At 42.3% G+C, this 144,179-nt stretch overlaps 2 protein-coding genes and 2 pseudogenes across 4 annotated transcripts; 2 read left to right on the plus strand and 2 right to left on the minus strand.

Annotated features, from left to right (window-relative positions):
* The first annotated feature begins 3,212 nt into the window (after positions 1-3,212).
* On the plus strand, positions 3,213-47,004 carry LOC311148351 (small ribosomal subunit protein uS12-like; annotated as a pseudogene). Its single transcript, XR_014615624.1, has 4 exons — positions 3,213-3,464; positions 35,781-35,940; positions 36,029-36,149; positions 46,858-47,004. The product of XR_014615624.1 is annotated as a small ribosomal subunit protein uS12-like (transcript).
* LOC311148350 (glucose-induced degradation protein 8-B homolog) lies at positions 8,033-10,621 on the minus strand. Its single transcript, XM_084185288.1, has 5 exons — positions 10,577-10,621; positions 9,944-10,072; positions 9,601-9,797; positions 9,234-9,431; positions 8,033-8,951 (listed from the first exon to the last, which is right to left on the minus strand). Exons 2-5 carry the CDS (start codon positions 10,062-10,064, stop codon positions 8,778-8,780), a joined length of 690 nt encoding a protein of 229 aa, XP_084041414.1. The 5' UTR covers positions 10,065-10,072; positions 10,577-10,621; the 3' UTR covers positions 8,033-8,777.
* A 38,031-nt stretch (positions 47,005-85,035) lies between the features above and the next one.
* Positions 85,036-101,738, plus strand: LOC311148348 (protein TASOR-like). Its single transcript, XM_084185287.1, has 20 exons — positions 85,036-85,428; positions 89,860-90,005; positions 90,319-90,411; positions 90,623-90,695; positions 91,207-91,298; positions 91,490-91,784; positions 92,035-92,140; positions 92,278-92,381; positions 92,887-92,996; positions 93,517-93,589; positions 93,698-93,772; positions 93,926-94,696; positions 95,096-95,400; positions 95,525-96,856; positions 97,611-97,733; positions 98,140-98,299; positions 98,761-98,869; positions 99,192-99,370; positions 99,540-99,674; positions 99,876-101,738. Exons 1-20 carry the CDS (start codon positions 85,119-85,121, stop codon positions 101,285-101,287), a joined length of 6,003 nt encoding a protein of 2,000 aa, XP_084041413.1. The 5' UTR covers positions 85,036-85,118; the 3' UTR covers positions 101,288-101,738.
* Positions 101,739-135,416: 33,678 nt separating this feature from the next.
* Positions 135,417-138,002, minus strand: LOC311148349 (amphoterin-induced protein 3-like; annotated as a pseudogene). Its single transcript, XR_014615625.1, has 2 exons — positions 137,415-138,002; positions 135,417-137,327 (listed from the first exon to the last, which is right to left on the minus strand). The product of XR_014615625.1 is annotated as an amphoterin-induced protein 3-like (transcript).
* Between the last annotated feature and the right edge of the window lie 6,177 nt (positions 138,003-144,179).

The raw sequence follows: 144,179 nt of genomic DNA on the forward strand, positions 1-144,179 counted from the left end.
GAACCTTCGCCCCAGTCTGAGGTCCTGAGCGTTCTGGAGCAGGTTATCAATCAATGATCTCTCTGTACTTTGCTCTGTTCATCTTTCCCTCGATCCTGACTATTCTACCAGTCCCTGCCGCTGAAAAACATCCCCACAGCATTATGCTGCCACCACCATGCTTCACCGTAGGGATGGTGCCAGGTTTCCTCCAGACGTGACACTTGGCATTCAGGCCAAAGTGCTCAATCTTGGTTTCATCAGACCAGAGAATCTTGTTTATCATGGTCTGAGAGTCTTTAGGTGCCTTTTGGCAAACTCCACGCTGGCTGTCATGTGCCTTTTACTGAGGAGTGGCTTCCGTCTGGCCACTCTACCATAAAGGCCTGATTGGTGGAGTGCTGCAAAGATGGTTGTCCTTCTGGAAGGTTCTCCCATCTCCACACAGGAACTCTGGAACTCTTTCAGAGTGACCATCGGGTTCTTGGCCATCTCCCTGACAAAGTCCCTTCTCCCCCAATTGCTCAGTTTTGCCGGGCAGCCAACTTCTTCCATTTAAGAATGATGGAGGCCACCGTGTTTTTGGGGATCTTCAATGCTGCAGAAATGTTTTTCTACCTTTCCCCAGATCTGTGCCTCGACACAATCCTGTCTCGGAGCTCTACGGACAAATCCTTCGACCTCATGGCTTGGTTTTTGCGCTGACGTGCACTATCAACTGTAGGACCTTATATAGACAGGTGTGTGCCTTTCCAAATCATGTCCAATAAATTTAATTTACCACAGGTGGACTCTATTCAAGTTGTAGAAACATCTCAAGGATGATCAATGGAAACAGGATACACCTGAACTCAATTTCGAGTCTCATAGCAATGGGTCTGAATACCTATGTAAATAAGGTATCTTTTTTACATTTTATTATTAGCAAAAATGTCTAAAAACCTGTTTTCATTTTGACATTATGGGGTAGTGTGTAGATTGATGAGGATTTGTATTTATTTAATCCATTTTAGAATAAGGCTGTAACGTAACAAAATGTGGAGAAAGTCAAGGGGTCTGAATACTTTCCGAATGCACTGTATTTATAAGGTTTATACCTGCAAATAAGTGGTAAATAAGGGGCTGTTTGAAAGGGGGCCATATAAACATGGCCTTACAGTGAGGGAACAAAGTATTTGATCCCCTGCAGTTTTTGTATGTTTGCCCACTGACAAAGACATGATCAGTCTATAATTTTAATGGTAGGTTTATTTGAACAGTGAGAGACAGAATAACAACAAAATATATCCAGAAAAACGCATGTCAAAAATGTTATAAATTGATTTGCATTTTAATGAGGGAAATAAGTATTTGACCCCCTCTCAATCAGAAAGATTTCTGGCTCCCAGGTGTCTTTTATACAGGTAACGAGCTGAGATTAGGAGCACACTCTTTAAAGGGAGTGCTCCAAATCTCAGTTTGTTATCTGTATAAAAGACACCTGTCCACAGAAGCAATCAATCAATCAGATTCCAAACTCTCCACCATGGCCAAGACCAAAGAGCGCTCCAAGGATGTCAGGGACAAGATTGTAGACCTACACCTGGAATGGGCTACAAGACCACCGCCAAGCAGCTTGGTGAGAAGGTGACAACAGTTGGTGCGATTATTCGCAAATGGAACAAACACAAAAGACATGTCAATCTCCATCGGCATGGGGCGCCATGCAAGATCTCACCTCGTGGAGTTGCAATGATCATGAGAACGGTAAGGAATCAGCCCAGAACTACACAGGAGGATCTTGTCAATGATCTCAAGGCAGCTGGGACCATAGTCACCAAGAAAACAATTGGTAACACACTACGCCGTGAAGGACTGAAATCCTGCAGCGCCCGCAAGGTCCCCCTGCTCAATAAAGCACATATACAGGCCCGTCTGAAGTTGCCAATGAACATCTGAATGATTCAGAGGAGAACTCAGTGAAAGTGTTGTGGTCAGATGATACCAAAATCGAGCTCTTTGGCATCAACTCAACTCGCCGTGTTTGGAGGAGGAGGAATGCTGCCTATGACCCCAAGAACACCATCCCCACCGTCAAACATGGAGGTGGAAACATTATGCTTTGGGGGTGTTTTTCTGCTAAGGGGACAGGACAACTTCACCGCATCAAAGGGACGATGGACGGGGCCATCGCCTTCCCTCAGCCAGGGCATTGAAAATGGGTCGTGGATGGGTATTCCAGCATGACAATGACCCAAAACACATGGCCAAGGCAACAAAGGAGTTGCTCAAGAAGAAGCACATTAAGGTCCTGGAGTGGCCTAGCCAGTCTCCAGACCTTAATCCAATAAAACATCTGTGGAGGGAGCTGAAGTTTTGAGTTGCCAAACGTCAGCCTCGAAACCTTAATGACTTGGAGAAGATCTGCAAAGAGGAGTGGAACAAAATCCCTCCTGAGATGTGTGCAAACCTGGTGGCCAACTACAAGAAACGTCTGACCTCTGTGATTGCCAACAAGGGTTTTGCCACCAAGTACTAAGTCATGTTTTGCAGAGGGGTCAAATACTTATTTCCCTCATTAAAATGCAAATCAATTGATAACATTTTTGACATGCGTTTTTCTGGATTTATTTTGTTGTTATTCTGTCTCTCACTGTTCAAATAAACCTACCATTAAAATTATAGACTGATCATGTCTTTGTCAATGGGCAAACGTACAAAATCAGCAGGGGATCAAATACTTTTTTCCCTCACTGTATATTTTAAGGTAAAATACCAAATCTTCTGTCTGAAATGGGTATTGGCTTCTCAATCTCCCCAAACAACATTCATTTTATACTCTGTAGCATGTACAGTATGTTCTCTGTACCATGACATTATTCCACCACCCCCTCAGTTGTTCTTTTGATTTTTGGGTTAATGGGTAATAGCATTGTAATGGGTGTTTTGAAGTGAATATGAGTTACATAAAATGCATTGTTTTATAGTCTGTAGTATGATGGAAAACAAATGTATAAAACAGACAAAGTATTAGGCTATTTCATTCTCAAATCACAGGTCTCATATCATCCGATTGTCCATCTGTGTTTAAAGGTGAATAAATGTAACTAAATGTACACTGTTTATTCTAGCTATTGTATGTAGTGAGTGCAGCTGCAGGTTGTGCAACCAGGCAATTTATGTGCAAATTTATGAACAAACAGACAATAACTCTATAATAATCTCCTCTCCTCTCCTCTCGTTGCCCACCTGTCGCTGACGTAGCCTCCGAGAACCTGTGTGAAGCAGTAGCCCCAGAAGAAGCTGCCCAGCACCATGCCTTGTTCCCTCTTGGTCCAGTTGAACTTCTCGGCCATGCTGACAGCACAGATGGGCATGGCCACGCGGGCACAGTACAGCAGACATGTCCCCAGCAGTAGCACCACCGTCCATACCCGGGCCAGGGGTCTGCGTAGCGGGTACAGGGAATGATTGTGTAGCAAAGACAATGGGGTGTGAGAGTGGGTGTGATATTCTCAGTAAAACCAACATATGTGTATTTATTTTGTTTAACTTAACCAACTAGGCATATTCACTTTACTTCAAACGTTTAAATTGTATCTGTGCTAAATTGTGTTAACTAGCTAGGTTAGGCCTACATCTCATGATATAAGTATTGGCTGAATCATTAGTTGACAAGACAAAGATAAGGCTATGATGGGATGCTAAGAAAATTCTATGAATGCCTGACTATCAGACTTCCTAGTAGCTTCGAAAGTCCCCAAAGCTGTGTGTGTGTACAGCTTAGTAAAAATAACCTGGAGACCACCAGCTACATTTCATATGGTTACATTATGGCTTCATTGTAGGCCTACACTTTGTATCCACTTTTAGAGTAGACTCAAAAGTATGAAACACAAAGCTACATTTGTGTGAGTCGAACTTTTTGTTTGCTTACGTCAAGGGAGAGAAAATGTTCTGAAAATTCCATTTGCCAATGCCAACTACTTTCAGTAACCTACAGAGGAGCTCGAATTATTTCTAATTTGCAACGTTATGGCATTTGCAAAATAAGGAACTAGCTAACACACCTCTCATATATTGTTCTGTTATTAAAAACATAACAAGAAAAGGTACGTAATTTCAATATCGTAGTTTTAGTCTTTGGGGAAAATGTGAGTTGGCTACTTAAAAAAATCTTCTTTAACTCACCTCGGCCAGTTCGTATTCTGTTCACTCCAATTCTTCTGATGGCCTCCAGCGTCCCCGATTTTGTCTGGGGGGGTTTCTTTGAGGCAGACCAAATCTGGACTAGAGTTCTTTCCATGTTTTTGCAGAATTGCCATTCAACAAGAGATGTTAATGTTTGAGATTTGCTTTTCCTGCACGTCGCAGTCCAGTAGGCTATGGAATGAGTGAGGAAAGCCGACAAAAAGAAACGCTTGGTCGATGTTCGCGCCGACGTTTACCGCGTATCCATAATTGTATTGCGGTGTGATAAGGTGACGAGCACGGGAGAATAAGGCCAGGTCGCCACAGAGGGGATCTGTTTTTTTTCCCCTGGCTCTTGCCTATAGCTTGAGGAGCGATGATAATCCACGTGTCCGTTTTCTTTTCCAGACACGCAGTTCTTCCTGCCAACGGTATTTTACATCAGGAAGTAGGCTAAAGAAGTGACTCAGTCCCTATGAAAACCAGTTTGAATTTCGTCAGAAAGAAAATGCACTTTCTTTTTCCACCCGCGGTATCGCTGCCTAGTATCTCCAACCGATATAGGCGCTCGCGCTCCATAATGACTGTGCAATATTCTAGAAATTCTATGCTACATAACCTGGATGATAACTATGGAAGCCCGTTCCCGCCACCACCCCCAAAAAAATTCTGACTAGGAGTTATGAAATAGTAAGTAATAATTATGACATAGTAAGTAATAATTATGACATAGTAAGTAATAATTATGACAACCTAGTAAATCATTATCATGAAATTGTAAATCATAATGAGATAGTAGGCCAAATCATGATTATGAGATAGTAAATCATGATTATGAAATAATATTGAGATAAGAAGTCATAATTATGAGATATTATACAACCATGGGTGGGTCTAATCCTGAATGCTGATTGGTTAAAACTGCATTCCAGCCGGTGTCTATTCCACCAGTTATTTACTCTGTTCCATCTGACTGCGCAATCCACTGTCTCATCAGCCCAGCCAGGCAATTTATAAACTTGATCTCCCCTATAAAAAGCATCTAGACATTCTCACATTTCTTTTAGCCTAATATTTAGTTTTCAACAGCGGAGATTTGTATAAACCTTGCTCTCTATCTCTCCGACATTTGCAACATTGTTTCAATATTCAAATTCGATCTCCAGCTGTCCCATAATAATGTTGAACGTGTCGGGAGTCGGGATGAGACAGACAGGCAGCTTTTCTCAGCCGGTTGAAATCATGAATCAGCATTATTTTTATGGGTATATACAAAGAACTACCAATAGAAAACAGGTAAAACGAAACAAAGTGCAGCTAGTTTGCTGTCTTTCCAGCTTCAGTTTGAAGTGATTGTGTTAGCTATGTTGTTAGCTAGCTCCTCTGAACAACAGCGTCCTGACGAGAGAGCACATTTTCTACGCCAGGCAAATTCACGCATCATTTGCTCATTGTTATGGATGTATCCAAATAAATGTCACTAGAAAACAGCTTAAACAAACGCAAATGCAGCTACTTTGCTGTTATTCTGGCTGCGCTGTTTGACGTGACTGTAAGTTAGCCGTAGTTGGCTAGCTAGCAAGCAAGGGATAAAAACATTGCCAGCCACTATGGCAATGGAACATTTAGAATGAACGACTGGATCGCGCCCATAAATACAAAACAAAAAGACTGAACGACTGCCAACCGAACTGATATAACGAACGAATGACCAGCCGTCTTGGGTAGCAACCCTAGATTTGTGTTGAAACTATATCTTGTAGATGGATGAAATAGTATGAATAAATTAATAAAAATAAAAATAAATTAAATGAAAATATGTAAATCATTACTTCAATATGTTGGTAACCCGTTGTATAAAAGTCATAATGCCCTCGAAGCCGGTGTTTGGAGGATATATTGGCACGGTTTGCCAGCCCTCGACAAACAACACCCGTGCCAACATATCCTCCAAACACTGGCTTCTCGGGCATTATCACTTAAGTAACTCATTATAATGAGATAGTAAGTCATTATTATGAGATAGTAAGTCTGGATCATGGACGTTGAATAGTTCTGCAGGTCGACCCCTTTTAAAGGGTCAATCTGGGATTCAAACAATAAAGCATCTTCCCCACCACTTTACTTGGTAAACAGCTGAGGAATGGGGCAGGAGAAATGTAACCACTCAAATACATAGACACAGTGTGTGTGTTTAGAATTAGATTATTTACAAACAATGGAGTAAAACAAGCATATATTTTGGGTTGATGGAGTAAGACCGCTGCTCATGAGGCATTTCTAAGTTACATTCTTCAAGAATCAATGGCTATATATGAATAATTTAAAAGTAAAAAAAATGGATGTACCATTCCCAGATTGCCCCTTTAATGGATTCAATTGAGTTAATGAATTACCATAAAACATCTATTAAACGCAGTCTCAAATAGCAGCCTCTCTCTTTTAATAGCAGAGCAACAGCACACATTTCAGCAAATAAACGCCTGTTTCAAATAAACACGGTCTAAATTAATCATTTACGAGGTTTACATGAACTTCCATGAATTGTTTACAAGGTTAATGTTTGATTTGTTATATTAAATAATTCAGTAATGATTTTAAAAAATGGCAATCATCCATTTTTATCGCCAGTAAGAGAAACTGCTAGCCATTGGCTGCTAACAGCTGAGAAATCCTAGCTAACTAGCAACTACAAAAACATTCAAGAATTTCGGGAGTACAGACCCTAGAAATCGTCCGGTCGCCCTCTAGCGATAGCAGTAAGAACTGCCGAAAATGCACAGTCAAAGTGGAGAATAATTCTGTCAATAGAGGCATACTAAGACAAAAGAAACGTGACACTGTGTAAATGATAACACATTAGTGCAGGCAATGTAGACATTTATTAAAATGCTGGAAGTGAATGCTGGAATTAAACAGTTAACAATGCAAATGAGCAAAAGCTGTGTTCAGTGATTTAAGGAAATAAACGCCCGGAGCTATTAATTGAAGTTTTACAGTAATTAATTAAATCTGATGTTAACCAGATGTCATCAAACAGGCACCAACTCACGTCAACAAAACTCTCCAATCCATTAATATGGAACAATATCACCACAAACTCTCTCTTGCTCTCTCACACACACAGTGTGATTGGCTATAGGATATACATAAGGTTATCCTTGAAAGTTGAGGCTGGCCTGATGCAAAGTGCACATTGGATTCATGTGATACAGATCGCCTAAACGTATCTCATAATAATGACTTACTATCACATGATGACTTCTCATAATTATGACTTACGTATCTCATAATAATGACTCATTATTATGACATACTAATTCATAACACATAGTCAGATATTTTTTGGGGGGGGTGGCCAGAACAAGCTTCCATAAATACCTGATTGGATTGGACAGCAAAACTGAGCAGGGTCCATAGGAGAAAAAAAAAAACTATATAGCCGGCTACTACAGAATGTTTGTCTATAATGGCCATATCATCCTAAATTTCGTAGGCCTACCACTTACGGGATGGATGCACTCCCCTGCCCTTGGCAAAAGCATGTCTGATGGTCCTCTGTTGCGATGTGGTTGGTGTTGTCATCCTTCATAGGACAGCCAGGGATGCTGCGGAACATCTTCACTGAGTTGGCTCCTCTGCCTAGGCTGGATGAGGTACCAAGCATAGGTAACGTTATAAAATAACCTGCAATCAGATGGGGGGAAAAAAGTGAGATTCCTGCACATGTTGGTGTCTAAAACGAATTTTCTTACTTGTTCCATCCTCTCATAAAGTAAGTTATCAGTTACTAGCATGTTGATGACAATAACACACACTATATCATCACACATCATTACATATTTTTTGTTGCAAATATAATTAACAACAACCTAGGCATATCAAGTGTTCCAAAAGAGTATTTTATTCCATACATGTAAATAATCTGGTTGCAAAACAGCCACCAAGAACTGAGTGGATGTCTCTGTATGTATTCACATTATTGTCTTGTTTGTTCAAGATAACACAGGATGAAAACTAAAGTTGTAATAAAACTCTGACAAAGATACAGGGCATTGGCAGCTTAGAAGCATTCACCATCAGTACCCAGAAGCTTTGGCCCCTATCCTATAGCATTAATTAAACTGAAATGTGCATGTTTTTGTTCAGAAAAATAAAATAATTGGGACAGTGGACCACAGCAATGGGAACCAATTGTTCTACCCAACACCACACCTTCATTCATTTCTGTTCTAGGTTGACACATTATAGTCCCGAGAGCCTAATTTAGGCTTTAACACACCCTCCATATGCAAAGATTGCTAACTTTCCCTGCCAGTAGACAGAAAAAAATAGTGTAACTGTAAAATATGTAACCATCTATTGCAGACATGAAACAAAAGTCTATAATTTTACTTCATTAAAATACAAGGGTTTATATTTCAGATATTGAAGTTTCGACAGCAAGTCACTTTAAAATACAAACCATCCAGTTTGCACAGTCCATGTTATCAAAGTCTCACAAAAAGCAACCCACACAAAAAAAGAAAAAAAGTAGTATGAGTCAGTCTCTGTTGGAGTATAAATACATAGGATGGGAGTAGGTGAGTCCATTTAGTTTCCCACGGCACACATAGCCTGGTGTATGGTCACTTTGGGTCCTCGATCGTGCCCTTGCTGAGGTCTGTCATTTTGGGGTACTTGACTTTCTTTTGGTCAAGTTCGTTCTGAGCCCACAGGAGCAGTTTGAGGAGCTTGGCCAGTTTGGGCGTTGACTCTCTGTTCTCGTAGTCCAGCACAGACTGGTTCACTTCACTCCATACCTTCAGGAAGCACACAGTGGACAGGAAGAACATGAAATCAGCATAATGTAGTCAAAAGATCACATACTGATTTTTTTTATTTTTATATATATATATATATATATATATATATATATATATATATATATATATATATATATATATATATATATATATATATATATATATATATATATATATATATATATATATATATATATATAAAATAGTAGTAGAAACTTGCAATTACAGAGCAATATGTTATCTATTTCTAGATTATGATATGTGACATTAAAGCCTCACCTTCTGCCTCTGCATCGTGTTGAGGAGGTCTCCGAAGGGTGACTCCTCAGGGTTGTCGAAGGCCAGCAGGGCCAGGGTTCTCTCCATCTCTGTCAGACACTCTCTGCTCTCCTCACCCTGCTCTGCCAGCTGGGACTGAGCAAACTCTAGTGCTGCCTCAGTCTCCCTCAGACGGATCAGCTCAATCAGGTGCTGCTGCTGCAGAGGGGAAGAGCAGTATGAGGGGACGGTCAGAGGAGGAAGATGAGGAGAAGAAGATGGACAAAAAAAAGGATAGTGAGAGGAACAGATGGCATAGAATAAAGGGAACACTGCACATAAAATAAGACTGACAGAAGAATAAAGGGAGAGGCAATCTGCTTTTTACCTGTAGGTGAAAGTACAGGTAGCGGTTTGTGTCAAGCAGTTCTGGGTGCAGGCTATTGATGAGTGCAATGGCCTCCTGTATCTGTCCCTTCAGGATCATCTCCCGGATCTTTATCCTCTCGTCCAGAGAATCCAGGTCCACACTGGGCTCAATCCCAGACTCCATACGGAACTTCTCAGCTGCCTCCTTAAACCCCTCTGTTAATAACAAAGACATACAATTATCTGTTTAGAGAACCGTTTTTGTGTACCTGGTATTTCTTGGTATGCCTGTGTTTGTGTGTGTGCATGGTTTACTGTACCGGTCACCAGGTAGTTCACGGTATGTGTGTGTTTTACTGTACCTGTCACCAAGTAGTTCATGATGAGCCTGTTCATGTCAGCTCTCTGAATGTGGACATTGTTGAGCTTTTCCATCCACTCCTCTCTCGTTATCTCCTCTGGCTTTTCAGCATAACTCATCATGAATTGTCCTGCAAAAACATGTTTTTCCTGATGATCATTGCCATGTTCATTGTAATTTCGCTAATAAAACTAAAGGCTGAATGTTTAACGTTGCAGTTAGTGGGTGTGTCAGCTGTACTGTAACATTACAGTGCGTTATTTCGGTTAAACTTATCATAGCACATAGAAGCCAGGTTAAACTAGAATAACGGCCATGTTGTAAAATTGTTGTATGAGATTGCCATGGACATCATTTTAACGTCAATAACGTCTTCGTAAATAAAGTTGGCGAGCTGAGTGAGTGTCATTTTGGTATAAGCCGGAAACATAATACTGCGGCCTTCGATGAAAACCACAACATTGAAGCCTGGCTGAAATTCGGCCACTATCAAGCAAAACAACGCCATCTATTTGCCCTCAATGAATTTGTATCAGACAGAAATAAGCACAGGGTCAGTTTAGGAACGCAAATATCTATTTGTACGAATCAACTGTGTTTTGGTAAAGGAAATATATTATTTTAAATACTGTACCTGATATTTCCTCCTACTCTTCAGCGTTAGCAATCAAGATAACACAGGAAAACTCGCGAGACTTCGTCATGAAGCCCATGAACGTGGGATTTCATTGATTCCCAAAAAATGATTGGTTACGGACTGCCATGACGCTTTGGTCATGTGATAAGAATTGTGCCTTTGCTGGGTTTTTTTTTTTTCAGTATCCGGAAGCAGAAGCAATGGGTGAGTTCAAAATTCACATTAGAATACACATTTACTTCATTGATCTAACATGCAAAAACTGTCTGACAATAGTCACAATATCATATAATATTATCACACGATGCAGAGGTAATTGTTGTGTATTATAATATACGAAACCATAGTTGGCAGCACCTGCCACATGTAGCCAGCTGCCACATGTGGGAATGAAATTGATTATATGAAAATGGATAGCTAGTGGGTTAGCGATATGTCAGCTTACCAAAGCTCTCTTTTAGTGTCCATGTAGGATACATGATTGTTGTAAGGTGTTCGTTTGGCTTCAGTCCTCTCCTCTTGACAGCTTCTTTCCCTCCACGCCTCTGTGATGCTGTGAGTACGCCAGATAATAATCATTCAGCCCTCGCAATCACAGACCTCTAGCTGTTCTAGCTACAGATTGTACGCCAGATATGTGATAACTATGTTTCCATTACTGGGCGTTACAGGTTAGCTTATACAAAATGCTCCCGAATTTATTTTCCAATCGTTCCGACCAGCAAAATAAAGTTCTGAACCGGTTCAAAACCCCCCCCAAAAACCCATCTTATATCATACCTTTCAGTTCCATTTTTTACCTGTGAAATCAACATTCTGTTTACATTTAGCTCATTAAATTACTCCACCAATCAGTGTGGAGCAGCTTGCTATAGACCGGGCAAGCTAGTTGTTTACATGCTTGATGGACAAACAAGTGTAGGGCGCAAGATGCGACTGAAATGTTGCTGGTGGGGAGAGAGAGGGACAAACGAGTGTAGTAACGGATATGGGCAATTATGATCTTGGTATTTATTTTGTAATTATCCATGATCGGAAACAAAGTTATTTTCAGGTGCCAGCAAGCATCTTTCTCATGTCAGTCAGTCAGTTTCTAAACCATACTGTCCTGCCTTTGAGTCAGTCATGTGCATTGTCTAAATGACTAGTTTCACTATCTGTAAAGAGAAGGGTGAGCTGTACGTTGATCCTACTGCTCTGATTGGATAGAGTGAAGCTGTTTCACCCGATCACTTTTCCTCGCATGTTTTCGGTAGATTGCTGCTGCTGCCTATTACTATGATAAATCACATGGCGAGGACGTTTGCTATTAAGCTATCAATGTGCATAATATCTAACAAGTGGGACAAGGGTAGGGAATGGTGTTTTTTTTTTTTTTTTACGCAAATGCGCATTCTGACTGAGTGACAGCAAACTTGGCTGCCAGCTGCAAATTGAGGACACAGACACCACTCCGCGTGGTGCTCCTAATCTGCAGATTTTTTTTGCAGTGAGAACGTGCAGGGAGGTATTTTGCCAACATCTATTCAGGCATATTAAAACACTTCTGTTTTTTCCGATCATGAGTATCATTCGATCCGACTGTTAACTGTCGATTTACAGATACGATTACGAATAAGAGTATGGCCATGTATGCACACCCCTAGTAGACATTGAGGAGGTTTGGCTTGAAGAGCTTAGCATCATGATATGACGTGCATTATGTGTTTAGGATATTAGTAGTAGGCCTATCATTCCTACTTCACTGTATTACATAATTATATACTAGGTAGTTGCCTATTGAGGAGTGGCTAATATGGGGGAACTTTGAACGTCCAAATGTTGGCTCAACGCCCTGGACCAGAGCTAATAACAAGCTTGTGTGTGCAGTGGCACCAGAATTCAAAACACCTCTTACCTTTTTGTTGTTAATAAATCGGATGTGAAACGTAATAACTAATTGTGTCATTAACTAGACTAGTGTAGTGTCTTAGAGTCTGTGATTGTGCTGACATTTGCAAATGGTGTAACAGATGAACTTTACTCTGCTTGCTGAAACATCTGGAAAGCATTACTAAATTCCTGGAAAAAAGGATATGGGAAGATATGTAGGAAAGCCAGGGATTGGGTATTAAAATCACGCCATACTATGTCATATAGGATATAAATACCATGTCTTGAACAAGGGGGAGATAGAATAGCGAATTACAGAATTGGCTCCTGCTGTTCTTCAGATATCTGCAGGTATCTGTAAATCTGATGCTGAAACTCTTTGTTATAATAAACCTTTATAAACAAAGTACAGTGTCGGCGGACTTCTTATCATCACGGCATTATCAGCAAAGTTTGTTTTGGACACCACATTAATGGCGACGAGGTTGTTTTTTTTTGGGACGTGATATGTCTTTTCTCTGCATTCCATTCCTGGGCTACAAAGTGACTCCCGCTCAAGAAGCCGGCAGATAAGGTGAGCTTAATCACAAACATTGGGCGCTGGTCGTTTTTGTGAGTCCAGAGTGTGTGCGTTCAGATGTACCGTCAAATTACTTGTGCGTGCGTTTTGCTGGTTTTTGCTGTGTGATGGGAATTCCGTTCTATATTTTCTAAATTAGTTTGCGTTGAGAACAACGCAAAAAGTGGGGAGTGTCTATAGGGCACACCGATAGGGCACACATATATTTGGCTTTAATAAAAGTAAAGGAGTGTCCAGGAAAATTATGAAGAAATAAGGCCAGGAATAAAGAAAGTATACTTTTAGGACGCCGTTAATTTAAGGAAGCCCTTGAAAACAAGGCATCAATATGATGGGCCATAAATCTTATTAGAGTTATTAGATTAACTCTCAAGTCAGTTCTGGGAACTGCAGGTTGTAGAAGATATATTCAATTGTATGTTACCGCTCAGAATCTATTTGACGAAGTATTTGTCTGAAGTAATCCTCTCTTTTGAATGTCTACAACCTGAAGGTAGCAGAAATTTAGGATGGAATATAAAGGAAAATAGGAACGGCGGTAAGCATGCTTTGTATAAACGGATCCTGTGTGTACGAGAAAACGGAGCCTGTGTGTGTGTGTGTGTGTGTGTGAAACAGAGAGAGTGAGTGGCTGCGTGTCTGAACAGGTCTCTGATGAGTTCCAGCTGTGTGTCGACTCATGTTAAAATAAGATCTATGTTAGAGATTTATACATATATATATGTGTTTTGGTTGAGAACAGGGATTTTTGTTTTCATAAGAAGTTAACATTTTACATTTTAGTCATTTAGCAGACGCTCTTATCCAGAGCGACTTACAGGAGCAATTAGGGTTAAGTGCCTTGCTCAAGGGCACATTTACGTCATTTAGCAGACGCTCTTATCCAGAGCGACTACAAATTGGTGCATTCACCCTATAGCCAGTGGGATAACCACTTTACAATTATACTATTTTTTTTTTTTGTGGGGGGGGGGGGTAGAAGGAATACTTTATCCTATCCCAGGTGTTCCTTAAAGAGGTGGGGTTTCAAATGTCTCCGGAAGGTGGTGAGTGACTCCGCTGTCCTGGCGTCGTGAGGGAGCTTGTTCCACCATTGGGGTGCCAGAGCAGCGAACAGCTTTGACTGGGCTGAGCGGGAACTATGCTTCCGCAGAGGAAGGGGAGCCAGCAGGCCAGAGGTGGATGAACGCAATGCCCTCGCCTGGGTGTAGGGACTGATCAGAGCCTGAAGGTACGGAGGTGCCGTTCCCCTCACTGCTCCATAGGCAAGCACCATGGTCTTGTAACGGATGCGAGCTTCAACTGGAAGCCAGTGGAGTGTGCGGAGGAGGGGGGTGACGTGAGAGAACTTGGGAAGGTTGAACACCAGATGGGCTGCAGCATTCTGGATGAGTTGTAGGGGTTTAATGGCACAGGCAGGGAGCCCAGCCAACAGCGAGTTGCAGTAATCCAGACGGGAGATGACAAGTGCCTGGATTAGGACCTGTGCCGCTTCCTGTGTAAGGCAGGGTCGTACTCTCCGAATGTTGTAGAGCATGAACCTGCAGGATCGGGTCACCGCCTTGATGTTGGCGGAGAACGACAGGGTGTTGTCCAGGGTCACGCCAAGGCTCTTCGCACTCTGGGAGGAGGACACAACGGAGTTGTCAACCGTGATGGCGAGATCATGGAACGGGCAGTCCTTCCCCGGGAGGAAGAGCAGCTCCGTCTTGCCAGGGTTCAGCTTGAGGTGGTGATCCGTCATCCATACTGATATGTCGGCCAGACATGCAGAGATGCGATTCGCCACCTGGTTATCAGAAGGGGGAAAGGAGAAGATTAGTTGTGTATCGTCAGCGTAGCAATGATAGGAGAGGCCATGTGAGGATATGACAGAGCCAAGTGACTTGGTGTATAGGGAGAAAAGGAGAGGGCCTAGAACTGAGCCCTGGGGGACACCAGTGGTGAGAGCACGTGGTGCGGAGACAGCTTCTCGCCACGCCACTTGGTAGGAGCGACCGGTCAGGTAGGACGCAATCCAGGAGTGAGCCGCGCCGGAGATGCCCAGCTCGGAGAGGGTGGAGAGGAGGATCTGATGGTTCACTGTATCAAAGGCAGCAGACAGGTCTAGAAGGACAAGAGCAGAGGAGAGAGAGTTAGCTTTAGCAGTGCGGAGAGCCTCCGTGACACAGAGAAGAGCAGTCTCAGTTGAATGACCAGTCCTGAAACCTGACTGGTTTGGATCAAGAAGGTCATTCTGAGAGAGATAGCAAGAGAGTTGGCTAAAGACGGCACGCTCAATAGTTTTGGAAAGAAAATAAAGAAGGGATACTGGTCTGTAGTTGTTGACATCAGTGGGATCGAGTGTTGGTTTTTTGAGAAGGGGTGCAACTCTCGCTCTCTTGAAGACGGAAGGGACATGGCCAGCGGTCAAGGATGAGTTGATCAGCGAGGTGAGGTAGGGGAGAAGGTCACCGGAGATGGTCTGGAGAAGAGAGGGGATGGGGTCAAGCGGGCAGGTTGTTGGGCGGCCTGCAGTCACTAGTCGCAAGATTTTATCTGGAGAGAGAGGGGAGAAAGAAGTCAAAGCATAGGGTAGGGCAGTGTGAGCAGGACCAGCAGTGTCATTAGACTTAACAAACGAGGATCGGATGTCGTCAACCTTCTTTTCAAAGTGGTTGACAAAGTCATCCACAGAGAGGGAGGAGGGGGGGGGGGATTCAGCAGTGAGGAGAATGTGGCAAAGAGCTTCCTAGGGTTAGAGGCAGATGCTTGGAATTTAGAGTGGTAGAAAGTGGCCTTAGCAGCAGAAACAGATGAAGAAAATGTAGAGAGGAGGGAGTGAAAAGATGCCAGGTTGGCAGGGAGTTTAGTTTTCTTCCATTTCCGCTCAGCTGCCCAGAGCTCTGTTCTGTGAGCTCGCAATGAGTCATCAAGCCACAGAGCTGGAGGGGAGGACCGAGCCGGCCGGGAGGATAGGGGACACAGGGAGTCAAAGGATGCAGAAAGGGAGGAGAGGAGGGTTGAGGAGGCAGAATCAGGAGATTGGAGGGAGAAGGATTGAGCAGAGGGAAGAGATGATAGGATGGAAGAGGAGAGAGTAGTGGGAGAGCGAGAGCGAAGGTTGCGGCGGCGCGTTACCATCTGTGTAGGGGCAGAGTGAGTAGTGTTGGAGGAGAGCGAGAGAGAAAAGGATACAAAGTAGTGGTCGGAGACATGGAGGGGAGTTGCAGTGAGATTATTAGAAGAGCAACATCTAGTAAAGATGAAGTCAAGCGTATTGCCTGCCTTGTGAGTGGGGGGGGATGGTGAGAGGGTGAGGTCAAAAGAGGAGAGGAGTGGAAAGAAGGAGGCAGAGAGAAATGAGTCAAATGTAGACGTGGGGAGGTTGAAATCCCCCAAGACTGTGAAGGGTGAGCCATCCTCAGGAAAGGAACTTATCAAGGCGTCAAGCTCATTGATGAACTCTCCAAGGGAACCTGGAGGGCGATAGATGACAAGGATATTAAGCTTAAATGGGCTAGTGACTGTGACAGCGTGGAATTCAAATGAGGAGATAGACAGATGGGTTAGGGGAAAAATTGAGAATGACCACTTGGGAGAGATGAGGATTCCTGTGCCACCACCCCTCTGACCAGATGCTCTCGGGGTATGCGAGAACACATGGTCAGACGAGGAGAGAGCAGTAGGAGTAGCAGTGTTTTCAGTGGTAATCCATGTTTCCGTCAGTGCCAGGAAGTCGAGGGACTGGAGGGTGGCATAGGCTGGGATGAAGTCAGCCTTGTTGGCGGCAGAACGGCTGTTCCAGAGGCTGCCTGAGACCTGGAACTCCAGGTGTGTGGTGCGTGCAGGGACCACCAGGTTAGGGAGGCAGCAGCCACGCGGTGTGAGGCGTTTGTGTAGCCTGTGCGGAGAGGAGAGAACAGGGATAGGCAGAGGCATAGTTGACAGGCTGCAGCAGATGGCTACAATAATGCAGAGGAGATCGGGATGAAATGAACTAAACATCAGGGAAAGGAGAGAGCAGGCCTCCCTCACCAAAAAAAAAATATATATATAACTCTCCCAACTTCCACCTCAGAAACTATAATTGTTTCACTGAACCACCCGAGTAAAACTCTCCCAACTTCCACTTTAGAAATTAGAATTGTTATAAACTACAGCAGACTGTTATCAGTAGCTGTAATTAAGTACAGCAGCTACCAACCACCTAACGTTAATGCCTCGGATGAGGTTAGAAAAACAGCTGAATGGTAGCAGCTAGCTGGCTCAATCACAGGTACTCTTAAGCATGAAATAACATTGGAAACAATTAACCATAGTTGCAAAAAGTTACCAGTAGCTACCCGCTAGCTAGCTAGCTTTGTTGGTCCAAGTAGTGGGTAGGCTAGCCTCGTGCTTCGCCGGAGTCCGCCGAATACAGTCCTTACCTACAATAATTACCTACAATAACCTTCAATAACTACCTGAGTAAGCTACCTATAATACCAAACTACAATACCTACCTACAATCTAAATACATGGTTTAAGCTTAACTCAACACCATATAAGAAGCCAAGCTTACCTTTCATAACGCAGCAACGATTAAACGTTGGGTAGCTAGCACAAAGATATTGTATTTAGCTACCACAGCCTGCTGGTAGTGTTGGCTGGCTAGCAATGGCTACTGTGTTGACTTTGTTTGAAAAACGGCGTCGCTGCGAACGAATGTAGCTGGCTAAAAGGATATTGTTTTTAGTTGCAACCGTTGCTAATAGCAACTCGCCAGCTAATCCAGGAGGTGAGTTAGCTAGCTAGCTTCGTGCTACATCCGGCACCGCCGAATACAAAAGTAACCTACAATAACTACACAACAGCTACCCACAACAGCCCACGATGCCTACCTATACTACTTAATAATATACAGCCCACGATGCCTACCTATAGTACCTAACTACAATCTAAATACATAGTTTAAGCCTTACTCGACAAAGCCCAAGCTATGTATAAAGCCAAACTGGCAGACTGCAATCAGTAGCCGAAATTAAGTACAGCAGCTACCAACCACCTAACGTTAATGATAATGAGGTTAGAAAAACAGCTGAAGGTGGCAGCTAGCTGGCTCAATTACAGGTACTCTTAAGCGTGAAATAACATTGGAAACAGCTAACCACAGTTGCTAAAAGTTACCGGTAGCTACCCGCTAGCTAGCTAGCTTTGTTGGTCCAAGTAGTGGGTAGGCTAGCCTCGTGCTTCGCCGGAGTCCGCCGAATACAGTCCTTACCTACAATAATTACCTACAATAACCTTCAATAACTACCTGAGTAAACTACCTATAATACCTAACTACAATACCTACCTACAATCTAAATACATGGTTTAAGCTTTACTCAACACCATATAAGAAGCCAAGCTTACCTCCTGCTAGAGAAAACACAACCTCTCCCGTCAGCATCCCAGTTCTCTGGCTCAGGCTGGCAGACAGACAGTAAAACACGGAGGCAGGCTGGCAGACAGACAGTAAAACACGGAGGCAGGCTGGCAGACAGACAGTAAAACACGGAGGCAGGCTGGCAGACAGACAGTAAAACACAGAGGCAGGCTGGCAGACAGACAATAAACACACCGTAGCAGCCATCTAGAAAGAAGTTAAGTTAAGCCCCTAGAATGAAGTTAAGGTTAAAAATCATATGAGTCTCTGTGAGAACGTTAATAATTCTTAACTATATAAACTATGAGCCCCCTGGAAGGACAATAAGTTTAAAAATCTTATGAGTCTCTATAAAAAGAGAACGTTTACTAACTAATCATGAGCCTACAGGGAGGACTTTTTTTTAAGAGTGTATAGAGATGGTCCTCTGTAGGTACTCTGTAGCTCAGCTGGTAGAGCACGGCGCTTGTAACGCCAAGGTAGTGGGTTCGATCCCCGGGACCACACATACACAAAAATGTATGCACGCATGACTGTAAGTCGCTTTGGATAAAAGCGTCTGCTAAATGGCATATTATAATATTATTATTATAATGTTTTGTAATTGATAACAACATAACTATAAATCTGCAGATTAGGATAAGTGAAGATAACAAACTTGGAAGTAGGATTTGTGTTCTATGTTCTATGTGTTCCGTGTTCGTTTGTGAGCTCTGTTAAGTGTTATTGTTTGTCTATGGGAGGAGAGAACGGAGCGACAGCGGGTCTGTATACTCTGTTGTTTAGCTGGGAGAGGGCTTTCTTTTTAGGAGAAGTTCCTTTCACTCTGAAATCACATTGGTGACTGAACTGCGCACGCGTAGGATTTTATGAGTTTAGAGTTACGTACAACAGATGTGCCACTCCCCTGCACTGAACTGCTGGGAGAGGCAGTCTCAGAGCAGACAAAAAAAGGGAGGGGGAATCTTGCACACAAGTGGAATGTTCTGTTGAATTAACTGTTGCTTGACTGTGAAACTGTTTGGTTGATAATCGGTTGAGTTGGTGAATGAGAGATATATTGACGGAATTAAAAATAATAATAATAAAATAAATAAATAAAATAAAATGTTATTGAGCTATTTATAATATTCCTGAGTTAAGCTGTTTGCTTATTTCTTAGCGTGAATGTGAAAAAATAAACTAAATTCTTGTTTGTTCTTTTGTCTTTCTGTCATATGAGAGACGAGAAGGAGGAGACAGAGAGAGAGGGAGAGAGGAGGTGCTGACCAGTACATCAGCGACAACAACCCAGTCCAATCAAGGCCAGTACTGTTCTTATCCACAAAACCTACTTTCCCTTACAGGATATAATTGATACATTGTGTATACATAGAATATTTCATGTTGTGACCATTTCGCAGGAACTTGGCAACAGACTGATGAATTGATGTAATTGATAATTGCACATTACAGTTTTTGTGAATGATTTGTTTTGATTAGAAGTTGTGTTGGAAATCCAGCATTGACATTATTCGGTAAAATTAAGGTAATTGGGTGATTAATAAGTAATTGGTTTGTGAGTGCTGTAGTGTTGCAGGATTACAGGTCTTTTATTTTTGGATTGCTCTGAAGTTGACTACTTTCCTTTACTTTTCCTGATCGGATGTGGTAAGACTGCCACTAATCAATAATTTGGTAAAATAAAATTCATAAAATAAATTGATGTATTGATTGATTAGTTGATTGATTGGATTGATTGATTGATTGATTTAATTAATTAATTGATTGATTGGATTAATTAGTTGATTAATTGATTGATTAATTATTTTTAATTAATTTAAAAAAAATAAAAAATAAAAAATATGAGGGAAACACATAACAGAGTCGTTACAATGGGGGAAAAGGACATCAAAACTACAAAAGCAATTACTCCTCTTGATGTAGTACAGAATAGTAATCCTCTAGTTAATGGTATAGCAAAATTATCTGAAAAATGGAATAAACGTTGGCCTGACATTGAACAACCATGGCCAGTGGAAGGGACTCTTAACCCAGACGTCATCAAGATAATGCAAGTGCTTGTATCCACGTATAAGGCAGATCAAAAGAAGGGGAAGAAAGGACATCTACGTAAAGAAAAGAGACAAAGAGAGCTGGGTGTTCTTAAGCTGTTTGAAAATGAAGGACAAAAACTGATAAAAGATACAAAAGATAAGAGAGACAGAGGTACAGAGAAAATGGCAAAAGAGGTGAAGGTGACAGAAAAACTAATGGCAGAAGTCAATACACCTTTCTCACATATGGATTCAGCAAAAACACCCCCACCTTATGAGAAAGAAGCCAAGTTTAAGGACGTATATCCTCCGCTTCCAGTGATCATTCAGGAGGGTGACTATTGCATCAGAGATGAAGATGAACGAATAATAGAGAGAGGACAAGCAGAAACGACCATAAAAATGAATCCAAACTCCAAAAGCAGGAAGAAAACGAGATGTCTGGAAACTAAGGGTAGAGTGAGGTTCAGGAGGATGGAACTTTATGATGATGATGATGACGATGATGATGATCAGAGTGATTCAGAAGAGATCATGGGTGGATATGACCCTGTCATCAGACAGAGGTTGGCCAGAGCGGAAAGAAGGGGTGATGGAAGTTGGAAGAAGAAGAATACAAGTGATTCGAGTTCTGATGAAAATGAAGATGGAGACAACGATGAAGATTTGGAGATTAAAGGTGCTTCATATTCAAGAGGATTTTATCCTACAATGACTAGCACAGAAGAAATAGAAAGAGATATAGACCGATGCGTCTCATGCCTGGATAAAGTGACTAGTTTAGAAGAAGTAAAAAAACTGGAGGAACAACTCCAGAAGCTGAAGATAAAGAAAAATAAGCTGCTGAGAAAAGAATCCCAAGAATCTGAGAAGAAATATACATTGAGGCCAAGGAAAGAGGGCACTAGTAAGAAAATTATGCTGGTAATCATTCGAGGACAAAACCTAGAATATAAGCCTTTGCAGAATACCGATATGTCAGATATACTTGAGAAGCTGCCTACTCTTCAAGATGGAGCATATCCTTGGATTTCAAAGTTGGAAGAAATTACGGTGGGAACACAGTCTGCCATAGGAGACATTAAGAGACTTTTGGCTAATCTCCTTGGGATTCCAGGCATGGAAGACATTTTTCAGAGAGCTGGACTTCATAGATATGTGGGGACTGCAGTGAACGACCCTGAATTGTTGGCTGCAAGTAGAAATCGGCTGTGGAGAGCACTGAGAGATACGTTTCCAACAAATGTGCATCCTGACAACATTCTGATTGACCCACTAGGACAACAAGAAAATCCGAGAGCCTACGTGTCAAGAGTTCATCAAGTGTGGAGAAATATTACCGGAAATGATCCAGATGTGAGTCAAATTGAGCAGTCAATCTTGAGAGCTAAACTACAGATGGGACTGCCCTTACCGGTAAGGAGCAAACTGGCAGAGGTGGTTGGACTTGGGAGCATGACAAAAGGTGTCTATACAGATCATATAGCCCATCAAGTGGATCTGTACCGGAAAAAGGAACACAACCAGAAAGAACAGGACCAAGAAACTCTCAGAAAACTAAATCAAATACAACTGGTGGAGAATAAGAAGGAGAAGAAACAAGCTCTGGTTATGCAGAATCAGGGTAAACCAAATCAACAATCACTGCCACAGCTTCAACCGAACCAGTTCCAACCACAATTGTACCAGACACCAATAGCGGTACCAGTTGTTTCATATCCACAGCCAGTTTCTGGACAGAGACAGAATTGGAGAGGAAGAGGACGAGAAGGTTTAGGAAGAGGAAGAGGAGGAAGATTTAAGCCACACTTCCAGCAATCTTCAGAAGTGTGTTATAATTGTGGACAGGTTGGTCATTTTGCCCGTGAGTGTAATGGGCCAGAAGGAAACACCAGAGGGAATTTCAGAGGAAGATACAGGGGCCAGTCAAGATCATCTGGAGGACCGGTGAACCCTTATAGGGGCCCGGAGCAAGGATTCTAGAGGTGCCCAGAAGATCCGAAAGGGGGGTGTCAGCTGGTAGCATCAGGACCGGAAAAAGATCCAACAATTGAGGTGAAAGTAAACAAACGACCATTGGAAGTGATGGCGGATAGCGGAGCTGCTTTTACCTGTGTTCGGCCTGAAGATGCTACACATCTCCCTATGTCCAATCAACTAATTAGGACAATTGGATTTGAGGGAGTGAAACAGCTGAATGGGAACCAATTGAACCAATTGAGCTCTGCTATGAAAATCAGAAAATTACAATACCCATACTAGTATCAGAACATACACCTATTGCATTGTTGGGAAGAGATGCATTGTGTAAATTGAACTGTACAATAAAATGTACACCAGACGGCTGTCTGGTAGAGGTGCCAAAGGAAAATGTTTACCAATTGTCGATGACGACAGAGATGGATTCTTCTTCAGTATTCTGGATTGGAAATCTCAGTGAAGATTTTTTGAAGCAGGCTAAGATATGGGAGAAATTCATTGTGACAAACATGCCAGATGTGAGGCTTCCGGAATATCAATTTCATTGTACGCTCATGTATTTCAAGAATGCTGCCCAATCGGACTCAGAGGAATGGTTGAGTCATCAACCAAAGAAAGTTCAACTCAGTTCATGTTGCATACAGACGATTATCTGGATAAAGAATTTGAGATTGAGAGGAGTGTGCCACATGTGACCTTGTTGGTTTCTGAAGGCTATGAGCAGAAGCAAATAGGAGAAATGATGACAGAAGCAGAGAAAGCTGTTTTCATACCGATGAAAGAGAATTTGGCGATTTGGAGGACTGAAGATCATCGATTTCTCAAAATCATGATTTCGGCTCAAGGGCAAGGAGAGCCACAAGCTGTACGGATAACACACGAATCTATTTGCAGTGTGAAGATGGATTCAGACCCTATGAAAGAGGAGATGCTGCAACAAGTTCCAGAATGTTTGTGGTCTCAACACAGTACCGATATTGGACTTGTGAAATCAGCCCAACCGGTGAAAGTTGAACTTCGACCAGGAGCCAGACCTCCTTGGAAGAATCAGTATCCATTGAAAGATGAAGCAATCCAAGGGATCGAACCACAAATTGAAGGACTTTCGAAAGCAGGTGTTTTAAGGACAACAAAAAATCCTCAGAGTAACACACCTTTGTTACCTGTGAAAAAACCAGATGGAACTTATCGTGTGGTTCATGATTTGAGAGCAGTGAATGAGGTAGTAACTGACTTTCCAGCGGAAGTGCCAGACCCGCATACCTTGTTAGCCCAAATTCCTCCTGATGCGACACATTTTACGGTGTTAGACTTATGTGGTGCATTTTTTTGTGTTACACTTAGTGTAGAGAGTCAGGGTTTATTTGGGTTCACATATAAGGGACAGTTCTATGAGTACAATCGTTTGCCACAGGGTTTTCGGCACAGCCCTCACATTTTCAATAAAGTATTGAAGGAAGATTTGGTAGGGATAGATCAGATATTGCAAAGCACTGTCATTCAGTATGTAGATGATATAATTATCTGCTCACAGGATAAGGAAACATGTCATAGAGACTCAATTAAATTGCTGCAGGTATTGGCAGGAAAGGGACATAAGGTTTCACAGAAAAAGTTGCAATATTGCCAGGAGAAGGTTGTTTATTTGGGTCAGAAAATAACACACGGAAACAGAAGCATTTCGGATAGTCAATTGGAAGCTATTCGTAAGGCTCCGAAGCCTAGAACTGTCAGAGAGATGATGACATTTCTTGGTATTGCTGGATATTCTTCAGCTTGGGTTGAGAGCTATGCTAGTTTGACAGGACCTTTGAGAGCTATGGTTAAGGATACTGGAAATGGTCAACTCCATAGCAATCTTTCCTGGACACAGGAAGGCCTTGTGGCATTTGAAACGATCAAACAGAAGTTGCAGGAGGCACCTGCACTCACATTACCAGACTACTCTAAGAATGTTTTGCTATATGTGTCTACTTCTACTGGAGGTAAATATGCATGTGCAGTTCTTTGTCAGCCGACAGGCACAGGGATGAATCCTCAACCTATTTCCTACTACTCTACTGCCTATTCAGAAGTAGAACTAGGACTACCACTGTGCTACAGAGCAATGGTGGGAGTATATTCAATGTATAACAAAGCATCATCTGTTACAATGGGTTACCCAGTAACAATTCTTACCCATCACAGTCTCAGAAATCTTCTGAACTTTGGGAAATATACATTGACTATGCCTAGGCTCAGAGACTATCACAGGCTCTTAGAGCAGGAAGATGTCACCCTAGTGAGGTGTGATACGGTGAATCCAGCAGAGAATTTGCCAACTTCAGAGGATGGTGAGCCACATGATTGTGTCCAAGAAGCAGAGAAATACTCAAGGCTCCGATCAGATTTGCAAGCCTTTCCATTACGTGAAGCAGACCTGGAGTATTGGACTGATGGGTCTTGTTATCGTGTGGGAGATAAATTGTGCGCTGGCTATGCAGTAGTCAAAGCCCAAGGAACTGGATTTGTCGTCGAAAAGGCTGAAGTAATACCACAGCCTGCGTCTGCACAACTTGCTGAACTTGTGGGGCTAACAGAAGCATGTTTGTTAGTGGAAGGAAAGCGAGTAACGATATACACTGATTCAGCATATGCACATAGTGTATGTCATCTGTTTGGAGCAGTGTGGAAAGGTCGAGGGTTTAAGAAAACGGATGGTTCTCCGATACAACATCATGCACAAATAATGAAACTGTTGCATGCTATGATGAAGCCTAAAGAGATAGCGATAGCTAAGTGTGCAGCTCATAAGACAGATGTGTCAAAAGTCACACAAGGGAACAAATCTGCTGATGAAGCTGCAAAAGCCGTCACAGGAGCGGACAAATTGGGCAAAGTTTTTCTGGTCACTCATGCAGTGGACTTGGAAGACAAAATTACGCTTAAGGATGTGATTTTGATGCAGGAAGCTGTTTCTATGATCGACAAACAATTATGGCTTGACCGAGGTACCGTCAAAGATGCTACTGGTCTTTGGAGAAACCATGAGGGGTTGATGGTAGCGCCTCTAGACCTATTAGGTCTAATGATTCAGGAAGCACATGGGTTAGCTCATGTTGCAAGGGGGGAGGTTAAGAGAAAGATCACAAAGGAGTATGGTTTTTGGGCACCATACTTGCTTGAACAGGTTGACTATGTCATAGGCAGGTGCACAATTTGTCTGAAAAACAATGTTCGCAGGGGTGTGACTGTTCTTCCTGGCCACATTCCTACACCGAGAGGTCCTATGCGTGAGTTGGTTATCGACTTTGTTGATATGATAAAACCAGTTGATGGGAAAAGATACATGTTGGTGGTTGTAGATAGATTTTCACGATGGCCGGAGGCCTGTCCAACCAAGCGAAAAGATGCTCAGTCGGTTGCTAAGTTCTTGTGCAAAGAAGTCATAAGCAGGTGGGGATTTCCCGACCGAATATCCTCAGACAATGGGAAAGAATTTGTGGATAAATCAGTGAAATTGACGTTGCAAAAATTGGGAATTAAGCAACGTCTTGGAGCAGTTTATCACCCACAAAGTCAAGGGATTTGTGAAAAAATGAACGGTGTCTTGAAAAATCGCATTGTCAAAATTTGCCAGCATACGGGTCTAAACTGGATAGCGGCGCTTCCTTTAGCATTAATGGTGTGTCGCTCAAGTGAGTTGCGTGATCTACGTATGACACCCCATGAACTGATCACAGGAAGAAGGATGCCTACGCCTTGTTTGCGAACAAGCGGAAAGGGTCCAAGCTTGGCTCTCTTGGAAGATGAAATGAGAGCGTACGTTACATATATGGCCAATTTTCATAAAAAGCTGTCCACATATGTTTCTGACAGGCAAAGAAAAGAAGAGGTGCAGGAGAAGCTTGATGAGCAAAAAAGGAGTACAGTGCAACCGGGGGACAAGGTGTTCGTGAAGGTATTTAGAAGGAAGTGGTATAACGAACGTCGTGAGGGACCATTTGAAGTTGTTCGTAGTACTGGAACAGCTGTCCAGGTTAAAGGATCTCCAACGTGGTATCATTTGTCACATTGTGTTAAAGCGCCTGGAGAAGTGGTGCCACGCACAGAGAGACAGGATGTTGAAGGCTCAAGAGAGCAGGATGAAGATAGGGAAGAACAGGTGGAAGGAGAGATGCCTGACAATATCCAGAGTCAAAACCCAGAAGGAGAGATTGTTCATGTTGTGGACAACATTGATGATAATGTGTACACTTCTGATGATGCCAGAGATGACTCTGCAATGGATGGAAAGGAAAAGAGATTTGGGGACATTGATTTTCAATACGTCCCAGACACAACAGGGAATATTTCAGTGGAATGTGAAACCACGGAGATCACCAAGGGCAACTCTGTTACAGGAGAAGCTGATGATTCAGTTAGACAAAGTAGGCCCAGACCAGCTAGGAGAAAAGTCAGACCAAAACGTTACGAAAACTAGGGTTGAAATAACCCTAGGAAAGTCAGCTCAGCTTCCATGCCAGTGCACGAGAGAGAACAGTGGTGAAGGGAAATGTAGAGTTCAGTGGGAAGATAACTATGGCAGGAGTTTAGATCTGTTAGGAGCAGTTGCATTGAGAAAGTATGCGTTGCTGAATGATAAGAGAAGAATGAAGATTGAGGGTGATTGTACTCTATGTGTACAATTCCCAACAGGAGGATCAAGGTGATTATAAATGTCTTTTTTATAATCCACAATTTGAAAGTGAGGGATTAGAGTCGGGACTGAGAGTTAATGTAGTAACACTAGTGGTGATAGATGGAAATACAAGTAAAGAGCTCCAAGGTATAGGGATAATAGATGAATCCACAACTATTACATCAACACTTCAACCTAATGCAACAACAGTAAGAAGCAATTCAACTCTTTCAACATTGACAGCTATTAAAGCTATAAATGTATCACATTTCATTACAATGGCGCCTCAGAAACTCGCTCCAACACCAATTTTAGAAAAAAAGACTGTCATTAGGGCTAGGATGGGTGGTACAGCTCATCTCCCTTGTAGATGTGAGAGACGGAGTGGGGGTGGTGACATTCCTCCCACGTGGAGAGATAATTATGGAGAAGAATTGTTGTTATCAGGACTAGAAGTAGAAGCGGTGCCACCTAGTCAAAGGAAGTATATTTTGTACAACGATATGAAATGGAAGAGGGTTATGAGTGATTGCTCACTTATTTTGCGTAATATTACATGGGAAGATCAGGGAGAATATACTTGTACTTATTTAGAGCCAGCATTCAAATTTGTTCCGGTTAAGAATTACTGGTTAGAAGGCTATGTAACCCGTAAGGTGACGCTTATGATAGAAACTTTAAAGTCTGTTGAAGTTTCCACAGTCACCAAAGGAGTTCAGGAGCAGTATACTACAGTAGCTACTCCAACAATAAATAATACACAGAGGACATCTGTAACTTTGCCACTGGACCTAATTAAAAGTGTTAATACATCAACTAAAGCCACTATTTTAACAATAACTTTGGAAGAAATGAATGTTACAACAGCGATAACACAGACACCAATTACAACTTTTCTGAAACTAAAGGATGTAGTAAACGTGACTCAGAAGTCTATGATACAGATGGGGAGTGCTGTAAATGGTAGTAAGGATAGTGTTGGAATAGGAGAACAGATGGTAGCAGTGAATCATGTACATTCATCTGAAATAGTGCAGAATACTATCCCGGGGGTACAGGAAGAGTTCTTTAATTTTGATGGAAGACAAGAAGATATATCTGATCAATACCGCTCGTTAGGGAAGAGAGAAATTAAATGGAAGGCATATGGATTTGATTCTTCGGTTTTGCAAATTAAAGATGGATGGGCAGGTAGGAATCTATGGTTCCAGCAGTTAACTCATTCTGTAAGATCAGTGAGGAATCTTGAGGGTCCATGTCTGCTGAGAATTCCATCACCAGGTACGTGGGGTTCAATCTTAGAGACAGTGGCTCAACCTCTATCAACCGCGTGTCAATCTTATGCTTTATCATGGTTGTTGTATCAGCAACAATCATTAACAGATATAATGATGTCATTGTCGAAGCATTTGTTTAGGCCTAGGTTTAATTGCTCTTGGTTAAATGAATTACCCTATGTCAATTTGTTAGATCAGAATGAAAATCAGTTAACAGCAATTCCTGAAGCATTGGAGGTGAAACCAGTAAGGGCTAGAAGCTGTTTTTGTTCAAATAAAACATATGATGGACCAGGTATGTTTATGGGAATATCAGATTGTGATGATTATATGATGACTTTGGGTAAGCATGAACGTAAGGTTAGTGGTGAGACATATAAAGTAACTTTTTATGTTCCATTTAGTAAGAACAGAAGGACTTTGGTGGTAAAAGATCAGCTTTTGCCTGGAAATGTGACTATTGGGAATTTTCGAGATATTTGGTGGGTTTGTGGTGATAAAGCATATATATTCTTACCCTATGGATGGACAGGATGTTGTTACATGTCGACGTTGAAACTTCCATATGAGGTTTATACTATCCAAAAGGGAAAGGCATCAGACACTGCTAAATCTGATTCTAGGTCTGGAAATAGGGTGAAAAGGGAAATGGCACAATTTAATAGTTTGGAGTCCTACCATTGGAGGATAAGTCTAGGAGAGAAGTGGGGACTTGGACTTTTTCCATGGTATGGTGTAACATTTTTGGCAGATCACATTGATAATATTACCTATACTTTGCAGGGTTTTGCAAATGAAACGATACGAGGGTTTGATCTTCTGTCAAATACTCAAAGAAGTCACAGACTGACGTTGTTGAAACATGACATGGCTCTTGACTATATTTTAGCCAAACAAGGTGGCTTATGTTTGGCTATGAATTTGACGGGAGATGATTGTTATACTTTGATCCCCGATAGTTCCGATAATATCACTAGTGTTATAGATGCATTGAAGAGTATAAGGGATGCGTTTGGTAGATCTGAAGGAGCTGGATGGTCAGCGAAGGCTTGGTTGCAAGATCAGTTAGGCCCAGTGGGAGCAGTGATAGTTCAGATTTTAGTAGCAGCTCTTATAGCGCTGTGTGTAATGTTTTGTTTTTGTACTCTGTTATTGACTTTTGCGAAGGCTATGATATTGAGATGGATTGGAGTTGTGATGCCTGGGGACAACACTCAGATGCCGTTGTTAACTGTTACTGAACTGGATGGAGATAAACAAGTAGGACTAGATGGAGTATTGATGGATAGATATCCATTTTGATTATCCGATCATTTTTCACGTCTTTACATATTATTGTGATTTTTAGTGTTTTGTTATGAATCAAAGGGGGGAAATGGAATGTGATTCATTTTATATATAATCTTATATATCATTCTTATATTATTGCTGATATTGATGTTTTAATTTGAATGTGTTGTTTTGCAAAAGATACTGTTTGGTATTTTCTTTTCTTCCAGAAGCATATGGGGGAATATGTAGAGGGACTCAAATATTCAAACATGGACAATATGAATGGACTGGAGGAAGTGGAACAAGGAAGGTGTGGAAATGTTCAGATTCCATCATCGACGTCGCATTGAAAGTCGACACTGTGGAGGAGATGAAGTGTAGTGGACTACATTCCAGTGTTATATTCTTTCTGTATTAATTTTTGAAGAATTATGTTTTCTGTTGTTGGGTACATGTGGGGACCTCAGATGTTTTTGTTTATTTCGTTGAAGTTTAGGGATATGGGGTCTAGGCAAGGACAGAGAGAATCCACAGGAGGGTCCGATGGGTCGACCAGCCTGAATGTGGACATTTTGATTGTATTTGTTTGCTGGGGTTTTCATATGTATTCAATTGCATCATAGCTTAAAATGCATTGATAAAGATTTATAAATTGGTCTGGAGTACTTAGGTGGTCGCCTAGGGCAGAGGGGCCGTGAGAGAATTTTCCTGTCTTGATTGACTGATGGATATTTGGAATGAAAGCTGCCAGACAGGTTTTTCGCTCTTACACTCCATAACAATTTATTTACACTCCATAACAATTTATTTACACTCCATAACAATGTATTTACACTACATACAAAAATGTGTCTATATAAACATGTGTTTACTCTCCATAAATTTTGGTTTATTGCTAAAGTTACTCAAGAACAAAAATTGTTATTTGTCATAATCCTATTCTTTTTGTTTTCGAGACTTAATTAGTCTCGAAGGGGGGAAATATGTAGTGTCTTAGAGTCTGTGATTGTGCTGACATTTGCAAATGCTGTAACAGATGAACTTTACTCTGCTTGCTGAAACATCTGGAAAGCATTACTAAATTCCTGGAAAAAGGGATATGGGAAGATATGTAGGAAAGCCAGGGATTGGGTATTAAAATCACGCCATACTATGTCATATAGGATATAAATACCATGTCTTGAACAAGGGGGAGATAGAATAGCGAATTACAGAATTGGCTCCTGCTGTTCTTCAGATATCTGCAGGTATCTGTAAATCTGACGCTGAAACTCTTTGTTATAATAAACCTTTATAAACAAAGTACAGTGTCGGCGGACTTCTTATCATCACGGCATTATCAGCAAAGTTTGTTTTGGATACCACACTAGAAAAAGCTGGTAGGCAGACACTGGAAGGATATGTTTTATGAGTGACAGAGTGAGTGCTTTGCATAGGCGCTTTTGATGTCATTTTTTGTGGGACTGAAAACAATGCTTGGGACTTAAAATAATGCTATTAACCAGTTCTCAAGATGTGAAAATAACAGTTCTGTTCTGCAACACAAGAGATCACTTCATTCCCGGTTCTGTTTCCGTTCCTCTAAAAATGTAATTATTTTCCAGTTTTCGGGTTCCAACCCCTGGTTTCAGCTAATCTGCTCTTGGTGATATGGTCTTCATTCCCGATTCAGGGGGAAAAGGTATCTTACAAATGTCTGTGTCCAGTTGCAGGTCGTTCGACAAAAACTAGAGAAAAACTCAGATATATTAAATCCATGTTTTGTATTGAGTGAGAAATGCCTCTTGCATGTGTTTTGATCTGTGTGACTCGCTGTCATCTACTTCTACACGTGGCCACGTCGCATAGAAATGACTAGTTCCTGCAAAAATGCTGGGAAATGCTAGATGTTAACGGCTAAGATGGTGACACTAAAATAAAAAATAATATTTAAAAAAACAGTTTAGTAAACTAACTAAAAATAAAACCATCGTAAATTGTTTAGTTAAAAAAATAAAATCATAACATTGGGCAAATATCAAATGGGGTTTTCAAGCTTTTTTTATGGTGTTTTCAAGCTTCTGAATCTGGCGGGTAAAAGCTGCCAGTAGATGCCAATGTTTCAAACAGGCCTAGCTTGTGCATCAATATCACTCGCTATCACTAGCTAACAGGGAAGAAATCTGAGAACAAGCATGGAGCATGATTTGGCCAAGCTAGAACAGCTTTTGAAGTTGCTGGAGCCGTTGCATGCGTACAGATTCCTCTAGTAGCCAACTTTGATCCAACCACTGCAGCAGCTTGCCTGATGGACCCAAGTGTGTCTCTGGCACTTTGCTCAACAGAGAAGGAGCCACTGATGAGTGAAGCAGTCTTTTGTACTTCAGCAAATTAGAGCATACAGCCATGGAGCAGCAGGACCCCAGGAAGATACCAGCACGATGAATCCAGCAAGCATCTCGACCAGTGCTTCAGAAATAAAGTTCATTCGGAAAGTATTCAGACCCCTTAACTTTTTCCACATTTTGTTACATCACAGCCTTATTCTAGAATGGATTAAATTATTTTTCCCCCTCAATCTACACAATACCCCATAATGACAAAGCAAAAACAGGTTTGTAGAAAATTTAGCAAATGTATTACAAATAAAAAAACTATCACATTTACATAAGTATTCAGACCCTTTACTCAGTACTTTGTTGAAGCAGCGATTACAGCCTCAAGTCTTGGGTATGACGCTACAAGCTTGGCACACCAGCATTTGGGGAATTTATCCCGTTCTTCTCTGCAGATCCTCTCAAGCTCTGTCAGGTTGGATGGGGAGCGTCGCTGCACTGCTATTTTCAGGGATCTCCAGAGATGTTCGATCGGGTTCAAGTCCGGACTCTGGCTGGGCCACTCAAGGACATTCAGAGACTTGTCCTGAAGCCACTCCTGTGTTGTCTTGGCTGTGTGCTTAGGGTCGTTGTCCTGTTGGAAGGTGAACCTTCGCCCCAGTCTGAGGTCCTGAGCGCTCTGGAGCAGGTTTTCATCAAGGATCTCTCTGTACTTTGCTCCGTTCATCTTCCCCTCAATCCTGACTATTCTCCCAGTCCCTGCCACTGAAAAACATCCCCACAGCATGATGTTTCCCCCACCATGCTTCCCCGTAGGGATGGTGCCAGGTTGGCATTCAGGCAAAAGAGTTCAATCTTGGTTTCATCATACCAGAGAATCTTGTTTCTCATGGTCTGGGAGTCCTTTAGGTGCGTTTTGGCTGTCTGGCCACTCTACCATAAAGGCCTGTTTGGTGGAGTGCTGCAGAGATGTTTGTCCTTCTGGAAGGTTCTCCCATCTCCACAGAGGAACTTTGGAGCTCTGTCTGAGTGACCAACGGGTTCTTGGTCACCTCCCTGACCAAGGCCCTTCTCCCCCGATTGCTCAGTTTGGCCGGGCGGCCAGCTCTAGCAAGAGTCTTGGTAGTTCAAACTTCTTCCATTTTAAGAATGATGGAGGTCACTGTTCTTGGGGACCTTCAATGCTGCAGATATTTGTTGGTACCCTTCCCCAGATCTGTACCTCGACACAATCCTGTCTCGGAGCTCTATGGACAATTCCTTCGATCTCATGGCTTGGTTTTTGCTATGACATGCACTGTCAACTGTGGGAACTTATATAGACAGGTTTGTCCCTTTCCAAATCATGTCCAATCAATTGCATTTACCGCAGGTGGACTCCAATCAAGTTGTAGAAACATCTCAAGGTTGATCAATGGAAACAGGATGCACCTAAGCTCAATTCAACCGAAACTCATAGCAAAGGCTCTGAATACTTTTGGAAATAAGGTATTTCTGTTGAAAAATATATATAAATTAGCAACAATTTATAGAAACCTGTTTTCACTTTGTCATTATGGGGTATTGTATGTATGTATGTATGTATGTATATACAGTTGAAGTCGGAAGTTTACATACACCTTACCCAAATACATTTAAACTCAGTTTTTCACAATTCCTGACATTTAATCCTAGTAAAAATTCCCTGTCAGAATAATGGTAGAGAGAATGATGTATTTCAGCTTTTATTTCTTTCATCACATTCCCAGTCGGTCAGAAGTTTACATACACTCAATTTGGTAGCATTGCCTTTAAATTGTTTAACTTGGCTCAAACGTTTCGGGTAGCCTTCCACAAGCTTCCCACAATAAATTGTGTGAATTTTGGCCCACTCCTCCTGACAGAGCTGGTCGCACATGCTTTTTCAATTCTGCCCACACATTTTCTATAGGATTGAGGTCAGGGCTTTGTGATGGCCACTCCAATACCTTGACTTTGTTGTCCTTAAGCCATTTTGCCACAACTTTGGAACTATGCTTGGGGTCATTGTCCATTTGGAAGACCAATTGGCGACCAAGCTTTAACTTCCTGACTGATGTCTTGAGATGTTGCTTAAATAATCCACATAATTTTCCTTCCTCATGATGCCATCTATTTTGTGAAGTGCACCAGTCCCTCCTGCAGCAAAGCACCCCCACAGCATGATGCTGCCACCCCCATGCTTCACGGTTGGGATGGTGTTCTTCGGCTTGCAAGGCATCCCCTTTTTCCTCCAAACATAACGATGGTCATTATGGCCAAACAGTTCTATTTTTGTTTCATCAGACCAGAGGACATTTCTCAAAAAAGTACAATCTTTGTCCCCATGTGCAGTTGCAAACCGTAGTCTGGCTTTTTTATGGCGGTTTTGGAGCAGTGGCTTCTTCCTTGCTGAGCGGCCTTTCAGGTTATGTCGATATAGGACTCGTTTTACTGTGGATATAGATACTTTTGTACCTGTTTCCTCCAGCATCTTCACAAAGTCCTTTGCTGTTGTTCTGGGATTTGATTTGCACTTTTTGCACCAAAGTACGTTCATCTCTAGGAGACAGAACTTATCTCCTTCCTTAGCGTTATGACAACTGCGTGGTCCCATGGTGTTTATACTTGCGTACTATTGTTTGTACAGATGAACATGGTACCTTCAGGCGTTTGGAAATTGCTCCCAAGGATGAACCAGACTTGTGGAGGTCTACCATTTTTTTTCTGAGGTCTTGGCTGATTTCTTTTGATTTTCCCATGATGTCAAGCAAAGAGGCACTGAGTTTGAAGGTCGGCCTTGAAATACATCCACAGGTACACCTCCAATTGACTCAAATTATGTCAATTAGCCTATCAGAAGCTTCTAATGCCATGACATCATTTTCTGGAATTGTCCAAGCTGTTTAAAGGCACAGTCAACATAGTGTATGTTAACTTCTGACCCACTGGAATTGTGATACAGTGAATTATAAGTGAAATAATCTGTCTGTAAACAATTGTTGGAAAAATTACTTGTGTCATGCCCGAAGTAGATGTCCTAAAGGACTTGCCAAAACTATTGTTTGTTAACAATAAATGTGTGGAGTGGTTGAAAAACCAAGTTTGATGACTCCAACCTAGGTGTATATAAACTTCCGACTTCAACTATATATATATATAAATAAATAATATGGGCGACACCTGGAGGGGTGTATATATGCCATGTTTAGTGCCTAGTGTCTTGCAATGCTAAACATATGACACTGAGTGTAATGTTAGCTAAACAGACGGTACCCAGGCTAATGATGGTTTGTCGTAACTGATGGCTTCTACAGTTGTGGCTAGATGTACTATAGCTACGGACCAAAAGTTGCATGTTCAAGTTGTGTCGGGAACAACTAGCATTTTATCTAAGCCCTAACCCTTTTGCCAATCCTCCTTACCTGCTACTTTAATTTGCCTAACCTGTTCTGACACTTTAGTTCTCCTAACCGGCTAATGTAAAGTCACAACCATAGAAGCCGTCAGTTCCGAGAAACCATCAGTGTCACCACACCGGTACTCAGTTCTGGCTCCTTCCCAAGTCAAGCACTGGGAGTATTATATTGATACTAGCAGCTACTATTTGTTGAAACTCAAACAGAATCTTTATTTTAGTCATAGCCATGGAATCCTTGGCTTTCCTTTCACTAGCTATCACTGGGTTCAACGTTGCTATTTTCTATATTGGGGCACACATGAGCTGTAGAAGAAAAGCATTATTATTAGTTCTCAGTCAGTCTAGGACAGTACATTGGCCCAATACTTCATACTGTCCGTTTTGGCTCTCTTCTTTCCCCAGGCAAGTGCCGGGGTCTGCGTACAGCCAGGAAACTGCGTAACCATCGCAGGGAGCAGAGATGGCATGACAAGCAGTACAAGAAGGCCCACCTGGGCACTGCCCTAAAGGCCAACCCATTCGGAGGGGCTTCTCACGCCAAGGGCATCGTGCTTGAGAAAGTGTAAGGCAAAACTGTAATGTTGCCTGATATTGTATGTTTTGGCTTCCACAATTACCTAGCTCAAAACCATCTCCCCTTTCTCCGTTAGGGGTGTTGAAGCTAAGCAGCCCAACTCTGCCATCAGGAAGTGTGTCAGGGTGCAACTGATCAAAAACGGCAAGAAGATCACAGCTTTCGTGCCCAATGACGGCTGTTTGAACTTCATTGAGGTAGCGTCTACCTGCAAACACTTTTCTATTTCTCACCACAGTTCTCTATTTTACGTGGTTCACCAAAGGTCGCTTTATTTTCTCAAAATCACGGATGGGCAACTTTTGATGGGGATGGGGGCCACAAGAAATCAGAAGTCTGCGTACCCACATCCATACTCACACATGCAGTCAACTGATTTGTGCAATCAATCGACCTGTAGCCAGGGCCGGCCCTAGCCTTTTGGGGGCCCTAAGCAAGAATTGGTTGGGGGGCCATTTCACCTCGTGGGCAACATTCTTTACTGGTCTCTGTCTTGGATACATTTTAAGTTTTAAAGTACATTTTTGGCAATTCTACATACAGTGGGGAGAACAAGTATTTGATACACTGCCGATTTTGTAGGTTTTCCTACTTACAAAGCATGTAGAGGTCTGTAATTTTTATCATAGGTACACTTCAACTGTGAGAGACGGAATCTAAAACAAAAATCCAGAAAATCACATTGTATGATTTTTAAGTAATTAATTTGCATTTTATTGCATGACATAAGTATTTGATACATCAGAAAAGCAGAACTTAATATTTGGTACAGAAACCTTTGTTTGCAATTACAGAGATCATACGTTTCCTGTAGGTCTTTACCAGGTTTGCACACACTGCAGCAGGGATTTTGGCCCACTCCTCCATACAGACCTTCTCCAGATCCTTCAGGTTTTGGTGCTGTCGCTGGGCAATACGGACTTTCAGCTCCCTCCAAAGATGTTCTATTGGGTTCAGGTCTGGAGACTGGCTAGGCCACTCCAGGACCTTGAGATGCTTTTTACGGAGCCACTCCTTAGTTGCCCTGGCTGTGTGTTTCGGGTCGTTGTCATGCTGGAAGACCCAGCCACGACCCATCTTCAATGCTCTTACTGAGGGAAGGAGGTTGTTGGCCAAGATCTCGCGATACATGGCCCCATCCATCCTCCCCTCAATACGGTGCAGTCGTCCTGTCCCCTTTGCAGAAAAGCATCCCCAAAGAATGATGTTTCCACCTCCATGCTTCACGGTTGGGATGGTGTTTAGACCAAAAAGTTTAGACCAAAAAGCTATGTTTTTGTCTCATCAGACCACATGACCTTCTCCCATTCCTCCTCTGGATCATCCAGATGGTCATTGGCAAACTTCAGACGGGCCTGGACATGCGCTGGCTTGAGCAGGGGGACCTTGCGTGCGCTGCAGGATTTTAATCCATGACGGCGTAGTGTGTTACTAATGGTTTTCTTTGAGACTGTGGTCCCAGCTCTCTTCAGGTCATTGACCAGGTCCTGCCGTGTAGTTCTGGGCTGATCCCTCACCTTCCTCATGATCATTGATGCCCCACGAGGTGAGATCTTGCATGGAGCCCCAGACCGAGGGTGATTGACCTTGAACTTCTTGAACTTCTTCCATTTTCTAATAATTGCGCCAACAGTTGTTGCCTTATCACCAAGCTGCTTGCCTATTGTCCTGTAGCCCATCCCAGCCTTGTGCAGGTCTACAATTTTATCCCTGATGTCCCTACACAGCTCTCTGGTCTTGGCCATTGTGTAGAGGTTGGAGTCTGTTTGATTGAGTGTGTGGACAGGTGTCTTTAATACAGGTAACGAGTTCAAACAGGTGCAGTTAATACAGGTAATGAGTGGAGAACAGGAGGGCTTCTTAAAGAAAAACTAACAGGTCTGTGAGAGCCGGAATTCTTACTGGTTGGTAGGTGATCAAATACTTATGCCATGCAATAAAATGCAAATTAATTACTTAAAAATCATACAATGTGATTTTCTGGATTTTTGTTTTAGATTCCGTCTCTCACAGTTGAAGTGTACCTATGATAAAAATTACAGACCTCTACATGCTTTGTAAGTGGGAAAACCTGCAAAATTGGCAGTGTATCAAATACTTGTTCTCCCCACTGTATTTTTCCAAGGGGCGGAGATCGAATATTGCAATTGTATAACATATTTCATGTAATTCTACTCATTTTGCCATGGGGCAGACAGCTTTTTTTGTGTGCATTTTTACAACTTAATGTCCTGCAATTCTACATATTTTGCCTTGACTTATGCCATGTTAATGATATCTGAGTGAGGGTGACTAACATAATCAATGGGGGGACTTCTGGAGGTCATGGATCCTGGGCACGTGCCCTGCGTGCCCGGTCTGAATACTGCCATGACTACTACACGTTTAGGTAGCTGGCTAGACCAATGAGTTATATACAGTGCATTCATACCCCTTAACTTATTCAAAATTTGTTGTGTTTAGGGCTGACCCAATGTAGTCGACTGGTCGATTGTTTGGTCGATAGGCTGTTGGTTGACCGAGATTTCTTTAGTCGAGCAGTATCAAAATATATATATATACAACTGCTCAAAAAAATTAAGGGATCACTTAAACAACACAATGTAACTCCAAGTCAATCACACTTCTGTGAAATCAAACTGTCCACTTAGGAAGCAACAGTGATTGACAATAAATGTCACATGCTGTTGTGCAAATGGAATAGACAACAGGTGGAAATTATAGGCAATTAGCAAGACACCCCCAATAAAGAAGTGGTTCTGCAGGTGGTGACCACAGACCACTTCTCAGTTCCTATGCTTCCTGGCTGATGTTTTGGTCACTTTTGAATGCTGGCGGTGCTTTCACTCTAGTGGTAGCATGAGACGGAGTCTACAACCCACACAAGTGGCTCAGGTAGTGCAGCTCATCCAGGATGGCACATCAATGCGAGCTGTGGCAAGAAGGTTTGCTGTGTCTGTCAGCGTAGTGTCCAGAGCATGGAGGCGCTACCAGGAGACAGGCCAGTACATCAGGAGACGTGGAGGAGACCGTAGGAGGGCAACAACCCAGCAGCAGGACTGCTACCTCCGCCTTTGTGCAAGGAGGAGCAGGAGGAGCACTGCCAGAGCCCTGCAAAATGACCGCCAGCAGGCCACAAATGTGCATGTGTCTGCTCAAACGGTCAGAAACAGACTCCATGAGGGTGGTATGAGGGCCCGACGTCCACAGGTGGGGGTTGTGCTTACAGCCCAACACCGTGCAGGACGTTTGGCATTTGCCAGAGAACACCAAGATTGTCAAATTCGCCACTGGCGCCCTGTGCCCTTCACAGATGAAAGCAGGTTCACACTGAGCACATGTGACAGACGTGACAGAGTCTGGAGACACCGTGGAGAACGTTCTGCTGCCTGCAACATCCTCCAGCATGACCGGTTTGGCGGTGGGTCAGTCATGGTGTGGGGTGGCATTTCTTTGGGGGGCCGCACAGCCCTCCATGTGCTCGCCAGAGGTAGCCTGACTGCCATTATGTACCGAGATGAGATCCTCAGACCCCTTGTGAGACCATATGCTGGTGCGGTTGGCCCTGGGTTCCTCCTAATGCAAGACAATGCTAGACCTCATGTGGCTGGAGTGTGTCAGCAGTTCCTGCAAGAGGAAGGCATTGATGCTATGGACTGGCCCGCCCGTTCCCCAGACCTGAATCCAATTGAGCACATCTGGGACATCATGTCTCGCTCCATCCACCAACGCCACGTTGCACCACAGACTGTCCAGGAGTTGGCGGATGCTTTAGTCCAGGTCTGGGAGGAGATCCCTCAGGAGACCATCCGCCACCTCATCAGGAGCATGCCCAGGCGTTGTAGGGAGGTCATACAGGCACGTGGAGGCCACACACACTACTGAGCCTCATTTTGACTTGTTTTAAGGACATTACATCAAAGTTGGATCAGCCTGTAGTGTGGTTTTCCACTTTAATTTTGAGGGTGACTCCAAATCCAGACCTCCATGGGTTGATCAATTTGATTTCCATTGATAATTTTTGTGTTATTTTGTTGTCAGCACATTCAACTATGTAAAGAAAAAAGTATTTAATAAGATTATTTCATTCATTCAGATCTAGGATGTGTTATTTTAGTGTTCCCTTAATTTTTTTTGAGCAGTGTATATAATGGTGAACAAGACACCTGTCTGATTCAAAATGAGCGGACTGATCCATTGTGGAGGCCGTGGGGATGGCATAGTCCATCAGTTTAAGACATGTGCTACTGAAATTGTATATGGTTATATTACATAAGAACAATGTTGCAACACTAATAAAAATAATATTATTCTATAACAAATGCACTTTCTCCCTCATTGGATAGTGGTCGCTGACCAAGGTTCTGAAACACATCAGTGTGCTGTTGAATTCCTAGACCATGTTGCTATGTGCATAATAGCAAATTTAACCAGCATATTGGTGTTGGGAAGCAGCAGCAGAATGAGATGTCTAATAAAAGTGAGGAGAGAGGAAACCTGAACTTAATTAGGTCTATAATCAATAGCCTTGCTGTTAAATGTGCCTGGCTTTATAAATCATCAATATATCTACAGAAAAATGACAGATCCTGCTTCTGTTGCCTGTTTTGAGTGTTTGTTTAATAGCCTACTGATTCCGTGAGCACCAAGCCCCAAGCAACTACATATCAAGTAAACTATTTCACAAATTTGCTGTTTTTAATCTTTGCTTTGCTGTAATAAAGGCTTTACACTTTTTTTTTTCATTAGAACAGCCTCTGGTATTATTTATAATTTATTTAGTGTTTACACTGTTCCAAACGGTCAGAAAAATTATATTGAAATCTATACAGCACCTGTTTGGCACACAATATGCACACAGCGCTTGCGCCTTACCTTATTTTTCTTGATCTCCAGTATTTTCCACAACTAGTCACATCGATTCCACACATCTGACTTCCCATTTACCTCCTGAGCAACCTGTAAATATTCCCCCTTTTCAACTTTATTTGACACGTCCTCTGCATCCATTTTGCTGTCATGTGTTAGTGTTCAGAGTTTGTTATAACCGATTTATTGATGTGAGTATGATATGCTGTAGGCACGGCCTGTCTGCTCATTAGGCGAGGGCGACATTTTCTGAGCTAAACTGACCAAGACTCACCACCAACAACAACACATAAAACCTCACATAATTCTGCCCAAAAACAATGACAATTTCTCTCAACCAATGGCATATGGGCTTTTTAGGTGAGCGCTGATGCCACCCTTTGATAAGCAGTGGGCGCAAGATATTTTGCTTGTCCATTCCCACGCTTCTCTGCAGCGCTCCACCAACGTTCAGTCAAAACATTTATATAACATAAATCATGTAGCAGATATAGGATATGGTAGATAGTGTGGCCTTTTCTGTAGCCTACAGGCTGGAGATAAAATGTATGACAATGTAATGAGACAGACACTTTTTACATCATGCAGGTTTCTCTGATCAAATAGCCTAACCTAAATGGCGCTCAATCAAATAAAAAAATGAGCTATCCTGTTAAAAAGCAACATATCCTAAAAGCAGGGCAGGTCAAAGTAAAATGGACAATATGGAATGGTAAATCATAACTGTTGTCTAGGAGCTTCACCCCATTGTCATGATCAGTGGTTTCAAGTTTGTATCTGTAAATCCTTTGACAAGCTGAAAGAAAATTATTCTGCATTTCCCGCTGTGTAAACACATTGCAAATAGGCTCGTGATAACTCCTGATAAAGTTGGGTAGTTGATATTCAGAGTTTAAATAGCTAAATTGATTAGTCACAGGAATCAGGACTAATAAAGCCAATGCAATGGCCTGTTTTACAAACGGTGGGCCTACCACATGGATGGGCATTCATAAAATTCCATTGCGGGCGGACATGGTAGGCTACACCCCAGTAAGCACGAGCCGACATCTTTTGGACATCGTTTTTTGGTGTTTTACAAACGGTAGGCTTTCCACATAGATGGGCATTCATAAAATAAAATTTCAGGTAATGCTGTAGGCTACACATTTTTTAGTCATTTAGCAGACGCTCTTATCCAGAGCGACTTACAGTTAGTGAGTACATACATTTTCATATTGGTCCCCCGTGGGAATCGAACCCACAACCCTGGCGTTGCAAGCGCCATGCTCTACCAACTGAGCTACACGGGACTGTAAGCTACACCTCAGTAAGCACGGACCGACGCCGAAGCCTTTTGGACGTCTTTTTTTGTTGCAGTTCCGGACCGGCCTTGATTTCCACATCCACTGGTTTTTGGTCAGGTCCGGACCAAATCTGAACCAATCAGACGTTTGTTTGTTTCAGATTTTGTCCGGTCTGGACCAGCCTTGATTTGGTCCAAACATAGACTAAATGACTTATTTTCATCTTTCATTCAGAACCTAAATGGAACCTAACTTCAACGTCTGGAAAATACATAACTTCATTTTCCTTACTGGCACTATTCTAGTTTTGTTGGGGTGGCATCTTTTGGTCTCGCCTATGGCAGCAGAACGGCAAAGACCGGCCTTGGCTATAGGTCAGGCCCTATTGTGCCCTATTCGGATGGGATTAGTTTTACTGGAGGAGGTCGGATAATGTAATTATGTGCACGAGCACAAAACACCAAATCTGTCATTTTAGTCCCGTCCGAATCTACCATGTCAGTAATTTTTACATGGCAGGAGATTAACAATTCCAGCTAGAATAACCTACTGTTTTTTGGCGAACTCCAATGTCCTCTCAATACTAGTCCAGTGCGACTCCATATCCCTGTGTTTTGAGAGAAATGTCGGAGATTGACAGGGGTTGCTCGCGGTTTGTGCAACAAAAAGCAATAACTGATTCGATAAATTGATCTAAGTGCTGTGTATAAGATATATAAGAATGGCCTACATATAGCCTATCAACTTTCACAGTGAATGCTTTTGTTTATATATTTTGTGCGTAATTAATTGAATATTGAATAATAAGTTACATTTTAAGGCTATGGATGAGAAGGTTATCTCAAGTGCAATTGCACTGTTTAGCTCATATCTGGAGGCTGGGGGGCATATCCTAATGGTTATGATCACTCTTCCTCAATTCAAATTTGGCGACACTATATGAAATATGGTTTGGTATGGTTTAGAAACTTGGGAACCAAGCTCGAGTAATCAGTGTGGCCCTATCACCTAGACATGTTAAAGTACTGTAAATAGGTATTTGGTCACGTGCATGTGATACATACATGTGTCATGTGAAGAGAACAAGTGTTGAGGGAATAGGGAATGTTTTTCCTAAACAACTGAGGGATTTCGGTAACAGAACTTTTCAGTCAAATGGCTGTAATTATGTTGCAGCTTCAGCAACACAGACAGCACAATAAACACTGATGTTCTGTGGTGGTCACTGCAGCAGGGAGGAGAGAGAGACAATGGGTGCTAGTCAGACACTCGCTGTCTTTTCTATTTATTTACACTGCGCAGCAAGTCTGAGCCCGGCCCGGCACAATCAAATAAATTGCTGGTCGGACTCCCTCTAGTCATTTGTGTGTCTTGATTAATTAATCAAACCGTGTGCTTAAAGCATCAGACAAGCTCAGTGAATATAGTTGATTTGATTAAAACACATAGGATGTGTCAATATATGGAGAAATATATGTTTCAAATTGTAGACCAATCACTGATGACTCTTGGTTGACCAAGATTTGTTTTATAGTCGGGGAGAGCCGTAGTTGTGTTACTGCCTGAATTCAAAATGGATTTTTATTATATATACAATACCCCATAATGACAAAGTGAAAACCTGTTTTTAGACATTTTTGCAAATGAATTGAAAAATGAAATACAGTATTTCTGTATCTCATTTACCTAAGTATTAACACCCATGAGTCAATACATGTTAGAATCACCTTTGGCAGTGATTACAGCTTTGAGTCTTTCAGGGTAAGTCTCTTAGAGCTTTGCATACCTAGATTGTACAACATTTGCACATTGTTCTTTTTTTTTTTTTTTTTTTTCAGCCATTTTCAAGTCTTCCCATAGATTTTCAGCCTGATTTTAAGTCAAAATGGTAACTACGCCACTCAGGAATATTCAATGTAATCCTGGTAAGCAACTCTAGTGTATATTTGGCCTTGTGTTTTAGACTATTGGTCTGCTGAAAGGTGAATTTGTCTCAGTGTCTATTGGAAAGCCGACTGAACCAGGTTTTCTTGGATTTTGACTGCTTAGCTCTATTCCATTTATTTTTATCCTAAAAAAACTGCATATTCCTTGCCGATGACAAGCATACCCATAACATGATTCAGCCACCACCCATGCCTGAAAATATGAAGAGTGTTACTTATGGTAGTGATGTGTTGCATTGGATTTGCCCCAAACATAACGCTTTGTATTCTGGACAAAACCTTTTTGTTTCTTTGCCATATTTTTTGCAGTTTTACAATTAGTGCGTTATTGCAAACAGGAAATATTTTTATTCTGTACAAGCTAGGTTAGTATTGTGGAGTAACTGCAATGTTGTTGATCCATCCTCAGTTTTCTCCTATCACAGCCATTAAACTCTGTTTTAAAGTCACCATTGGCCTCATGGTGAAATCAAATCAAATCAAATTGTATTTGTCACATGCGCCGAATACAACAGGTGTAGACCTTACAGTGAAATGCTTACTTACAAGCCCTTAACCAACAATGCAGTTTTAAGAAAGAATACCAAAAAAAATCACTAGAAAATACAATATAAAATAATACGAAATAAAAGTAACAAATAATTAATTAAAGAGCAGCAGTAAAAAATAACAATAGCGAGGCTATATACAGGGGGTACCGGTCCGTGAGTTTTGGTGGGTGGCCCTCTCTTGGCAGGTTTGTTGTGGTGCCAAATTCTTTCAATTTTTTAATAATGGATTTGATGGTGCTCTGTGGGATGTTCAAAGTTTCAGATATTTTTTTATAACCCAACCCTGATCTGTACTTCTCCACAACTTTGTCCTTGACCTGTTTGGAAAGCTCCTTGGTCTTCATGGTGCCACTTGCTTGGTGGTGCCACTTGCTTAGTGGTGTTGCAGACTCTTGTGATTTTCAGAACAAGTGTGTGTGTGTGTGTGTATATATATTGATATATATATATATATTCATGTGGCAGATCGTTTGACACTTAGATTGCACACAGGTGGACTTTATTTAAATAATTATGTGAATTATGTGACTTCTGAAGGTAATTGGTTGCACCAGATCTTATTTAGGGGCTTCATAGCAAAGGGGGTGAATACATACAGTGAGGGGAAAAAAGTATTTGATCCCCTGCTGATTTTGTACATTTGCCCACTGACAAAGAAATGATCAGTCTATAATTTTAATGGTAGGTTTATTTGAACAGTGAGAGACAGAATAACAACAACAAAAATCCAGAAAAACGCATGTCAAAAATGTTATGAATTGATTTGCATTTTAATGAGGGAAATAAGTATTACGTCATGTTTTGCAGAGGGATCAAATATGTATTTCCCTCATTAAAATGCAAATCAATTTATAACATTTTTGACATGCGTTTTTCTGGATTTTTGTTGTTGTTATTCTGTAGGATCAGCGTGGCGGATGTGTTGTTACCTACCCTTACCACCTGGGGGTTGCCCGTCACGGGTGCGTTCTCAGTCCCCTCCTGAGCGATTTCCTTTTTCTCCAGCAACTAAGTTAGGAAGGACACTTGTATCTTTGTAGTGACCGATACAGGAGCCAAAGTGTAATTAATAACTGCACCATGCTCAAAGGGATATTCAATGTCTGCTTTTTTTGTTACCCATCTACCAATAGGTGTCCTTTGAGGCATTGGAAAACCTCATTGTCTTTCTGATTTAATCTGTGTTTTGAAATTCACTGCTCGACCGAGGGACCTTACAGATAATTGTATGTGTGAGGTACAGAGATGAATTCTCATCCATCAGCAGACACTGCTCTGACTGAAGTGAAGCTACTTTTCTCTGGTACTTTTCTCGGTGTATCCGGTAAAATGCAAGATTAACTTCAAGCAAAACATTAGGAAATGTAACTGGCTGCATTCTTTATATGATAAACATTAGAAATATGATGGCCATGCATCATTTTTGCCAAAAATACCTTGCTTTTTCACTTTTAGCTCATTTACTTGTGTGGCTGCTAGCCAAATAGCGTTGCACTGTTGTCATCAGATGGAAAATTAAGCTATTTTCTGCCGAATTTGTTGCGCTAATGTATTTTCTGTGAAGGAAAACTATAGTTGCACACCCCTCTTTTGAAGCAAAAAAGAGACTTTCAATATACTGTAAAACGCAGGAGAAATGTTTTAAAACACAGATTTTGTGATGTTTTGAAAATGCAGATTTCTGAACTCTAATGCGACTCCCCACAATTGTAAAAAATGTTTTATTTTGGAAGCTATAGAAATGATTTTTGGAGGACTGCTTCTTCAGGGGAGTGCATTATGGCTGACCAGGTGGCTTCAAAGCCTCTCATTGGCCAATACACAGCAACAGCAATCCATTTATATTATATACATCATTGGGCTAGATTAATTTACCAATCCAAAAATTGTTAGCTGACTTTGCTAATTGAGTGGTTCAGTGACTGACACAACAAGAAACTGTTGATGCAAAACCACATTTCGAAATTGCACCTTGTTTATTCTACTATTTTATCTCTCAACAGTAAATTGAGACCCCGACTGAGTTTGAGGAGGGATGGGGGTGGTGGGGGGTACTGGGGGCCCGTTATTGGAAATTGACCTGCGGCCCTACAAAAGGCCATTGCCCATCCCTCCTCAAGATCATCCATATACTATTGATTTGTGTTTTGTTTATGAGTTTGCCATCTATGTTTCCTGACATCAGGGATTTTCCTCCTTTTGGACTACCTAAACATAACCACTGTTTTAAAATCCTCTTCCTCCTCTCAACAGGAAAACGATGAAGTCTTGGTAGCAGGATTTGGTCGAAAGGGACATGCCGTTGGTGATATTCCTGGTGTCCGCTTCAAGGTGGTCAAAGTAGCCAATGTCTCACTACTGGCCCTTTACAAGGGCAAGAAAGAAAGACCTCGATCATAGAAAATGTTTACACTCAAACAATAAAAAGTGGAAAACTACTACTTTGTCCATTTCTAGGTGTTTATTTTGAGGATATGAATTCTGAAAAGTGTAAAATGCCTTAGACATTTACATGTTTTTATTATTTATATAGAGTTTATAGTTAGCATAAAACATGTAGTAGACAACTATGAAGGAAGCTGAAATGTATAGCCTCTATTTCTCACTTACATGGTGGTCTTTTTTTGTAATGTTGCAATGAAAAGTATTCTAATTGTATGTACCTTTAAATTATTTATGACTGAGTTGCTGATTGGTTGTTGGCAATAACATTATTTTCTATGACATGTCGAGCATCAAATAGTGTTATAAAGTCAAAAATAAACATTTAGCAGTTAGCTAGGCAAATTGTTGTATTTTCAGGCTTAAAATCAAAGCAAAGAGGTTTTGTGGTTGGAATTGCAGTATGTACACAAAAAAATAAATATATAAACAACATGTATTGTTGGTCCCATGTTTCATGAGCTGAAATAAAAGATCACAGACATTTCCATACGCATAAAAAGCTTTTGTCTCATCTTCTGCACACATTTGTTTATATCCCTGTTAGTGAGCATTTCTCCTTTGCCAAGATAATCCATCAACCTGACAGGTGTGGCATATCAAGAAACTGATTAAATAGCATGATCATTACACAGGTGCACCTTGTGCTGGGCACAATAAAAGGCCTTGTGTAAAATGTGCAGTTTTGTCACACAACACAATGCCACAGATGTCTCAAGTTTTGAGGGAGCGTGAAATTGTCATGCTGTCATGTTGACTGCAGGAATGTCGTCCAGAACTGTTGCCAGATAATTTAATGTTAATTTCTATACCACAGTTTTAGAGAATTTGGCAGTATGTCCAACCGGTCTCACAACCGCAGACCACGTGTAACCACGCCAGCACAGGACATCCACATCCGGATCTTCGCCTGCAGGATCATCTAAGACCAGCCACCTGGGCAGCTGATAAAACTGAGTTGAAACAACCGAAGAATTTATGCACGAACTGTCAGAAATTGTCATAGAGAAGCTCATCTGCATGCTCGTCATCCTCACCAGGGTCTTGACCTGACTGCAGTTTGGCGTCGAAACCGACTTCAATGGGAAAATGCTCACCTTCGATGGCCAATGGCATGCTGGAGAAGTGTGCTCTTCATGGATGAATCCCGGTTTCTACTGTACCAGGCAGATGGCAGACAGCGTGTATGGTGTCATGTGGGCGAGCGGTTTTCTGATGTCGACGTTGTGAATGGAGTGCCCCATGGTGGCGGTGGGATTATGGTATGGGCAGGCATAAACTACGGACAACAAACACAATTACATTTATTGATGGCAATTTGAATGCACAGAGATACCGTGACGAGATCCTGATGCCCATTGTCGTGCCATTCATCCGCTGCCATCACCTCATGATTCAGCATGATAATGCATGGCTCCATGTCGCAAAGATCTGTACACAATTCCTGGAAGCTGAAAGTGTCCCAGTTCTTTCATGGTCTGCGTACGCACCAGACATGTCACCCATTGACCATGTTTGGGATGCTCTGGATCGACGTGTACAACAGCGTGTTCCAGTTCCCGCCAATATCCAGCAACTTCGCACAGCCATTGAAGAGGAGTGGGACAACATTCCACAGGCCACAATCAATAGCCTGATCAACTCTATGCAAAGGAGATGTGTCGCGCTGCATGAGGCAAATGGTGGTCACTAGATACTGACTGGTTTTCTGATACACGGCCCTTTTCTTTAAAGTTATCTGTGACCAACAGATGCGTAGCTGTATTCCCACTCATGTGAAACCCATAGATAAGGGCCTAATGAATTTATTTCAATTGACTGATTTCCTTATATGAACTTTAACTCAGTAAAATCTTTGAAATTGTTGCATGTTCAGTGTATTTAGTTTGAGAACTTACATTTACATTTTAGTCATTTAGCAGACACTCTTATCCAGAGCGACTTACAGTTAGTGCATACATTATTTTTTTTTCATACCCCAACTTAGACATGAGCCACAAACTTGACAGACTGGTTTCTTCTGGACCAACAAATGGTTGGTTGGAAACAGGATACCAATGTGTTCTATGGAGAGAGAAAAAAGTGACAGTTACAATATTTGCATAATTGTTGTGGAGGATGGCTGTGAGCTTTATCGAATCAGGTTCAACTCCTCTGTTCTCCAGCGCATGGTTTCCACTAGTTACCACAGCCACAAAGTCAATATTGGCTATATCGTAAAAATTCATAAAAACAAAAATGTGCTTTTGGGTCTTAATTTAAGGTTGGGATTAGGCATAATGTTAGCAGTGTGGTTATGGTTAAAATCAGATTTTAAGGAGAGAAATAGTTGAGCTAGGCTGGGTTTATGACTTTGTGGCTGTGGTAACTAGTGACGACCCAAGCTCATTAATGATAGAATGTTTAATAAATATAATATTTGAAGATGGCAGAAAGGCCAGTCTTTGGCAATGACAAGGAGTGCAATGTTGGCTAAAGAGACTGGTACTCAGGTACTGGTACTGGGATTATGCAATCGGCTGCAGTGGGATACCCCATGGACTGTAAAGAAAAATAGAGGTAATTGTGCTAGCCAATGCTAACTCGCGTTAGCGTCATTGCGCTAACACCAGTTAGCATTGGCTCACGAAACTACCTCTAACTTCCTTAATACTGGACACAGAGACTTAAAAATTGTATCCACGAGTTCATCTGACTCTGGGGAAGTAGATAAAGGGCCTCATTGCCAAAATCTTGAAGAATCCCTTTAAGTCAAAACTGTGACTTGGCCACTGTCTTCTTGGTAAGCAACTCTAGTGTAGATTTGGCTGAAAGGTTTTCCTCTAGGATTTTGCTTGTGCTTAGCTCAATCCCATTTCTTTTCATCCTGAAAAACTCCCCAGTCTTTGCCGATGTCAAGGATACCCATACCATGATGTAGCCACCACCATGCTTGAAAATAAGGAGGCAGTTAATCAGTGATGTGTTGTGTTGGATTTGCCTCAAACATATAATATAATATAATATGCCATTTAGCAGACACTTTTATCCAAAGCGACTTACAGTCGTGCGTGCATACATTTTTGTGTATGGGTGGTCCCGGGGATCGAACCCACTACCTTGGCGTTACAAGCGCCGTGCTCTACCAGCTGAGCTACAGAGGACCACGACAGAATTTAGGCCAAAAAGTGTGTTATTTTTTTTAGCAGTATTACTTTAGTGCCTTGTTCCATACAGATGCATGTTTTGGAATATTTGTATTCTGTATATTTTTATATATTTAGGTAATTATTGTGGAGTCACTACACTGTTGTTGTTAGTTGGGGGTACTAGGCAAACACATGCAATTGTTATAAGATGGTCAAATCATGGATCATTTAGCTATTTGGTCATGGCTCACATCAACAACATTATCCCAGAAACCCTAGACCCACTCCAATTTGCATACCGCCCCAACAGATCCACAGATGATGCAATCTCTATTGCACTCCACACTGCCCTTTCCCACCTGGACAAGAGGAACACCTACGTGAGAATGCTATTCATTGACTACAGCTCAGCATTCAACACCATAGTGCCCTCTAAGCTCATCACTAAGCTAAGGATCCTGGGACTAAACACCTCCCTCTGCAACTGGATCCTGGACTTCCTGACGGGCCGCCCCCAGGTGGTAAGGGTAGGTAACAACACATCTGCCACACTGATCCTCAACACGGGGGCCCCTCAGGGGTGCGTGCTCAGTCCCCTCCTGTACTCTCTGTTCACCCATGACTGCATGGCCAGGCACGACTCCAACACCATCATTAAGTTTGCCGACGACACAACAGTGGTAGGCCTGATCACCGACAACGATGAGACAGCCTATAGGGAGGAGGTCAGAGATCTGGCCGTGTGGTGCCAGGACAACAACCTCTCCCTCAACGTGACCAAGACAAAGGAGATGATTGTGGACTACAGGAAAAAAAAGAGGACTGAGCACGCCCCCATTCTCATCGACGGGGCTGTAGTGGAACAGGTTGAGAGCTTCAAGTTCCTTGGTGTCCACATCACCAACGAACTATCATGGTCCAAACACACCAAGACAGTCGTGAAGAGGGCACGACAAAGCCTATTCCCCCTCAGGAGACTAAAAAGATTTGGCATGGGTCCTCAGATCCTCAAAAAATTATACAGCTGCACCATCGAGAGCATCCTGACTGGTTGCATCACCGCCTGGTATGGCAACTGCTTGGCCTCCGACCGCAAGGCACTACAGAGGGTAGTGCGTACGGCCCAGTACATCACTGGGGCAAAGCTTCCTGCCATCCAGGACCTCTATACCAGGCGGTGTCAGAGGAAGGCCCTCAAAATTGTCAAAGACTCCAGCCACCCTAGTCATAGACTGTTCTCTCTGCTACCGCACGGCAAGCGGTACCGGAGTGCCAAGTCTAGGTCCAAAAGACTTCTCAACAGCTTCTACCCCCAAGCCATAAGACTCCTGAACAGCTAATCATGGCTACCCGGACTATTTGCACTGCCCCCCCACCCCATCCTTTTTACGCTGCTGCTACTCTGTTAAGTATTTATGCATAGTCACTTTAACTCTACCCACATGTACATATTACCTCAACTACCTCAACTAGCCGGTGCCCCCGCACATTGACTCTGCAACGGTACCCCCCTGTATATATAGCCTCCTTACTGTCACTTTATTTTACTTCTGCTCTTTTTTTTCTCAACACTTTTTTTGTTGTTGTTGTTTTATTTTTACTTTTTTGTTTAAAATAAATGCACTGTTGGTTAAGGGCTGTAAGTAAGCATTTCACTGTAATGTCTGCACCTGTTGTATTCGGCGCATGTGACCAATAAAATTTGATTTATTTGATTTTTAATTTTAGGACCCCTTTAAATAAATTAAAAAATATATACAAAATATTTGAAAAAATATTGAATTTGGCCTTTTCTACTATATTCCATAGAAACCAATTGAATAACACATTCATAAATGGCAAAAAAAGACAGTAAAATAATGTAGCATAAGACATAAGGTTTTTGAAGTGTCTAGGAGATATAACAACGCTGAATAAATATTTTTGTTTTTTTGGACACATTTAACCCCTTAATTTTGTTGGAACAAAACTACCTCCACACTTCCATTCGTTTGTATGGGTTACATTCAGATGACTCCAGTGACACTTGTGGGGGTCGTAGAGCAAAACTGAGAACATCATCGTGTTCGTGAGCATCTCCCCTTTCCATAGAGTCTCCCCTTTCCATAGTAGTTTTGTATTTTCCTTCCCTCTCATACGTGACAGGTTCTCCCCATCGACACCTCAGATGCTTTTCCTGAGGACGGTGTCTACATCCACCATCTGTTATGTTGCTCGCTGGGACAAGAAAACGTAGAAGACACACTCTTAAACAGGACTTTTCTTGAAATGATACCAGAGTGGAATGTGTTTGATCTCTCCCCCTCACAGTAGAGTCCTGGATGAATAGCACCCCAAGGTTCTCTTTGATATAGTCCCCATCGTCTGGATCAAACCAAGTAAGTATGTCAATCATCCAAAAATGAATAAAACATAATGGTAGCGCTATATCGGTATCACTATAACAAGACATTCATGGCTCTTTGGGTGTTTAAGTTTTGAGCTTCTCTTTTTACCTCTCTCTCTCTCTAACTCCCCTCTGTTATTCTCTCTCTCCCTCCAGCGGAGAACAGGGGCTGTGAACAGACCCTGTATGTGTGTCGCAGTATAAGACGAGCGAGAGAAAGTGTAGCCTGTTCCCTAGGGGCCACTCTACCAACTTTGTCATCACCATGATGCTGCCCACCAACAAGCGCCCGCAGCACTGGATCAAGAGAGGCGTGGCCATGCTCTGCCAGCTGGGCATGAGAGACTGAGAGCAGAGGATGGGAGGACACTATTTCACACAAGCACTTTATGTCATCACACCCGAGACTTAGCTCTCTGGTGGGATATCTATTCACTTTAATCATCAAAGAGAATTTGATTTAATTTACTTTTGTGGCTGTTTTATTTAGGTGTGATTTGTTGAAAGTGTGAATACATACTCACACCAACCGATTATGGCCATAGCAGAGCTCTACTATGTGATACCTGCCTATGGCCACTGGGAGGCCTGCCTGCCTGCGTCACTGTGGGTGTTTGTGTCAGTCAGTTGAACTGTGGGTAGCGTAGGGTTGAATGGCGGGAACCCTGTTACCGAGATTTACTGGGAATTACCGCCCAAAACCTCTTCCTTTTCCCAGGATAAATGACTACGAGAAACCGGTAAATTATTAATATGAGCAGCATGGCGTGAAATGGAACTGTTGAATTATATGCAATGTCTAAATCTGGCTTCTCTATGGCCTCTGCATGATGAATCATCAATGCTCAGGGTGGGGACAGACAGCCCATCTCAGTATGGAGTGCAGTTCCCAATGCATGTAGACCTACTGTATCATCTCATCATGGTAACTTTTTATCTTGCGACAGGTAGGCCTACATTTGGAGCAGCATAGTCTATGCTACAGTAATATAAAGACCGAATGCACATCTAAGTTACCCATCTCCATCTGGCTTTCAGGGTTCACCTTATTTTTGAATTGTAAAGATCATTATTTTTTTAATTGCAGCTGCAGATTTTTAAAACAGCCTATCACTCGAATATCGCTGCTTTACATCGGTGCACGCGCGAGCAGTCTTTCTCTCATCAACTCCATTCAAATTGCATCCAAAATAGATCATCCTGTTCTAGATTGATATATATATATAGCCCTATATATATAGATGTCCTAGCCTACCAGGTAATACATTCAATTCAGTATTAGCCTTGTATTTAGCTAATTAATAATGGGTTATGCATAACAAGCTTCTAACTTATAGCCTCTGTCTCTTGCACAATATAAACGCGCCTGCGCTCATCTGGCCTCTCTCCTTAAAAAACGCTCCTTAGCTCTTGGAGTCCCATGCAGGAAAAGCTAGACTAGAATAGCATGCTGGATTTCTTTTTTGTTGTTGTATTTCTTATACCAATACATTATTCGAAGAGGGACACAAGCTCTTGTTTGCTGAATGTTAAATACAGTGCATTCGGAAAGTCTTCACACAATACCCCATAATGACAAAGCGAAAACAGGTTTTTAGAAATTTTTGCAAATGTATTACAAAACAAAACAGAAATACCTTATTTACATAAGTATTCAGACCGTTTGCTATCAGACTCGAAACTGATCATCCTTGAGATGTTTCTACAACTTGATTGGAGTACACCTGTGGTAAATTCAATTGATTGGACATGATTTGGAAAGGCACACACCTGTCTATATAAGGTCCCACAGTTGACAGTGCATGTCAGAGCAAAAACCAAGCCATGAGGGTGAAGGAATTGTCTGTAGAGCTCCGTGACAGGATTGTGTCGAGGCACAGATCTAGGGAAGGCTACCAAAAAAATTCTGCAGCATTGAAGGTCCCCAAGAACATAGTGGCCTCCATCATTCTTAAATGGAAGACGTTTGGAACCACCAAGACTCTTCCTAGAGCTGGCCACCTGGCCAAACTGAGCAATTGGGGGAGAAGGGCCTTGGTCAGGGAGGTGGCCAAGAACCCAATGGTCACTCTGACCGCGTTCCAGAGTTCCTCTGTGGAGATGGGAGAACCTTCCAGAAGGACAACAATCTCTGCAGCACTCCACCAATCAAGCCTTTATGGAACAGTGGCCAGACGGAAGTCACTCCTCAGTAAAAAGCACATCCCGCTTGGAGTTTGCCAAAAGGCACCTAAAGACTCTCAGACCATGAGAAACAAGATTCTCTGGGCTGATGAAACCAAGATTGAACTCTTTGGCCTGAATGCCAAGCGTCACGTCACGTCTGGAGGAAACCTGGCACCATTCCTACGGTGAAGCATGGTGGTGGCAGCATCATGCTGTGGGTATGTTTTTCAGTGTCGGGGACTGGGAGACTAGTCAGGACCGAGTGAAAGATGAACGGAGCAAAGTACAAAGAGATTCTTGATGAAAACCTGCTCCAGAGCGCTCAGGACCTCAGACTGGGTCGAAGGTTCACCTTCCAACAGGACAACGACCCTAAGCACACAGCCAAGACAGCGCAGGAGTGGCTTGGGGACAAGTCTCTGAATGTCCTTGAATGGCCCAGTCAGAGCCCAGACTTGAACCTGATGGATAATCTCTGGAGAGACCTGAAAATAGCTGTGCAGCAACGGTCCCCATCCAACCTGACAGAGCTTGAGTCGATCTGCAGATTAGAATGGGAGAAACTCCCCAAATACAGGTGTGCCAAGCTTGTAGCGTCATACCCAAGAAGACTCGAGGCTGTAATCGCTGCCAAAGGTGCTTCAACAAAGTACTGAGTAAAGGGTCTGAATACTTAAGTAAATGTGATATTTCCGTTTCTAAAAACCTGTTTTTGCTTTGTCATTATGTGGTATTGTGTGTAGATTGATGCGAGAAAAAAACGATTTAATCCATTTTAGAATAGGGCTGCAACATAACAACATTTGGAAAATGTCAAGGGGTCTGAATACTTTCCGAATGCACTGTAACTCACGGGTAGTTTGAAAGAAGAGCGTACTCGCGATGGCGGCAGGCTATAGGCCTAGCAGTTATTTATTCAGACCCATAACCATTCAGTCTTTGTGAAGAGAAGTGAAAGCCTTCTGCATCTAATTCTAGTCCTATATTATTCAAGGATATCATTAGAATGATGAAGATAAAGACAACAAAACTTGTTTCATTTAACTTTTGAAAGCAAGGAAGAAATGAAGCAACATAGAGAGAGAAAGAGGAGGTAGGCTAATAACATTAGGGGAAATATTATGAAAGGTGTGTATATACAGTGGGGAGACAAGTATTTGATACACTGTCGATTTTGCAGGTTTTCCTACTTACAAAGCATGTAGAGGTCTGTAATTGTTATCCTAGGTACACTTCAACTGTGAGAGACGGAATCTAAAACAAAAATCCAGAAAATCACACTGTATGATTTTTAAGTAATTAATTTGTCTCTTCCTCCCTCCATGCACGCAACCTTGGCATCATCCCGGACTCCACCCTCTCATTTGACTACCACCTAAGACAGACTGTCAAATCCTAATTCTTCCACCTCCGCAACATTGCCAAAGTCAGGTCCTCCCTCTCCCGTCCTGCCGCTGAAAACCTCTTACATGCATTAATCTGCTCCGGTCTTGACTACTGCAACTCACTACTCTCCGGCATCAACTCAAGCTCCAAATGGTTCAAAACTCTGCAGCCCGACTTCTCACCCACACTAAGTCCTGGCAGCACATCACCCCTGTCCTCCGTGAACTCCACTGGCTCCATGTCTCCCAATGCATGTATTACAAGATCCTCCTTCTGACCTACAAAGCCCTTCACCACCTTGCCCCCCCTTACCTCTCAGACCTTCTTCTCCCCACCAACCCACATGCGCACTCCGTTCCACAACAGCAGGCCACCTTGTCATCCCCAGGTCGGAGCTCCAGAACTTCGATGACAGGGCCTTCTCCAGGGTTGCTCCTGGGCTCTGGAACTCCCTCCCTCCAGCCATCTGTGACTCGGAGTCCATCACTATCTTTCAGTCCCTCCTAAAGCCCCACCTCTTTGACAAGGCCTACCCTTAAGCCTCCCCCCACCCCCAAAGACACTCCTCTATTCACCATACTGAGCAGGACCTAAACCCTTACACTACCCCTTACCCTAAACCGGGTTTGTATCCTAACCCCAATCCCGCCCCGTACCCTAAACCGGGTTCGTAACCAAATCCCAACCCTAACCTCCACATAAAACTGATACATCACACTGTTTCCCTTCTTTGAGCACACTCCTCTCTTTATTAATGTTTTGTTTAGTCTGATGTTTTGTTTTGACTCCTGTTTTGTTGTTTTGCTTTTTCATTTCTATAATTGTAAAGCCACTTTGGGTCCTTGAAAAGAGCTATATAAGTCCCATGTATTATTATTATCAAATCAAATCAAATCAAACTTGATTTGTCACATGCGCCAAATACAACAGGTGTAGACCTTAACGTGAAATGCTTATTTACAAGCCCTTAACCAACAATGTTGTTAAAGAAAGAGTAAAAAAAATATTTACCAAATAATGTAAATATGTAAATAGTCCGGGTGGCCATTTGATTAATTGTTCAGCAGTCTTATGGCTTGGGGGGTAGAAGCTGTTAAGGAGCCTTTAGGTCCTAGACTTGGCGCTACGGTACTGCTTGTAGCAGAGAGAACAGTCTATGACTTGGGTGACTGGAATCTTTGACAATTTTTTGGGCTTTCCTCTGACACCGCCTAGTATATAGGTCCTGGATGGCAGGAAGCTTGGCCCCAGTGATGTACTGGGCAGTACGCACTACCCTCTGTAGCGCCTTATGGTCAGATGCTGAGCAGTTGCCATACCAGACGGTGATGCAACTGGTCAGGATGCTCTCGATGGTGCAGCTGTATAACTTTTTGAGGATCTGGGGACCCATGCCAAGTCTTTTCAGTCTCCTGAGGGGGAAAAGGTGTTGTCGTGCCCTCTTCACGACTGTCTTGGTGTGTTTGGACCATGATAGTTCGTTGGTGGCGTGGACACCAAGGAACATGAAACTCTCGACCCGCTCCACTACAGCCCCGTCGATGTTAATGGGGGCCTGTTTGGCCCGCCTTTTCCTGTAGTCCACGATCAGCTCCTTTGTCTTGCTCACATTGAGGGAGAGGTTGTTGTCCTGGCACCACACTGCCAGGTCTGACTTCCTCCCTATAGGCTGTCTCATCGTTGTCAGTGATCAGGCCTACCACCGTTGTGTCGTCAGCAAACATAATGATGGTGTTGGAGTCATGTTTCGCCACGCAGTCATGGGTGAACAGGGAGTACAGGAGGGGACTAAGCACGCACCCTTGAGGGGCCCCAGTGTTGAGGATCAGCGTGGCAGATGTGTTGTTGCCTACCCTTACCACCTGGGGGCGGCCCGTCAGTAAGTCCAGGATCCAGTTGCAGAGGGAGGTGTTTATTCCCAGGGTCCTTAGCTTAGTGATGAGCTTTGTGGGCACTATGGTGTTGAACGCTGAGCTGTAGTCAATGAAGAGCATTCTAACATAGGTGTTCCTTTTGTCCAGGTGGGAAAGGGCAGTGTGGAGTGTGATTGAGATTGCGTCAACTGTGGATCTGTTGGGGCGGTATGTGAATTGGAGTGGGTCTAGGGTATCCGGGATGATGCTGTTGATTTGAGCCATGAGCAGCCTTTCAAAGCACTTCATTTCTACCGACATTAGTGCTACAGGACGGTAGACATTTAGGCAGGTTACCTTCGCTTCCTTGGCCACAGGGACTATGGTGGTCTGCTTGAAATGTAGGTATTACAGACTCGGTCAGGGAGAGGTTGAAAATGTCAGTGAAGACACTTGCCAGTTGATCCGTGCATACATTGAGTACACGTCCTGGTAATCCATCTGGCCCCGTGGCTTTGTGAATGTTGACCTCTTTAAAGGTCTTGCTCACATCGGCTACCGAGAGCGTTATCACACAGTCGTCCGGAACAGCTGGTGCTCTCATGCATGCTTCAGTGTTGCTTGCCTCGAAACGAGAATAAAGGGCATTTAGCTCGTCTGGTAGGCTCGCGTCACTGGGCAGCTCGCGGCTGGGTTTCCCTTTGTAGTCTGTAATAGTTTTCAAGCCCTGCCACATCCGACGAGCATCAGAGCCGGTGTAGTAGGATTCAATCTTAATCCTGTATTGACGCTTTGCCTGTTTGATGGTTCGTCTGAGGGCGTAGCAGGATTTCTTATAAGCGTCCAGATTAGTGTCCCGCTCCTTGAAAGCAGCAGCTCTAGCCTTTAGCTCGGAGCGGATGTTACCTGTAATCCATGGCTTCTGGTTGGGATATGTACGTACTGTCACTGTGGGGACGATGTTGTTGATGCACATATTGATGAAGCCGATGACAGAGGTGGTTTACTCCTCAATGCCATTGGATGAATGCCGGAATATATTCCAGTCTGTGCTAGCAAAACAGTCCTGTAGCATAGCATCTGCGTCATCTGACCACTTCTGTATTGAGCGAGTCACTGGTACTTCCTGCTTTAGTTTTTGCTTGTAAGCAGGAATCAGGAAATATAATTATGGTCAGATTTGCCAAATGGAGGGCGAGGGAGAGCTTTGTATGTGTCTCTGAGTGTTGAGTAAAGGTGGTCTAGAGTTTTCTTCCCTCTGGTAGCACATGTGACATGCTGTTAGAAATTAGGTAAAACAGATGTAAGTTTGCCTGCATTAAAGTCCCCGGCCAAAAGGAGCGCCGCTTCTGGATGAGCATTTTCTTGTTTGCTTATGGCCTTATACAGCTCGTTGAGTGTGGTCTTAGTGCCAGCATCGGTTTGTGGTGGTAAATAGACGGCTACGAATAATATAGATGAGAACTCTCTTGGTAGATAGTGTGGACTACAGCTTATCATAAGGTACTCAAGCAATACTTCGAGACTTCTTTAATATTAGACATTGCACTCCAGCTGTTATTGACAAATATACACACACCCCGGCCCCTCGTCTTACCAGACGTAGCTTCTCTGTCCTGCCGATGCATGGAAAATCCCGCCAGATCTATATTATCCGTGTCGTCGTTCAGCCACGACTCGGTGAAACAAAAGATATTACAGTTTTTAATGTCCCGTTGGGAGGATATTCTTGATCGTATATCATCCATTTTGTTTTCCAATGATTGCACGTTAGCAAATAGAACGGATGGTAGAACGAATTGTCAGAAGGCAGCCCGACATCCGCCCCCTTTTTCTCTGTCTTTTCTTCACGCAAATGGCGGGGATTTAGGCCCATTCCCGAGAAAGCAGTATATCCTTCGCGTCAGACTCGTTAAAGAAAAAACCTTCGTCCAGTTCGAGGTGAGTAATCGCTGTTCTGATGTCCAGAAGTTATTTTCGGTCATAAGAGACAGTAGCAGCAACATTATGTACACAATAAATTAAACAATTATTTACAAACTACGCGAAAAAACGAACAAAATAACACCCATAGGAGAGGAGAGCGGGGGAGTTGGGCCGGTTTTATGACTTAACAGCCAGTCATAAATAGTTTACAGAAACTCTCACTCTGGCTCTCTAGCATGGTAAGACTGAAATCTCTTTGATATAGACAGACTTTTGCCGCCAAAACCTTTTTCTCCAAAAGATTGGACATTGGAACATTGTTGTTGAGATCCAAATGTTTGGAATGGTCGGTGGTATTACTAAATAACTATCTCGGAAAGTGTACATATTCTATCAATTTTACATCTAAATGTTGTATAAAATATATGATTAAATATGCAAGTATTTTGGTGAAGATAGGAATGTCATTTTAGTCTTCTAATGAGATAATAGTTTTTCATATAAACTATGCACAGTGACTAGTCACACCCCAAGTGCCATCAGAGATCGTGTCAGCAAGTAGGAACGCCCCTTTTACCAAGAGGGCATAAAGGCTTGAAAGAGAAATCAACCTTTAGACCAGAAGGCTACACGGCTTAAAATGGTTGACACTCTACAGACCAGGAAGCATGGAGAGTGGCGACTGCACGTTTAAAATGGTAAGTAACTTAACTTAACTTTGAATGAGAAAGACCAGCCGACGTGAAGCGCGAGCTCACGTTACAAATGGTTGAACCTCTACAGACCAGGAAGCGTGAAGCTGTGGCTACACACCTTAAAATGGTTAGACCAGAAAGACCAGACGACGTGCAGCGGGAGCTGAATGTTACAAATGGTTGACACTCTAAGACCAGGAAACGTGAGACATTAGCCCATACGTCTGAAATGGTGAGAAACTCTGAAACTCTCAATCTCTACACAAGACGAAGAAACTCATTAGACCGTGGCATTACCAGTTTGCAGCTGGTATGTAAAGCAGTCTAGAATTTTGACTAAAGACACGAGGTGGGAAGGAAAATCCCTCTCAGACAACCGTTGGTACATCTGAAGTATCTTTTGTAACGAACACTCCATTCGAAGACAAGCCGAGTCTCACCGAAGTGGGATAGGACACTCAAACCCCTTTTTGAGAAAGTGTTTCAACAGAGAGACGACGATCAAGGACAGCTACGCGTAAATACAGTATATACATTGCATTTTTTATCCGAATAAGCAGTGATTAGGGTGCTAAGTATTATGATTACTGTGAGCGTAGTTTCCAAATGTAACAATGATAGCTTGAATATCTGTCTCTCCCTTTCACTCTCTTCTACTGACCCCTCCTTCCCCTAACCAAACAGTCATTCTATTGTTAGTCCAGTCCACTAGGGACCTGTTTTCATTGTATTACGTTAGTAATCAGTAACCTATACCGTGTGTGTGTTTGTATTCTGTGTTATTATTTAGTTAGTTAGTAAATAATTATTTAAGTCAATTTGTGTATTGCTGATTCATCAATAAGGTTAGGGTTCTTGCAGGTTCAAGGATTATGCAATGTTCAGAATGAGACTGATGAGGTAATTATTTGATAAGTGACTGTTATCGATATATAACATATACACTACCGTTCAAAAGTTTTGGGTCACTTAGAAATGTCCTTGTTTTCGAAAGAAACGCAATTTTTTTGTCCATTAAAATAACATAAAATTGATCAGAAATACAGTGTAGACATTGTTAATGTTGTAAATGGCTATTGTAGCTGGAAACTGCTGATTTTTAATGGACTATCTACATTGGCGTACAGAGGCCCATTATCAGCAACCATCAGTCCTGTGTTCCAATGGCACGTTGTGTTTGCTAATCCAAGTTTATCATTTTAAAAGGCTAATTGATCATTAGAAAACCCTTTTGCAATTATGTTAGCATTGCTGAAAACTGTTGTGCTGATTAAAGAAGCAATAAAACGGGCCTTCTTGAGACTAGTTGAGTATCTGGAGCATCAGCAATTGCGGGTTTGATTACCAGCTCAAAATGGCCAGAAACAAATAACTTTCTTCTGAAACTCGTCAGTCTATTCTTGTTCTGAGAAATGAAGGCTATTCCATGCGAGAAATTGCCAACAAACTGAAGATCTCGTACAACGCTGTGTACTACTCCCTTCACAGAACAGCGCAAACTGGCTCTAACCAGAATAGAAAGAGGAGTGGGAGGCCCTGGTGCACAACTGAGCACACTCTTAAAGGGAGCGCTCCTAATCTCAGCTTGTTACCTGTATAAAAGACACCTGTCCACAGAAGCGATCAATCAATCAGATTCCAAACTCTCCACCATGGCCAAGACCAAAGAGCTCTCCAAGGATGTCAGGGACAAGATTGTAGACCTACACAAGGCTGGAATGGGCTACAAGACCATCGCCAAGCACCTTGGTGAGAAGGTGACAACAGTTGGTGCAATTATTCGTAAATGGAAGAAACACAAAATAACTGTCAATCTCCCTCGGCCTGGGGCTCCATGCAAGATCTCACCTCGTGGAGTTGCAATGATCATGAGAACGGTGAGGAATCAGCCCAGAACTACACGGGAGGATCTTGTCAATGATCTCAAGGCAGCTGGGACCATAGTCACCAAGAAAACAATTGGTAACACACTACGCCGTGAAGGACTGAAATCCTGCAGCGCCCGCAAGGTCCCCCTGCTCAAGAAAGCACATATACAGGCCCGTCTGAAGTTGCAAATGAACATCTGAATGATTCAGAGGAGACCTGGGTGAAAGTGTTGTGGTCAGATGAGACCAAAATCGAGCTCTTTGGCATCAACTCAACTCGCCGTGTTTCGAGGAGGAGGAATGCTGCCTATGACCCCAAGAACACCATCCCCACCATCAAACATGGAGGTGGAAACATTATGCTTTGGGGGTGTTTTTCTGGTAAGGGGACAGGACAACTTCACCGCATCAAAGGGACGATGGACTGGGCCATGTACCGTCAAATATTGGGTGAGAACCTCCTTCCCTCAGCCAGGGCATTGAAAATGGGTTGTGGATGGGTATTCTAGCATAACAATGACCCAAAACACATGTTAACAAAGGAGTGGCTCAAGAAGAAGCACATTAAGGTCCTGGAGTGGCCTAGAAATCCCAAAATCTGTGGAGGGAGCTGAAGGTTCGAGTTTCCAAACGTCAGCCTCAAAACCTTAATGACTTGGAGAAGATCTGCAAAGAGGAGTGGGACAAAATCCCTCCTGAGATGTGTGCAAACCTGGTGGCCAACTACAAGAAATGTCTGACCTCTGTGATTGCCAACAAAGGTTTTGCCACCAAGTACTAAGTCATGTTTTGCAGAGGGGTCAAATACTTATTTCCCTCATTAAAATGCAAATCAATTTATAACATTTTTGACATGCGTTTTTCTGGATTTTTTTGTTTGTTATTCTGTCTCTCACTGGGGGGAAATACAGGAGTAATAAAGGCATAGTTCACTAATTTTGTGGAATTATCAAGGGGATTTGATTTATCAGGGGGTTCTGCAGCGCCCTTAGCACCCCTACTTCCCGCGGCTATGCACCCAGTGCCTGGAGGTCCTTCTCAACACAGGCTACAACACAAACATCATGCTCCACCCAGGGGGGTGCAGTAAATAAGATGATGAATGCAGGTCGACTCCCTACAATGATGTCCAGTCCACCCATCTGCTGCTGGAGGCTGAGGCCATGGTCAACCAGGACCCTGTCAACTGTCTACAGGTGGCACTGCAGCTGGGCAACTAGGAGCTTATAAACACTCTGCTGAGGTAGGAATCAAACTCAAGTAAAATAAACTTTATTCAATAAAGTGCATTTCAAAGTCTCAATGCACTTTACAGTAACATACAGTGCATTTGGAATGTATTCAGACCCCTTGACTTTCCACATTTTGTGATGCTACAGCCTTATTCTAAAATTGATTAAATTGTACTTTTCCCTCATAAATCTATACACAATACCTCATAATGACAAAGAAAAACACGTTTTTAGAAATTATTGCAAATGTATAAAAAATAAAAAACTGAAATTTCACATTACTCAGTATTTTTTTATATATATATATTTATTCATTTTTCGGGGGTACTCAGTACTTTGTTGAAGAACCTTTGGCAGCGATTACAGCCTTGAGTCTTCTTGGGTATGACGCTACAAGCTTGACACACCTGTATTTGGGGAGTTTCTCCCATTCTTCTCTGCAGATCCTCTCAAGCTCTGTCAAGTTGGATGGGGAGCATCGCTGCACAGCTATTTTCAGGTTTTGATGTGTATTTTTAATGGACTATGAGATAAAACTTGGTTAATCACGAACAGAGTTTAAACTAAACATGAGTGTTTTTGCAAGACAGGGGAGTGATTCATTGTAGTACTATATGATTCTGAACTGAATGAAAGTCGAATTTAGCCGCCACCATAGACAAAGGGAGTGGGCGGAGCAATAAAAGAGCGGGAAACTGAAGAGGGAGGGATTGTAAAGCTAGGGTGTGTGGAGGGCACTATATAAGATGGAGATAGGGCGGGAGAGGCTACTCTGCAGACCAGCTTCCTTTTATTGAAATTCAATGAAGTAAATCTTGATTCAACAAAAACTCTGTAAGAACTTTGATTGTTAATAAAGTATAGTGGCGAATTTCCACAACATATTTGGCACCCCAGATGGGACCTGTTTTATAGAGATCTTTGAGTGCTTTGCCATCGGAGGAGGTTTTGACGAATCACACAGAATCAGTTGCAACTGTTTAACAAAGGTAAGCGACGTTCTTACTTAAACTGTGTGTTTCGATCAAGCTGAATCTGGGGGTGAGGTACGGAAGGGTTCTCTCCAGGATTTAAGGACCAAATTTAGCTGAAGTACTGAGTTTTTGTTTGAATGAGAAATAAGCATGCATGCAATGTGATTATAGATAAGTGTAAATAAGTCAAGCAGGCTAGTAGAAAAGGTGTGTGTCCTGGTTTAAAAGGAAATCAGAAGGAGTGTGTGTGTCCTGATTTAAGAGGAAATCAGAAGGTGTGTGTGTCTTTTCTCGGAGGGGTATGACAAATCCTGTTGGAGGAAGAGGTCACGTGTACGGGGGTCTAGGTAATTAAGTTGATGTTCCGATGGGACTAGATTAGGGTAAACTAACTTGTGGCAATGAAGATTCATTAGAAATACGAATGGTTTGGTTAATATGAATATATTAAAATATGATGTATGTTATGTGCAGGTAATTGATTAATAGAGAGTGGATAAAAGTGGAATAATATATAAGTGCTGGCTTGCGCGCCCAAACACGTAGACGTACGTGGGGGGTGGGAGACAATACATAGATAATGTGATATAAATAAAATTAAGCATTATAATAACTATCTATCATTTCAGAAGCAGAGGTGATATAGTAAAGGAATTTTAGTATATTAGGGGGGAAGAACGTAATCCAGTTGAGTAAATTCATTAGATCTGTTTCCAAATCAATGAATGTAGGTTTGACTCGTTGACTGCAAAGTTATTTCCGATGAGCTTGTGAGATCTGTGTCCTTTAAAGCTATTTTCTCATAAGTATGGTAGGTGCCAGATACTAAAACTACAGATCCTTATCATTTGAATAAAGGAGGATTTACTTGTCATTTGAATGAAGCATAGTTCTGCATTACTGACTAAAATTTAGATTTTCTGATTAGAGTGTAAGACTGGGATTTAGAAGTTTGCGGGGTTTGAAGTGAACGACTCCCGTATTGTCACGCCCTGACTTATGGGACTCTAGTATGTTGAGTCAGGGTGTGGAGATCTATGTCATTATTTCTATGTTCACATTCTAGGTGTTGTATTTCTATGTTTGGCCGGGTGTGATTCCCAATCAGAGACAGCTGTCGCTCGTTGTCTCTGATTGGGGATCATACTTAGGCAGCCTGTTTGTATCATTAGTTGTGGGATCTTGTTCCGTGTAGAGGCTTGTATTGTGTTTAGCCTGAGGACTTCACATTACGTTGTTTTTGTTAGTGTGTTTATCTTTATATTAAACATGTATGCATTTCACGCTGCGCCTTGGTCTGACCTGTCCTTCAACGAACGTGACACGAATTCAACAGGAATAGTAGGGGGGAGAAAGATAGTTATTTTCTGTGGCGCCGAATGAGTTGATCATTTGAAAAACTACTGAGAAAATAGTTGTAAGTTGGAATATTGAATTGAATATGGATGTGAATTCAATGTATGCTTGTCAACGATAGCAAGTATTTGTTTTAGTAATTAGAGCGTAATCAGAAAGGACAGTTACAGAAATTGAATAGCGGACTGGCAATTGCGATAGAGCTGAGGCCGTGATTTGAATTAATAACAAAGGAAAGTAATTTAATAGGGAAGTTAGAATTTCAACAGTGAATTGTTTGGGTAGACAGATGAAAGCAATGTATTTTAGTAATATGAATGCAAATATACTAGTAGTTATTGGGGGTTTGGGAATAGACTTTACTAATGCCATGTTTTAGTTTGCGGGTAAAAGAGAGACAGTCCTGCGAGTACGATTCGAGCTGTAAGAGAGATTGGAAGTAGAAGTCTAAATAGTTGAATGGAAAACAGTTATTTGACAAATTCTAATTGTTATTACTTTAGTCTATAGTTTGAGTAACACAAGTAACGTATGCAAATAGTTGGTGAATTCTAAAATGATAATTTGTTTTCGTTACGTGAACCAGTGGATTGCAAGTAGCTTTAGCTATTATGCTGATGGAATAGCACCAACTTATAGTGGGTTCTAGATTTGTTGAATAACAAACTTATATTTTAACTAAATTAATCCAATGAGCTACAATTATAACATTATCCGGAAAAGGCACAAGCTAACATGAAACAGCTATTACCTAGGTCATTGATCCAGTAATGAGACCAGGATGAGAGTAATAGGAGAATTTAGGATAGGGACTAGCTGTCCCGATATAAACGAGTAAAAGGGATAGCTGAAAGCCAAGGTTTGGGAATAAATGCAGAGACGAAGATTAGAAAGAGAACCACAGGAAAACAGATACAAAAGTTAAGATGCGGGGAAAACAGAGTATGTTAAAACAGTGGGAGGGTTTTTGAAAAGTAAAGTAACGAGGATATTGATCGGGGAAAGTAGGGTGCGGTCTAGCGACCTAGAACGAATAGGATACTGGGAAAATACCTAGGGACAGGAAAAGTCTCCAGGGCTATTTTATAGGTTTGGGATAAGATAAGGGAACAAAGGCAAATAAGAGTATAGTTCGAAAGCACAAGGGAGTGAGTGTCTTATTTTAATGGGAAATGAGACAAGGGAACAAAGGATAAGAAGAATATTAAAAGAAAGGGATAAAATCTCATTTAAGGAAAGGAGAAGAGTATGAAGATATATTAGGAAGAAGAACTGAACCACATAGGGAGACCAAGAACACAGGAAGTAGAGATGGCAGGAATCCCATTAGCAATCATGAAGAGAAGGTTCCCAGAGGATAGTGAAGAGATTGGTAAAATCTCTGAAAAATGGGAAAAAAGAATCAGGACGATAGCAACAAACTGGCCAAAGGAGGGAACGTTTGAGGTAACAATGTGCGAGGAAATGGATACCCTAATAAATAACTATAAAACAGGAGAGAAAGGGGAGAAAAGAAAGAAGAAGAGAGAGAAAGAGAGAGGAATCTTGAAAATGTTCTGGGAGGAAGGAAAGAGTTGGAGGGACAGCATAGCAAAGACTAGAAGGATACTAATGGAGAGGGAGAGTGAACCATAAAAGGCTGGTTTAATTACACCACCACCATACACAGAAGGGAGGCAGTATTCTCAGGTCACAGGTCTAGTCTCAACAACAGGGAATGTAGAGATAGAAGTAGAAAAAGGAAGCAGCAGGGTTCCTCACCAAGAAGAGGAGAACAATCACATGTAAATATAGACTGTTATGGAGGACTGAGGGGCATGTTAAGGGAACTGGAAATGTATGGGATGGATGAACAGGAGTATGATGGGGAAAAGGATGTGGAGAAGACAAGTGATGAGGAAGGTGAATAACTTAGTATGCTGACTCTGAGCAAGAACAGAGTGAGACAGAGGGACGATTATCACAGCAAGGAGCCACAGGAGGCAATACTATAGCAACAGAATTAGGTGAGGTGCTGCAAGCCCATCTGGAAAAATCTAATTTAAGAAGCAGAAGGACAATTAAAAAGCCAGAAAAATATGGAGCTCAATATCCCATTTTGGTAAAGGGGACACAGGTTCAATATGTGCCCTGGGGATCGCAGGACCTGGAAGGCCTGGTGACTAGACTGCCTAACCTGCATGAAGGAGCAGGGAAAGAACAAACGATGGGGAAGCTGCTAGCGGTGGGGGACTTGAAGGCATTGCTGGCCAGGGTGGTGGGAGTGGCCAAAATGGAGGACCTGTTGCAGGCGGTGCGGAGGACAGTACTGGATGGAGTGGCTTTTGACAATTATAGGCCAGGACTATGGCACACTCTGAGAATAGAGTATCCAGCCAAAATAGACCCTAAAGCACTAAGGGGGGAGCCATTGGAGGATAAAGAAAACCAGGCAGGTTACCTGGAGAACCGGCTCAAGAGGTGGCGACAAGAAACCGAAAGAGATCCAGAGGGGGATCCACTGATGACAACACTGTTCAGGACATCATTGATGGAAGCAATGCCAACGCCTGTCAGAAGCAGACGAGACGATGTGGTGGGATTAACCTCAAAGTCACACAAAGAGTTCCGAGACCATGTTATCCACGCAGTGGAGAAATACAGGAAGGAAGAACAGAATGACAGAGCAAGGGAGAGACATTCAAAGAAAACTGACACAGATGCAGCTAGAAGAGCTGACAAGAAAGGAAAAAAAGAGAACACAAACCCCAGTGATCACTCGAGCGCCGCCTGAAGAGGGCATCATGGCACCTGTCATCCAGGGAGGTCAACAACCACCGCCTCAGCAGCAAGGCCAAAGAGGTCCTGCCTTACCAGTAGTGAATGTGTACACACACCAATCCCCTGGGCAGTGGCAAAACAAGAATAATGAAAATGGACCCAAGAATCAATGGTACCAACCCCAGCATCAGACACACCAGAATGGTGGACCAAGAAGACCAGGTGTCTGCTGGAGGTGCAATCAATCAGGACATACAAGAAGGAGTTGTCCCACCAAGCCGTGGTGGCCTAGGCAACCACAACAGGGTAATTGGCAAGGAAATGGGCCCAGCTTAGCTGAATGGCAGCAGTCTCAGACACAGGCTCCATAGGGCCCAGTGAACCCGTGGGGAGGACCAAATCATGGATACTAGGGATGCCCAGAGAATCCTAGAGGGGAGGGTCAGCTAGTGGCAGTAACTATGCAGGCTGATGAAGAACCTATGCTGCAGGTTCAGGGGAACAATAGAGGCACACCAATGATGATAGATACTGGAGCAACTTACTCATGTGTAAGTCCAAATTATGCCTCTCACCTCCCTATGTCAGGCAAAGATGCACAGACAGTAGAGTTTTCATGACAAACACAGTTAATACATATAACAGTTCCAGTAGAATAAGAAGCAGGAAAAAGCTACATGTATACATATTTTAGTGTCAGAACAAATTCCAGTTAATTTAGTAGGAAGAGATGCACTGTGTGAAATGGGGGTCCAAATTAAATGCAGATCAGAGGGACTAATAATAGTTAAGGAAGGGGTATGTCCTCAGAAGATAATGGGCGAAACCATCATCACATTAGTAAACTATTTTGGTAGAAGGGGGGCCACAGGGCATGTGGGAAAGTACGACCAACAAGGCAAGAGATAGCATATTTGGGGATTTGAGTTTTCGATGTCACGAAGCATGATCGAGTGGGAGCAGTGCGACTAGGGAAAAGCCTAGGTGTTTAAATCTCATGAGACTTTATTTCGTTTTATGTGCACTGGATTGTGAAATTCACAGGGGAAGGGAGCAGTCACGAGGGTTTTCTGAGTGGGGGGATCAGGAGATGTGGACTGGTAAATTCAATAGAGAGTGACAGTTTCGAATTTGAATTGTTTGGACTGATTAAGAGGTATCAAAATGGAAACTAACTAAATGTGTACTTTTTCTTCCAGGAAAAAGGGGGGAGGGATTTTCTCTTTTCTTTGAAATATCTTCAGAGACTAGAAATAAGGCCCGGCTATTTTTTGTTTGTTTATTGTTTTACTATATGGTGTTCAAATAACCACAAACAACCTACTTAGTATGAAATGTTAGCTGTATAGGATTTTTATTTGATATTTTATGGTTCTTTTCACGGGGTAGAAGTGGTATGTCTTAAGGGGGAAAACATGTATTTTGGGCTTTTATTTACTGAATGTTAAGTAACTACGTGTGATTTATTTTTAAAAGAGCTGTACTAAGGACTTAATGTATACTTGGTATACACAACATTTATGAGATGTTTTGAATGTTGGTAATGTTTAGTATACTATTGGATGGAACAATTCATTGAATGATTTCAATGACCTCTGCAATCTTTCCTGGCTTTATAGTGTGACTTGATCACCGGCACTGTAAATCCTAGAGGCATGCTGAGTTGGGGGTTAGTTATAATAAGGAATTGTGAAGAAGTATAGGATTTGGCAATAATCCTATATAAGTATGGAGTGAGAGAGTTAGTCCTGAAGGAGAGATATTCCTTGAATAATGTTATGGAATGCAAGTAGGTTAAGATATTATCAAAGGTTGTCATTTTAAGTTCAGTTATTATTTTTGGTTTAACAAGCAATATTGATGTTGTTTTGTTTTTTGAACACATGAATCACGATGTGATGCATGTGTCCAAAGGGGGGAAGTTGGGCTTACAGGGGTTTTAATGGTTTTAATGTTTTGGGGTTTTACAGGGGTTTTAATGGTTTTGGATTTTACAGGACTTTTAATGGTTTTAATGTTTTTTAATGTTTTTGTAACATTAAAATATGAAAATTGTATCAAGGATATGAGCAGTAGTAATAATGTGTTATGGGTTAGGTTAAATATTTTTTTGTTTTTGTGATAGGAGGCAGGGTGTAGAGGAGGTCTGTCTATGAAATGAGTGGACTGCAACAAGCTGCAAGTAGGGGTGCTTCATAATCTCAAAGCTTCTCCTGACAGAAGAGAGGACATAAGTAGCATACTGTGTCTCACCTAACATAGCAATGTTCCCATGGGTGAAGGTAACTCTGCCAAACTGAGTAGGAGAATTTGAGCATTTTCTGCGCCCTGAAGACTATGTGACGGTAAAAGTTTACAGAAGGAAGAGCTGGAAAGACCCTATGTGGAGGGGCCCGTACCAGGTGTTGTTGGCTACCTCAATGATGGTAAAAGTGGCAGAGACAGATAGTTAGATCCATGTTTCCCACTATAGGAGTGTTCCAACCCCAGGAGAGGAAGATGGCCCTGCCATTGGGTAGCATTGTTGTCTTTTGTGTTTGTCTGTGTTTGTGTCTTTGCAGTAGTAACTCCGAGCTTCCCTATGGGTAGGCAGGTAGAAGGACACTCTTCGCAGACCGATGTCGATGGATTGAGAGGGACTCTGGCTGATCCGGAGACCCTAGTGACGGAAGAAGGTTAACAGCTAAAGTGACCATACATCGTCATCCACGTTACACTAACGGCTGTACGAATAGAGGGGAGCACGACCTGGTATCATCTAAACCATTGTACCAGAGTACTACGAGGGAACCGATGACTTAGAGATGAGGGAGATGAGGATGCTGGAGCTGGCAAGAATCAGAAGATGGGGCAGGATGGCAATTACTGATGAGCTACATGTTCTTGCTGATTCCCTCGGCGGAGGGGCAGACCTTCAAGACCTTCTAGATCGTCGAGATATTCCAGACATTCAAGACGCACCAGATATCCCCATCATTGATTTCTCTGCCCTTGACTAGTTCCCTGAGAATAAGGGGAACTGACATACTGACAATAGTATAGAGCAAAAGAACAAGATAGAGAAGAAAAACAGACAGTATTAAAATGTAACTTCCTGCACAGACAGGAACCAGTACTAAAATACAGAAAGGGATCGCTATTAAAGTAAGAGGGTAAACTGGTTATTGGTGTGGGAGGAACCAGCACAAGTATTATGGGGAAATCACATGGTGTAACTGTGACTTTAAAATAAAAAGGGGTAGAAGCCCAAGACTTAGATAAACAATTTGATGTAGTACTTAGTGCTACATTTCCAGGGGTAAGTGTTGGTGAAGTAGTTATTCCTTGGGAAAGTGCACTAAACCTTGTACATGTTAGAGCCATACCAAATGCAGAAGAAAGGGAATGGAAGGAGCCGTTAAACAATGATTGGTATAGATGAGCACAATATATTTCATTAAAATTAAATAAAGAAAATAGTCTAATATGCACCACATCTTCTCTAAAAGAATTAACAGTCATTCCAAATCCTCACAGTTACCAGGTCTGTGCTAAGTTCAACCACAATTTCTGTCATTTAAGGAACTCAGAAAGACCATATTGCCCAGCAGAATGTTTGTTATATTTAGGAAATCCTAAATATGACAAATTTTATAATCAACCAGGATGAGGAGAGAAGTGTAAGCAATTGTTAGAATAGGAACAAGGAAAAGGGAAACACCAGAGTAAAATCAAATAGACTATGAGCAAATATAGGAGTGTTACAATAAAACAATGGGTTATATAATTTGGGAGAATTCAAGGGAGAATGTGGAACTATGTGGCATTGATACAGATAGCCTTTGGAATGCAGACACCCCTCAAAGAAAAATCTATCAGGCAGCAGGATCAAGTATTAGAAATTGGTATTAAGAATGAGTGGTGAAACATAATAATTTGTCATATAGTCAATGCTTATAGGGATGTGTTAGATTGGAAATGAACTTAACTAAACTGTTATGATTTGCCCTTTCTCGAGGTTACTACGGATGGTGTCTTAATGCATAGCAGAGATAATTCGGTCCAGAATGGTGTGAACCTCAATAAAAACCCTCTACCCGGCTGAAGAGGAGCAACAAAGGCGTTGAAGACGTTCCTGTTCAGCACCAACTCTACCAGGAGACCTGAATCAGAACCAGCATCCAATCGAAGCCATCAACTGTATTTTCTCTTATGACTTTTCTTTCAAGAATGTGACAGGAGTCCATGTGGAGTGGGCAGGAAGAGAGATCTATTCAAATACAACATTTCTCATATTTTGGGTATACTGGTTGGCAAAATGGACAAAACAGAATGGAGGTAGAGGTGGGGCGGCTCAGGTGTGACATTGGAATTGGGACATTGCCATGGGCAATCTAAGATGAACTATGAAGCTATCTGAAGAACATAATGAAGACACCAGAAGATTGAGAGCCGGGGGAGGAAGGGATTATTATTTGAGGTAGTAGGTTGATTAAGGAGGTATTATACACTGCTAAATTTATAGTAATTTAGACTAGGAATGCATGTAGATACTGCTGTTGTAATTCTCTTTATGAGGAAGCTAATGCTAAAACTATGGATAATATAAATGTACATTCTGCCAGTGTCAGTATGTGCCAAGGTGAGAGTTTTAACTTTGAATGATGGAACCAAGGTGACTAATTAAGAATTGTCATTCAAAATTTGTTACGGGTAATTAATGTGATTATGATTATGAATTGTAAGCTGACTGATTGATCTGAATGAAGTTATGTGAGTTAAAGATGTTGACACTATACTTAAACATGTCTTAGGTAGCAGGGACGGCCTGTTCAATAGGGCGATATGGGCGACGCACTGCCAAACGGGAAAAGGAAGGGATTTTTTTTCTAATCAATTATATCACGGCAACAGTAGTTATCAGTGTTCACGTCTGATCTGCCAGCCACTAAATGTCAAATCAGGCTAAAGTCGTGCTTCAAATGGCCCCGCCCGTTTTTGGGCCGATTTCAGTCAGGTTGAAAATCGCCCAGAAGTCTCTCATAGCCTGTCATGTAAAATCTATTTTTTTCAAATTTCAAAGCTTTCAATACATTCTCTATGGGTGTCTGTGGGCTTGCACTTACGCGCTTTCGTCATACGTGACGTAACCATGAACGTAACTAAGACAATAGCGGCTAGCAGCGTCTCTGTTGCGACCTGCAGTGTGGCGTTATTTTATGTTTTTAATTTGTAGACTTAGTTTACAAACATTCTGCCAACCATGGATTTCCAGTGGTGGGTTTTGGACTGATCTTGTTGATCGTGTACATACCCGCTACGAACGGACTAAATAATGAAAACGCTGCTGGCAGCGGAATCCAATACAGCTGGGAGACTTGGCTGGATGACAGAGTCCCGGACAGAGAAGTGGAGCCGGCCGGCTTCACCCTGGTCAGAGCGGACCGCGATCCTGGTAAGAGAGCGACTCTGTACCCCGACATTGAACTGCTTTCTGTGTCATTGCGACCTTACTATCTGCCCCGTGAGTTCCCCCAATTGTTTGTTACCGTTGTGTACTGTTGATAATCACAAGTTTACTGGAGAACTGAGACCAAGTAGAGACTTTGGACAGGGTGGATATGGTATAATAAAGGCAGTTTATTCAGAGGTAAAGATATCTGGAATCGCGTGCACGGACTCGTTCGTCAAACTCTTAGGGAGAAGAGAGCCCCGAAAACATTGTGTGCAGACATTTTATACAATAAATGATGTAGGTTGAATCTAGTAGTTCTGATCTTCTGATTGGTCCTGATGAGTTGGGCGAGGTCCCCTCCACTGTTGCATTGGCTCTGAGTCGGGTTCTCTGTCTTCAAATGTTCAGCCTAAAGAGAGGGGATTTTTGTGTGTGTGTGTGTGTGTGTTTAACAGTGATGATGTGTGTGTGTGTGTGTGTTATCAGTGATGATGTGTGTGTGTGTGTGTGTGTGTGTGTGTGTGTGTCCTCAGAGCAAGAACTCGTGAGTTGGAAGAACTGAGAGACCTATGGCGTGGGTGTTGTCCTTGGCCACCTGCTGACAAGGCTGACAAGATAGGACTCTTTTGTCCATTGTTATAGGATAGGAACAGCATTGATTGAAAACAAACGCCCAACACAAAATGGGTCATGCACAAGATTTTAGTCAGACCAAGCTATAACATTATATATTTACTACGACAGTACATTCAACCAAAAGCTAATATAACAAAGGCATCAGAGATTATTTATAATCTGTCACAGAAACTGGAATCCATCTCCCCAGATCAGTCAATAAATGCTTCTGGTATTGACTTATATGCTGCCCCTGTCTTCATGTTGTTGCTGGACATATCTTTTTTAAAATGTGTGTAGGTCACCTAAATCATCAGAAAAATTGCCCCTCCTGAGAATTTTTTCAGGAGCCGCCACTGTTAGGTAGTATGGCTAAAACAACGCTACGTTAGTTTTAATGTGTTAGGATACTGGAATATTGGAATTGTTTTAAGTAGAAATATTGATATTGTTCATTATGAGTATAACCTTGAATGCAAAGATTGTGAATGATACCATAAACATAATATACTTTTGTAAATGTATGGGATTAGTAATCCCATTAGGAGGGATATGATGTGTATTTTTAATGGATTATGCGATAAAACTGGTATAATCACGAACATAGAGTTAGAATTTTTTGTTACTGGGCCAGGAATTTCATTGGGTAATTTCACTGTGTGTGTGGGGGTAAAGAGGCAATCTGACCTAGGGTCAAATTGCTCGCTCTTACTTAAATCCATGGCTGTCTTCTCTCATCAGAGATTGAAACTAGCTTGTGGCCTTTTGTTTCTCTCTTCAAACACAGTGGAGGGAGCAGCACCGGAGTTGAACAGAGTTTAAACTAAACATGAGTGTTTTTGCAAGACAGGGGAGTGCACTGCTTCTTGACACACTGCTTGCTTAACCCGGAAGTACTATGTGATTCTGAACTGAATGAAAGTCGAATTTAGCCGCCACCATAGACAAAGGGAGTGGGCGGAGCAATAAAGGAGCAGGTAACTGAAGAGGGAGGGATTGTAAAGCTAGGGTGTGTGGAGGGCACTATATAAGATGGAGAGAGGGCGGGAGAGGCTACTCTGCAGACCAGCTTCCTTTTATTGAAATTCAATGAAGTAAATCTTGATTCAACAAAAACTCTGTAAGAACTTTGATTGTTAATAAAGTATAGTGGCAAATTTCCACAACAGTTTCCAGAGATGTTCGAACGGGTTCAAGTCTGGGCTCTGGCTGGGACACTCAAGGACATTCAGAGACTTGTCCCAAAGCCACTCCTGTATTGTCTTGGCTGTGTGCTTAGGGTTGTTGTCCTGTTTTGATAGGTGAATCTTCGCCCCAGTCTGAGGTCCTGAGCGCTCTGGAGCAGGTTTTCATCAAGGATCTCTCTGTACTTTGCTCCGTTTATCTTTCCCTTGATCCTGACTAGTCTCCCAGTCCCCGCCACTGAAAAACATCCCCACAGCATGATGCTGCCACCACCATGATTCACCTTAGGGATGGTGCCAGGTTTCCTCCAGACGTGACGCTTGGCATTCAGGCCAAGAATCTTGTTTCTCATGGTCTGAGAGTCTTTAGGTGCCTTTTGGCAAACTCCAAGCGGGCTGTCATGTGCCTTTTACTGAGGAGTGGCTTTCGTCTGCCAACTCTACGATAAAGGCCTGATTGGTGGAGTGCTGCTGAGATGGTTGTCCTTCTGGAAGGTTCTCCCATCTCCACAGAGGAACTCCCCAACCGAGCACTCCGTTCTGCCACCTCTGGTCTCTTGGCCCTCCCACGCTACGGGCGGGCAGCTCCTGCTCAGCCCAGTTCAAGCTCTTCTCTGTCCTGGCACCCCAATGGTGGAACCAGCTTCCCCCTGAAGCTAGGACAGCAGAGTCCATGCCCATTGTCTGAAAGCACCTGAAACCCTACCTCTTCAAATATAGTATCTTAAATAATCCCCCTCCTCACCGACATTGTGGAGTTGTCAACCGTGATGGAGAGGTCTTTGAGAGGGAAGGCCTTCCCCAGGAGGAAGAACAGCTCCGTCTTGTCAAGGTTGAGCTTTAGGTGGTGGGCCGACATCCAAGCTGAGATATCTGCCAGGCACGCAAAGATGCTTGTTGCCACCTGGGTATCAGAAGGGGGGAAGGAGAAAAGTAATTGAGGGTCATCCACATAGCAATGATAGGAGAGACTATGTGAGGATATGACAGAGCCGAGTGACTTGGTGTATAGAGAGAAGTGGACAGGGCCTAGAACCGAGCCCTGGGGGACACCAGTAGTGAGAGTACGTAGTGCAGACTCAGATCCTCTCCACGTCACCTGGTAGGAGCAGCCTACCAGGTAGGATGCAACCCAAGAGTGTGCAGAGCCTGAGACGCCCAGCCCTGAGAGGGTGGAGAGGAGGATCTGATGGTTCACTGTGTCGAAGGCAGAGGATAGATCTAGGAGGATGAGAACAGAGGAGAGAGTGTCAGAAGGGAGGAGAAGGTGATTAAATGTGCCACACAGAGTTGAGTCTAACATTCGCAACGGCAGATTATTATTATTTATTTATTTTGTACTTTATACCTCTTTTTCTCCCCAATTTCGTGATATCCAACTGGTAGTTACAGTCTTGTCCCATCGCTGCAACTCCCGTATGGACTCGGGAGAGGCAAAGGTCGAAACAAGGCCCTGCCAAGCCGCACTGCTTCTTGACACACTGCTTGCTTAACCCGGAAGCCAGCCTCACCAATGTGTCGGAGGAAACACCGTAGAACTGGTGGGACAAGGACATCCCGGCCGGCCAAACCCTCCCCTAACCCGGACGACACTGGGACAATTGTGAGGCGCCTCATGGGTCTCCCAGTCGTGGCCGGCTGCGACACAGCTTGGGATTGAACCCGGTCTGTAGTGAGGCCTCTAGCACTGCGATGCAGTGCCTTAGACCACTGCGCTACTCAGGAGGCCTTGGCACATACACTTTTGAGGAGATGGGAAACATTGCCATGCTACGTCAATGGGCCATGCGGTGGATTCTGGGGGATTCTGGAACAAGGAGCACTCCCTTTCAAGGAGTGAATGGGAGTCTATTGGGCGCTAGCTCAAAAACCCAAGTTTCATCAACAAGAAGTACAACATTACAAATATTTTCAGAGATGTGAGATAATTAACTTGCTATCTGTAGTATCGTATAGCTTTGGAATCGTGACATTACGTACTTTCTAGGAAAATAGGCAAGTTTCTCGACATATACACTGACTTTGAGAAGGGATTGCGTGATGATTAGCTTAGCAACCGCGTGGCGCAGCATGACAACATGAACGTGTTTGGTTGACAGTCTGCTGGGTGGAGCGTTATACTTTTCTTCATTCATTGGATTCCTATCTCCTTTCTATAATATCTCCGGCAACGGCACCAGGCAATGCATCCTGGACTAAAGAGGCAGACAAATAGGAAAAATGTGCTAGACCCTCCATTAAATTACACATTTCTCAAGGTAGGAATATCGCAAAAATATTATCAATGGCTCATTTGAGAGAAGACATCCTCCCAAGTTATGACATTAGCCAGTATTGAAATCTGACATGTATGATAATAAGATCTAAAAGTCGTATTCCTATTAACTTCCAGTGTAGTGAGAGCGACTTTATCGTGGTGCTATGTCATACTGGCTGGATTTCTGCCTGCTTGAACGCCAATAATTCAGATACACATGAAAACATGAAATTACCTAGGGAATCAATAGAACATCACTCAGAGATGCACAAAAACAATATAACATAAACAATTGGTGAACCTTTCCTTTAAGGAGGGAGGAGAAAGTGGAAAAGAGTTTCCTAGATTTAGAGGCAGAAGCTTGACATTTAGAGTGATAGAAAGTGGCTTTAGCAGTGGAAACAGAGGAAGAGAAGTTAGAGAGGAGGGAGTGATAGGTCCTCCAGAAGTTTAGTTTTCCTCCATTTTCACTCAGCTGTCCGCAGCCCTGTTCTGTAAGCTCGCAATGAGTAGGAGGGGAGGGCCAAGCCAGCCGGGAGGAAAGGGGACAATGCGAGTCATAGGATGCGGAAAGGGCAGAATCAGGAGACAGGAGGGAGAAGGATTTAGCAGAAGGGAGAGTTGATAGGATAGAAGAGAGTACTGGGAGAGAAACAGCGAACATTGTGACGGCGCATGACCATCTGGGTAGCGGCTTTGGTTGGAGGAAAGGGAGACAGAAAAGGAAACAAAGTAGTGATCTGAAACTGAAAATAACTAGGTAAGATACTGAAGACTAGTGTGGAGCCTTCCTCGAAGAACTCGGCAGAACCGTCTTTGTTTCGGCGACGGTCTTAGTTTTGCCGACGAGACCGCCACTGAGACGACCACCGCTAATTGCCTAGCAGAGGTGAAAAGCACACCTCCCTGTACTAATTGCTGATTGCCTAGGAGAAGAGAAACCACTCCCCTCCAATACAGCCACAGATTACCAAAATAAGTCAGAAATTGCCCTGCCCCTTAATCATGGTTGATGTGTCAACATTCATCTGCAAGTTATGAGCAGTCAGCAGTTCACACACCAAGTAGGCTACTGGGAAGACAGGCAGCACTTAAAGTAGATGGCCCTAGCTAGCAAAAAGACAGTACTACACAACAGATAGACACAAATTATACGTATCACTCCTAGAGATATCAGGAGTCCTCTAGCTATAGAATTAAGAATTAAGCTATAGTCTTCAGTCCTTTTTAAATAGGATAGATGGGCTATATGGGCTACGGTATAGGTTAAATGTGTTAGTCTTCCTATAACCAGCCTGTTTAGGCCTATAACTCCATTCCTATTCTATTCAGAGTTTAGAGAAATTAATCGAATTGGAAATGAGCTATTATCAGGCTGGTTAATGCCATGCATGTCTGTTGAATTTGGAAAATCCACCCGTGCTTGGCCCGCCCCTCATACTCAGGCAGTCAGGAGCCGCTACTGCGTTGCGGCCGTGGCATACTGCATACTTTTTACTAAACGGTAGGTGCTAAATAGTATGCGACGATGAGGAAATAGTATGTAGTTTAAGTATGTAGTACGATAGTATGGGTATTCGGACACGGCTTGTGTCTCTTTCAGTTGGTGATTTTAACAAAAAAGATGTATGCGTGCCAGCAAAGCCACTACACAACACAAAACAATACTTTAATTGCACTATAATGGTGACAAACGGTGCCCACAAACTGTTAGGGCCTACATAAAGCTGTCCCGACAGCGGAGCTTTCCTTTCAGAACCATGGAGTGAATCCTTACCACCGCTACACCTGCCTATCAGCGGAGCCTTGTCTGGCAGCAAAACAGTTTATTCCGCCTCATTTACTTCCTTTTTAAAAACCATAGCTGATATGGCTGACTTGCTTAAATAAATATCGTTTCTACTGACTCCTTGTGGATTTGTGTAACTCGATAAGAACCACATTCTCCTTCAATAACAACGAATGCCGACATGAGTTTTGAATTTTGAACCATACACAAACATTATTACATTTATGTTCAGTAAATTCATCATGTTTGTTCTTATATCATTAACACTTAGCTATAAGTATAAGCAAGTGCAAGCAGATGAGCTGTGACAAGGACACCGACAGAAATTCAGATAATGTTAGTTCAGATAAATTCAGCAACATGTTGAGGCCTTAACTTTCTCTGTGTAAGGTGACTTAAAGAAGAGTAGAGAGAGAGAGAGAGAGAGAGAGAGAGAGAGAGAGAGAGAGAGAGAGAGAGAGACGGGGTTAGCCTACCATTTGAAGTATTTTATTAGGCACATGTGGTCTAAGAAAGTAGGAAAATACAATCACGAGGGTCCACTTTTATAGACAATATACCGACGCACTGTCAGCACATTGCGCAAAAACAAACAACCCTCGCAATATCAACTGGAAATACATGGGGTCTATTACTAAACTTTAATGGGAAGAGCCTGTCACTGGCAAACATGGTTACAGACCCAACAACATATATAGTATCCACTCCTCATAGAGAAAAGTACGAGCTAATTACACTGAACAAAAATATAAATGCAACATGTAAAGAGTTGGTCCTATGTTTCATGAGCTGAAATAAAAAATCCCAGAAATGTTCCATATGCACAAAAAGCGTATTTATCTCAAATTTTTAGCACAAATTTGTTTATATCCCTGTTAGTGAGCATTTCTCCTTTGCCAAGATAATCCATCCACCTGACAGGTGCTGCTTATCAAGAACCTGATTAAACAGCATGATCATTACACAGGTGCACCTTGTAGAATAGAAGGCCACTTTAAATTGTGCAGTTCTGTCACACAACACAATGCCACAGATGTCTCAAGTTTTGAGGGAATGTTCATTTCTCTACCATAAGCTGCCTCCAGGGTCGTTTTAGAGAATTAGGCAGTACTTCCAACCGGCCTCACAACCGCAGACCACGTGTAACCATGCCAGCCCAGGACCTCCACATCCGGCTTCTTCACCTGTGGGATTGTCTGAGGGAGGGGTGGGGGGGTGCTGAGGAGTATTTATGTCTGTAATAAAGCCCTTTTGTGGGGAAAAACTCATTCTGATTGGCTGGGCCTGGCTCCCCAGTGGGTGGGTGGGCCTATTCCCTCCCAGGCCCACCCATGGCTGCACCCCTACCTAGTCATGTGAAATCCATAGATTTGGGCCTAATGAATTGACTTCAATTGACTGATTTCCTTATATGAACTGTAAGTCTATATATATATATTTTTTTTGTTCAGTATATAATACACAAAGTAAGCAAAACAATGAAATGTATCATTCCAACATCGCCTAAAATGATAAATAAGATATTGAGATAGACCTATATAAGCAATAAAACAATTGAGATGTACAAACTACGGCATAAGGGAACAATGAGCGGATAAGAGTCAAGCCGTAATTTCGATCAAGACATTAATGAGCGAGCTAAGACAGACTTAGTCGAGATGCCTATTTGTGCAGCACTTTTGAAATGGACAGCGAAAGAATTTAGAACATGGGCCATTCTTACAGTCTTCTCCCTGCACACCTAGTGAGAACCGTAGGATAAATAACGGGGCATATAAGCAGACAATGAAAGCTCTTACAATATTCGATGATGACATTTCTATTAAACAGGCTAAAGGCTACATGGCACCACCAAGTCAGAACAGTAGACTGTTCTGAGGAGAGGGACCCAATTCTTAGGGTGGGACACATGGACTACTAACAGCTTACTACTACACTACACAACATACACTTAGTATTACTTTCTTAGCTACAGTATACGTATCTCCCTGGCATATTACATCATTTATGCAGCAGCATACAATACATATTTTGGGACTCACGTTGTTGTGCTGTGCTTACTTCAACAGGAAGGTGGCACGGCGGTCCTTCTTGTGGGCAAACTTTGTCATCAAAGTCTGGCATTCTCTGGATGAAGTCATGCTGGATTGACAGCATAGCCAATGTATTCAACCTTTTCTGGCCCATGGTACTGCATGTGAATGTTTATCCTTTTAAGCTTGGAAAAGAGACACTTTCAGACAGATGTTTTAAATCTTTAAACCCAGACTTGGACCACACACCCTCTCCACCAAATAGCAGGCAGGTGAAGCTAAATAGTGATTGCTTTGCAACGCTCGCAGTTAGCCACTGATTCCTTCCAAACCCACTCATTGTTAAATTTGCAATTTTCCGAACTTGTTGTGTAATGTTTATCTCCAAAGGCCGATGAGCACCGATACGTTTTATCTATAATTTCTCTTCATATGACAACAATTGAAAAGAATTTGCCAGTAGATTGTCAACGTGATTCATGATGATGACTGCTTGTCTAGCTAGCTAGCTTGTTAGGTAAGATTTTGAAAGTATGATGTTGACATGATCAGTCCAATCAAAGCTACGGTAGATATGTGATTTGACGTAATTTTATCAGTGGCCAATGACCTTGAGCCTTCTCGAACGGGCACTTCTAATGTAAATCTATGGCAGCACCCAAGGGGGCTTGAACTGCCAAGCCTTTCTTGTAGATTCTGCGGTGACGTGGTGTCCCCATGAGTGACAGAACACTGAGCCAATCAAGGTGCAACTAGAGAAGATTACCAACGCCTACGCTCTCTGCTTTTGCTGTCTGCCCCTCCACCACAGAGAGCACCGAGTTAGGCTGAAACACCTGCATTTTGGAGCTGCCTTACTCAAGAAAGAGACCATTTTTATATGTGGCTTTATTAACTCAAGTATTTTTTTTTATATATATTTTTACATTGTTTTCAAACTGATATGTGACACGAATTAATGCCAGAATAACATGTAAAACATGTTGTTGTTTTTTTAAGCTAAACAAATGGGGCTCAAAACAGGTGGGGTTCTGCCCCACCTGCCCTGAATGATGGGTCGCCACTGGTCTCTTTAGTTCCTACTCTACTCCTAGAGGATGAACAAAATAGCAATATTCTCTCCCTTTGTTTCCTACTCTGAAAGCATGGGTATATTATGTCATGGGCAGAACAATGTGTGTTGCTCATAGGTAGATCATGGTGGGTCACTGTACTAACCAATGATGTGTATAAACTCTGGATTGCTGATGCTATGTAATGGCCAATGAGAGGCTTTGAAGCCACCAACTGCCATATTGGCAGTCCTCCAGGAATGAATGGAATTCTACAGTATTTCTATTAAATGTTTCAAGGACAAAATTACAAGTATTGAAGCATTTATTTGTTGTAGTGGGGACAGTAACATTAGTACAAAAAAACAAGGAATGTTATTTTTTTGTATTAATGTTTAGTTCACATATCATTTAAAAGTATACATTAAGGTGTCTGTAGTAGAATATACTTGGCCAAAACTAATGTAGACATTAATAAAACAATTTTTTTTATAGCTTTTTATAACGTTTTCTCTTTTATTTATTTTTTACAATGGAGGAGTACCTAAATGGCTGCGTTTGGGCTTCAAAACAGCGCCCCCTGTCAGTCATCTGGGATTTAACCAACTGTGTTAAGCTGGTTAGATAAATAAAATTGAACTTGGAACTTAAAATGCTATGTTTATTTATTGAATTTGTAAGGAATTAAAAATGAAGGGATTTTGTGGATGTCCTATTTTTATCCGCGATCTACAATAATTGTATTTTGTCACTAAACATTTAAATGGAACTTTTAGAACTGGGTTCAGTAGTTTTCATCTACTAACATTAAAATCAATTTCACCCATTGTGCGCACATCATATGACATTGGACAAGGCATAACAAGATGTGCATGCTTTACTGTTCTCTGATGGTGAACCATTGTATAAAATCTGAGAAAATATGACTGTCCATTTTTGTTCTTATAGTAGGCTTTGTCAGATGTCATTTTGGATGCCAGCCAAAATGCAATAAGCTTTTCCCACTCAGACCACCACTCTTTGTATATCCAATGTCAGACTGAAAGCAGATAGGTCAGGGAGTTATTAGGCCTATACTATTTATGGATATTCGTCTGATTCAAACAAATGCCTGTTTATGCCACTAAGTTATCACGTGTGGCAGACGGTATAAAAGCATAACTTTAGATACAGGAACAGTTTAATTTGACAAGATATGATTGTCAAGATTTCTATAATAATCCTTTAGTGGAAACGTATGCACATTTATTTTGAGTGGACCATACTATCTGTAGAAAATAAGTAAAGACAGTCATACTCAGAGGCATCATGCCCTCAAAAATAAACACCAGCCAGGAATACACAATTGGCCCAGCGTCGTCCGGGTTTGGCCGGTGTAGGCCGTCATTGTAAATAAGAATGTGTTCTTAACTGACTTGCCTAGTTAAATAAAGGTAAAATAAAACATAAATAAAATACAGACAGACAGCTCAAGAGGTATGCTTAGATATGCAGAAAAATATACATTTTTGACATAGAATTAAGCATAATGATTATGGCTCTAGATTACAGGAAAAAATAAAATGCACGATTCTCCAATTTACAGATGGGGGGGGGGGGGCATTGTTGCCCACCTCCAGACCACCCCCGGCCATCCTCACATACTTTGCGCCCCCTCAGATTTGTGGGGTGCATGACGCCCCTGGTCATACTCATATGCAGAGTCCCGTTATGAGACAGTCAGGTGACCTACGATTGTCCACAAAGGTAGACGTTCAGCCAGTAGCTGTCTCAAAGGAAGTTATTTGACTCAAGGGCCTGTAGGAGGCGCGGCATTGCTTGAACGTAAACAGAGTGACGCCAGCGCTTTGCAGTGGTGGAGAAGAAGGCATACGTCATATTCACAATGGCGGAGACAGGGTGAGGAGGAGAGTGTGTTAGTGAAGCGGCGCAGTAACCAACTACATTGCCCGCGAAAGACGCGCACGGTGCCCGAAAAATGTCCCTGAACTCCAAAGTGGAGAGAAAAACGGACATACAGTGTCTGAAGACCGGCGAGTTCGACGTCGAGAGCGGCGATAGCAAGAAAAATTCGTTGTCAGCCGCCATCTCGGCCACATCCAACCAAAATGGCGATCAGACTGGATGTGAAGACGGTATAATGCCCGAACAAGAAGCCTCTGAGCGGCGGAGGAGCGGGCAGACGGACGCAAGAAGCTCCAATAATTCACCGTTACCCGGCCAGAAACCGGCTGAACAGTTGCCAAGAAGAAATTTTCAGATCCCGAGGAAGATCAAGGAACGGAAAGGTTGTGCCCTTTCTCTACTATTTCCAACAGAGGCTGCCTTGTGTTTCAGAATTGAAGTGCAGCATGTTGCAAACCCGCGTTCCCTACCGGCTGAATTTAGATTATTGACATGGATAAATGTGATCCATATGCAGAGGGTAGCTAGTTTTATTGCGCGCAAAACTCGTTATTGCCTTTGCCAAGGTAATATCGGTTCCCCTACTTTCGGTCATCATTGCAGGTAAGTTTCGGCCCCAGGCGAGAGGAGGGAAGCACGTGAAGAGACGCTGCCCATCTTGCCTGATTAATCAGACTGAAAAGGGAGTGACTATACAGACACGCCTGGTGGGCAAAATTGATGACGAATGTCGCGCAGCGAGAGTTGAGTGGGGACGAACGGATTCGGTTCAGTCAGTCTTCCTAATGAGCCCTCCCCCAGCTAGCTAGTTTATTATGCTTGTGGCTAGAAACTTAAGCGAGTGTTCAGAATCATTCAGGTTTTGTCAGAGTATTTGTAATAAATACAATTAAAAATAGATGATAAAGCGAAAATCCACTCAAACTATCTTAAAAAATAAAAAAATACATTAGTCCATTGTTGATACTGTCCCACAATGTTTTGCATATCAGCAGTCAGGGTTTCAAGATATTTGACTTTCAAGAAGCAAAGTGTCACTTTAGTAGTTGTACATTTTTGGTGAAAATCACTCAAATAAATGTGCTTTAGCTGTTACCCTGGCCTGAGAGAAAAATTGTCAGTTTTAAAGCAAATTTCCAGCAATTCTACAGATTTTGCCATAGGGTGGAAGAGTGACTAACAAAATCAATGGGGGCCCCACGGTCAGAATTCCACCGTTATTACTACAAGTTTAGAGAGCTGGCTAGACTAATTTACCAATCTAAAAAAAAAAAAAAATGCTGACCTGGGCCAATTGAGTGACTGACATAAGAGGAACTGCTGATGCACAACCACATTTCGAAATTGTACCTTATGTATTTTACTATTCTAACTCTCAACAGTAATATCAAACCACGACTGAGTTCCTAATTTATAAAAAAAAAAAATCACGAGTTGCCCATCCCTGATCTAGCTTCTTTCCACTCCTTACTGCAGGACAGCAATGCCCGGCAAGCGGGTGCAACCTCTCCCCATTGGGCAGTAAACTGTATCACGGTGACATCCAGATGGTTACTAACATTTATCATGTAGGCTGCTATTCCACTCTAAATAAAATCAAGTGGGATGGAACAAATTTGCCACATACGTCATCAATTTGGGCAACAGGCGTGTCCGTATAGCCTCTCTCGACTGATACATAATGGCGAACGTGCATAAAGATGGCAGAATTCAGATATGTCATTGTTTTAGCTCTATCTACTGAGTTTTTAAACTATGATGTGCGATATGGTTCAATGTGCCAATAAATCAGCACAATCTACTTTTTAGATTTTCAAATTGCCAGTGTCTTGAAGCTAAAATTGTGATCATGTATACTCTGCTATTGACCATACAAAAGAGTAACAGAGAACTTAGCAAAACAAGGAATTTGTGCAAAGTGCATGGAGGCCGCCATCTTTGAACACTTCCGCTATCGAATTTGTATACGGTCTGAAACATAGGAGTGCAAAATGGTGGAAATGTTCCGTACAAGCCAAAATGTTTAATAAAATGTGGTTGGACCTTCAGCTGCACATGCAAAAGCATGTAAACATTCTGGCTTGTAAGGAACAATTCCATGATTTTGCACACCTATGGTTCAGGCTGTATACCAATTTAATATGTATCACAGTCTGATTAATCAGGCAACTGCCCATCAAGCCTCTATATTCCTGGGGTCTACATGGAGGCTCATGTGGAGAGTGAAATTAATTGCGATGGTATTCAGCCGAGGACCCATTTTTGAAGGCTTTTTGGTGGAAAATGACTAGTAGTAAAGTCCACTCGGTTGCACAAACACCACACCTATCTAGACTGGTTACCATGGCCCTTCAATGAAGCTCCAAAGATAGTCAGCCGTCATCCCTTATCTTCACAGATTTTATACAGATTATGGAAGACAAGGCCAGGCTCCAATTTTATTCCTGTGCTCACTCGAAATAGTGAACCCATTGGTAATCCAGGAGTGTAGCCACTCGAAGAAGCTGCCAAGAACTGGTTTGGTATTAGCTAGCTATTTAGGCTAGTTCATTCTTCAGATAGGTTACTGTGCTGTTCTTGGCTTTTACATAAACTTTTTTTGGCGTCAGCATGCTTCAGTTTGGCTGGCGCTTAGCCGAACCGAACGAGTGTGCTCGCGTACTCCCTTAAAATACATTTGTTTGAAAAACGTCAATAGTACTGTTTGTCAATTTTGAGACGCCGTAGCCAAAATAGTCAGAATTAATCTACGATATCTCAAGAAATCTGTCATTAATTTTGAGCTGTTTGCCAAGGAGATCTTAGTCACGCAATTTTAGATCTAACTAAGATGTTTGGTGCAGTATTTCTCAATGAAAAAATGTGCATGAAAACGAGTCGTCTCTCAATGAATGACAACGGACTTTATTGAAGAATCCCTACTGTTGACCAATCACCGACAAAGTGGCGTAAACTTTGGCTTGCCTCCAGAAAAAATGTCTAGTGCCCGAACAGCCGACATAACCTCACCGAAGTCCAAAAATAATAAAAACGTCACAAAATGTCATCATAATATATGCACAAATTCCTCCGAATTTTTCCAGCTGGGAATCATGCGGACGCCTTTAGATTACTCCTATGCAATGGACACAACCATGGGCAGTGGAGGCCTGTTTTGTCATGGGCCCACTACTTGGATTGTCATCGGAAAGAGCCTTCTAGCTATGCAATGGTGCTCGCTATATTCACAGGTTGCATGTGTTTGGTTTCGTAGTTGGGGAGATGCAGAATTATGATGGCACAGCCTGCATGCAAAGTACAATCCATCATACAAGTTGCTCTCATGGGCATATGGCTACATGAAGTCTCATTTGATGTTGGCTCTAGAATCTGGCGTATTGGTTGACGGATATGATGTCCCATGCATTATGTGACTTTAAATAGCCAATTAACCAATCGTTTTAGATGTTCCAGTTTCTTAGTGTGATGCCAGCTCTGTTGGAAAAATATTGCATCATCATAATTGAGCACAAAGTACATTGAGAGAACTTTGCCCTTTTTGCATAAATATGGAATATAGGGTGGTAGGGTCATTTGGTGACCTGATGAAGATAGGGAATTGGTAGTGGTCCACATTACAGTGCAGCCCCATCCTATCACTCTTTTCAATGGCAACCATTTGGGAAAGTGAAGCTCTTTAGTGTACTAACCATCTTGTATAGTTGGGGTATGTATGTTGATGTTTTGATATGTTGTCTATCATTTGTGGTCAATTCAATGTCCATTGGACATGGACATTCCTCATAGCAATGACGTTCAATTTTAGAATAGGACGGAATGAATTGACCCCAACTCTGGATCCCAAATGCCATTTCATATGTTCCCAATTAAGATATTATTTGCCCAATGCGATTTTCCATACCTGGCAATTTATTAAACCCCTCATCAAATCAAATGTTATTTGACAGATGCTTCGTAAACAACAGGTGTAGACACCGAAATGCTTACTTACGAGTCCTTTACCAACAAATAATTAAAGATAAAATAGAAATAGTGACACAAGGAATAATGTAAAACCACAAAGACTAACAAAGAGCAAAAATAACATGGCTATATACAGGGAGTACCAGTACTGAGTCGATATGCAAGGGTACGAGGTTATTGAGGTACTTATGTACATATAGGTAGGAGTAAAGTAACTAGGCAATGGGATGGATGGAGTGTATGTGGAGCAGAAGCAGCCGTGTATGTGGTGAGTGTGAAAGTGTGTGTGGCGTCTGTATGCATGTGTGCGCGTGTTATGTGTGTGGGCGTATGTAGTGTGTGTGGTGTGTCATTGTAGGGAAATGAAGTTCATCCTGATATGCTGCACAGCTTCCAAGCATTACTCACACAACACCTCCTCCACAACCCTTATGTGCCCAATTCCAGATTGACCCTCTAGGCACTTGTGTAGATATGAAAGGATTCAAAGGTATAAGCAAGATGGAGAACAGAAATGCTAATACCTATCTAATCTCTTGAAATCTCCATAAAGTGCTTAGATGTAGGGGCAAGCTGTTTTTATAGAATTGGACAATGCTATTCCCAAAAAAGAGTGAAGGGGATTCTGTAAAGAACTGTAATTACAGTGTGAAACACGTTTTTCCAAGTCTGCCCCCTCTTAAACACATTTACTAATCCCTTTTGACAGTTTAAACTGACCAGATACCCAGAAAGTAGGCTATTGAGTGCTTAAAAAGTAACAATGCTTACAAATTAACAACGTCATCCCTGTTCTATGTTGTGCCAATCACATCCCTGATACTAATCTGCTGTTTCTCTCTTCCCTGTAGGCCTGTACCAGTTTCTGCCCCCTGACTCCCGGGAGTTTGAGGGCCTTATGAAGATCCTGTCCTCCTTCTACCTGGATGCATCATCCAGAGGGACATTTTCCTACAGCAAGGCCAGGCTCATTCACAATGAGCTTCTAGAAAAAGAGGTAGCATCAACAAGCACCCCCCCCCCCCCCAGCTGATCAGTCAGCCTCTGGCTGTTGTCAATATCAATATCTGTTATCACTTTAGTAACAGCTCCTCCACTTCATAATGTTCAAACAAAACAAAACACATTACCCACGGCTGATATTGTCCCCAGACTGGCCCAAAACACTAATTGATAGTTTAGCACGACCAACGACAAATACGCACTTCATACCTCATTGACATTGACCCACCCACAAAACCAGTGTCCCCTTTATATTGTTCTGCTTGCATCTTTTCTCATGATGCCATCTTTTTGCGTGTGTGTGCCAGTTCATTGAGAAGAGGAGGGAGCTAAAGCAGGAGGGCCGTACAGACCCAGAGTTGGTGGAGTCCTACTGCTTCCTGTTCCCAGACAAGTCGAAGGTGAGCCTGAGGGCCTGCCTGCCTCTCCAGGGGGTGTGGTACAGCTCGTTGATCTACTACTCTGATCGGATGTTGCTGCTACAGTGAAGTCCAGCTCATTGGATTATGCATTAGGCCTACAATCTGAGCTTTGCTGCTGGACTCCTGGTTTTCCTTTGTAAACCAGTGTTTTCTCTTTTTTGACTTACAAGTTGTGAATTGCTTTTTCCAGCTCCCGTGGATTTGTGAGAAGGGTCTGTCTGTGGGACACTCAAGGATCACTACACTAGGAAATTCAGCAATGGGTGAGTGTGTGTGCCTGTGCACTTACTACCAAATGTCATGCATTATATTGTTTTTAGGGAGAGTTTGTAAATGTCCAATTTTGTGCTGTTCACCTTCTAAGGATTGGACTCAGGAAGGATAGCTTTTCTCGCTAATGCACTTGTCTAACTGTTAGATGTTTTTGGGCCTGGTGTATGTCAGTTCGAAATTGATCTCCTTCTGAACATCAAGTTTAATGTTTAATGACTCTGTAATTGAGGACAAGCTGTATGCCTCAGCACAGTAAGGGCAGCTTTATCCACTGATGGACAGCTTAGCATTTCTACCAGATACAGCTACATGAGAAGATACACAATACATAGCCTAGCAACAGCTGAGTATGGTGGAAATATTTATTACAATACATAAACTACGCTGCCTCAAACCTCAGTCATAAAATATTAGCCCACACATAGAATTAGATTTGCCAAAAGTTAGTTGTCTATGAATTGTTAGTTTGTGCTTGACATTACTTTTGTTATGTCATTTCAGGTGTTTATCTGTCCAAATTCTCTGATTTGCTGCAAATGAACCCGTTTGAAGCAGGCACCTGTGGAGACATTGTCATATTTAAAGTCATGAGGGTAAATACATCTCCTATCGCACTCATTATGGACACAACTGAAACAATATGTATCTTATGAATACCTAGAAAATAGTTGCTTACATTGCTACAGCCTAGCATTGGCGTTGTTGCGTGCATCCAACATATACCAGCCTGTATACCACACCAGTCTAAATCATCTGTAACCCAGTAAGTGTGTTTGTCCCTCAGGGCCGGCTGAAGAGCATCTTTGAGAACATGCCTAAGAGTGTCCTGGACCCCACGCCCAAGTTTGACTGTCACGTCTCCAAGAACGCCACACGGGTCACCTCCCTGCTGTCGTACAGGGCCTTTGAGCTCACGCAGCAGTATTTCTATGAGTTTGCTTTTGATGAGATCAAGTCTCGGCCCAGGCATGTGTGTCCATATGCTGTGGTGTCCTTCCAGTACAAAGGCAAGGAGTCCGCTGCTGCACCTATGGCTGCACACAGGTTCAACAGCACTGTCTGTGAAGGAGGAAGCAGAAGTACGCTCCCATTTCTGCCTTTTCACATTATCTCTCTGCGTTAGTGTGTTTGTACTGAAGGATTTAGTAATTGTAGAGGTAAAAGTATTGTGTTGAAGTAGGATTTGTAGCATTTAGTTTGATAGCTAGCTTGTATGTTTGGCCGACTATGTCCATATTTGACCTGTGACTGGTGACTCGGGCCATTGTTTCTATTGCAAATGTAAAGTGTTTTGAATGCACTTAAAATAAAGTTTGATTTGCCTGTTAGGGTGGAGTAGCTACACTGTGTGGAGTGGGCCACTGGTGAATAAGGGACAGGAGGTGTGCCAGGTGTCTCTGCGCTCCTCAACACGCCATTTCCTCCCTTTCAAACTGTGAGTACCCCTTTTTATTATCCATACACATGTATTCATCTCTATAACTAAAACATGGCTATGGTAGTAATTCATAGTTAATAAACATGTATGAGTTATCTAATAAGTAGATGAACTGGTGTGTGTTCCATCTGCAGAGCGGAGAAGTTGGAGATGAGTATGGGGATGCAGCTGGACCAGGTGAAGAGGAGGATTCCCTCTGTTCTGTTTTCCTGGGACACCTACAGCAGAACACGAGAAGGTCAGAAACACTCCGCACCTCTATAGCCTTACTCCTAGTCTGGCTCATCTATTCTCTGACGAAGACAGCAGTACATAGGCATAGATGCTAGAGAACAGGGTTGTCAAACAAATTTTGCCCCGGGGGCCTCATTTGGTCTTCAACGAGGTCCAGAAAGGCCGCACTGAAAATGTGTTATATTTCCTTGCCATCAACATTTAAAAGACATTGTCCTCTGTCCATCGTTCTTGGAATTTTCGATGCTCCCTGATTGTCTAGCTTTCATTTCGGTGATTATTAGCGAGCTGGACACAGTCAAGAAACGATGGCCCATTATCATATCTGCACAGTTTCAATTTGGTTTGAGTCATTGTTTGACACCCCTGCTATAGAATGACTACAGCAACAACAACACTGAATCTGACTAACAACAATGTAATCTTGAAATCACTGTGTGGGTGTGTTTTCTTTATGTATATTTTTTCTATGGAGTCGGCCTTGTTCTGAGCAAAAATTTGTGTTTCAGTGCTAAAGTGTGGGATGTACTGCAGCCTGTTTGAGGTGGTGGATGCAAAGGGCAAGGCAAGCAGCAGCACTTTATCAGGACTCATACACAAACTGGAGAGAGAGAGGATGGTGAGTCACTCCCTGACTGTCCCTCTGGAAGATGTTTAATGAAGATCGAGAAGACTGAATTGTATATTTAGAATTCGCATAAATGTGCCTTGCATCAGCAAAAAATTCTTAACAGGACATAAAAAGAACAACTGACGTATAGAGGGTTTGGGACTGTTCAGGGGACTACACAAGTGATGAAAAAACATCACGTCACAGTTGAACGATTACACATCAAGACTAGAAAAGGAGTGGGGAGGGGGATGCGGGGGGTGGATCACAGTGTCATACACTACACCCTCCCAGTCTTCCATTTGGTCCCCCATGACGTTTGAAATGTAGAGCAGCTAAATTGTTGAATTCCCTAGAAAGGCTGTCATTTGTTTCCCATATGTTTTTAATCGGTAGAGCTAATGAGAATCAGGGAATTCCAATGCCATAACGTTATGTCAAGGATAGTGTTGCACAGCTGCAGTGTATGTATGTAAAGTGTTTGTTTAGATGTAGTGAATGTTAATGTCTCCTTGCCTCCCCTGTGTAGGTGCTAGTGAAGCCTTTAGTTGACAAAGGCTTTCTCTTCCTCCTGTCATCTACTCAGATGGTCAATCCCAAGGGTACGTCCTGTCTATTTCTCTTTCGTTCTCCCCTCTCATTTCTCCACTAGTCTCGCATGTTGTTGTTTGTGTGGGTTATTACTGAGGAAGTTGTTTTGTGTATTCTAGAACGTCAGGGGCGATTTGAAAAGAGCCTGCAGGCACTGTTTGTCTTTCAGGAGTCCAGGGGAGTCATTAAGTACAGTAAGTATTATAAAAGATCCTTCCTCAAACCACAGTTGCAGCTTATTTTTTCCTTGACATATGTGATTTCTAGTAAGAGCCTTTTATGTGCACCTCATGAACTTTTAACCACTACCTCCATTGACCATGTCCCGGTTGTCATCCTTCCCCCAGAGCAGGAGCCCCTGTCATCCGATCCTCAGCTCCCCCTCCTGGTCTCCATGGAACCCTTCATCCCAGCCCTGCACTACGCCCTGCTCAAGATGCGCTCCGCCCCCGACAACAAGCACCTCAGCACCGGGGTGGAGCGCCAGGCCCTAGACTACCTGACCAGGAGGGACAGCGGCCGGGCCTTCCTTGTCCCAGAGTACCAACAGAACCTGGACGAGAGGGGTAACATGCACCCCGCGCCCCGTCCCAAATCCAACATGGAGGGCCTGCTACGCTCCTACCTGCATGGCCCCTCCTCTGCCTATGTCCTCCCCATGGTCAAGGCCAGGGACATGATGGACAGGATCAACCAGCCCCCGCCTGCCCCGGCCCCCACCACCACAGACTACAGCCCTGTGTCAGACTGGGGGGGCTCAGGAGGGTCGGACAGACCAGAGAGGCATCCTCCAGAGAGCAGTAGCAGTAGGAGGAGAGGGGGGCCTACCCAGGCCCATTCTAACGGGGCTGCAGCAGGGACAGGGGCCCCACCCCAAAGGTCCAGGCTAGCCCAGAGTGAGTATGATAAGGACAAGATGAAACAGCTTCTGAAGCTGATCCAGCTGCATAAGAAGGCCCTGGTGAAGGAGCCAGGGGGGAAGGAGAGGGCTGAGGGGGGTGACGACGGGGGCTGGGAGGGCCCCCACGGCCTGAAGAGGAAACTAGAGGAGGACGAATCAGGGGCCATGTATAAATACCTACGGGGAGCCCACTTCAGCAACGGAGAGCCCAGTAGAGGTGAGACTGTGACGTGTGTTTGTGTGAGAGAGAGGGATGGTGTGGGAGGGAACAAAAGGTTGTATGAGAGAATGAATGAGTGAGTTGGCGTGGGAGAGAGTGATAGGCTGGTGTCGGTGTGGGCAAGACTGGAAGAATAAGGGAAAGAACAAGTGTGGGAGGGAGACATACGTTTGAGAGGGAGTAGGGACTGAGCAAGTTATAATTGTAGTGTTTTAACATTCATACGCCAACCAAAGAGAAAATATTGACTTCATGTTCTGATTTAACATTTAAAACTAGGCCTATATAATCAATAATATCCTTTCTAACCTTGCCGTGTGTGTACTGTAGAAGCCTACCTTATAAGCCTGGTAAGCAAGGCTACATCCATCCTAACCCCACTGTCTGTCCTCCCAGTAGCCCAGGGGGAGGAGGGGGAGGGTGGGAACTACAACCTGGCAGCAGTAATGGAGAGTATGGGGATCTACGACACTAACCTGAGGGACAGGGGCAACTCCTCCCAGGCCTCCTCGTCCAACGAGACCCAGCGCCTGCTCAAGATCCTGCTCTCAACCCTCAACAAGGCCATGGCCCAGGGTGCTGCCGCCGCCGACCTGCCCGACCAAGGGGAGCCCGCCACGGGCACGGCCAGCGCGGAGAAGCCCCTGGCTGGAGCGCCGTACGCAGGGCGAGTGGAGCAGGCCCGACAGGACTACCTGGAGGTGAGACGTGTGTGTGAGAAAAAATGAAGTATGGACTCAGACATTTTGAATGGAATGAATAATCTGGTGTTGTGATGGAGTATTGTGACTAACCACAGTGGTGGTGGTGTTGTTGTTTGTTTAGGAGCAGATGGTGAGCAGTCTGGCCAGTCCCTTCAGCCCCGGCTCTCCAGGAGAACAACCCCACACCTCAGAAAACCCACCACTCACCTTGGAGCTGGCCTCTCACACAGACAAACCTATCCCCTTCCTTGATGCTCTGAATGACGGCCACCTGGAGCAGAGGGGAGGTCTGGGGGGGTGTGAGAGAGGTCCGAGTGGCGCCTCCCTTGAGCGGGAGACTGTTACGAGGGAAGCCTCTCTAGAGAGCATAGCCAGGGGGGCTTCCTTGGAGAGGGCTCTGAGGGGAGCCCCTCTGGAAAGGGACAAGGTTCTTAGAGGAGCCTCCCTGGAAAGTGAGGGGGTAGCCAGGGGCACCTCCCTAGAGAGGGACAGCAGGGTGGAGAGGCCAGCCAGGACATCCAGCACTCTGGACACCATCGTTAGCCAGGAGCTCCACTGCCTCTCCAACTCCATCCAGGGCCTCATGGAGACCCAGAGGATCTACTACAACTCCCAGCTGTCCCCACGGCTGCCCCCGCGCCACACCTGGCAGCCCAACAGCTCCTTCTCAGACTTTGTGGCACCCTATGTCGTGTCTGTCCCTGTCCAGGGCCACGTCAACACCCTGTGTGAGAGGATGGGCCGACTGGTGCCCAAACCCCGCCACACTGACTCTGCTAAAGCACCTGGGGCTCGTTCTACCCTCTGTGCTCCCCCCACTGCTGTGCCACCCCCTCCACATGGCCTCACCCCCGCCCCTCCCATGCCCTCTCTCCCTCCCCCTCCTCATCACATCCACCCCACCCCTCCCCCTCCTATTCTCTCTCTCCCTCCCCCACCCCATTCCCTCACTTCCATACCTCCCCTTCCCCCCATCCCTCACCTTCCACCCCCACCTGCCCTTGTCCACTCCCCTGCACCCATCACGTCCCCCACCCCCAAGCATGTCCCCAAAAACAAAGCACAGCCCCCTCAGGATAAGAGCGCCTCTTCCTCCCAGAGCCGGCACAAACTGGGCACGGTCAAACAGCCACACAAGACCCCCTCCGCAGCACAGAAGCCCTCCATGAAGAGGAAGTTCGAGCCATCTGCCTCAGAGTGTGAGATCTACTCCCCCTCCCAGGCCACCATGGGCTCCCCAGAATGCACCTCCACCCGGCCTAAACAAGCCCCTCTCACAGCCCCCTCTCCTCTGACCCCGGCCTCAGCCGCTGGACTACTGATAGGCCAGCTGAAGCCTGAGGTGTTCAGCAGCCTGGTGGAGATCTTCAAGGACGTGCAGAAGAACACGGTCAAGTTCTACATCCACTCTGGAGATAAGGAGGAGGAGAGTGACATCTGTGTGGAGATCAAGGTACTGTAGGCCTCGGTTATGATTAGCACCCATGTTGTCAATGTTTGCCCACAGATTAACTCCTTCTCATCAATGATTTGAGCTAACGTTTCACCAATACCTTTATCCAAGCTTTCCCGGTCACAGGCGCTGAATTATCCTCTGTAAATATCGCAGATGAGTGTTTTTCATCATGAATGTTGTTCTGGGGGCAGCTCTGCAGAGTGGCTACTTGCTGGCACAGCTACAGTCATAGATTCAGGTTTTAAACCTAACCGTAACCACACTGCTAACCCTAAAGCCTAACCCTAACCTTATATTAAGACCAAAAAGTGAATTTTTGTTTTCATGAATTTTTACAATATAACCAATTTTGACTTTGCAGCTGGCCCATCTAGCGGAAACTGCTAATTTCTGCCTCCAGGACAAGACTCGTCCCAATAAATGTCAACCTGCGTCATTATCTGCACTGTGAAGGGTCACTCAGTGGCTTGCTTTTCAGAGTTCCCTCATGTTGTTGATCTACAAACATCATTAAACTAACTTTGTCCTCTGGAAGACGAGGAGAGTCCCACTTCATTGTATTCTCCTTGTTTTACTGCAGAACACTACTGTGATAAAAAACAACAGTTTACAATATTGCACGACTCTTTCACTTGTCCCCTTATCTTCATGACCTCTCAATCTGCACCATGTCAATTTGGTTTTGTGATGTGTGTCCATGTCTTTTGCTCTGGTTCTAAACCCCCTCTTTCTGTCTCTCTCACTGTGACAGGAGTACTTGATGAGCCTGGGCAACACAGAGTGTAACCCCCAGACATTCCTGGAGAAAAACAGCAGTCTGGATAAGCTGCTCATCATCATTCAGAACGAGGACATCTCTGCCCACGTTAACAAGGTAACATCATTATCGGCTGGCTGACCCGCTGACTGACTTACTGATTGACTGGCTGGTTCCTAGGATGAGTCATCATCGCCACGGCACCAGACAGAATGTCTGTCCAGAGAGAATTCTCGTTAGCCCCCCAGAAAATATCTGAAATAATGTAATTCTAATTGGACCTGTGGACTTGATTTTAAATCCAACCGAAAACATGGATGCAGCACAGAGAAACATATTGTAATTAATTGAATATGTAGACAGAGCTGGAAGACATGATCCTCGCGGCAACTTGTCTAGCCATGGTCATCACCTCTGTCTCACACAAATGTCAAATGTCAATGTTAAGTGTTGAGGATGAATTTAAAGCTGTATGTATGTGTGTCTTATTTAATGATTTATTCTGAACCATTCCCCCTGTCAGATCCCAGCCCTGGTGTCGTTGAAGAAGCTGTCTATGGTGAGCTTTGCTGGAGTGGACAGTCTGGACGATGTGAAGAACCACACCTACAACGAGCTCTTCGTCTCCGGAGGATTCATCGTATCTGACGAGTTTGTCCTCAACCCAGACTTCATAACGCACGGTGAGCCGCCTAAATTAGTCTCCGCAACTCTCCTCAACAGTCATTGTGATGCGTGGGATCCACGTGTGAATATCTTGGGTTTTCAGTCACCGTTCCTTTCTATGAAGCTGGATAAATGCCATCATTACAGGGGAAATGTTGTAATAACATGCAGCTACACTATATACTCATTAGAAACAGTATTTGGCCAGTTTTATTTTCATTAGAATTCCAACGTTGCTTTATGTACCATGCAGCTGTAATTACATTTAAGGTTAGTAAAGTGCTCATAGATTGACTACAGAGCAGAATGGCATAAGCCATGTGGTTTTTGTCATACATTTATGGAAAGGGAAAATACTGAACTCTCATGACGACAGGTCATTTATGTGGGGGATCAGTACAAGTATAAAGTGTTGTGTGTTAATGTGTTTCCTGTACAGATCAGTAATATGTTGTGTATTATTGTGTTTCCTGTGCAGACCGGTTGCAGGCATTCCTGGGGTTCCTAGAGGAGCAGAGCTCTCCAGAGAACCCCTGGCATTGGAAGATCCACTGTAAGTCCCAGAAGAAACTCAAAGAGCTGGGCAGGTCAGTAATTACCTCCACTATTACCATTCAGCATGGCCATCTACATAGACCTCTGTCAAGCCATTCAGTAACAATGTCCATCCCATACAAAGACTGGCAAGGAAGTCTATCAACCAATAGGGAACGTCTCTGGGAGGTTGAAAGTAGTAGGAGTAGTGGTGACTGTTTTACAAGGCAAAAATACAAAAACAGACATTCTAGTCTCAATGTAAACATAGGACATGATATCATGCTCTCATCAATACCTTTGTGGGTTTTTTTTGTCTTATGTGTTCAGACTGTTTTATTAACAGACATCCCCACCCCCTCCCTCCTCTCATAGGTTAAACAGTGATGCCATGGCTCTTCTGAACCTGCTGACAGCCTATCAGAAGAAGCACCTGGTGGAGTTCCTGCCTTACCACGAGTGTGACGCCCAATCACGTCAGGCCCCTGATCTAGACTGCCTGGTCAAGCTCCAGGCTAACCACACCCAGCACCGCCATATCATCTTCCTCACAGGTACCACCATCATCGTTTTCACACCATTATCATCCTCTTCCTCCTCACTCACTGTGCTTTGAGACTATCATTCCATCTCTCTGGAAGGCATTTTTCAGTTTTTTTGTTTGTAAACCAGAATATTTACTTTTTCAATTGAGCACCCTTCTTTTGTTGTTTGCCCCTCCAGAGAGACGGTTTGAGATGTTCCTGCAGTACTCCAGGAACGGCATAGTGATCGCCAACATCGATGACATCATGACAAGTTTCCACAGCCTGATTGGCTCCAGCGATCAGAACGAGCTGCCCACACCGCCCTCTACTGGTGGGTATCATGAACAACGACTTAACAATTAAAATGCATAATTATTTGTAATGGCAAGATAATTGTGTCCAAAATATTTATTTTTTTTGGCCAAATGTGAAATGTTTTACTTGAATGTATCTATAACCTTTTCCCCTTTCTTTCTCTTCCCCTTGTCTCCCCTCTCCTCTCACTTTTTCTCCCCCTCTACTCCTCTCTCAGTAGTGCATGACGAGTGTGTAGAAGAGGAAGATATGTCGCTGGACTCTGATGATGACACCCACAACCAGGTTATCGCCGAGCCCCCTGCCCAAAGCCAGGACGGGGGAGCAGGAGGGGGCATGGGGGACCCGACCCAGCAGCCCCCCTTACCCGAGTCAGACAATTTCCGCCCCCCTCTTCCCGACCAGCTCAACACCCCCGGCCGACACACACCCTCCTCCCTCTCCTACTCCAGCGGCACCCCCAACCTGTCCGACTTCGCTGCTCTCAAATCAGCCATCTCCCAGTTCAAAGCCTCTAACCAGGTTGGGAGGGCAGGCTTGGCGGACATAGGCAGCACTTCGCCAGGAGGGTTTGCTGTCAACCCCCACCAGAGCTTCCTGTGTCCCTCCACCCAGTGGGTATCCTACTCTGGCTCCTCCGGCTATGCGGCCTCCCCGGCCTACCCCGCCTCGCCCTGCAGCAGCACCCAAGAACAGGACTACAGACACCCAGCCACAGTACCTACTACAGCCCCAGGCTCCACTCTCACCACAGGGCCTCTGACCAGCCAGGTCCCCCTCACCCTACCAGACATCCCCCAGCCTCTCCCTCCTCCACATCTCATGTTGGGTGGGACTCAGTCGTTTAGCCTGCCTGGCTCTGATACTGGAGCAGTAGGGGTTGGTGTTGGAGCATCCTTCTCTATAGCCAGCAGCACTAGCACTCTGCCAAGCACAGCCATAGAGGCCTCTTCCTCTTCTCCATCCACTGCACTTACATACTCAGACCCTACTGTGGCCTCCACAGCCTCCTTAGGCCTGGGATATTCTCAGAGTGAAATGGCCCAGCTCGGCTACCCGGAAGGGGTCAGCTCCAGCGCTAATGGGACCCCCAACCAGCAGGGGGACAGGACACACGGTGGGCCCGGGGAGAGCCTATGGGGGTTAGGAGAAGGAACCCCTAACAGCCAGGGAGGGACCACGCCTGGCTCTGTCTCCCACAGCGGTCTCACCCAAAGCGGGGAGAGGGAGAGGACAGGCACTTCTGGTGGCAGTACCCCTGGAAGTCAGGGGGGCCGGACTCCAGTGAACAGTGTAGAAAGCCTTGGAGCGGGCATGGCTATTGCCTCTAGCCACCGGCGGTGCTCAATAGCTAGGCCCATGCTGCCCATCCATGAAGGGACTGGAGGTAGTCGAGGCGGCGCGGCCAATGTCCATCCACTCAGCGATGGTGGCTACGGCTGTATAGGTGCCATGCCTGGACAGATGGATGGGGGTATGGGACGCGGGAGCATTGGTCCCATGGGCATGGGTCCCGGGTCGTTAGGGGGGTACCGAGGTAGAGGAGCCCCACCGGGAGGCCCCTGGCCCAGGCCAGGGGGACAAGATTACTACTCAGATTACAAATACTCACACAACTACTCCCCCTGAACAGACAATCATAATTAAAGAGGGGGTAATGGACACGCCACACTGGTAGAGCTGAATGTACATATTTACTTGTCATAAACACATTGAATTGATACTGGACAAAAGGATCGTGTTTTTTTACAAATAAACTTGATACAGGCAGTGCCGAGTGTCATTACTGTCGTGTATAAACGTATGCTCTTTACATGTGAGCCGTTTCAGACCCCTGTTCCAACCACTATATTTATAATTGCCAAGAACTGTAATGGCCTTCCACACTTTTTGGTTTTGTTTTATTTTTTGGTTTGTTTTCGGTTTTAGAACGGTTTGTGAACAAGGGGAAAAGGGCAGGCTATTTTTTTAAAGAAAAAAACTTAAGTGAAAGGCACTCACTTTTCGCTGTTGGTTTTCTTTTTTACATCCTTGGTTGTTCAAAGAAAAATATCTATTAAAATAAACATGTTTCAAATCATATGCCGCTTTGATGACTATTAGCATAATCATGATGACTAGAAATCTAAAAGCATGTACCACAGCTGTCACCACCTGTTATTGAGTTCTGTTTTTGTTTCTTCACACCTTCAGATCCAACCCTTAGGGTCATGATGAGCTGATAGTCCTGGCAGCTTTTTGGACAGATGAGGGTTAGTCTGTCATGGAGGCGTTATAAGCTTCTAACTAATGGGAACGATTGATGGGAGCTACAAATCTATACTAACCATTTGGTATGTAGTGCTAAGAACCTCTAATCTGAATGACATCTATTATTGGTCTAATAAGGAGTCTAGCAACCATCGGGATCAGAAGTATGGCAATAGTAGGCCCATCACAATAAATGGGACTTTGATAAGGTTGAGAGCCATGTCATAGGAGAGGATAAAGTAGAGCATAGTCCAAAAACAGTTGAGTTTTTGCTCCAGTTCAGGACTAACACACCAAATTCATCAATACCATGATATTGTGTAAATTGTGTTAGTGCTGGGCTTGACCAAAATCCTGCATACAACATAGCTTAGGTCGGCACTAGGGGTCTTTTTTTTTAACTGTAATATCAGAGAAAGTGAAATAGCCTGTCATTTGCTGTTGACATTTAGAACGTTCGCGTAGAAAATATGTGACAATTGCCTGCTACGGTGCGTTTCCATTGAACTGTCTTGTGTTGATAAAAACAGTTGGACGTAATGACGTCACACCCCCCAGAAAAATACATCCATTTAAGCAAGTTGCACATTAATACATTTGCTACAGCCTGTATGCCCTCCCACCAGTGTCGGTGCTGTTTAAGATGAGGGAGGACGATTTTGTTTTTCTTCATGACCATCGCCTTATTTCTATTACAATTAATTGGATGACTGTCATTCATATTCCATTCACCTAGTTCAATGTAACGTCGATAAGTTTAGGCTACTACATGGTACTCTAATTTTCCCTATACCCATCATGAGGTTGCTACAACCTAGCCTATGAATGAAAGTTTACAACGTAGGTCGAGATAAACATTTGAGGTGACAGACAGTGACACATTCAATACCGCCTTGCACACTCTTGTTTGCATCTAGCTGATCTAGGGTGTAATCATTAGTCCAACAGTTACAAACAAGAGTTTCTATTGGGCAAATTCAAGTATGTTTATTCCCATTTTGTTCTGCTTGCTTCCGTTTAATAAATGTTTTTCAACAGAATCAGTGGAATGAATACACCCCTGATCACGCGTAAACACAGTTCACTTTCAAAGCAAAGCAGTTGTGTTCCTTCTCTCATCTATGCGCTTTCCTCTCACCTTTTCCATTTGTTTGTGGACTTCAAAGTGGGACACTTCTTTCATTTCCATTTACTGTAACCTCTTCAGACATCTATCCAACATATTAGCCCAACACATGATACATTTCTGAAATACTCCAGATGTTGATATATTCACAGGAGGCATAACACACCCATTAATTGTGTATACTGAGTCAAAATCATATTTACAGTTTGCATTTGGTGGACTGGGACAGCAGGTCAGATAAACTGGGACACCGTTATTATAGTCCTGATTGTACCCCAATGACAATTCAATTTTGTGTGATTAGAAAACATCTGAGGATTTCAGAAATGTATCATGTGTTGGGCTAATATGTTTGATAGATGTCTGAAGAGGTTACAGTAAATGGAAATGAAAGAAGTGTCCCACTTTTTCTGACTGACAGTAGTCATTTTGTTGTTACAGCCTGCATTTTTGTGTCACTGGCCTAACAACACCACATAATGTCAAATATTTTTTTGTGTGTAGATGTGGTGAGATATTTAAAAATAATAATAATTTTGAATTCAGGCTATAACACAACAAAATGTTGAATAAGTCAAGGGGTATGAATACTTTCTGAAGGCACTGTAGATTTCGTGCTGAAACGTTGAAACTAAGTTGCGAGCTATTTTCGTAGCAAGGTGTTGTAGAAAGAGTGTCTGCCAGGTGCAGAAAGAGTCTAGAGAGACCCAGAGACATATTGGTGGAACTACACTGCTCAAAAAAAGAAAGGGAACACTTAAACAACACATCCTAGATCTGAATGAAATAATCTTATTAAATAGTTTTTTCTTTACATAGTTGAATGTGCTGACAACAAAATCACACAAAAATTATCAATGGAAATCAAATTTATCAACCCATGGAGGTCTGGATTTGGAGTCACCCTCAAAAGTAAAGTGGAAAACTACACTACAGGCTGATCCAACTTTGATGTAATGTCCTTAAAACAAGTCAAAATGAGACTCAGTAGTGTGTGTGGCCTCCACGTGCCCGTATGACCTCCCTACAACGCCTGGGCATGCTCCTGAGGGATCTCCTCCCAGACCTGGACTAAAGCATCAGCCAACTCCTGGACAGTCTGTGGTGCAACGTGGCGTTGGTGGATGGAGCGAGACATGATGTCCCAGATGTGCTCAATTGGATTCAGGTCTGGGGAACAGGGGGCCAGTCCATAGCATCAATGCCTTCCTCTTGCAGGAACTGCTGACACACTCCAGCCACATGAGGTCTAGCATTGTCTTGCATTAGGAGGAACCCAGGGCCAACCACACCAGCATATGGTCTCTGAAGGGGTCTGAGGATCTCATCTCGGTACCTAATGGCAGTCAGGCTACCTCTGGCGAGCACATGGAGGGCTGTGCGGCCCCCCAAAGAAATGCCACCCCACACCATGACTGACCCACCGCCAAACCGGTCATGCTGGAGGATGTTGCAGGCAGCAGAACGTTCTCCACGGCGTCTCCAGACTCTGTCACGTCTGTCACATGTGCTCTGTGTGAACCTGCTTTCATCTGTGAAGAGCACAGTGCGCCAGTGGCGAATTTGCCGATCTTGGTGTTCTCTGGCAAATGCCAAACGTCCTGCACGGTGTTGGGCTGTAAGCACAACTCCCACCTGTGGACGTCGGGCCCTCATACCACCCTCATGGAGTCTGTTTCTGACCGTTTGAGCAGACACATGCACATTTGTGGCCTGCTGGAGGTCATTTTCCAGGGCTCTGGCAGTGCTCCTCCTGCTCCTCCTTGCACAAAGGCGGAGGTAGCGGTCCTGCTGCTGGGTTGTTGCCCTCCTACGGCCTCCTCCACGTCTCCTGATGTACTGGCCTGTCTCCTGGTAGCGCCTCCATGCTCTGGACACTACGCTGACAGACACAGCAAACCTTCTTGCCACAGCTCGCATTGATGTGCCATCCTGGATGAGCTGCACTACCTGAGCCACTTGTGTGGGTTGTAGACTCCGTCTCATGCTACCACTAGAGTGAAAGCACCGCCAGCATTCAAAAGTGACCAAAACATCACCCAGGAAGCATAGGAACTGAGAAGTGGTCTGTGGTCACCACCTGCAGAACCACTTCTTTATTGGGGGTGTCTTGCTAATTGCCTATAATTTCCACCTGTTGTCTATTCCATTTGCACAACAGCATGTGAAATGTATTGTCAATCAGTGTTGCTTCCTTAGTGGACAGTTTGATTTCACAGAAGTGTGATTGACTTGGAGTTACATTGTGTTGTTTAAGTGTTTCCTTTATTTGTTTGAGCAGTGTACTATTGATGGTGCTACTATGGCTGCTTCCGTAGTAAGTGGTGCTTCTATTAGTCCTGACGTGGTTTCGAGGCCTGTTCAGAAATCCTGCTCCCATAAATGTGCTGTGTCAAAGGACACTGATTGTAAATAAAATTGGCTTCATAGCTTTCATTGGAAAGGTTATCAACACAACTTTTATTGTAGAAAGCAGAAACGGCAGGTTGAAGATTATTGTGGATATGGCAAACAGAGTTATTAAGGGTAACAGATGTTACTATCTACTTTATTTTTTCAATGTAGAATAATCCTAAGGATGGATTGTCTCAGCATGATAGAGGGAAGTTTGAAGATGTTGGATGGGGTTGGGGGGTTTTGGTGTTGGGGGAGGGATTTATTTGTAAATTGTTTCTTAGCAGTACAGAATTAGGCAAACCAAAATGGATCACACACTCCAGCACAGTATGTGGTGGCATGCACCTTAAAACGTTTGGTTGCAGACCATAAGTGCAGTTGCAAAAACCATCAAGCGCTATGATGAAACTGGCTCTCATGAGGACTGCCACAGTGTGTGAATCAGGCCTTCATGGTCGAATTGCTGCAAAGAAACCACTTCTAAAGGACACCAATAAAAAGAAGAGACCTGCTTGGGCCAAGAAACACGAGCAATGGACATTAGACCGGTGGAAATGTGTCCTTTGGTCTGGAGTCCAAATTTGAGATTTTTGGTTCAAACCGCTGTGTCTTTGTGAGATGCGGTGTGGGTGAACAGATGATCTCCGCATGTGTAGTTCCCACCGTAAAGCATGGAGGAGGAGGTGTTATGGTGTGGGGGTGCTTTGCTGGTGACACTGTCTGTGATTTATTTAGAATTCAAGGCACACTTAACCATCATGGCTACCACAGCATTCTGCAGCGATACGCCATCCCATCTGGTTTGGGCTTAGTGGGACTTTCATTTGTTTTTCAACAGGATAATGACCCAACACTACTCCAGGCTGTGTAAGGGCTATTTTACCAAGAAGGAGAGTGATGGAGTGCTACATCAGATGACCTGGCCTCCACAATCCCCCGACCTCAACCCAATTGAGATGGTTTGGATGAGTCGGACAGCACAGTGAAGGAAAAGCAGCCAACAAGTGCTCAGCATACTCCTTCAAGACTGTTGGAAAAGCATTCCTGGTGAAGCTGGTTGCGAGAATGCCAAGAGTGTGCAAAGCTGTCATCAAGGCAAAGGGTGGCTATTTGAAGAATCTCAAATATAAAATATATTTTGATTTGTTTAACACTTTTTGGGTTACTACATGATTCCATATATGTTATTTCACTTTTGACTGGTAGTGTATATATATATTTCCTTTAACATCCTGTGTTGTGTGCTTAGAATTTTACCAGGTACTGCAGGAAAGTCTACCAATGGCATGCCCATCTTTTTGTGAGACATTTCCCTGTTCTCTCAAAACATTTATTAAGTGTTTCTAAAGTATAAATACCGCTCACTGTAGATTAGGGACTGCAAAAATACTTTACTAATGATTAGTAAATGGTTCATAAATGTGGGAACACTGATTAATAAATGGTGAACACACGATTTATAAATGCCTTATAAATGGTTTATTAAGGACCCTTAAAATGAAGTGTTACTGTGAAGTAGGAACTAGCGTGAAATGCCTCAAATCCTGTAATTGGTCACATATGAAATTATATATTTTTTGTTTATCTTGTTAGGATATATGGTCCGATGTTATACAGTCCATTTTACACTTCCACACCCCATCCCTAGGTGGCAGCAGCAACCAGGCCAGGTGCTGTGCTCTGCCAGGCCTGATAAGAAAGTGATTAGCCTCTTGGCCTGTCAGCGTTTGTTTTTGTATGCTTTTGTTTGGGCCTTTTGTATTTACCCTGTTGTATATATAATAATTTTGGTCACAAATATCGATAATATGGAGCTGTGACATACCGTCACTCACATATCGGGGCGGCAGGTAGCTTAGTGGTTAAGAGCGTTGTGCCAGTAACCGAAAGGTCGCTGGTTCTAATCCCCGAGCCTACTAGGTGAAAAATCTGTCGATGTGCCCTTGAGCAAGGCACTTAACCCTAATTGCTCCTGTAAGTCGCTCTGGATAAGAGCGTCTGCTAAATGACTAATTATATAATTATAATTATATCTGCAGGTTGCTGATTTTCAGCCAGGTAAGATTTTGATACAGCATCCAAGTTGCTATTCAATTACCTGTCTCTTGCCATTCAGATGAATTGGAACAACCTGATTTATTTTATTTAAGCTTTCGTGCTTCTACACCTGCATTACTAGCTGTTTGGGGTTTTAGGCTGGGTTTCTGTACAGCACTTCGAGATATTTGCTGATGTACGAAGGGCTATATAAAATAAAATTGATTGATTGATTGATTGATTGATTGGTGTACATAAACTGAAAAGTAAGATCACAATGGATCAGCAGGCATTTTTGCAAGAGTAGGATGAAGTTGCCCATGTTTCTCAGTCACCCATGCATCTCAGGTAAAATGTGCATCTTCTTCCATATATTAATGGGTAGGAATCGGAGGCTGTGTTTTAACGTTTAGAAATGTCAATAATCATCGCTTGCAATACAGCTTTTGAAACATATGACCCTTGTCTTTCATCAGCGAGAAAGAATCCTACACTTACTGTGGCAGTTCTGCACAGAATCCACACAGCTATGGGTTCTCATCCAATGAAACTACACTTCCGCTACACTTCCCAAGTTGCGCTTACACACAGGTGTTCGGAGCGAGCTCAATAGCTAATTAGTACAGGTGGTCGCCTCTTGTCTTCCGTCTGTTTTCCATAAACAAGCGCTGTAACATGGAGATATGGCCGCGTGGGAACGCTAACGCTAATCAAGGTTTGTATCAATTTAACCTTTAGTTTTTAGATGTTGTTTTCTTGCTGATATGAAAGATAAGGTCTTTATGCTTCCAAAAGCATACTGCAAGCGATGCATGACTTTCAGACCGAGCATTGGGAATCTTAACAAAACTCCCCCCTACAGAAGACGCCTTCGTCCAATGACTCTTATGGGTAATGTAATGGAACTGAGAGTCATGATCAAGGGCTACTTCTACCCAGGGCTGATACAGAGTGTTTTCTTTGATCATGGTATAACATTTGCATATCCGTTGTAGATTTATGAATGGGCCCTTCTTTGTAGTGTTGTGTATTCATGACCTGGCTGCTTGTCTCTGTGAATGTGATCTACTGCCTATTTAAGGTCATTACAATCCTTCTATATCAAAATAATGAAACATTATCTCCGTGAGGCTCTCTGATACTCCTCCTTGACATCAGCAATAACTTATCTACCTCACACAAACCATAAGACAGTTTGGTCTTGGTGATGTAGCAATAAGCCCAAGTAGTGGTGTGTCGTGCATATGTTGTCCACTAGTAACAAAATCATCTAAATTATCTCTCATTGGAGCAAATGATCATTATGACAGCAACCTGGTGTGGCCATCTGATATAGGCTCTGCCACACTCAAACAGTGCCATTCGCTTGACTGCTGTAGGAATGACCAATGAAAGATTCAGACTAACCAGTATACAAACAGTTAAAGATACATTAGTAGAGTCTGTGTTAGTCTCACGTGGCCAAGCTTCCAAATCCCATCTGTTTAATTCAAGAAAATTTTAGTCCACTGAGCTAAAGTTTTGGTAGTAATCCCAGGAGTTAACACAACTATATCTTTAAGCGTAACTGAGATTCATCAATGGCTGCCCCAGGATGTCTCAAAATGATGTTGGAATTATCATATTGAATAATGCCTGTAGCACATTTAATGCATTCATAGACACTAACTACCTTTAGCACCTATTGGCGATAGTATCTTCTGGCCGGGGATGTTTTGTTAATTAAGAGCCTCAACGCTCGTTCTGAACGTTAAAACATATTGATTTCTAAAAACAAAAGGTTACATTTCTACACACCTTTATAGGGTTTGGGTTCCCACACGGCCATATTTCAATGTTACAGCACTGTTATTTCAATGTTACAGCAATTGTTTACGGGGCTGTTTTGGCTGCCAAAGCCAATTCGACTCTAAACAGAACATGCAAGGTCCTTGGACTATAAGGAGTAATGTTAGACTCCTTTAGTCCATTATAGCACATTATGCCTACTGAGGGAACAGGAAGATTGCAGCAATGTTTCCTACTTGCTGAATAGACCAGACTATGTTGGCTGTGCAGTTTGCACAATACATACTCATGTAGCCCTTTCTGCTCATGATATCCATAAATGAGGTTGACATCTTTTACTCCATATGACATACAGTGGGGTCCCAAATGATTGACACCCTTTATAAAGATGAACAATGATGACTGTATAAAATAAATAATTCAAATACTGAGCTACAGTATATTGTATGCAAAAAAAAGAGGGAAATTATTTTATTTTATACTAATACAATTGTTCAGAGAAAGAGATTTTGTTTAACACTACTTTTTTATTTCAAAAAGGTAGGGGTCAAAATTATTGACATCCCTAAAGATTTTTATAAATAAAGTAGTCAAAAGTTTAGTATTTGGTCCAATAGTCCTAGCATGCAATGACTACATCAAGCTTGTGACTCATTTGCAGTTAATTTTGGTTGCTTCAGATAATTTTCTGCCCAATAGAAATTAATGGTAACTAATGTGTCATTTTGAAGTCACTTTTATTGTAAATGACAATAGAATATGTTTCTAAAAACTTGTACATTAATGTGGATGCTACCATGATTACGGATAATCCTGATTGAATAGTGAATAATCATGAGTGAGAAGGTTACAGAGGGTCAAAAATCATACCCCCAAGACATGCTAACCTCTCACCATTACCAATAACAGGGGAGGTTAGCATGTCTTGCGGGTATACTTTTTTTTCAATCATTTTGACCCCTACCTTTTTGAGAAAAAAAGTATTACTGTTGGCCCAGAGATATGCACAATCTCCAGCTGATTTATTGTTTCCCAGAGAGAAATGTATTTGTTTTTGCTTGATATAAAATGATGCTTAATCTCTGAGACAAAACTTGCAGAACATCTTTCAAAACAAACTTGAAAGATGCAGATATAATATAATAATAATATGCCATTTAGCAGACGCTTTTATCCAAAGCGACTTACAGTCATGTGTGCATACATTTTTACGTATGGGTGGTCCCGGGGATCGAACCCACTACCCTGGCGTTACAAGCGCCATGCTCTACCAATTGAACTTCAGAGGACCAGATATGAGATGACAATACAAGCATCAACATGCCTGCAGTCTGACATGGAGCATAGCACCATTGCTTTTCAATCGCACATTAATTGGCTGCTATCAAACAGGAGACAATGTGGATTGAGAGTTAGGGCGAGGTTATGGGTAACATTAGGGCTGTGTTTAGGGTTTAGGTTTAATAAGTACTGGAATCCTGTCATTAGTCTGCCTGTGGGTGTCATGTCAGTGTCTGGGATTAGAGGGCCATCTGCAGCTGCATGCCTCCGTCCCTCTCTACAATGATGGCTGATTTGACAGTTCAGTTATATACTTGTCATGAGACTGAGACAACTCTTCACTCAGTACTGAATGTAATTCCACTTGTGCTGTTCAGAATAAAGCCCATATCCACTGTAATTGGATTCCTGACACTGTAATTGGATTCCTGATTCACATAGTTTTGAGTCTTTTGGATCCAATTCAACACCCAGGAAAACAAATATGTTAGAAATAGGACCGAGTACGCTAATTGAAGGTTAACTGAGTGTTTTACTTTGGAGGGCATCTTTCCAACCATTCAATGGGCTTCCAAGTACATCCTGGTAATTTATTGCAGCAATATCTCCATTCAGTCTGGAATGCACAAATCATTAATCCCAGTTTCATACAGTTCCAAACCCAACTACACTCCCATTCTCTTTCTAAAACTCTGTATATGCTCTGCATCTGGCAGTCTGCCTATTTGGGTTAGTGGAAACTAAGTTTGACTTAAGCCTACATGATGGTTTTAGCCGTAAAAGGTTAAATGGATGTTAAGCAAATTGAATTAATTTATAAGTATTTTTCTGTGCTGATCATCACTGTCCTTCATTGCAGTGTGGTTGCAGCATGTTTGAATGTGCCCACTAAGCACGGGCCAACGTCGTTTTTTTGGTCCTGTCCAGACCGGCCATCCTTTTTTGGTCCTGTCCAGACCGGCCATCCTTTTTTGGTCCTGTCCAGACTGGCCATCCTTTTTTGGTGCGGTCCAGACCGGCCTTAATTTCAACGTCCACAATTTGTTCAGATATGGTCTGGTCTGGACAGGCCTTGATTTGGCCCTAACATTGACGTCTATGATTGGTTCAGACCTGGTCCGTATTGGACCAAATCTGAACCAATCATAGACGTCCATGTTTCACCAGTTTGGACAGAACAGTACAGTAAAGCGCACACACAGCAGAATACACAGTGCATTACAGTACAGTAAAGAGCCATGGCGTAGAGTACAATACAATACAGTAGAGTACAGTAGAGTATAGTACAACATAATATTCTGTATTGTACCCTAATTTACTCTACTTAAACTCTACTGTACGTACACTGTGCTGTATTGAACTGTGGCGTACTGTGCTGTTCAAACTTGTGAAACATAGCCTCGACGTCTATGATTCGTTCAGATTTGGTCTGGTCTGGACCGACCAAATGTGTACTTGTTTGGGGTCGGAGGTCATTAGAATAATACCCAGCATGCTTTGCAAGTCTTTGTTTTTACATCAACATTTTGGTCATTCAAATCAAATCAAATCAAATGTTATTTGTCACATACACGTGTTTAGCAGATGATATAGCGGGTGTAGCGAAATGCTTGTGCTTCTAGCTCCGACAGTGCAGTAATATCTAACAATTTCACAACATATACCCAATACACACAAAAAAGTAAGGAATGGGATTTAAGAATATATACATATATGGACAAGCAATGACAGAGCGGCATGGACTAAGATACAGAAGAATATTATAGAATAGAATGCAGTATATACATATGAGATGAGTAGTGCAAGGTATGTAAACATTATCAAAGTGACTAGTGTTCCATTTCTTAAAGTGGCCAGTGATTTCAAAAGGCAGCAGCAGCCTCTAATGTGCTAGTGATGGCTATTTAACAGTCTGATGGCCTTGATAGAAGCTGTTTTTCATTCTCTCGGTCCCAGCTTTGATGCACCTGTACTGACCTCGCCTTCTGGATGATAGCGGGGTGAACAGGCAGTGGCTCAGGTGGTTGATGTCCTTGATGATCTTTTTGGCCTTCCTATGACATCAGGTGCTGTATGTGTCTTGGAGGGCGGGTAGTTTGCCCCCGGTAATGCGTTCGGCAGACCGCACCACCCTCTGGAGAGCCCTGCGGTTGTGGGTGGTGCAGTTGCCGTACCAGGCGGTGATACAGGCCGACAGGATGCTCTCAATTGTGCATCTGTAAAGGTTTCTGAGGGTTTTAGGTGCTAAGCCACATTTCTTCAGCCTCCTGAGGTTGAAGAGGCTCTGTTGCGCCTTCTTCACCACATTGTCTACGTGGGTGGACCATTTCAGTTTAGCGGACTCTCATATCCAGAGTGACTTATAGTCAGCGCATTCAACTACTGTGTATTGTGTTCATGTACATACAGTATGTTATGCAGTTCTTATAAGAGATGGGTGACTTGAATACCCAGTAGTAGTTCAATGTTTTCCTGAGAGCACTTTTTCTGGAACATACACAGGTGCATGTTACATCCATTAGATGATGTTCATCTTCCCATAGGTATTCATATAGGGATGGAAAATGGAGAGGGTTCAGAATACTGAGCAGTTGATAATCAATTGGATTGAGGGTCAGCCAGCACATGTCTGCTTGGAAAATGGGCTTAAGTGCACTGACATGCAGACTTCTAAACTGTAAAAACCAGTCATCAGATCAGCAGAATAAGATGAAAGAGGAAAATCTAGATGAAGAATATGACGATTGAACTCAGAAGTTTCCACTAGAATGTCACCAAAAATACACTGAACAAAAAGATAAACGCAACATGTAAAGTGTTCCTCCTATGTTTCATTAACTGAAATAAAAGAGGCCAGCAATTTTCCATATGCACAAAAAGCTTATTTCTCGCAAATGTTGTGCATACTTTTGTTTACTTCCCTGTTAGTGGCCATTTCTCCTTTGCCAATATAATCCATCCACCTGACAGGTGTGGCATATCAAGAAGCTGATTAAACAGCATGATCATTACACAGGTGCACCTTGTGCTGGGGACATAAAAGGCCACAGTAAAATGTGCAGTTTTGTCACACAACACAATGCCACAGAAGTTTTGAGGGAGCGTGCAATTGGCATGCTGACTGCAGGAATGTCCACCAGAGCTGTTGCCAGAGAATTTAATGTTAATTTCTCTATCGTTTTGGAGAATTTGTCAGTAAGTCCAACCAGCCTCAAAACCGCAGACATGCATGGCGCCATGTGGGCGAGCGGTTTGCTGATGTCAACGTTGTGAACAGAGTGCACCATGGTGGCAGTGGGGCTATGGTATGGGTAGGCATAAGCTACGGACAACGAACATAATTGCATTTTATTGATGGCAATTTGAATGAAAAATACCGTGATGAGATCCTGAGGCCCATTGTCGTGCCATGCATCTGCCACCATCACCTCATGTTTCAGCATGATAATGCACGGCCCCATGTCACAAGGATCTGTACACAATTCCTGGAAGCTGAAAATGTCCCAGTTCTTCCATGGCCTGCATACTCACCAGACATGTCACCCATTGAACATGTTTGGGAAGCTCTGGATCGATGTGTACGACAGCATGTCCCGCCAATATCCAGCAACTTTGCACAGCCATTGAAGAGGAGTGGGACAACATTCTGCAGGCCACAATCAACAGCCTGATCAACTCTATGCGAAGGAGATGTGTCACGCTGCATGAGGCAAATGGTGGTCACACCAGATACTGACTCGTTTTCTGATCCATGCCCTTCCTTTTTTTAAGATATCTGTGAATCTGTTAATGGTGCTCCGTGGGATGTTCAAAGTTTCTGATATTTTTTTATAACCCAACCCTGATCTGTACTTCTCCACAACTTTGTCCCTGACCTGTTTGGAGAGCTCCTTGGTCTTCATGGTGCCGCTTGCTTGGTGGTGCCCCTTGCTTAGTGGTGTTGCAGACTCTGGGGCCTTTCAGAACTATAGAAGGTGTATACAGTGGATATAAAAAGTCAAAACACCCCTGTTAAAATGCCAGGTTTTTCTGATGTAAAAGAATGAGACAAAGATAAATTATGTCAGAACTTTTTCCACCTTTAATGTGACCTATAACGTGAACAATTCAATTGAAAAACAAACTGAAATCTTTGAGGGGGAAAAATAAAAAATAAAAAACTCACAATAACCTGGTTGCATAAGTGTGCACACCCTTAAACTAATACTTTGTTGAAGCACCTTTTGATTTTATTACAGCACTCAGTCTTTTTGGGTAGGAGTCTATTAGCATGGCACATCTTGACGTGGCAATATTTGCCCACTCTTCTTTGCAAAAGCGCTCCAAATCTGTCAGATTGCGAGGATATCTCCTGTGCACAGCCCTCTTCAGATCACCCCAGAGATGTTCAATTGGATTCAGGTCTGGGCTCTGGCTGGGCCATTCCAAAACGTTAATCTTCTTCTGGTGAAGCCATGCTTTTGTGGATTTGGATGTGTGCTTTGGGTCGTTGTCGTGCTGAAATGTGAACTTCCTCTTCAGCTTTCTAACGGACACCTGAAGGTTTTGTGCCAAAATTGCCTGGTATTTGGAACTGTTCATAATTCCCTCCACCCTGACTAAGGCCCCGGTTCCAGCTGAAGAAAAACAGCCCCAAAGCATGATGCTGCCAGTACCATGCTTCACTGTGGGTATGGTGTTCTTTGGGTGATGTGCAGTGTTGTTTTTGCCGCAAACATACCTTTTGGAATTATGGTCAAAAAGTTCAACCTTGGTTTCATCAGACCATAACACATTTTCCCACGTGCTTTTGGGGGACTTGATGTTTGTTTTTGCAAAATTCAGCCGGGCTTGGATGTTTTTCTTTGTAAGAAAAGGCTTCCGTCTTGACACCCTACCCCATAGCCCATTCATATGAAGAATACGGGAGATTGTTGTCACATGTAGCACACAGCCAGTACTTGCCAGAAATTCCTGCAGTTCCTTTAATGTTGCTGTAGGCCTCTTGGAAGCCTCACTGACCAGTTTTCTTCTCGTCTTTTCATAAATTTTGGAGGGACGTCCAGTTCTTGGTAATGTCTCTGTTGTTCCATATTTTCTCCACTTGATGATGACTGTCTTCACTGTGTTCCATGGTATATGTAATGCTTTGGAAATTATTTTGTAACCTTCTCCTGACTGATATCTTTCAACAATGAGATCCCTCTGATGCCTTGGAAGCTCTCTGCGGACCATGGCTTTTGCTCTGAGATGCAACTAAGAAAATGTCAGGAAAATCCTACTAGAACAGCTGAACTTTATTTGTGATTAATCAGAGTCACTTTAAATGATGGCAGGTGTGTAAGGACTTCTATTTAACATGAGTTTGAATGTGATTGGTTATTTCTGAACACAGCCACATCCCCAGTTATAAGAGGGTGTGCACACTTATGCAACCAGGTTATTGTAAGGTTTTTATTTTTCATTTTCCCCCCTCAAAGATTTCAGTTTGTTTTTCAATTGAATAGTTCACATAATAGGTCACATTAACAGTGGAAAAAGTTCTGACATGATTTATCTTTGTCTCATTCTTTTACATCACAAAAACCTGGCATTTTAACAGGGGTATGTATCCTTTTTATATCTACTGTATATACTGAGATCATGTGACAGATCATGTGACACTTAGATTGCACACAGGTGGACTTTATTTACCTAATTATGTGACTTCTGAAGGTAATTGGTTGCACCAGATCTTATTTAGGGGCTTCATAGCAAAGGGGGTGAATACATACAGTGAGGGAAATTTCCCTCATTAAAATGCAAATCAATTTATAACATTTTTGACATGCGTTTTTCTGGATTTTGTTGTTGTTATTCTGTCTCTCACTGTTCAAATAAACCTACCATTAAAATTATAGACTGATAATTTCTTTGTCAGTGGGCAAACGTACAAAATCAGCAGGGGATCAAATACTTTTTTCCCTCACACCACTTTTCCGTTATTCATTTTTTTTGAATTTTTTGAAACAAGGTAATTTTTTCATTTCACTTCACCAATTTGGACTATTTTGTGTATGTCCATTACATGAAATCCAATAAAAATCAATTTAAATTACAGGTTGTAATGCAACAAAATAGCAAAAACGCCAAGGGGGATGAATACTTTTGCAAGGCACTGTATGTGACCAATAATTTGTTGTTTACTGACATTGTTTGTCATAGGGTAAAATCCCTATGGGAAAAATGAATGGGAAAGAGGGATGCAAAAAGAGTGATAACACAAAGAAAGCTAACATTGCTGCACTGTTATGACAATTTTTCCAACTCTAGGGACATAGACCTGCAAGAAAAATACTGAGACATCGTCACCCCAGGTGAGCCCGATCGACCCTACCGCCACTCCCCTAATTGGAGTAAACTAATGGTCAACAACACTTAGGCTTCTACTTCCAGCTTATACATACTATATACATTTTACAGACAGGGGTATATATAACATTAGTTATCTTTTGTTTGTTTTCAGTCCCATCCTTCAGCTACCCTCAACCCCTCCCATCTATCTCTGAACACCATCCAGTTTTGATTTCTATTTGCAATATATTTTGAAACTGTGCTGTGATGTTTAACAAAAGTTCAGAACCTATATACATTTTACGGACACAGTCAATTTTACATTAGTTATCTTGTTTTTTGTTATTTTTTGTCCCACCCTTCAGCTCCCCTCAACCCCTTCCCATCTATCTCTGAACACCATCAAGTTTTGATTTCTATTTGCCATATCTTTTTCAACTGTGTTGTGATGTTTCACAAACGTTTTGAACCTTTCTATTCTTATTGTTTCTACATATTGTAAATTAAAGATAAACATTTTTGCTAAGTGTATTATTATATTATTGATCGATTGACTATGACTTTTCAGATCACCCAGCAGTGCTATTTGCAGAGTTAGCTCCAGGTAAATGTTGCAATTCTTCAGGCATTACTGAACCTGCGACCAAAAACAAGCTACATATGGACATTACCAAAACAAATGATCTAATGATTCTGTCTCTTCGCAGCAAAATCTGCAGAGCTGGGATGGTTGTATCCACGATCTACAGTGCCTTTGGAAAGTATTCAGACCCCTTGAATTTATCCACATTCTGTTAGGTTACAGCCTTATTCTAAAATTGCTTAAATAGCTTTATTCTCCCATCAATCTACACACAATACCCCATAATGCATTTTTGCAAATTTATCAAATAAAAAAACTGAAATATCACATTTACATAAGTATTCAGACCCTTTACTCAGTACTTTGTTGATGCACCTTTGGCAGAAATTACAGCCTCGAGTCTTCTTGGGTATGACGCTACAAGCTTGGCACACCTTTATTTTGGGAGTTTCTCCCATTCTTCTCTGCAGATCCTCCCAAGCTCTGTCAGGTTGGATGGGGACCGTTGCTGCACAGCTATTTTCAGGTCTCTTCAGAGTTGTTAGATCGGGTTCAAGTCCGGGCTCTGGCTGGGCCACTCAAGGACATTCAGAGACTTGCCTCGAAGCCAGTCCTGCGTTGTCTTGGCTGTGTGCTTAGGGTCGTTGTCCTGTTAAAGGTGAACGTTCGCCCCAGTCTGAGGTCCTGAGTGCTCTCGAGCAGGTTTTCATCAAGGATCTCTCTACTTTGCTCCGTTCATCTTTTCCTCGATCCAGACCAGTCTCGCAGTCCCTGCCGCTGAAAAACACCCCCACAGCATGATGCTGCAACCACCATGCTTCACCGTTGGGATGGTGCCAGGTTTCTTCCAGACGTGACGCTTGGCATTCAAGCCAAAGAGTTGAATCTTGGTTTCATCAGACCAGAGAATCTTGTTTTTCATGGTCTGAGAGACTTTAGGTGCCTTTTGGCAAACTCCAAGCAGGCTGTCATGTGCCTTTTACTGAGGAGTGGCTTCCGTCTGGCCACTCTACCATAAAGGCCTGATTGGTGGAGTGCTGCAGAGATGGTTGTCCTTCTGAAAGGTTCTCCCATCTCCACAGAGGAATTATATAGCTCTGTCAGAGTGGCCATTGGGTTCTTGGTCCCCTCCCTGACCAAGGCCCTTTTCCCCAAATTGCTCAGTTTGGCCGGGCGGCCAGCTCTAGGAAGAGTCTTGGTGGTTCCAAACTTGGAACTCTACGGACAATTTCTTCGACCTCATGGCTTGGTTTTTGCTCTGACATGCACTGTCAACTGTGGGACCTAATATAGACAGGTTTGTGCCTTTCCAAATCATGTCCAATCAATTTAATTTACCACAGGTAGGATACAATCAAGTTGTAGAAACATCTCAAGCATGATGAATGGAAATAGGATGCACCTGAGCTCAATTTCGAGTCTCATATCAAAGGGTCTGAATACTTACTGTATGTAAATACGTTTTTTTTTATTTTGTATTTTTAGAAATGTGCAAAATAATTCCAAAACCAGTTTTAGATTTGTCATTATGGGGTATTGTGTGTAGATTATTGAGGATTTTTATTTATTTTATCAATTTTAGAATAAGGCTGTAACGTAGCAAAATGTGGAAAAAGTCAAGGGATCTGAATACTTTCCTAAGGCACTGTATATAACATTCTGTTGGTTGCAATCATTTTGTATTATAATTTAAATTTAAAAATCTGTCGTCGTTTCGTGTGTCAGTTCATCAACCATGTGCCATGGATTCGGTACATCGAAAATCCCTTCCCAACTATTTTGCAATCTGTATGGCACAGCTGTAAATTATTGGGTTCTTAAATGAAATTGGTATACTTTTTTAGTCATCACAATTTTCTTTAACCAATTTTGGTCTTTAATGCAGGGCCAACAGACAAGTTTCTTACTTTCTCCCCCCTTCCACTTGCCTGTTCCATTTTTGCGATAATACTACAATTAGTTGGTTGTAATTTTGGATAGAGCAGACATTTCCATATGTATTTGTTAGCTGCATGTGTGACATAACTCCTATTTATGATATAATTTACAAAGATTATACCTTTTTCAAATTTCTTTTTTTAACCTCTTAAGGCCCAAGCTGTTTTTTTACATGCATTTTTTATTTCTCTTTGCTATTTGGGCTTATTGGAACCTAATTAGAATAAAAACTAAGTATCATCTTTTGATATGATGTACTTTTAGAGAAAAATGATGTCCACATATGTGGATTCATGGTCCGAATTTCCATAAAACACAATAAAGTCACCTTTGTGTAATAGAATGAAAAACTCTTCATTTCTGCCTTGAACACAGCAGTTTTTTTCCTGACTGTTTTTTAATGTATTAATAACACATACACATATTTTTTGAACATGTTTTGACTATCGGAGAGTAAAAATAATATGGAAACATTGCATTTTTGCCCATTTTGGACAGTTAAAAATAGTGTTTGGAACATTTGATATGCTGCAAAATAGTTGCAGGATGACATTGTATGTCTGTAACAAAATATAATTTACATGTGCACATTTTTACTAGCATATTACATTTTTACTAACATTTTCAACACAACTAATTTAAGTATGTATGTATGTATTTAGTGATTTAATTGTTATTTATTTCATTGGGACCATGTACAGCTTTTTAGCTGCATCAGAGCTAGCTTTTTTCCCATTTTACGTGTGTGCATGTTTACAAGCATATTAGCTGTTTCGAGGAGCCTCAGTCCATAAGTACACTTACGTGTACTTCATGTTTAGCGACCTACAAAGTTGCTAGTTTTACACTTTTTTTTTCAAATTTGCATGTCATGACAAATATACAAGGCTTTTATAAATATCTAAATCAGAATAAGCCATGAAATTGTGGACATAAGAGCTAAAAAGTGCTGTCCACGTATGTGACCACTAAGCCCTAGGAGGTTAAAATCATGTTTTTTTAATCAATTAGTACAGTGGGGGAAAAAAAGTATTTAGTCAGCCACCAATTGTGCAAGTTCTCCCACTTAAAAAGATGAGAGAGGCCTGTAATTTTCATCATAGGTACACGTCAACTATGACAGACAAATTGAGAATTTTTTTTCCAGAAAATCACATTGTAGGATTTTTTATGAATTTATTTGCAAATTATGGTGGAAAATAAGTATTTGGTCACCTACAAACAAGCAAGATTTCTGGCTCTCACAGATCTGTAACTTCTTCTTTAAGAGGCTCCTCTGTCCTCCACTCGTTACCTGTATTAATGGCACCTGTTTGAACTTGTTATCAGTATAAAAGACACCTGTCCACAACCTCAAACAGTCACACTCCAAACTCCACTATGGCCAAGACCAAAGAGCTGTCAAAGGACACCAGAAACAAAATTGTAGACCTGCACCAGGCTGGGAAGACTGAATCTGAAATAGGTAAGCAGCTTGGTTTGAAGAAATCAACTGTGGGAGCAATTATTAGGAAATGGAAGACATACAAGACCACTGATAATCTCCCTCGATCTGGGGCTCCACGCAAGATCTCACCCCGTGGGTTCAAAATGATCACAAGAATGAAGAGCAAAAATCCCAGAACCACACGGGGGGACCTAGTGAATGACCTGCAGAGAGCTGGGACCAAAGTAACAAAGCCTACCATCAGTAACACACTACGCCGCCAGGGACTCAAATCCTGCATTGCCAGACGTGTCCCCCTGCTTAAGCCAGTACATGTCCAGGCCCATCTGAAGTTTGCTAGAGTGCATTTGGATGATCCAGAAGAGGATTGGGAGAATGTCAGATGAAACCAAAATATAACTTTTTGGTAAAAACTCAACTCGTCGTGTTTGGAGGACAAAGAATTCTGAGTTGCATCCAAAGAACACCATACCTACTGTGAAGCATGGGGGTGGAAACATCATGCTTTGGGGCTGTCTTTCTGCAAAGGGACCAGGACGACTGATCCGTGTAAAGGAAAGAATGAATGGGGCCATGTATCGTGAGATTTTGAGTGTAAACCGCCTTCCATCAGCAAGGGCATTGAAGATGAAACGTGGCTGGGTCTTTCAGCATGACAATGATCCCAAACACACCGCCCGGGCAACGAAGGAGTGGCTTCGTAAGAAGCATTTCAAGGTCCTGGAGTGGCCTAGCCAGTCTCCAGATCTCAACCCCATAGAAAATCTTTGGAGGGAGTTGAAAGTCCGTGTTGCCCAGCGACAGCCCCAAAACATCACTGCTCTAGAGGAGATCTGCATGGAGGAATGGGCCAAAATACCAGCAACAGTGTGTGAAAACCTTGTGAAGACTTACAGAAAACGTTTGACCTGTGTCATTGCCAACAAAGGGTATATAACAAAGTATTGAGAAACTTTTGTCAGGGTGATTTTTCCACATATAGACAGGTATTTTCCTTTCCATGGTAGTAAGATCTAATGTAATTTGGCTAACTTTCTATTAAAATGTATTGATATGAGATCATTTATTTATTTCGGGAAATGAATACCGAGTATGTCCATCTCACCGTCAGACCATTTTATTGGTAAACTACACGGTAATGTAGAAGTTGTATTTTTTTTGTGATCCAATACGTAATATAGTACACTTATGCTTGTAATCCAGAGACATTAGAACAAATATCTAAATCCTCTGATGCTTTAACATCCATTCTCATCCGAACAACAACCGAACAACAGGACTCCCAACCCCGCTGTGTGTTTTGCGTTTGACTGGAGGGGGAAAAATTTGAGATTAAAGGGATTTATCAAAGGAGCAATTGACAAAGCACCTGGTTCTATCCCTGTGGTAATCACCCTAAAACATGACCCTAGCTCTCATGCAATAGCCCTGTCCTCATATTATCTCTAATGCAAAAGCCCATGACAACTGGTCATGACAGAGACTAAATACAGTGTTATACACTACAGTTGGAAGTCGGAAGTTTACATACACCTTAGCCAAATACATTTAAACTCAGTTTTTCACAATTCCTGACATTTAATCCTAGTAAAAATTCCCTGTCTTAGGTCATTTAGGATCACCGCTTTATTTTAAGAATGTGAAATGTCAGAATAATAGTAGAGAGAATTATTTATTTCAGCTTTTAGTTCTTTCATCACATTCCCAGTGGGTCAGAAGTTTACATACACTCCATTAGTATTTGGTAGCATTGCCTTTAAATTGTTAAACTGTTTAACTTTCGGGTAGCCTTCCACAAGCTTCCCACAATAAGTTGGGTGAATTTTGGCCCACTCCTCCTGACAGAGCTGGTGTAACTGAGTCAGGTTTGTAGGCCTCCTTGCTCAAACACACTTTTTCAGTTCTGCCCACACATTTTCTATAGGATTGAGGTCAAGGCTTTGTGATGGCCATTACAATACCTTCACTTTGTTGTCCTTAAGCCATTTTGCCACAACTTTGGAAGTATGCTTGGGGTCATTGTCCATTTGAAAGACCCATTTGCGACCAAGCTTTAACTTCCTGACTGTCTTGATATGTTGCTTCAATATATCCACATAATTTTCCTTCCTCATGAAGCCATCTATTTTGTGAAGTGCACCAGTCCCTCCTGCAGCAAAGCACCCCCACAGCATGATGCTGCCACCCCCGTGTTTCACGGTTTGGATGGTGTTCTTCGGCTTGCAAGCAACCCCCTCTTTCCTCCAAACATAACGATGGTCATTATGGCCAAACAGTTCTATTTTTGTTTCATCAGACCAGAGGACATTTCTCCAAAAAGTATGATCTTTGTCCCCATGTGTAGTTGCAAACCGTGGTCTGCCTTTTTTATGGCGGTTTTGGAGCAGTGGCTTTCTTCCTTGCTGAGCGGCCTTTCAGGTTATGTCGATATAGGACTTGTTTTAATGTGGATATAGATACTTTTGTACCTGTTTCCTCCAGCATCTTCACAAGGTCCTTTGCTATTGTTCTGGGATTGATTTGCACTTTTCGCACCAAAGTACGTTAATCTCTAGGAGACAGAACCCGTCTCCTTCCTGAGCGGTATGACGGCTGTGTGGTCCCATGGTGTTTATACTTCAGTACGATTGTTTGTACAGATGAACGTGGTACCTTCAGGTGTTTGGAAATTGCTCCGAAGGATGAACCAGACTTGTGGAGGTCTACAAATTTTTTTTCTTAGGTCTTGGCTCATTTTCCCATGATGTCAAGCAAAGAGGTACTGAGTTTGAAGGTAGGCCTTGAAATACATCCACAGGTACACCTCCAATTGACTCAAATTATGTCAATTAGCCTATCAGAAGCTTCTAAAGCCATGACATAATTTTCTGGAATTTACCAAGCTGTTTAAAGGCACAGTCATCTTAGTGTATGTAAACTTCTGACCCACTGGAATTGTGATACAGTGAATTATAAATTAAATAATCTGTCTGTAAACAATTGTTGGAAAAATTACTTGTGTCATGCACAAAGTAGATGTCCTAACCGACTTGCCAAAACTATAGTTTGTTAAGAAGAAATTTGTGGAGTGGTTGAAAAACAAGTTTTAATGACTCCAACATAAGTGTATGTAAACTTCCGACTTCAACTGTATGTTTTTTTCTTTCATACACATACATACATACATACATGCATAAATGGGGAGAACAAGTATTTGATACACTGCCGATTTTGCAGGTTTTCCTACTTACAAAGCATGTAGAGGTCTGTAATTTTTATCATAGATACACTTCAACTGTGAGAGACGGAATCTAAAACAAAAATCCAGAAAATCACATTGTATGATTTTTAAGTAATTAATTTGCATTTTATTGCATGACATAAGTATTTGATCACCTACCAACCAGTAAGAATTCCGGCTCTCACAGACCTGTTAGTTTTTCTTTAAGAAGCCCTCCTGTTCTCCACTCATTACCTGTATTAACTGCACCTGTTTGAACTCGTTACCTGCATAAAAGACACCTGTCCACACACTCAATCAAACAGACTCCAACCTCTCCACAATGGCCAAGACCAGAGAGCTGTGTAAGGACATCAGGGATAAAATTGTAGACCTGCACAAGGCTGGGATGGGCTACAGGACAATAGGCAAGCAGCTTAGTGAGAAGGCAACAACTGTTGGCGCAATTATTAGAAAATGGAAGAAGTTCAAGATGACGGTCAATCACCCTGGGGCTCCATGCAGGAAGTTGAGGGAGGTGAGGGATCAGCCCAGAACTACACGGCAGGACCTGGTCAATGACCTGAAGAGAGCTGGGACCACAGTCTAAAAAAAAAACATTAGTAACACACTACGCCATCATGGATTAAAATCCTGCAGCGTACGCAAGGTCCCCATGCTCAAGCCAGCGCATGTCCCGGCCCGTCTGAAGTTTGCCAATGACCATCTGGATGATCCAGAGGAGGAATGGGAGAAGGTCATGTGGTCTGATGAGACACAAATAGAGCTTTTTGGTCTAAACTCCACTCGCCGTGTTTGGAGGAAGAAGAAGGATGAGTACAACCCCAAGAACACCATCCCAACCGTGAAGCATTGAGGTGGAAACACCATTCTTTGGGGATGCTTTTCTGCAAAGGGGACAGGACGACTGGACCGTATTGAGGGGAGGATGGATGGGGCCATGTATCGCGAGATCTTGGCCAACAACCTCCTTCCCTCAGTAAGAGCATTGAAGATGGGTCGTGGCTGGGTCTTCCAGCATGACAACGACCCGAAACACACAGCCAGGGCATCTAAGGAGTGGCTCCGTAAGAAGCATCTCAAGGTCCTGGAGTGGCCTAGCCAGTCTCCAGACCTGAACCCAATACAAAATCTTTGGAGGGAGCTGAAAGTCCGTATTGCCCAGCGACAGCCCCGAAACCTGAAGGATCTGGAGAAGGTCTGTATGGAGGAGTGGGCCAAAATCCCTGCTGCAGTGTGTGCAAACCTGGTCAAGACCTTCAGGAAACGTATGATCTCTGTAATTGCAAACAAAGGTTTCTGTACCAAATATTCAGTTCTGCTTTTCTGATGTATCAAATACTTATGTCATGCAATAAAATGCAAATTCATTACTTAAAAATCATACAATGTGATTTTCCGGATTGTTGTTTTAGATTCCGTCTCTCACAGTTGAAGTGTATCTATGATAAAAATTACAGACCTCTACATGCTTTGTAAGTAGGAAAACCTACAAAATCGGCAGTGTATCAAATACTTGTTCTCCCCATTGTACATATCCTTTTCTAAAATATATTGCTCTTTATTACTTTCCAACCCCACCACCCCTTCCCTAATTGGAGTAAACTAGTGAACAACAATGCTTAGGTCTCTACTTCCAGCTTATACATACTATATACATTTTATGGACACAGTCAATTTTACAATAATTCTATTTTGTTTGTTTTTACTCCTGAACTTCCTCTACCCTCAACCTCTCTGATCATTTTCATGATGTCCATCCGGTTTGCTATATCTTTCTAACTGTGCTTTTTCACAAAAGCTCTCAGCCTATAACGTATATACTTATTATGGACACAGTATGCTTACATTATTTGTGATCTTGTTGTTATTAGTTGTTATTAGTCCCATCCTTCAACCCATCCATCTATCTCTTAACACCATCCATATTGGATTTCTATTTGCCATATATTTCAACTGTACTGTGATGTTTTACAAAAGTTCTGAACCTTTCTATTCTCATTGTTTCTACAGATTGTAAATTGAAAATAAACATTTTTGCTAAAAGTATTATTATATTATTGATCAATTGACTATGACTTTTCAGATCGTTGCATTTTAAATGTATGTGACTGTCCTGTCTATCAGTGTATCAATGTTTTGTTCCTGTATGGAAAATAATCATGAAAATCAAATAAGAATTTTGAATGGCAGAAGATTTTGTATGTTTTCCCTTATGTCAGTGGAGTATTTGTATATGTGTTAACTTATATGCCTGATATGACATACACAATTGAATACATGATTGTGATTATGAGGCATCTATGAATATTATAAGAGAAGTGTATGTTCTGAGAATGTAACCTCTACAAAATAAATGTTATCCTTTATACGTTTCAGATTTTAAAAAACATGACAATTACTATAAGAAAAATACAATATTTGTATATAAATTACTGTATATATGAGGTATGAGTTTCCATGGTTAAGGCTGGGCAGCACCTCCCACTGGACAGTTGTTTTATCTACAGCTATGCCTTTGGTCTCCCGTCCAGGGTTTTAACCAAGCCCAGCTTTAATATTTGTCACTGACTACTACCAATGTGCTATCGTGAGAATGATTGTTGAGAGTTGTCCAGTTAATAACTAAATAGATTAACTGCTGCTATCAAAACCATTCCTCCTTCACCACCTCCTCATCCTCTCTTCCTCATGTCATCCTCCTCTTCCCCCTCCTCCTGTTCTCTTCCTCCTCTTCTCTCCTCCTCCCCCTCCTCCTGTCCTCCCCTGCTCCTGCTCCTCCTCCTACTTCTCCTTGCGGCGGACTTTGCCTCTTTTTTCAATAAGTGTCACATTGCACATTGTCCCCAATGACGTCAGACAGTGGTATGCAAATGCTTTTTCCCCAATGACGTCAGACAGTGGTATGCAAATGCTTTGACATTAGTATGTCCCATGTATGTGAGACCTTAGAAGGCTTAGCTTACATGTAGCTTGTATGCTTTTTAAATTATAATACAATATAATAATATAATAATAAATGTTAACCACCGTTATAAGTCAGATATTACAAGAATATTTTATGAATCATGTAAGTGTATTTGCTGCCATATGTATTACTTACAAGTTTCAGGTATAACATAAAATAATCTTGTTAAATTATTCTATGTGTTTTCCATATGGGTTACTTTAACCTCATGTACTATGTTTCAATAAAAATGCCTTTAAATAGCTAAATGAATGGCTTGACAGGCGAGCGTTAGCTTAGCGTTAGCATATACCGTTTTTCAAGAAAATAAATACAACTCTATAATATATAACACTTGGGTGGGGAAATGTCATGTCCTAGACCATATAAACAGAGTAGAAAAGAAACCACAATATTATCTCGGCGCTATAAATCAATAAGTTCAAACCAGAATATTATCTGGTGCCATTTTTTCTTATGTTATTCTATTGGCTTGCCTTGCTTAGCCACAAGCCCAGTCATCTCTGTCAATTTACACATTTAAACATTAAAATTTCAACATAAAATGTAATCATCACTCAGATAACCATTTAGACTCTAACGTTTTCTATAGATAATGTGCTTGTGTACACCACATACCTGTTTAAGAGAACAAAGAAAAAAGAGACAGCAAGAGAAATGGCTAGTTGTCACAGCCATCTTCTTCGAGTGTTGTTGAGAGGAGGGGAGACTCAAACCGCTGCGCTCCTGTGCCCCTTGCTGGTAGCATCACGCATATACAATACCCAATGGAAATCCTTGGAGGACTCTGCCCAAAATAAAAATAGATTACAACCACGCAGTCATTGACTACAACAACAATATCTAATCCATGTTTTATAAATACAATGTGATTCCATAACCTTATGGGCAGCCACAACTATAGTGTATGGAAATAAACATTCATACTCAGATGTGTTTCTGTGCCAAAATGTATAAACCTACAATAGTCTACGCCATCTAAATCTAATCTCAAAATGAGATGGCAAGTATCATGAAATAATTAATCCCTACGTTTAAAATATATTGTTTTAAAATATATGCCATGTAAAAAAAAAAAAACTAAATGTTTCTGGAATACATTTCAAAGCAATAAATGCATTGAACAAAAAAAGTACACAATTCTGAGTACATTTTGCATGATGAAAATATACATCCATATTTTTTATGGGGGTGTGAGAATTATGTATGTTATTAAAATATATGATCATACATTTTAAAATATGTCACGTTCTTTGATATATGGCCATATATTACTTTTCCATATGGGTACGTTTTTTTTTTTTTTTTTTTTTTTAAGGGACCCAAGGAAGAGTAGCTGCTGCTTCTGCAAAGCTAATGGGGATCCAGATAAACAAAAAAACAAAACAAAAAAAAAAGTACCAAGGACAGCAATAGGAATTCCCGCTATTTGACAGTTAGGTCCAACAGATTAAAGTGGAAGATGCAATTTTTTTTATAATGGAAAAACAATAAGCAGTCTATTGTTATAACTTGATGTTGCTAAACAGACTTCCTACAGTCACTGACACCTTTCATTCAATGGGCATCACACACAGGCGTAATGAGCTGTGTTCTTTTAAGAGTGATGTTCTAAGAACACCTGAGAGAGCATACCGTTTAGTATGGGAGAATGCAGAGCGCTTAAAATATTACTTCGACGTGACCTCTAACCTAAACAGGAAACTGCATCATCAGGCAGCTGTGTCAACAAAGCTTGCTTTTATGTTAGCTAGCTGCTTCTGTTTACATTGTACCCAATGTAGCAGTGTGAGCAACGAGTGCTAGCAATTCAGTGAACAATATCCCAGAATGGAAATATTTAACACGAATAACAAGTAAACAAGTAACAATTGATTTTCTCAGTACCTGTTAGTGAATTAAGCTGACACCGACCAGAATAATTTTAAGTGGGGTCCTCCTCTTGCAAATAAAGCCCCACAGTGGAGGTGTCATAATACCCATAAAACCTAGCGGTCAAACAGGGAAATGTTTCAAATCGTTTTTCCACCATTCATTTTTCCCTTCGGGGATTTTAGAAACACTTAAAATAAGAGCTGTGTTTTGTGTAGGCTTACCCTGGTGTGACGTTTTGATAACCATGCAAATCTTTCTCATTCAAGGTGACTTTTATCAATATATTCGGCTCTATTTACACTCAGATTAAAAAATGCAAATTAGCATCAAGATAGACATCATGCAAGACTACAAATCCCTGCAAGCTCCTGCACGTTATCTCTAGCTGACACCTTTGCTAACAGGTATTGTGTCAATTAAAAATGTGCACAAGACAGTTCACAGAATTGTCAATTTACTTCATTTATCTAACATTAAATGGTTAATCCAGAGGATTTTACCTTTGCCTTGATTCAGCAGTCTCGTCCAGATTATCGTATTTGTATTTCTATATGATAGCCACATTAGCAGCTAGCAATTCATTAGCATTTAATTTTTGGGGGGTAAATAGAAGCTAATATATTGATAAAAGTGACCTTGTCCTAGAGAGATTTACATAGTTTTCAAAACCTCATGCCAGGGTAAGCCTACACGAAACACAGCCCTTATTTTAAGTGTTTCTAAAATCCCCTATGGGAAAAATGAATTGTTGAAAAACAAATGGAACCATTTCCCTGTTTGACCACTAGGTTTTATGGGTACTACTTTACATTTTAGTCATTTAGCAGACGCTCTTATCCAGAGCAACTTACAGTTAGTGAGTACATACATTTTCATACTGGTCCCCCGTGGGAATCGAACCCACAACCCTGGCATTGCAAGCGCCATGCTCTACCAACTGAGCTACACGGGACTACTATGACTACTGTGGTACTCTATTGCTTGGTCTGCTGCTACATCTTTGTGGACGTATGACAGGTAAGCTTTCATGCGTTGTACAGAGGCTGAAGCAAAACAAAAAAAAAAGAGAAATAAGCTATTTTGCTTACTGTTTTAAGATTGATAAATAGCCAGAATAGTGATGTTTCACTATGATGCTAATAATGCATTAGGACTGCTGGTGTTTTATTTCCAATGAGCAGGCTTGTATTGTGATAAATTCATACAACTAACACCCATGCCACAGGAGGTTGGTGGTACCTTAATTGGGGAGGACGGGCTTGTGGTAATGGCTGGAGCGGAATCGGTGGAATTGTATCAAATACATCTAACACGTGGTTTGATGCCATTCCATTAACTCCATTCCAGCCATTATTATGAGCCGTCCTCCCCTCAGCAGCCTCCACTAACCCACGCATATTATTAAATGACACTGATGTTCAAGATAGCTTGGTTTTATATTCACCTTCTGCATTGATAACTAATTGATAGGCAATATGATGCAATACAACTAGATTAGAAAGCCTAGACTACTTCATCCTAATATAAACTAAATGCATTGGATACAAAACAAACAATGGTATATTATAAAGAAGAATATGTCCAATTTAATTGTATGCATGCATATCAAACAGGAATATATATTAAATTAAATGAATACACCATTGTAATATTATTAATGCCTTTCTCTCTCCTTGCAGGGGATTAGATAGATTAACTGTGGCCCCCAGATGCCCAAGCCTCAAAACCAGAACCATCGGGAGACATCAACACTTGTAATTTTTTTATCAATATATTAACCATTTTATTGGTTTTCCTGTATCTGTGCATGAAACACAGTCCAATGTACAAAATAAGTAAAGTTTAATTTTTCGTACGTACAGGAAACACATGGTCCAAAGAAATGCTTACTTGCAGGTTCCTTCTCGACAATCCAACAACAATAAGAAATAATAAAATATAAGAATATGAACATAAAGTAAATGGCTCAGTAGAATAAACCTTTTAACATCCCCAAGTGAGGGACATCAAGGAGATTAACGTTCAAAAGCTTGTTAAGTACATGAGGGTAAATGTTGGCATGACAGACAAAGGTTTTTTTATACACAGGACAGGAGTTTACAGGTTTTTGTTCCAGCCTTTCACTAACACCTCATTCAACTAATGTTGGTCTAAATTGTAGATTATGAATAGTTGAACATGGTGTTTGCTGGGCAGGAATAAACTTGCTCACAGTGCAGTACCCTGGGGCAGAAATCACCCACTTCTGTATTTTAGAAGAGCTTCATATGTTACAATGAGCTGACAATTCTGCATGATAGAGAATAACGTGTGGATCTACTTCTAACAGTGATGTTGCACACTGCTGAATAAACTCCTGACTAAACTCCTGGGATAGAGTGATTTTCCTGGTGGACGGGAGGTTCCCAAGTTTTTTACATCTGTTTGGGTAATTGGGTGGGATGTGCTTCAACCTGAGGAGAACAGAGCAGAAACAAAAGGCCAAGGGAGGAGAAATTAACCTCACTGCTCAGATTTCAGTGCTACTTTGTTAATGTGCAATAGTTTTGTAAACAGATTTGCATTTTCATAGGCTTGATCAAGTTGTAACCAATTTACTTTTAACTGATCATTTCATTATTCAAAATAAATAAATATATATGCAAAGGTGAAACACGAGGGGAGGGGAAAGTGCCAAGAAGAAAGTTGTCTAACATTAGGTAAACAGACACTGCGTGCATGAATTGACTGATCATGTAAGAATGCACAAATAACTTGGCTGGCTAGCAAGCCTAGATTAAACAGAACACAGCTAGCTGCATTTCCTATGTTTTTTGATCAGATGTTGTTAAAATGTCTTACCTCCAACCCAGTTGGGCACAACTTTTGTCCTGCCATGCCAATGTCATGTTGTGAAATGAACGCATCACCTTCATCTGTCCCTGAAAACAAATAAAAATTAACTATTTGCTACATTTGTCATTAGCTGGCCCTAAACAGCTGATAACCAGGAGGAGATCGCCTGCTAGCTAGCCATTGCGTCTGACGAGCTAACTTAGCTTGGCTAGCGGGCTGATAAACAGCAGTGACTCAACATTTAAATAAAAAATGTATACGAAAGTAATTTGATGAACATTGTAACATAATTTGGTGAATAAATAAATGTAATACTTACATTTTAACCTCTTAAGGGCCAAGCTGTTTTTTTACATGCATTTTTTATTTCTCTTTGCTATTTGGGCTTATTGGAACCTAATTAGAATAAAAACTAAGTATCATCTTTTGATATGATGTACTTTTAGAGAAAAATGATGTCCACATATGTGGATTCATGGTCCGAATTGCATTAGGCTAACATTTTCAACACAACTAATTTAAGTATGTATGTATGTATTTAGTGATTTAATTGTTATTTATTTCATTGGGACCATGTACAGCTTTTTAGCTGCATCAGAGCTAGCTTTTTTCCCATTTTACGTGTGTGCATGTTTACAAGCATATTAGCTGTTTCGAGGAGCCTCAGTCCATAAGTACACTTACGTGTACTTCATGTTTAGCGACCTACAAAGTTGCTAGTTTTACACTTTTTTTTTTTCAAATTTGCATGTCATGACAAATATACAAGGCTTTTATAAATATCTAAATCAGAATAAGCCATGAAATATGACAGAACTTCTACACAATTGTGGACATAAGAGCTAAAAAGTGCTGTCCACGTATGTGACCACTAAGCCCTAGGAGATTAAAAAGTTGTTCCTTATTCCTCTGGAACATTTTCTCCCAAAAGAGGACTTCAGTCCGCCATTAATTACGATGGGAACTACACATGCGGAGATCATCCGTTCACCCACACCACGTCTCAGAAAGACACGGCGGTTGGAACAAAAAATCTCAAATTTGGACCCCAGACCAAAGGACATATTTCCACCGGTCTAATGTCCATTGCTCGTGTTTCTTGGCCCAAGCAGGTCTCTTCTTCTTATTGGTAGTGGTTTCTTTACAGCAATTCGACCACAAAGGCCTGATTCACACAGTCCCCTCTGAACAGTTGATGTTGAGATGTGTCTGTGACTTGAACTCTGTGAAGCATTTATTTGGGCTGCAATTTCTGAGGCTGGTAACTCTAATTAACTTAACCTCTGCAGCAGAGGTAACTCTGGGTCTTCCATTCCTGTGGCGGTCCTCATGAGAGCCAGTTTCATCATAGCGCTTGATGGTTTTTGCGACTGCACTTGAAGAAACTTTCAAAGTTCTTGATATTTTCCGTATTGACTGACCTTCATGCCTTAAAGTAATGATGGACTGTCGTTTCTCTTTGCTTATTTGAGCTGTTCTTGCCATAATATGGACTTGGTCTTTTACCAAATAGGGCTATCTTCTGTATATCCCACCTACCTTGTCACAATACAACTGATTGGCTCAAATGCATTACGATGGAAAGAAATTCCACAAATTAACTTTAAAGAAGGCACACCTGTTAATTGAAATGCATTCCAGGTGACTACCTCATGAAACTGGTTGAGAGAATGCCAAGAGTACGCAAAGCTGTCATCATGGCAAAGGGTGGCTATTTGAAGAATCTCAAATATAAAATATATTTTGATTTGTTTAACACTTTTTTGGTTACTACATGATTCCATATGTGTTATTTAATAGTTTTGATGTCTTCACTATTATTCTACAATTTAAAAAATAGTACAAATAAAGATATACCCTGGAATGAGTAGGTGTGTCCAAACTTTCGACTGGTAGTGTATATATATATATATATATAAATACAGTGCATTCGGAAAGTATTCAGACCCATTGACTTTTTCCACATTTTGTTACGTTACAGTCTTATTCTAAAATTGATTAAATTGCTTTTTTTCCTCATCAATCTACACACAATACCCCATAATGACAAAGCAAAAACTGGTTTTAGAAAGTTTTGCAAATTTATAAAAAAACAACAACAACTGAAATATCACATTTACATACATTTTCAGACCCTTTACTCAGTACTTTGTTGAAGCACCTTTGTCAGCGATTACAGCCTCGAGTCTTCTTGGGTATGACGCTACAAGCTTGGCACACCTGTATTTGGGGAGTTTCTCCCATTCTTCTCTGCAGATCCTCTCAAGCTATGTCAGGTTGGATAGGGAGCGTCGCTGCACAGCTATTTTCAAGTCTCTCCAGAGATGTTCGATCGGGTTTAAGTCCGGGCTCTGGCTGGGCCACTCAAGGACATTCAGAGACTTGTACCGAAGCCACTACTGCGTTGTCTTGGCTGTGTGCTTAGGGTCATTTTCCTGTTGGAAGGTGAACGTTCGCCCCAGTCGGAGGTCCTGAGTGAGGATCAACCTAAAAATAAACGTTTCCAGAACAGGCGAAATTTTCACTCCTGTTCTCACTTTACGTTTTACCGGTCAGGAAACATATGGCTTTGTTCCCAGAACCAATCGGAAACCAAAAACATACGTTCCCACGACTTTCAAGGAACCAAATGTGCTAGCTGGGTGGTCTCTTTGCCACTGACCTAATGTTCTCACTGTCAGAGCCTTTAGCTTTGCTGAATTCTCCTATCACATCTCTACATCCATGTCTGCTGTGTGTGTCCGCCCCCGTTTTTTGGTGTACCCGCACTCCCATTTCTAATACTGCGGTGAGTCTGCCATTTAAAGCCTGCTAGATTAAAACAACATAACAAAGCAAAAACAAACCATCATATTACACTTCAGATTTGCTTGGAGAAAGTGGCAGGGACATCCTATCATTTGTCACTTCGGCTCTCATTTGGGGGGTGTCTGTAACCAAAGTGTTCTGCTCTGATGGATCAAAGAGATGCAGCCTTTGTGGGCTATTCCAGTTGGTGGTGTGTTTTTGGCTTGTTGTTGACACGCTTATTGAGGTTCCTGTGCTGCCAGTGCCACACGCCAGATAAACATGACCATCATAGACCTAACGTCATTGTTGTTGGGACTAGATTGTGTTGCAACAAGTTGATAGGAGATATGTGTGGTATAGTGTTTCTAGGAGTTTCAACATTGGTTACATTTTGGGTTCTGTAGAATCCGAATGTTACTAAGTAGCACAGGAGGCTGCTGAGGGGAGGATGGCTCATTCATCCCCCTTCCTCTCCCCTGTCCCCCAGGTTGTTTCTGTAAATGAGAATGTGTTCTCAGTCAATTTACCTGGTAAAATAAGGATTACAAAACTTTAAAAAAATGTCTGGAAGGGAGCAATTGGAATGGCATCAAACAAATGGAAACCATGTATTTGATACCATTCCACTAATTCCGCTCCAGCCATTACCACAAGCCCGTCCTCCCCAATTAAGGTAACACAGGTAGACTCAGCTCACAGGAAGAGGATTGTGGTTTTCAGGGAAGGCTTGTGCGTGAACAGGCAGTAGTTTGTAAACATTAATTGAATTGATTAAATTGCCACCTATATGTTATTAAAGGCCCTACTTTAGGATTATCAGATTAAATGGCATGAACATTTCTCTTTTGCAGTCCAATCTTTCAAAGTGCGGGGTGGCCTTTTTTCCTCCAGCAAAATCTTCTTAATCTTGCTAGATTTTGTGTTAGTATTTTAATACATTCTGTCTTTTCTTTTTTACATGCTCTCAGTCCCAACAATGACAAGCACACATTTTAATTTAAGGGTCCAATAAAGATGTATTAAATCGGGATCAGGAGTTTGTATAGAGTACCTAAATGGTTTATATCAAAGTGGTTACATTAACTGTACAGAATTAACAAGGTTAATGATACAACAAAATATAATGAACTTCATCCAACTATCTTCTAGCTGTAATCTACTTAATTTCCCTAGATATAAAACCATTTACATTTGCTTTAGATACATCGACATCTACCTGTAATCACACTATAATCATTTCAATTCCAAACACACTATTGCTCTAACAGCTTTCGTGGAAGTCCAAAATAAATCTCCCAATAGGAATCTTCTTCACTGTTGCCCAATTCTGTCCCACCCATTTCACACACAAGTGTCCACTCATACACTCCCATTTACGAATTTTAAATGAATTAAATTAACTAATGTTGACAAATTTGGAAAAAAACTAATGTTAGTGGAAATCTGTCTGAAATCTGCCCATCCTTACACCAATGTAATGCTTTTAAATTTGTGAAGGGAGCAGAATGCGTCCACACAGAAGGGGAGATCATGTTTCTGAGGAGAGGAGAAGTTATTAAACTGAGAGCAGATAAGAACGTCTCCAGTGCCATAGCTTCATAGTCCGGACATTTTAGTGTTCCACTGCAATGTTGGCTGAATTCAATCAACTTTGCTCCAACCCTCCCCAATAGCATGGGCAATTTTATATAGTCTAATCCTGCAAAACTCAACACCTGGTCTTCAATGAGACAAAGAGGAGAGGAAATAGGAGGAACATTAATTAGTATGAGCCCTTGTACAGTCCTGTGGGGAGCTCTCTTTCACTCTCTTCATGGCTCAGCGATTATTCCCGAGGATAGTCCGGTTAGATGAAGCCTTCCACCAGAGAAATAGGACAGGAATGAGGATGTAATTACAGTCTTCCATTGTTATTTTTCAGTCAGGGGCTCAATGTTTAACTAGGTCAGTCCAATGGTGTCCCACTCCCACTGCAGTGTGGACTGCTCCGTGGCAAGAGCCACCCTCAGGCCCCCGTTCTGATCCTCCAGCATGGGCTCCATGAACACTACGTGCTTGTTGCTCAGTGTGGGGGAGAAGATGGAGGCCAGGGTGCCCGGGTTGTAGGCCGGGATGGGGATGGCCGGGGGCTGCTTACAGCACCCACACCGGCAGGGTGTCAGGTAAAGGTACAGGATGACAACCAGGGAGACCACTCAGCCCAGCAAAGTGGTGTAGCCTGTGTTGAAGGAGTCAGGCATGGCACTGACCACGGTGTCATTCACCTCCCTGGTTGCGTTCAGCATGTGTTTGTTGTCCCGGGTCGTACACACATAGACTCCCGTGTCATTCACCCTGGCTGCTGGGATCTCCAAGGTCCCGTTATGGAACACGTTGATGCGGGTGTCATTGAAGCTTGTCTGGGTCAGGTGCTCCTGATTTGGTGAGACCCACATGTATGACAGCTCTTTACCCCGGAGGGAGGTTTGGCAGTCCAGTTGCACCCTCTCCCCCTCATACACTATGAGGTTGGAGATGAGAACAACAACAGGCAGTGAGACCACCTTCCCCACCGTGCAGTTCTGGAAGTAGCGGGAGTGCTGGAGGATCCGTACTGAGGCGCGGGGCTCGCCGTAGATCAGACAGGTGTTCTCTTCTGTAAAGTCCCTCTGCTCCCAGGGCCAGAACACACTGTACATGGAGCACTCACACACCAGTGAGTTGTTATGGAGGTACAGTCCCTTCTGCACTGACCCCGGTAGTGCCTTCACATCCTCCCAGGGTAGTGTGGTCAGACGGTTGGAGGACAGGTCCAGCATGGTGAGAAACGGATGACTGTGGTCCTGTATGGAAAAGAAAGGGAATTCTGTGATTTGGTTGAGGCTGTGTCCCACCCTCCACACAGGTTTTATTTTATTTATTTATTTCACCTTTATTTAACCAGGTAAGTCAGTTGAGAACAAGTTCTCATTTACAACTGCGACCTGGCCAAGATAAAGCAAAGCAGTGCGATAAAAACAACAACACAGAGTTACATATGGGGTAAAACAAAACATAAAGTCAAAAATACAACAGAAAATATATATACAGTGTGTGCAAAGTTATGGAGGTAAGGCAATAAATAGGCCAAAGTACAAAATAACTACAATTAGTATTAACACTGGAATGAAAGATGTGCAAGAGATGATGTGCAAATAGAGATACTGGGATGCAAATGAGCAAAATAAATAACAATATGGGGATGAGGTAGTTGGGTGGGCTAATTTCAGATGGGCTATGTACAGGTGCAGTGATCAGTAAGGTGCTCTGACAACTGATGCTTAATGTTAGTGAGGGAGATAAGAGTCTCCTGCTTCAGAGATTTTTGCAATTCGTTCCAGTCATTGGCAGCAGAGAACTGGAAGGAATGGCGGCCAAAGGAGGTCTTGGCTTTGGGGATGACCAGTGAGATATACCTGCTGGAGCGCATACTACGGGTGGGTGTTGCTATGGTGACCAATGAGCTAAGATAAGGCAGGGATTTGCCTAGCAGTGATTTATAGATGGCCTGGAGCCAGTGGGTTTGGCGACGAATATGTAGTGAGGACCAGCCAACAAGAGCGTACAGGTCACAGTGGTGGGTAGTATATGGGGCTTTGGTGACAAAACGGAGGGCACTGTGATAGACTACATCCAATTTGCTGAGTAGAGTGTTGGAGGCTATTTTGTAAATGACATCGCCGAAGTCAAGGATCGGTAGGATAGTCAGTTTTACGAGGGCATGTTTGGCAGCATGAGTGAAGGAGGCTTTGTTGCGAAATAGGAAGCTGATTATAGATTTATCTTTGGATTGGAGATGCTTAATGTGAGTCTGGAAGGAGAGTTTACAGTCTAACCAGACACCTAGGTATTTGTAGTTGTCCACATACTCTAGGTCAGACCCGTCGAGAGTAGTGATTCTAGTCGGGTGGACGGGTGCCAGCAGCGTTCGATTGAAGAGCATGCATTTAGTTTTACTTGTGTTTAAGAGCAGTTGGAGGCTACTGAAGGAGTGTTGTATGGCATTGAAGCTCGTTTGGTGGTTTGTTAACACAGTGTCCAATGAAGGGCCAGCTGTATACAAAATGGTGTCGTCTGCGTAGAGGTGGATCTGAGAGTCACCAGCAGCAAGAGCAACATCATTGATATACACGGAGAAAAGAGTCGGCCCAAGAATTGAACCCTGTGGCACCCCCATAGAGACTGCCATAGGTCCAGACTGGGCAGGCTGGAGAATCTGCCTGGGCCCAGCCAGCCCAGCTGGTTGTAGCTGAGGTCCAGGGTGGCGGTGGTAGGATGCAGGAGGAGGGGAAGTCTGGTGAGGCCCTGGGAGCCACAGCTCAGTGTGTCCGAGATACAGAGACAGATAGAGGGACAGGTCCCCTCGGTGGAGTGTAGCAAGAGACACAGCAGCACCACAGTGGTGCCTGGAGAGAAGAGAGAGGTCATTCTGCTCTGGCCCTAGGTGAGGAAAGAGATTTGTTATTTAAATGGGGCTCCCTGGTTGAATGAAAACAAAAGAGGGTAATTCTGCGGTAATAGAATGACGCTGAGACTCCGATCTTTCACTTTAAAGGCCCAGTGCAATCAAAAACGTGATTTTCCTGTGTTTTATATATATTTCCACACTGTGGTTGAAATACTGTGAAATTGTGAAAATGATGACAGGAGAGCACAGTATAGCACAGTAGAGTACAGTACAGCACATTAGAGTAGAGTTCATTCAAGTAGTTCAATAACCCACAGTACAATACAGTAAATTATACTGTACTCTAGTGTGCTCTACTGTACTGTATTATACTGACCTATACTGTACTAATTTGTACTGTGCTCTACTGTACTGTGAATATATGTATTTATATATATATATATATATATATATATATATATATATATATATATATATATATATATATATATATATATATACATATATATATGCTTTAATTTCTCAAATATAGACTTTCATTTGACACCAAATGTTATGTGATCCTATGAAATTCACATGTTACTGATCATGGGGATTTTTACATGGAAATGCCCCAGAGAGATTTTAGTAGTGGATGGGCAGAATACTTTTACAGGGCTAAGGATGAAAAATGTATCACTAAATAAACCATAGAAAGCCTTTATAATCTATAAATTACCTCTCTGTCTAGAAGTTTTATAATCCGTGCACCCTTTTTTTAATCCAGGGAAACAGATGATCTTATCACATATATGCCCTGATAATTATATACATTTATCTCATTGTAGTGGAACTACCACATATTTTATTTAGGAAGAAACAAACATTCACAGTAACAACACTTTGCGATATCCTGATGCATGTTTTCATTAAGAATGTTCTGACTTTGTAGTCAAGAGTAAAAGTACCAGGGGTTAATATACAGAATAGCAGTTAATTTTACCTGAAGAGTACCGGTAACTCCCCTCTCTCTACAAGTGACTCAAAGGGTTGTCATCATCGTCACCAAAATGCTATTAAAACTTGATCGCTGCCACTGACTCATAAGTGTCATGAATCAGATTAAAGAACATGACCACCACATCCAGAGAAGTTTAATCACACTATCAGATATTTACTCTACAACACCTCCAAGACCTGCTCAAACAAACTTCTCAAAGAGGATGAATTCTGTTTGTTTTCTCTTTCCCCAAAGTACTTTTTCATTATAAACAATCCTTCACACAAGTATCCAATTGTTGCTTCTAACTTCAGGACTTGTCTTTTTCCCCAAAGTTGTATTTCACTATAAGCTATCCACAGGTCAGTCCAAAGTGAAATCTTCTGATCCTTCTCCCCAGGAGATCAGTCTCTGTCCACTGTGAAAGTTCCTCTGAGGGCTTTATCTGTCCCCAAGCTGCGAGCGGTGCTTTACAAACATCCTGCAGTGCTTTGCGGTGGTTTACAAACACCACACAGCTCACTTAATCTCCCACAATCCCCTCCTGCTGTCTCATTTAGAGCATACCCCTGTGTCTCCCTCACTCTCATGATAAAAACATGATGGTGGTTACCCTCCTTACTCTCTACTGCTATGCCTTCTTTCTCTCTCCCCTTTCTCTCCTCCTCTCTCTCGCGACCCTTCTTTTCTCTTTCTCTCTTTCTCTCCCTCTCTGTCTGTCCTCTTCCCTCTTCAACCTGACTTCTTTGCCCCTCTTTTTGCCATTAACAGAGGATAGGGGATTAGGGGCTTAAAACATGAACATTTAATGCAGTGACCATTACAGTGCCTTCAGAAAGTATTCACATTGACCTTTTCCAAATGTTTTTGTGTTACAAGGAAGATTAAAATTGATTATTTTTTGGGGGTCAACGATCTACACAGAATACTCTGTAATGTCATAAAAAAATATGAAAAATAAAACACGAATATATCTTGTTAGATAACTATTCAACACCCTGAGTCAATACATGTTAGAATCACCTTTGGCAGCGATTACAGCTGTTAGTCTTTCTGGGTAAGTCTCTAAGCGCTTTGCATATCTGGATTGTACAATATTTGCACATTATTATTTTTAAAATGTTTAATGCTCTGTCAAGTTGGTTGTTGATCATTGCTAGACAGCCATTTTCAATTCTTGACATATATTTTCAAGCCGATTTTATTCAAAACTGTAACTAGGCCACTCAGGAACATTCAATGTTGTCTTGGTAAGCAACTCCAGCGTATATTTGGCCTTGTGTTTTAGATTATTGTCCTGCTGAAAGATGAATTTGTCTCCCAGTGTCTGTTGAAAAACAGACTGAACCAGGTTTTCCTCTAGGATTTTGCCTGTGCTTAGCGCTATTCAGTTAATTTTTATCCACACAAAAAAAACTCCCTAGTCCTTGCTGATGACAAGCATACCCAACACATGATGCAGCCACCACCATGCTTCAAAATATGAAGTGGTACTCATTGATATGTTGTGTTGGTTTTCGCCCCAAACATAACTATTTGTATTCAGGACATAAAGTTAAATTATTTGCCACATTTTTTGCAGTTTTACTTTAGTGCCTTATTGCAAACAGGATGTATGTTTTGGAATATTTATATTCTGTAGAGGCTTCCTTCTTTTCACTCTGACATTTAGGTTAATATTGTGGAGTAACTACAGTGTTGATCCACCTCAGTTTTCTCCTATCACAGCCATTAAACTCTAACTGTTTTAAGTAATATTAAACACCTATTTCACACAGTGAGTCCATGCAACTTATTATGTGACTTGTTAAGCACATTTTTACTCCTGAACTTATTTAGGCTTGCCATAACAAAGGGGTTAAATACTTGATGACTCAAGACATTTCAGCTTTTCATGTTTAATTAATTTGTAAAAGTTCTAAAAACATAATTCCATTTTGACATCATGGGGTATCGTGTGTAGGCCAATGACACAGAAATGTAATCAATTTTAAATGCAGGCTGTAACACTTGACAGTGTGTTATACTTAAACTGTTAAAACTGATGGATTGACTGAATCCCTGAGGATTAAGAGAGGGATACAGTGTGTGTGTGTGTAAACTCCCAATCTCTCTCTCTCTCTCTCTCTCTCAGATAAGCTTTATTAGCATGAATGACAAGGCCACTGTTGCTAAAGTGAAGTGAGATAATGACAACAATACCCATGAAAAATAAATATTAGTATTTGGCAGTACGTCCAACCGGCTTCACAACCGCAGACAACGTGTAACCACTCCAGCCCAGGACCTCCACTTCTGTATTTTTCACATGCGGGATCGTCTGAGACCAGCCACCCAGTCAGCTGATGAAACTGAGGAGTATAGAGTACCACAGTATGAGTCATAATCAGGGGCGCACCTTTCACTGGGGACGGGGGGGGACATGACCTCCCCACATTCTAAAATAGCCTTTTTGACCCCTCCCCCCAGTTTTATCATTGCACTGTGATACAAAGAAAGTGGCGTCGGTGTGCTTTAGGACCATGCAGACCCCTCAGAGTGTGCGGACAGGCTGTGTGTAGGCAAAGCTTCTGACCAGCATGGTGTTGCTGTCTGCAATTGCTGTCTCTGTGTGTTGCGTTTTTTCTGTTTGTTTCCCACAGGAGGGCCAGTATGAAAATGTATGCACTCACTAACTGTAAGTCGCTCTGGATAAGAGCGTCTGCTGAATGACTAAAATGTAAATCTGTGAATTAACCAATGACATCAGGCCACACCTGGCCATGATTACAGACACCTGTGTGTGTCCTTTGACACTACGTAAACTAGTGACCCACAGTGTTTGTCATTATACCCTGATGAAGACAGCTTGTCTGTCGAAACGTTGGTTAATAAATTATTGCATCTGAGCTCCTAGAGTGTGCAGCTCTCCTAAATAAAAAAAACAAGACAATTGTGCCATCTGGTTTGCTTAATATAAGGAATTTTTAATTATTCGTACTTTTACTTTTACTTTTGATACTTAAGTATATTTTAGCAAATACATTTACTTTTGATACTTAAGTATATTTAAAACCAAATACTTTTAGACTTTTACTCAAGTAGTATTACTGGGTGACTTTCAGTTTTACTTGAGTCATTTTCTATTAAGGTATCTTTACTTTTACTCAAGTATGAGAATTGAGTACTTTTTCCACCACTGCTGAAATGTAATTCCTCTGCTGGAAGTGTAAAACACAAAATGGGACATATTTGCATATGTTATGATCTTGTGCAGGCTGGCTGAATTTTTTGTTTGCCTGGAAATGTTGATACTGGAGACTGTTATCAGAAGAAACGGTATAACCTAGCATTTATGGCAGCTAAGAAATGTATTGCCATTAATTGGAAGGTTGGTTATCCTCCCACAATATCACAATGAATGGCAGAAATGTCAAGTTTTGTATCACTAGATTTAATGTATTACAAGATTAAGGGTATACTGTGCAATTTCCATGAGGTCTGGGTGCCTTATATGGAATTCTGTATGACAAAAGGGGTCTGTATTGAAAACATGAGATTTTTTTTAGTCGAGCAGTCGCAAATATATATATATATATATATATATATATATTTTATGGCACACGAGACACCAGTGGATTTGTGCCTGTCTCAGTCGACTAATCCATTGATGAGGCCGTAGGGATGCCACGGTCCAAGAATATGGGGATTGTGGCTCAGATGCACAAGGCACGTCTCTCTCTAGAATGCGCTCTCCTGCCATTTCGTGGATTTTCATTGCTTCATTACTTCATTGTGTGCATTGTTCGCTGTGTCTGTAAATTCCCCATGACATACTGCACATCACCAGTAGTAGCCGACATTTACTGTTAATTCCCATAATTTATCATCTGCAATGTTTGTTTGGTTATGGTAATTTCTGTTAATGCATTCAATACATTATTATTACAGTCATTTACCGTGCTCATTGTCGGAGTGGACATGTGTTTTGCAGAACTCACAACCTATGCTACACTTGTGAGAAACAAGTTTTTGTTTATTTCATTCCATTTACGAGTTTTGTCAATTTATTCATCGTCTTTTGTTTGAAATGTTGAGTAAGGATGTGCACCTGATTATGCATAATATAGAAGTGGGACTAGTCTACCTGGCCTATAAATGTGCCCATTTGGGGACGTCTGATTGTATTTCTGATTGTATTAACTCACCACCACTAGTGACCCATATAACAAATTTTGGTTCTGGGAACGTTCCCTGAAGGTTGTGTGAACGTTCCCTGAACGTTGCACC

The sequence above is a fragment of the Coregonus lavaretus genome (genome assembly GCF_964263955.1).
Source record: "Coregonus lavaretus genome assembly, chromosome: 20".
NCBI lineage: Eukaryota > Metazoa > Chordata > Actinopteri > Salmoniformes > Salmonidae > Coregonus > Coregonus lavaretus.

Bases quoted from the DNA above. Each gene is read 5' to 3' on its own strand.
- LOC311148350 (XM_084185288.1), bottom strand. From the start codon at position 10,064: ATGATGAGTTATGCTGAAAAGCCAGAGGAGATAACGAGAGAGGAGTGG. The intron at 9,432-9,600 runs GTAAAAAGCAGA...TCCCCTCTGCAG, and splicing joins ACCTGTACTTTCACCTACAG to CAGCAGCACCTGATTGAGCT. The intron at 8,952-9,233 runs GTGAGGCTTTAA...TGCTTCCTGAAG, and splicing joins ACACGATGCAGAGGCAGAAG to GTATGGAGTGAAGTGAACCA.
- LOC311148348 (XM_084185287.1), top strand. From the start codon at position 85,119: ATGTCCCTGAACTCCAAAGTGGAGAGAAAAACGGACATACAGTGTCTG. The intron at 98,870-99,191 runs GTCAGTAATTAC...CTCCTCTCATAG, and splicing joins AAACTCAAAGAGCTGGGCAG to GTTAAACAGTGATGCCATGG. The intron at 99,371-99,539 runs GTACCACCATCA...TTGCCCCTCCAG, and splicing joins CCATATCATCTTCCTCACAG to AGAGACGGTTTGAGATGTTC.